Source organism: Pipistrellus hanaki, assembly GCF_964339955.1.
Source record: "Pipistrellus hanaki genome assembly, chromosome: X".
Taxonomy (NCBI): Eukaryota; Metazoa; Chordata; class Mammalia; order Chiroptera; family Vespertilionidae; genus Pipistrellus; species Pipistrellus hanaki.
In genome coordinates, this window is record NC_140524.1 from 7,341,167 (window position 1) to 7,473,079 (window position 131,913).

The 131,913-nt window shown below is 48.3% G+C and overlaps 1 protein-coding gene across 7 annotated transcripts; it reads right to left on the bottom strand.

The window, feature by feature from the left end:
* Window positions 1-1,465: 1,465 nt before the first annotated feature.
* Window positions 1,466-88,233, bottom strand: IQSEC2 (IQ motif and Sec7 domain ArfGEF 2). 7 transcript variants are annotated; one of them, XM_084871012.1, is made up of 16 exons: window positions 87,242-88,194; window positions 60,019-60,048; window positions 45,448-45,543; window positions 23,315-23,576; window positions 21,593-21,994; window positions 18,355-19,250; window positions 16,878-17,039; window positions 16,285-16,407; window positions 14,517-14,683; window positions 11,327-11,466; window positions 9,741-9,866; window positions 7,290-7,389; window positions 6,555-6,716; window positions 4,820-4,993; window positions 4,265-4,314; window positions 1,466-3,670 (listed from the first exon to the last, which is right to left on the bottom strand). In XM_084871012.1, the coding sequence occupies exons 1-16, from the start codon at window positions 87,949-87,951 to the stop codon at window positions 2,705-2,707; spliced, it is 4,566 nt and encodes a 1,521-aa protein (XP_084727138.1). In that variant the 5' UTR covers window positions 87,952-88,194; the 3' UTR covers window positions 1,466-2,704. The 7 variants fall into 7 exon arrangements, with proteins under 7 accessions (XP_084727138.1, XP_084727139.1, XP_084727140.1 ...); XM_084871013.1 differs by lacking the exon at window positions 45,448-45,543 and having other exon boundaries at window positions 87,242-88,193; XM_084871014.1 differs by lacking the exons at window positions 60,019-60,048; window positions 87,242-88,194 and adding an exon at window positions 47,356-47,485.
* Between the last annotated feature and the right edge of the window lie 43,680 nt (window positions 88,234-131,913).

Below are 131,913 nucleotides of genomic sequence, written 5' to 3' on the forward strand. Positions count from 1 at the left end.
TGTTCTGGTTGGACTTAATTCCTGACCCTTCGGGTCTAAGCTCTTCAAACGCTTAGGTCTGGTCCTCCGGGAAGCATCAAATGCTTAAATGGTCCCAGCTGCAGGTTTTGCTTAAATGTGCATATGAGGAAGAACACATTGATTCAAGATGCTAAAGAGCAGCCCAGCAGGTATTGTTCAGTGGTTGAGAGTTAACCCATGAACCAGGAGGACATAGTTGAATTCCCAGTTAGGGCACATTCCCAGACTTGATCCCCAGTGGGGGGTTGCAGGAGGCAGCTGTTTGATGATTCTCTCATTGGTGTTTATATCCCTCTCTCCCTCTCCCTGAAACCAATAAAAACATATACATTGAGTGGCCAGATTATGATGATCTCTGAACACATAATAATCTGGCCACTCAGTGTATATCCTATAGAATAAAAGGCTAATATGCAAATTGTCCCCTCGACCAGGAGTTCCACCAGCAGGCAGGCCAGCCAACCACCTATGTCCCCTCCCCCTGGCCAGGCTGGCTGGACCACATCCATGCACAAATTCATGCACCGGACCTCTAATGTATGTATGTATGTATGTATGTGTACACACACACACACACACACACACACTTAATGGCCAGATTATTATGCGTTCAGAAATCATAATAATCTGGCCAGAGTGTGTGTGTGTGTGTGTGTGTGTGTCCATTCAAACCAGGCCTTCTTAAAGGCCATTCCAGACTCTAAAAAGGCACCAAAAAATATTTCCTGACTGCTGCTTCCGGGAGCCTGCTAACCCCATTCCTCCTGAGCTCTGCTGAGGCCAGGACATAACCAGTGGTGCTGGAAACTCCATTTCATAGGGAGGCTGTCTGGGGGACTGTTTTATAGCCTTGGGAAATATCCTTTGCTTGCCCGAGCCTGTCTCCTCTTCTGTAAACTAAAGGGAGTCCTGCTATTTATCTCACATCCTAAGTATATACACAGAGCTCTTCTAATGCGTCTAGCGCCTGGCTTCCTGGCCCAAGTCCCTACCCCCCTCCAGAACAGAAATGTAGGCAGCTGTGGGGAGGGGGGAGGATCCGGGGCAAAGCCAGACCAGCCACAGGAAGGGCGAGTACAGATGCCACAAGAGAAGGAAGTACCCAGCCTGGGAACGGAAGAGAGGGGAACTCGCTTGCTGAGCTCCATGCTTGACATCTGTTACTTCTGTGTTACATCACCCCAAGTTTTCAACTGAGACAACCATTCAGAGAGGGTATCTTTCCCAAGAGCACATACCCAGCAAGGAAACCCCCCAGCATTTGAACCAGATCAACTCCACGGCCCAGAGTCTTGCTACCTCTCACACAGACTGTTAATTACATAGGAAAACCTCCCTCATCCCCATCTCCCACCCAATGGAAGCACCTCACCCAGGCTACGGCCTCTCTCTCCTGGGTTGCACCGTGGGGGAGGGGGCGCAAGGAGGAGGCAGAGGCGGGAGGTGAGCACAAGGTCTTTTATGAGGCATCAAATATACATTCTTATATACAAGGAGGAAAAAAGACAATGCCTAAACCCCAGCTCCTGTCCATACAGCCCCTCCCGCTGCTGCCCTCCCCTGCCCCCAGGCTCCACGGTCCCTGGCCCTTCAGCCAGCCAGGCCTGTCTGTCTACTGTAGCCCATGGTGGAGAGGGGGGGGGGGTAAGGGAGGGGCTGTGAAAGGAGCTGGGTCTGCAGGGCAAGAAGAGGAGCTGGAGTTTGTAAAAAATATATTTATAATAAATAAACAGGGCTGGAAAGGAGCTGGAGAGGCAGCGGAGGACTTTGATGGACAGGACTCGGGCATCCTGGCTCCCAGCCCCCACTCTGATGGCTTCCATCTCTGCCTCAGGAGGGACATCTTGGGCTCACGGTGGCCCCCTGGGAGCCTCTCCCCAGGGCTGATGCTAGGCGCTCCGTCCCAGCGAGGTGTGTGTGGGTCATATCTGTAAAGTGCACTGTCTTCGGTTGTAGGTGGGAGAGGTGTGAGGGAATGGGGGGGCATGCAATGTGGGTGAGGGAGGGCAGCGCCCTTCTCATCCCAGACCTGAGCCCCCCGCCCAACCTGTCTGGACTTTGATCAGGAGAAGAACGTTGCAAGGTCCTGAAGCTGAGTCTGGGCTGGGGCACAGACTGGCTCTGGACAGGAAGCACTGCCCCGTCGGGTGGGGGGCAGCATTGGGGGCCCACCCCCCTAGTGTGCGGACAGTCCATGTCCTCCGGTAGGGCGGGCGGAGTCACATGGAAATGTGGAGCCAGGCCCTGAGGTCAGAGAGGGGGCCAAGCACTGAGGTTTGGCCCCAACTCTACAGAGCTCCCTCTGAACCCGACACCTGGCCCTCCCTCCCAGCCAGGAAGCTCACACTGGTGGGGAGGGGTGAGGTCACCCAGCTAGACCTGGGGGAGGAGGGAGGACGAGGAGAGGAAAAGGAGGATGAGGATCTCCAAAGGTTCCTCAACACTCCCCAGAGCTCAAGCCACGTCCAGGCTTCAAGTGGCCAAGATCCTCGAATCTGGAAGGACACTCCATGGCGACCGTTGGGGGTTAGAGGAGGGGTCCCAAGGCGGGGAGGAAGTGGGGAGGAGGACATTTCTGTGTGTTGGTGTATTTTAGAAAAACTGGGGGAGCAGAGAGGGTGCAAGGCCCCTCTCCTGTGGATTCCCCGGCCCTCCCTGGGCCCCAGCTCCCTCTCTCCATGCATCAGACCACGGTGCTGATCCGACTTGGTTTGGCCTTAGGGTTTGCAGAGGGTTGGCTGGCCGTGCCAGGGGGCCCAGAGGCGTGCAGGGGGCCATGGGGTGAGGTGGGCGGCAGGGGTGAGTGCGGGGTGTGGGGGGAAGGAGGGGGCAGGGGTGGGTAGGAGGGGTGCGGTGGGATGGGCGAGTGTGGTGACAATGGCGACTGTGGGTGGTGCGGGTGGGAGTAGGAGCCCCCTGGCTGCCGGGATCCGGGGCCCCCGGAGGCCCCTGCTGCTGGCATCATCTGTGGGTGGTGGCTGAAGATGAAGTGCTTGGGGCCCTGCTTGTGGGCTGGCGGGTGCTGGGGGGCAGGACTGTACAGGGGCAACGGAGACGTGGGCTGGTGCAGGGGGTGGCGGCCATGGGGAGCGAACTGGGGGTGTCCTCCAGCGCCCCGCCTGGGAGCTCTGCCTGGCCGGCCCAACGTGTAGTGCTGGGGGCCTGGGACTGGGCCGTGGGCGTGGAAATGGCGATGCGGCCCCACCGGCGGGGCTGAGGCGGGAGGTGGCGGGATGGAGCCCAGTTGAGGCAGGGGTGGGGGCTGCTGAGGAGGAGGGGGCAGAGGGGGCTGCTGGGGCGGAAGGTAGGGCGGCGGGGCGGGGCCTGGTCCTTGGCAATACTGGGCATGCAGGGCCTGGAGCTTGGACTGCCCATCGGGCAGCACCCCCAGGCTCCCGTGGCTGTGGCCATGGTGGTGGTGGTGGTGGTGGTGGTGGGTGGAAGAAGCAGATGAAGAGGAGGCAGAGGCCTGGCCTGTTGGCGGCGGTGGCATCTGGAAGGGCCCCTTGCCCCGCTTGCTTCCAAAGAGGGAGCCCAGGAAGGATGAGGAGTTGGAGACGGGTCTCTGGCTCTTGTACTCCTCTGGCGGCGGGGGTGGGGGCGGAGGTGGCATCCTCTGGTGAGGGCGCGGACTGCTAATAACGGACCCCTGGAAGGGGGAGGGGGGCGAGTCAGGCCAGCCTAGATGCCCTCAATCCCCAACCCTAATGTTCCCCTGGGCCCTGAGGGCTGGAGCTGGGGAGACAGGAAGCCCCGCAGCATCATGGGAAGCGATCACATGATAGTCCTGTCCTTGTTGCCTGCAGCGCCCCTGTCGGTGCATCACATCCACTCTCTGCTCTGAGCCTCCGCTGGGAGAGGGAGTGGGCAGTGAGCGGCCCCCCATCTCACCCCCCTTTTGCAGGCGGAGACAAGGTTAGGCCCAGAGAGACAGACACTGGCTCAGGCTCCAAGAGCAGGACTTGAGGTAAGAGCTCCTCGAGGCCCAACTCCAAGGGCCTCGCTAGAGGCGGCCCAGAGGTGGAGAGGGGGGCCCGGGAGAGCGGGAGACAGACTGAGAGACAGGCAGAGTGAGGACAGACAAAGCTGAGGACAGATGGAGAGAGTGGCTGGCTGGGAGAGGCAGCCGCAGGGTTCCCAGCAGGGAAGGGGGAGCAACAGGGCCCCTCCTCCTCCGGGGTGCAGGGATGCACGCGGGGCAGGGCTCATGCAGAGGACGAGTCGGGCGGGAGCTGGCACTTACTTCGATGGTGCTGTCCAGCGATCCCACGCTGTTACGCCGCCCCCGCTTCCCTGCACCCACAAGCAAGGAGCCCAGCGTCAGAGTGGCAACCCCCCCCTCCCCACCCTGCTGGGCTCCTGAGCTGGGCACCGGGCCTGGGCCCCTCCCGGGGACAGACACCCCTAGTCCCTTTCCCCTGTTGAAGAGGGGTGGGGTGGGGAAGAGGAGAGGAGGAGAAGGAGGAGCAGGAGGAGGAAGACATGGAGGAGGAGGAGAGATGGTGCCAGAGAAAGAGAAGAGGAGAGAGAGGAGGAGAGGTGGAGCGGCAGAGAGGGGCTAAGACTGTGGCCCCGCTTCACACGCCCTGGCCCGAACCCTGGGCTCCACCTGCTCTGACCTGGTCCCCAGGCCCCCAGGCCCCCGGGCCCCCTGCAGCGCAGCACCCAGGGCTCTGGATGGAGGCAGGGGGCGTGCATGTGTGGCGGGTGCAGGCAAGGCTGGCGGTCAGTGAAAGGAGGCCAAGAGAACTCCGGGTCCCGCGGCTCCCCAGCCAGGGCAGAGCCCCCGGACACTTGCCTGCGTCTGAGAGGTCTCGCAGGGAACTGCTGAGTGCGCCCCGCTTGAGCCCGTCGCCTGCGCCATAGGTGTCTTCCAGGCTGCTGCGGGCCAGCGTGCCGTTCACGGAGTCCTTGGCCCCGCCGGGCTGGGAGGCGTTAGGCCGCATCATACCCTTCTGCTTCTCCAGTTCCGCTGGGTGGCAGGGGGGACACAGCAATCCAACGTCAGCAACAGGAGGGAGAGGCCACCTGACCTCCCCCCGGGCCTCTCTGTGCTCCTGCTTTGCCCCTTGGACCTCCATCACGGCCCCACAACCCTCAGCTCCACCTCCCAAGCCCCTTGCAGTGCTCAGTCTCCAGTCCTGTCTTGTGCGGTCTCCTCTAGCTTGGTCTTCCCTTCCTCCTCCTCCTCTTGCCCTTCCTGCTTTTCCTTGCCCCCTGCCCACTCTCAGTTTGGTCTCCTAAACCAGCCTTGCCCTTCCAAACAGAGCTTCCCAATGGCTGGTTCTCCAGAGGGGCACAAAGGCCCTTCTAGATGTTGGCAAAGGGCAACCGTTCCAGAGTCCACTCAGTTCTCAGATACATTACAGAGGGTTCTGGAAGGACAGGGGCAGGAAATGGGACAGGAATCGTGTCCTAGTGTGCCCTCACACATGTCCCTCATCTCTCTCAATCCTCACAAGAGTTCCAGGGTAAATGTTATCATCCACAGTTTCAGAGGAAGAAACAGAGAATCTGAGTAGCCTCAGAGCTTGCCCAGGGTCATACAGCTGGAAACGGAGGAGCTAACATTCTGGAAGCAGGTCTGCCTGAGTCCAGAGCGTGTGCTCTTCGGCCTGCTTATACCCCTGCCCCCTGCAGAGGTCATGTAGCCTTCTATCCCCTCACCTCATCTTGGTACAAGCATCCCTCTCCCTGAATGTCCCGGGGTCTCAAGGATCTGGGCACATACCTATGTTGTGTGTTCTATCCCCAGTCAGGGTGCATATGGGAGGCAATTAATCAATGTTTCTCTCTCTACATCAATGTCTGTCTGTCTCTCTCTCTCTCTCTCTCTCTCTCTCTCTCTCTCTCTCCTTAACACCATGTTACTTAACTAACTGCTTAGTCTGGAGGAGAAAAAGCTTGGGCGGCATTGAGAAGAATGAGATGCAATCACTATTTTCCATTATATACAATCAAAATGATTTGGTGTGGTCGCTGGGGCTTGGGGGATGGGACACTGGGACTCAGCTGAGGAACTAGCATGTGAGGACAGGAGAGGAAAGGCTGGGAAGGAGACTAACATTGGCTGGTCACCAGGATGTTCAACACTAGTGTCCTACTAGCGCGGAGGACACGACGTCAAATTTTATCTCATTGAATCTCCCCTACTCTGCTCATTATCCCAATTCACGTAGGAAGAAATTGGGACTCAGAGTCAAAGGATTTGCTCCAGCTTACCCAGATAATAAGTAGCATACCTGGGATGTGAAACTAGTGTCCTGCCTCTAATAACCTGATTCTTCCCCCGATGCCTTTCATTAGAAAGAAGAGTTGATAATTAGAGCTTGGAATAATAATCAGAGCTTGACAAATAATGAGCCCCTTGTCACTGAAGGTATCCAAGCAGAGGCTGAAGGGTTCCTGGAATGAGGGTAGGAAGGTTAGGCAAGCTAACCCTCAATCCTGAGACTTTTCAGAGGACAGGATGCTTGGTGTCGACAGGGCACCATATCAGGATGGGAGATAGGTGACATGGCGGGGCTACTCACACTCCACGCGGTATTTCTCCATCTCCTGCACCTCAGCGATGGACTCGCGCAAGTCAGATGTAAAGCGCAGCCTATCCTGGAGGCTGGGGGCGTTGAAAATGATGAGGACTTTTCGCTCCCCACCAGGTACTGCAGACAGCAACTTGATTCCAAACTGGTAATCTGCGGGGCAAGGGGAAATGGGGCCCCTCTGTCAAGACTGAAGCAAGATGGCTCAATTGCAATATCAAATATGCAAAATGATATTTCTAATGTCCAACTCTGATTGAGCCTCTTCTCTGCTCAAGCATCTTCACTGGCTCCCCTTGGTCCCCAAAGTCCCCAAGAGCCTCCTGGGAGTCACGGCCATGTTCCTCCCTCTACTCTGGGATGTAAGGGCAAACTGAACTCTAGCTGCCCTCTAGAATCCTTCCTTTGTTCCTCTACCTCTACCGACATTGTTTCTTCTGCCCAGAAGGCCACCCAATGAAGTTCCTCTGGCTCAGTCCTTCAGAGTGCAGCATTATCGCCATCTCCTCAGCCCCCCAGAACACATACACACTGTGGACCATGAGCTCCCCAGGGCACAGACCCAAGTCATACTCCACCTTGGCCAGCCCTACATCCCAGAACCAAGTAGGTGACCTCAGCCCAGTTATAAAGGACTCCCCAAACTGGAGGTCGGAATGAACGAAGGATGAGCATGGGGGACATGGCATAGACTCTTGGGATGATGGGATCCAAGGAGGGACTCACATGAATTCTGGAAGAGCTGCATGTGCATTTCCACGAGGGGAAAAGACTGACGGAAGCTGTACGTCACCAAGATCTTCTTCTTCTGGAAAATTTTGGTGACCTTTGGTAGGGATGGGAAAAAGACAAGAGGCAGGGTTTGGGGTGGGGGATTTCCAAATGGCACCTATTTCTCATAACCTCCCTCCCCTCCCACTGCCACTGATAGACATCTCCACACAAACACACATGCCCACAAATTGGGGAGAACTGAAGCTTGAGGAGCACAGCAGGAGAGACAGGAGAAAATACAACTTCCTGATGTAATGACGATGTACAAACAGGTGTTTACAGTTTCACAGGAAGTAACTGAATGCTACTCCCCCCAGGAAGCCTGTCCTAACATTCCACACACATCCGCCCCCACCTCCCAGAGTGCTTGATGGTTCAGTGCCTTTCACCATCATCAGGCTTGAGGACAGCACTCTGAGTGTGTGATCGCCCCCTGCTGGACCAGAAGCACCAAGAGGGAGGAGACTGGTTTTCATGTATTTCACCCACCCACAGGCCCCAGCACCCAATGTACACAGTTAACATCTCCCTCTCAACAACCCAAGGTCTTTATCAAGTACTTGGGCACTCTGGCCTCAACTGACACAGGCTGCGAATGCCTCACCCAGTCTCAAGCAGAGCAATCTGCACTTTGTGTTTAAAAGCAAATTATTTGGCTCTGGCCTGGTGGCTCAGTCATTTGAAGCAAAGGTTGCAGTTTCAATTCCTGGTCAGAGCACATAACTAGGTGGGGGTTCTATGCCCAGTTGGGGTGCGTGTGGGAGGCAACCAATCTCTCTCTCTCCCTCTCTCTCCCTCTCTCTCTCTCTCTCTCTCTCTCTCTCTCTCCCTCTCTCCCTCTCTCCCTCTCTCCCTCTCTCCCTCTCCCTCTCCCTCTCCCTCTCCCTCTCCCTCTCCCTCTCCCTCTCTCCCTCCCTCCCTCTCCCTCTCCCTCTCCCTCTCCCTCTCCCTCTCCCTCTCCCTCTCTCCCTCTATCTCTAAAATCAAGAAAGACATACCCTCAGGTAAGGATTAATATTTTTTAAGGTAATTATTTGATTTCAGGAGAGTTACAGTGTACAGTTAGGCAAAATATTCTTTTAGTCCTTCAGATTGTGAACTCCCTAAGAACAAGGACTGAGTCTCAGTAACCTCTGTGCACCCAGTCCCTAGCATGGGGCTGGACATACACAAGGATCAGTGTGTTATAGATACTGAAACATGGACTCAACCACTGTATGGGCCAGGAGCTCCTCTGGGCTAGGCTATTCCACACCCGACCTCTTATTTTCTCCTTAGGACAGCCATATGAGATGGGGAGCAGCCCCATTTCACAGAATAGGAAACTAAAGCTCAGAGAGGGCACTGGAGGGGCTTCATCTAAAGCAGCGACTCTCTTGCCGAAACCGGTTTGGCTCAGTGGTAGAGCGTCGGTTTTGTGGACTGAAAGGTCCCAGGTTCGATTCTGGTCAAGGGCATGTACATTGGTTGCGGGCACATCCCCAGTAAGGGGTGTGCAAGAGGCAGCTCTATCCCTCTCTCCTCCTCTCTGTAAAAAATTAATAAAATATATTAAAAATAAAAAAATAAAAAAATAAAGCAGCGACTCTCAACTGGGTGCGACTTTGCCCCCGCCCAGGGGACATTTAACAATGTCTGAAGACATTTTTGGTTGAAGAAATGCCACAGACACCTAGTTGATAGAGACCAAGTGCTGCTAAATATCCTACAGTGCACAGAACAGCCCCACCACAATGAATTACCGGCCCCAAATGTCAATAGAACCAAAGTTGAGAGACCCTGCTCTGAGGGAGAGAGACTCCAGGGGGACAAGTCACTGTCCTCAAATCCCTGAGCAGAGGGTCACCTTTTCCCTGTGATCCCAACGGTGAGTGATGATCGCTGGAGGAAACCCACCCAAGCAGGGGGCCATGCAGGAAGCCAGTTCTTGCCGTGCGCGAGAGGCTGGACGGGAGACCCTGAAATTCCCTTCCCACCTGCAGAGTCCTCAGAGTCCCAGCTCTGAAACATGCATATGGACACTGGCGATAAGCTTGGTTTTAAAAAGCATAAGCACCCTGGCCACCCAAAGGTTCCAGACAGAACCCAGGATCACAGGTTCACCTCCCTCCACCTAACCCCCCAGGCTACGGAGGCCGCCCAGGACATTTCCTGCCACTTCCCAGGCTGGAAGCCCCTCATCTCCAGTGTCCGTCACATTTTCTGCCCCCAAGTGGCTATATTACTTCTAAAAGGATCCAGGAGGTAAAGGAAGGGCAGGGGTGGCCTATACCTGTCGAAGAACGCACAGATCACATGGCAGAACACCTCACCCACCGTATCGCCACCACAGTGTTAACGTGGTTCACAGCACCCGGGCCCAGCTCACCACCTCCTCTCCATCGCCTATCGCAGCCCTCTTACCACAAGGAGGTCATTGAAGAGGAAGACCTCCCGCTGATGCAACCCTAGCCTCTGGGGGCGGTTTGGGTCGGGCACCTCATAGAGCTGGCAGCAGCAAACCAGTCGGCGATGAGGAAGAGACAGTACCTAGATAATCATGGAAAAATAGATGTCAGGCCCTAGCTGGTTTGGCTCAGTGGATACAACATTGTCCTGTGGACTGAAGGGTCCCGGGTTCGATTCTGGTAAGGTTGCAGGCTCCATCCTCAGTGGAGAGGCATGCAGGAGGCAGCTGATCAATGATTTTCTCTCATCATTGATGTTTCTATCTCTCCCTCTCCCTTCCTCTCTGAAATCAATAAAATATATTTAAAAAAAAGAAAAGAAAAGAAAAAAAGAAATAGGGCCCTAGCTGGTTTGGCTCAGTGGACAGAGCGCCAGCCTGCGGACTAAAGGGTCCCGGGTTCGATTCTGGTCAAGGGCATGTGCCTGGGTTGTGAGCTCGGGCCTCAGTAGGGGGCTTGCAGGAGGCAGAGGATCAATGATTCATCATTGATGTTTTTTTTTTTCTCTTGCCCTTCTTCTCTGAAATTAATAAAAATATATTTATAAAAAAGAAATAGGTGTCAACCCACTCAGTGTGGCTCAGTGGTTGAGCATCCACCTATGAACCACCCGGTCACAGCTGGATTCCTGGTGAGGGCATATGCCTGGGTTGTGGGCTCCATCCCTAATAGGGGGCATGCATGCAGGAGGCAGCCGATCCATGATTCTCTCTCACCGATGTTTCTATCTCTCTATTCCTCCTCCTTCCGCTCTCTCAAATCAATAAAAGCATTTAAAAAAAAGAAAGAAAGAAAGAAAGAAAGAAAGAAAGAAAGAAAGAAAGAAAGTAAGTTGGTGTCAGCAAGACCAGCACGGCAGCTTCAGGCACCTTAACATTGACCGCAAGAGGATGTTTGTCTCTGATACTTATCATTGCCACTCAGACACAATGAGCCTAAGAAACGAAGGCCTGGGCTTGTCTGCTGCCTTGCCTTTGTCCGGGTAGCTCCCTGTCTGGAATGCCTTTCCTGCCCAGCTTATATGGCCACATTCCACTCTTCCAATGTCATCTTTTCCAAGAGGCCATTCCTGCTCTCCATGGACTGAAAATGACCTCTCCCTCCTTTGTCTGATACCCCCGCCCTGGGCTCTGTAAGAGCTCCCAAGGGTAGAGACCACATCTGATTCATATCTGCATCCCTGGTGCCCAGTGAAATGCTGGGCTCAGTGGAAAGCATCCGTCAATGTTTGTTGACTAAGAGACTAGAGTATGTTCTTGGTTATCAACGATTGGCTTGGCTCCTCACTTGGGATGGACAGGCAAAAAGGCAGGAAGGATGCTAAGATTTATACAGCACCTCACTGTGTACCTTGCAGTGTGCTAGATGCATTGCCATAAAGGTGTCACTCAGTGTGTACCGGGACCCCCGAGGAACGCATTCCACCCACTCTACTCAGCAAGTGAGGTGGGCATAGAGCTCAAGACAGGGACACTGACTTACCACTTGGTGGCAGAGGCCGACCCAAACCCTGTCCCCTCTGAAGTTTCACAAATCACTTACTGGTTTCTTGCCCACAATCATGCGCTCCACAGCCTGCACTTGGGACACGTGGTCATCATTGGTCCGAAGTTCACGCCCCTGGATTCGCTGGTAGATACCCACCAGGAGGTCTCGAGGGATGTCTTCACCATTGTCAACCCCTGGTTGGGGGCGAATAACAAAGATACATGGCATAAATGTGGGGCGTGGGTGGCAGGGGTTCTCCACAGCACCCCACACACAGGCCTGGGCCATAACAACAGCCAGGTCTAGAAGGAGTGGGAGCCCTTGACTCCCCTGGTCCCGCCCCCCCCACTCCTACCCCCCCCCCCATCAGCTTAGGCCACAAGTGACACCCTTCAATCAGATAACCAGTTGCTCCCCGCCCCTGCCAGCGTGGGGATTTTATCTAAACTTAGATCATACTGTGATTAAGACAATTAGGAGCTTTTTTGCCTTTCTAACTAGCAAAAATAACGTTAAGTAATATCCAGTGTTAGTAAGAGTGCAAAGAAACGGGCATGTGTATTAACATAACTATTTTGGAAGGTAATTTGGCAAGAGCATAAATATTCAGTGATTCCTCTTGTAGGAATCTGCCCTAAGGAATTACTCAGAAATCTGGACAAGGCATATGCACAAGCGCTACTGAGGGGGAAATTTTTAAATAAACTACGTTCTAACAATAGAGGAACAGCTAAATAGAGCTGAGTATATCTGTTTAATCAAATAATATGTAGCTATTAAAAACGGGATGTTTACAACAAGCATGAGAAAATTACTGTAGCAAGTTAAGTGAAAAGAACAGGAAACACTGTGTATATAATCTTTACCTTATCAAAAGTTATATAAATGTAGGAAAAAAGATGAGACTACCCTAAAATAACAACCATGGTTGCCTTCAGGGGGCAAAATTTTGGGTGATTCATGTTCTAATTTTCTCTGTTTCCCAAAGTTCTGTAGTGAGCAGGTAATCATTTATTTACTTCATAGGTGGAGGGGGAGAACTATAATACATATAAGCATACACATACACACATACATACATATAAACACACATATATGGAGAAAGAGAAGGGGGGGAGGCAAATGAATAAAATGAATGAATGAATGAATGAATGAATGACTAATGGAGGCTTCTGGGAGACAGCTCCAGATGGCCTCTGGTCTGTCTTGCTCCTCCAGTTCACCATCCTTCTCCACTCCTGATTGTCTACTGAGCAAACCCACTCACTCTTCTCTCTAAACCTGTTGGGAGAAAATGCTTTCTCATTTGGAAACACCATGCCTCTTCCTTGGACAGGTGCTAAAAGGACACCCTTCCTCACCCTGCCTTTTGACTTCCGCTGTCAGAGTGATTAAGCTCAGAGACTGTGCAAACACCAGAAGGTCAGCAAATTTGTCTTGTCCGCTTGTTTTTCCGCAATTCTGTTGCCCTCTTTCGTTTGTGTTTCAATAATCCTAACATATGAGCCATTTCTAGGAGGCTGCCCTTTGGTGAGAGGCAGGGCCTGACATCAATACAATAAACCAAGACAAAAGGTCAAGATAAAACCTTTCATCTGGCACGCAAGGCCCTTGTATATTGGTTCCAACTGACCTTTCCAACTGGATCATCGATCCCATCTCGATGATTCTCCAGGCAACTTTCGATTTTCCTACTCCTGTGCATTTGTTATTCTTATTGCCAGGTAAGTCTAGGCCTACTTTATCTGTGTCTTCAAGGTCCACCTTAAAATGAATACTCCAGCAAGCGCTCTGGAGGCAAGCTCTCCCTCCTCTGAGCTCTGAGCTCTGAGCTCTGTCCTTTTGCCCTGCCTGACATCATGGTCTGACATCACCATTCGCTTTCTTCCTGTGTCCTGTCTCTGGTACTGTAAGTCAGTCTCTCCCACAAACAGGGAGCTCTCTTGGAGCAGGGACTATGGCAGAAGCCCTTCCACTGTCCTTAGCACCCATCATAGAGCGCCTGGCACCCATGAGGCACTTGGTTAGTGTCAACTTACTGGCTGACTGGTTGAGTTAAAAAATAAATGTATAGCCTGGCCAGTGGCTCAGCAGTTGAGCGTCGACCTATGAACCAGGAAGTCAGGGTTCGATTCCCAGTCAGGGCACATGCCCGGGTTGCAGGCTCGATCCCCAGTAGGGTGCATGCAGGAGGCAGCCGATCAATGATTCTCTCTCATTATTGATGTTTCTATGTCTCTCTCCCTCTCCCTTTCTTTCTTTTTTTTCTTCAATATATTTTATTGATTTTTTTACAGAGAGGAAAGGAGAGGAATAGAGAGCTAGAAACATCAATGAGAGAGAATCATCGACCAGCTGCCTCCTGCACACACCCTACGGGGGATGTGCCCGCAACCAAGGTACATGCCCTTGACCGGAATCGAACCTGGGACCTTTCAGTCCACAGTCCGATGCTCTATCCACTGAGCCAAACCGGTTTCGGCTCTCTCTCCCTTTCTTTGAAATAAAACAAATCTGCCGAGACCGGTTTGGCTCAATGGATAGAGCGTCGGCTTGGGGACTGAAGGGTCTCGGGTTCGATTCCGGTCAAGGGCATGTACCTTGGTTGCGGGCACATCCCCAGTAGGGGGTGTGCAAGAGGCAGCTGGTCAATGACTCTCTCTCATCGATGTTTCTAACTCTCTATCTCTCTCCCTTCCTCTCTGTACAAAATCAATAAAATATATTTAAAAAAAAATAAAAAAAAATAAAACAAATCTATAATAATAAAAGCATAATATGCTAATTAGACAGGACAGCTGGAAGACCTTCCGGATGACCTTCCAATGAAGCCAGAGTTGTGAGGACCAAGGCAACGCCGCGGCTGCCAGAGCAGAGTGCCCTGCACGAATTCGTGCATCGGCCTCTAGTTTAAAAAATTAAAGCATTAAAGAAAGGGTACTAAAATAAATTAGTATTTATGGGCATAAATAAAGAAGAGAGAAAAAGATTGAATGATGAGTGAATGGACACATGAATGAATGGGTGAACCAGTATAAGGCCTGTAAGAGTCAGGGCTTTTATCTCTTTTGTTTAGAACCTGCTCAGTCAATAGTCAGTGTGGGAATGAGTAGATGGCCAACCGACCGAATGAATGAATAAATGAATGCCCAGGAACATCCCGCCTCACCCCACCCTCCCATCCTGCCCAGTTTCCCTTCCCCAGGGAAGGACAGGAAAAGCTGACAGGGAGGTCTGGGGTCACCTCTTAGGTTCTTGATGAAGTCATCTAGTTTCATCTTGCGTTCAGCCTTGACGCTGGGACTGTACATGTCAGTGTTGAGGAGGATGATGGCAAAAGCGAGGATGAAGATGGTGTCTGGGTTCCGAAACTGGCGCACGAGGGCTGGGTTACACACACAGTACCGCTGGCTGCAGGGCAGGAGGGACCAGGGTCAGGCACCAGTAATCTCCACCTACCCACCATCCTCCCAGCCTGGCACCACCAACCCTCTCCTTTGACAAGTGCCCTGTTTCCCCGAAAATAAGACAGTGTCTTATATTAATTTTTTTCTCCCAAAGTTGCGCTAGGTCTTATTTTTGGATGATGTCTTATTTTCGGGGAAACACGGTACTCCTAAACCCTTTGGGTGTATTCTTTTTCTTCAGTTTCCCTAAGACTAGCATGTCAAACTCACAATCGCTACCTTTTACTGAACTCTACAGATCACCTCTCAGCTTCATACATAAATACTCTACAGAGGGTCTATGTCTTATGTAGTCCTATCACAGTCCTGCAAGGTAGCTATTAGCAGCCCCATTTTACAGATGAAGTGACTGAGACCCCCAGTGGTAAGGTACCTTGCCCAAAGTAATAGAGCTGGTAAATGGGGAAGCCAGGATGAAAATCTAAATCTTTCTGACTGCAAAAAAAACCTTCTCCATTATAGGAAACAAGTTCTCAGCAACATTTGTTCTCCTCTAAATACCCAGGATTTATTCACAGGGCCAGGATTTATACCCAGGTCTGCCTGATCCCCACAGCATTCATAGTAGACAATAAAAGTTAAGGGTCACGCCGAAACCAGTTTGGCTCAGTGGATAGAGCGTCGGCCTGCGGACTGAAGGGTCCCAGGTTCTATTCCGGTCAAGGGCATGTACCTTGGTTGTGGGCACATCCCCATTAGGGGATGTGCAGGAGGCAGCTAATAGATGATTCTCTCTCATCGATGTTTCTAACTCTCTATCCCTCTCTCTTCCTCTCTGTAAAAAATCAATAAAAATATATATTTTTTTTAAAAAGTTAAGGGTCATGCCCTGGCTGGTGTGACTTGGTTGGTTGAAGTGTTGTCCTGTTGTCTCAGGTTCGATTCCCGGTCAGGGCATGTACCCAGGTTGTGGGTTACATTTCAGTAGGGGACAATACAGAAGGCAACCAATTGATGTTTCTCACCTTTCTCATCTCTCTCTCTCTCTCTCTCTCTCTCTCTCTCTCTCTTCCTCTCTCTAAAATCAATAAAAACATATCCTCGGTAAGGATTAAAAAAAGAGTTAACGGACATGGAGTCAAGACACACTGAAGTTCAAATGTTGGTTCCACTGCGTATTCACTGTATGACTCTGGGCAAGTTATTTAACCTCTCTAAACTACTAGTTTCTCATCTGCAAAACAGAAATAATAATAGAAACACCTACCTTATAGGGTCGTTGTGAGCATTCGGCGAAATAATAATGTAAAGTGCCCAGCTCAGCACCTGATACCTGGTAAGAGCTCAACAAACACTAGCTATTGTTGCTGACTTAGTGGTGAGGATCAGAGATAATGTGCATAAAGCATCCAGCTTGACAGATGCCAAGCTCGATACTTTATGCACATTATCTCTGATCCTCACCACTTACCTGCCTCACAAGATAAAATTTGTAATTGCCATTTTCTGATGAGGAAAGTATGAAGCTGAGAGAGTGATCTGTAGACACACTATGCTGCCCCCCGAAATAGAGAAAGGTAGCTTATTAGTGGGAAACAGGCGCACCTGAAGGCTTCAATGAGTCGCTCCACTTTCTGAGCCTCGCCCTGAACCCGGATATGGGATTGGAACTTCCGGAGCGCATCATCCAAATCCATGGAGGAGAAGTCCATCTCATCCACCACACAGCTGAGGAACAAGGAGGGGGTTGGCACTCTCAGTTCCTCTGCACAAAACCTCTGACCCACCCGGACCTGCTCAAATGGACCAACTCCTCCATTGAGAGAAGTCCACAAATATGGACCCATGGCCCAAGAAGTACAGATGAGGGCGGAATGTTTGAAACTGAATCCACACCAGAAAATGAGGTCCAGACATCACGTGTGGCTACTAAGAGTCCTTTCCATGACGCACTCATTTCAGAGATGGGAAAACTGAGGCCCAGAGGCCATAGGAAAAGCGTGCCTTACCTGGGGCTACCCAGAAGCCTTTAGGAATAGGACCAAGAGAGATCAGAGGGTTGGTGCAGAGGGTTATGGGAGCAGGAAGGCCTATTCATCTCGTTTTGCAAGTTTGAGCAAAGGAAAGGCTGCCCCCTCCCCCCAGCCCTCCTTTTCCAGAAATCCCTGGCCCAGCCTGCCCCATGCCAGGGTCCTCACTCCAATACGTCTCTGTTGAACTGCTTCTGCCGGTTCCCTAGGAATTCCCCTATCATCTGCCGGCTGAGGCCTTTCCGTTCCAGGATGAAGTGAGCCACTCCCACCGGTGTGTCTGACAGGAAGCCCCGCTCAATCAGGTACTGGATGCCCTTCTCTGGCTTCCTGCAGAAAGAAGGGAGGTAGATGAGATGACCGTCCACCTAGAACTTGGCTCTCGGTCCCATTGCTTGAACTAATTTTGGGCCCAATCACGACCTTGGAGAACCAAGGAAGTCAAATACAGAATTTGGTCCAATCCCTTCAGAAAACTGAGGTCACTTTCCCATTCCACAGTTTCAAAATTCCAAGGCATCCTCAACCCAACTTCCTCCTCCACTGGAGCCACACTACAATGGAAAGAAAATTAAGGTTCAGTGAGAGCCTGCTCTACCCCAGGAGCTTTGCTATTCCCAGCAGGCACTGAGGAGTCCTGGAAGAGGCCTGAGCTCCAGGCTAAGCCCTCCTTCCCAAGGCCCGGGCTCAGGCCCACCTGTATAGGCATCACCCAGCCTTTGAGCATTTCCATAGACAAGGTGTTTCCTACTTCTCACTCGGCCAACTCTGGGTCTGAGCTACCCCATATTCAGAATCTCAGAGCCTTAAGACATCACGAGGCTAAAATTTGGAAGAGACTTTGGCGTGACAGGAGTCTCACACCTATCACTAACCACGCATGACTGGGGACAATTCCCTTTGCTTCTTCAAGCTTTAGCTCCTTTTCTAAAAATATGGGGACACTCCCACCCAGATTGCCGAGTTATTCTGAGAACTAAATATAGGTGGCAGTGTCTGATAGGCTACCCATGTAAGGCATTTATTTTCTATTTTCAAATCAAATGTCGTACTCACACCCCACTCCTAAGCACCAGGCCCAGGCCCAGGTATCTAGAATGAGCTTGGTCCTGGTTACTGGCTAGCCCAGCCTTCCACTCTGCTCCCCAGTACCACAAATATACACACCCGGCTAGCCGATGGATGGAAACACCAAAGCCAAAAGAAGGAAGCCACCTGGCCCAGAGCTACACAGTGAGTCTGGCTAAAATCAGGGTAAGAGTCCAAGGCTCCTGTTTCTCAGAGCAGGTCACTTTACATACCACATTGGCTCCCCACCAAATAGGGGAGGCTGGGGACCCCAAGTTCAGAATCCATTCTGTAGATAGCCAACTGGGGCCCAGAGAGGGGAGCATCTGACCCAAGATCACACAGCCAGTTAGAGGCAGTGCTAGGACTAGAAATGCCTCTGATGGGTGTGTTGGGGGACTCTCTCCTCTGCCACCCTGTTGTCAATCCCCTTCAGTAAACAGCTGGGGAGAAACACCACCCACAAAATGTGAAGCTGGCAGAAGCACATTACTGCTTGGAGGTCAGCCCCGGGGATTCAAAGTGCGTCATGGCAGGGTGGGAAGGGGCGAGGGGGGCAGGAATGAGAAGCACATACTTATTGAAGAGGTTGAGGCCAATTCTGTAATGCCGCCTCTGCACCACGTCGTTGTTGAAGGCTGGTGAGTCCCAGCTGTGCCTCGTCTCTCGCTGGTAAGTCTGCTTGCACAGGCTGGTGGCTGGAGGCTCCCTCAGGCTGTCCCTCGAAGAGGAGCCAGAGCTGCAGTTGATGGTCTCATTGGAATTGCTGGAGCTCTCAAGGCTCTCGTTATCGCCACCATCAGAGTTCTCGCCTGCTGCCTCGCACTTCCCCAACCTCCGAGCCCCAGCCACAACACTGGGCCCAGTGCTACTGTTGGGGGCTGGTGGCAGGGGCCCTGGTGGGGCTGGGGCTGGGCCCTCTGGGGCTGGGTAGTGGCGGTGTGGGATTGGGGCCCTGCTTGGTGGGCCTTTGTGCTTTAGGGTCCCATGGGGGCTGCAGCCATCGGCCTCATATACCAGCTGGCGGTGGACAGAGCCGCGATCTGAGCGGTCACTCAGGTCCACAGAGCTGTCACTAGGAGGCTCAATGGTGAGCAGGGGAAGGTGAGCGGCCCGCAGCCGGAAATCCCGACACTCCAAGCACCCAGGCCCCCTTCGAGGGCCTTCCTCACGGCTCCCATCTTCCCGGGTCCCTGGTGGCCCTGGTGGAGGAACTGGTGGGTGAGGGGCTGGTGCCCAGAACTCAGGCCGGCTCTGGGGTGGGGGCTCTGCGCTGGGAAGTCGTTCAGGGGATGGTGGGGGAATTGGGTCATCCAGATAGAGGGGAAGGTCACTGAAGGATGTGGCTGAGCTGTCCTCTTGCTGTTCCTTTGACTCTCGCTTCTCCAGCTGGGCTGACCCTGTCTCCTCAGACATGGGCCCTGATGGGTGGCAGTTCAGGGCCTCATCAATGGATTCAGCTAGAGACTTGACCTGTGTTTGGGGAAAAGGGGAGGAGACACAGAAAGGGAAAGGAAGGGAAGATGAAGGGAAGGTTGGCAGGATGAAAGAAGGGCGGGAATGAGGGAGGAAAGGAAGGGAATAGGGGGAACTTCCTGGTGGGTCAGCCAAGAAAAGGGGGTCCCCTCCCCCCCATAGGTTCTCTGCAGTATATGAAACAATCCCAGGGAGCCATTGTGAGCTCACAGGAGCTGGGGCTCATGCCCACAAGCTCCCTCTCAGATATTCCAATACCTCCTCAATGTCCATGTAGACCCAAGTCAAATGCCACCTACTCCCATTCAATCCACATTTCTGCCTCTGCCATCCCCTGGGTGGACCAAAGCCCCAGCTTCCTCTGGCCTTTCAGAGCCCTCTGTCTCCTTCTACACTAGGAAACCCACAAAACTTAGCCTTGAGAAGCCAGACCATGGCTGGTAACTCTACCTCCCTGTGGTATTCAGCCTCTCACCTGGCCCCCAATGATTCCTGCCTCCTGGTATTGGTATTCACACCCTTGTGTACCTCACTGTCCCTGGGGTTGGTCTGGGGGACTGATAGCATATGGCAGAAGTGATGAGAGTCACTTCCGAGATTAGGTTATGAAAGACTACAGCTTCTGTCCTGAGCATGTTCGCTTGCTGTGCTTTCTCTCCCTCAGACCCTTTGCTCTGCAGAAGCCACGGGCAGTCCTATGGAGAGGCCCACGTAGTGAGCACCTGAACCCTCCTGCCAACAGCCAAGGGAGTGAGCTTAGAAGCAGACCTCTCAGCCCCAGTCAAGTCTTCTGAGATCTTGACCCTAACCTAAGCTTCATTACAGCCTATGAGAGACCCTGAGTAATTTATTATGCAGCAAAAGGTAACTAATACACTTCCCCATCAGACTTGGATAACACTGGGTCTAGGACTGGTTCTTTGATCTCCCTATCAAACTATGAACCTCTTCCCTCTATTCCCCCTTAAAGGATGGGTCCAGGCCCAGTTTCTGTCTTTCTAACTCAGCTCAACATATTTCTTGACACAGAAGAGATGTTCAATTAATGTTTGTTGTATGAGTGAATAGATGAGTGATTTAGATTTTTCTTTAATACTTCTTTCTTTCCCCTCTACCCACCCCACCTAACACCTCCCCCCCTTCGCTAGCTCCAGAGAGGCATACCCAGGCTGATGGCATGGCCACATCACAGAGGTTAGAGCAAAGTGGTTTCTTCTCTTCTAAAGCTCCATTCATTCATTAAACAATTTACCTTCTTGGATTTTAGGAAGGAAACTAACACGGACTTCATAGCTACCACAAACTAGGTGTTTCTGTATACATCACTAGATGAACGGAATCTCTGAAACAACTCTAAAAGGAAAGATTTACCTCTGTTTCATTTGTCATGTTTCAGTGAGGTTAGACAGTTTGCCCGAAGCCCCACAGCTGGGAAATGGCAGAGCTGGAATGTGCACCTGAACAGCTGTGCTGACGTACCCAAGCCTAGAATGACATCCCACTGCCCTCAGTGCCTGCTAGATTCCTACCCTTTCAGGCTTTTGCTGATGCAATGCCTGTGCAAGCAACACCCTGCCAACTAGCTCTAACTTGCTCAGTCTTATTTGTCTGTTTTCTCAAAGAACCTTTCTCAAAGTTTCTTCTCCCTCTTCTGGGTTCCCATGGTACTAGACGGGATCCTTTCTCATGGCTCCGAGCACACTCTACGTATTTCTGAAGGCAGTCGTGTGCCCTGTGTCGGCCATTAGATCCTCAAGAGCTAATGGCTGGGATATCTTTGCGAACAGGACCCTGGTGGTTCGGCTGTCTCCCTCATGGCACCTGGCCCATGGTAATGTGACGTAAGCGAAAGGGCGTGGGCTTTGGAACCAGACAGAGCTGACTTCCAATCCAGATTGGAAAAGTCACTCCACCTCTCAGGGTTCCAGAGCCTCAGTGGCCTCCTCTGTAAAGTTGGATCAAGTTCTTATGTGTTCTATAAACCCAGATTTTTAACTTGATCCACTATCTAATTAAGGCCTAACCAACAGGTGACGAGCGCAGGTCATTATGAAGCGCACACAGTAGGCACTCATCCCCTGTTTGTTAGGCCTGAATTAGACAGCGGATCGAGTTCTTATGTGTTCTATAAGCCCAGATTTTTAACTTGCTTGTTTTGACAATATAATTTCTTGTCTTGCCAATTCGTTCCCGTTGTCCTCACAGTCCCTACTCCTGGTAGCTAGCGGTTCTTAAATGCTTGTTGGGCCACGTGTTTCAGTTTGTAGTACAGGTCAAAGGTCGGAGGATGAGCCAGAGCAGAGGGATGGGGAGGAAGGGCCCTTTTCAGGGATGCTGACCTGTTTGGAGAAGGAGTCCTCCAGCTCTGTGATGTCATTGGAAAACTCTCCCGATGTAGTGACGGAGCTTCCCCCACCATCGATGCCCCCTCCACAGGAGCCCGCATACGGGAGGCCCCGTTCGAGCAGGTGGCTCCGGGCACCAGCCATGGCACCCTCGTCCAGCGAGGCAGGCTTGCCCTCGAAGTACGCAGGGTTCTGGGCCTTCTCATACTCCTCAAAGGAGAACTGCATCCGCATGTTGGAAAGGATGATCCGTCTGGACATGCGGCTCTCCGAGGCTGAGCTGCGGAGCCGCTCAAAGTTCTTGTTCATGCGGTACTGGCGGAAGGCCGTCTGGATGGTCCTGGCAGCCCGACGGCTCAAGAAGGAGCCCCCGTACTTCCTCTCCAGCATTTCCACCTGCAGGGGAGGGTCGAGGGGAAGAGGGTCAGACTCATAAAAGTCTCATGTCCCTGGACCTCAACCACACCACCACTGAGACACAGCTAACTACCGCATGCTCAAGTATTCTTCCACTCTAATCTCAGATACTGCTTGTCACATGGGACTGGGTTGTGGTTTTCTTTTATTATATATAAGAAGTAGATAGTATTCCCAAAAAGTTAGGAAAAAAAAACAGAGAAGCCAAAAAAGGAAGGAAGGATGGAGGGGAAGGAAGGAAGGAAAGGAGAGGGAGGGAGGGAGAGAAGGATGGAGGGAAAGGGAAGCAAGAAAGAAAGAGGAAGGGGAGGGAAGGGAAGGGGAGGAGAGGGGAGGGGAGGGGAGGGAGTAGGGATTAAGCAAAAAACAAAAACAAAAAACTCATAGACTCAGACAACAGCATGGTGATCACCCGAGGGAAAGGGTGGGGGAGATAGAAGAGGGTAAAGGAGGGATTAAGGGAGACAAGGAGACTTGACTTGGGGTGGTGAACACATAATATAGTACACAGGTGATGTATTGCAGAATTGTACACTTGAAACCTATATAATTTTATTAACCAGAGTCACTCCAATAAATTCAATAAAAATGAAAGAAAGAAAGAAAGAAAGAAAGAAAGAAAGAAAGAAAGAAAGATTGAGAGCAGGAAGGAGATGAAGGAGGAAGAGAGAGAAAAAGGAGGAGAGAGAGGGTAGACATGGAGGGAGAGAGGGGGGAAAGGAAAGGAGGGAGAGAGGGAGGGAGGGAGGGAGGGAGGAAGGAAAGAAGGAAGGAAGGAAGGAAGGAAGGAAGGAAGGAAGGAAGGAAGGAAGGTTGGCTCACTTAGTCCCAACACCTAGGCATAATAACAATTAAAATTTTGGTATGTGTCCTTCCAGTTTGGTTCCCCCCCCCCCTATATGTAGTATTTTTGTCCCCTTCCCTTTAGTCAAGCAATATCTTGTGTAGTATATGTGATATATTGTGGCATATTCTCCTGAAATTGTCAATTTAAGTGTGTGCTTCTCCCATCAGACAGAGATCTTTGAGACCGGGATCCAGGTCCCATTCAGTTTTACATCCCCAGTGCCCAGCCGGGAGCTGAAGCAGTGTCTGCTGAGGGAGAGGATGCCTGGTGAAGAGATGGTCAGTGAGCCCCCAATGGGGTGAAGAGTCCTGGAGCCAGTCTTCTCCCCCTCCAGTCTCACTCCCCCTCTATATGTACGGCCCTCAAGGGCCACCTCCCAACCCCTCCCCCGCTTGGTTCCCTCACAGCCTCATTCCTCCTCCCATTCCCAAGCAGAGCTGTGTCCTCTGTACCTTTTTGTCCTGCAGGTCCGTGGAGAGTTCGTAGCTGTCCGACAGGGCCTTGTTGCGCTTGATCTCCTCCTCCTCCTGCTTCCTCAAGGCCACACTGGCTGGCTGGAGGCGAGCCCGCTGAGCCCAGGGAAGGCCCACCCCAGCAGGGGGACCCCCCATATGGCTGCTGCTGGAGGGCAGCTGGCTCAGACGGTAGGGGGGTTGGCTCCCAGGACTATCGACCGCTGTGCTCAGGTCACTGCCTGGGGCATCACCCTCCACACTGTGGGATTAGATAAGATAAGCCAGGATGTGGGAACAAAGGATGCCTGCTGGGCCAGACTGAGTGTGCGGACCAAATCCCTTCCGCAGCCCCATCCCCCTCGGCTTCTTCCCAGATGCAGGGACCCCAACACTTAAAGGCCAGAAAGCAGCCCTATCTGCCCCCAAGCTAGACAGTCCTTCCTGCCCCTCTCTGCCCTCAGGGTCCCTTCCCTTCAGGCCCCTTCGCCATCACAGCCCCACCCGCTCACAGCTCTATCTCCAAGGGCCCTCTCCCCTCACAGGCCCTATCCCTGCTCTCAGCTCCATCCTCAGACTCCTTTCTCTTGAGGTGTGGTCTTCTCAGTTTTGTCCGCCCCTCACTGCCTGGTCCCCTCATGGCCACGTCCCCCCACAGACTTTTTAACCAGACTTGTTTCTTCCTGGCCTTGTCCCCACAAGCGCCCCCCCCCCCCTTTTTCTAATAATCCTATCCTAACAGCTCCACCTCCAAATCCACCTTGATGGGCCATTTCCCTTAGAGCTCCCCTCCCCCAGACCTCTTCCCCTCACAGTCTGCCCCCCACACTGTGTGTGTGCCTGCACGCACGCTCCAAGGTCTCCCTCCCAGTCTGATCCCCAGCACCACCCCAGATCAGCCCTGTCCCAGCCCCAGGCCCACTCCTGGCATCCGGGTATCCACGCTCTCCACGCTCTCCCCTCCCCGCCCCGCCCCGCCCCCTGAAGCCTCACCCCTGCCCTTAGAGGCCTGGACGGGGCCCGGCCAGTTCCCAGGCTCCCTGGCTGCCAGGGCACAGGGCTCAGTGACAGTGGGCGTCGCTTCCCATGCAGCATCCTCACAGGTAAAGAGCTGCCCTGCGGGGCAGCTTCCTTTTTCTCCTCATGGCCTTCTCTGCTCAGCTGGGGGAGGGACACAAGGGTCTCAAGGCAGAAGAGTGGCAGGAGCTAGGCACTGGGCCTTGCCTGCCCTGGTTACCCAGAGCTGTTGTTCCACCAGACCTGCTTCCATGGTGCCATGACAACCAGGCTGCCAGGGAACCCAGGTGGCGAAAGAGCCCAGAGGACACGGCGAGGAGCCACAGAGGTTGGCCAACAGGGGAGAGAATTAAGAGCAAGATCTGGTGAGAACTGGAGAGGACTGTGGTTGGGGGGAATGGGTGTGGCTGGGCCCAGGTGATGGTCTGATTTGGGCAAGCACAGGGTCCAGAGGGCATTTGGCTGGTGGAAGGGTTAAGGGACCACTCCCCAGCCCCTACTTGGCAAAGGCAGAGGAGAGCTGAGGTGGGGTGTGGTGGGCTCCCTACCAGCCAGGAGCTAGAGCTGCAGCAGGCAGGCCTGAGAGCCCCGCAGAGGAGCATGGGTGCTGGGCTCCGTGGGGAGGTCCCAGGCTGCAGGGGCTTAGCTCCGCCCACTGCTCATCTTCCTCCCTCCCAGGCATCAGCCTGCAGCCTACTAGGAGCCAGGTGGAAACGTACTGGGGCGCTGCCTTTTATCCCAAATTCTCTCTCCTCCTGGACCTCAGGGGCCTGGTAAGTTTCCCTCCAGGAGTCAGACTCCGCCCAACCCCTGGCCCCCACCCCAGGCATCTAAGATGCTCCTTCCCTCCCCCTCGGGACTGCAGAATCTTGCCCACCACGTCTCAAACCTCTGTCTCCCAGTACACAACCCCAGCTCAATTCTGAAATTCTGATAAACTGTCTCCTATGTTCATGAGCCATCCATAGCTCCCACTGCCCACAGAGACAGCCCAAGTTCCTTATTGTGGCGTTTGAGTTTTCTCCCAAGGTAACAGCTAATGCTTAGAGAGCTCGGAGCATGCTCAGCCACTGTTCTTACCGCTTCACATTTGATAACTTGTTTCCTCTTCCAAACAACCCTATGAAATGGGTATTGTTACTTGTCTTCATGTTACACATCAAGGAACCTAGGCCCAGAGAGCTTCAGAAACATATGTATGATCACGCGCGGCTATTTATGACAGAGCCAGGATCCCAGTCCAGGCAGTCTGACTCCAGCGCTCACTCTTCAACATTAAGCCATGCAGGGTTGGTTGCCAGTCTCCTACCCCAGCCACCCCTCCCTCCAGCCTGGCCCGGATCCTGTTTCTCCACAATACCCTTCTGCTTTCCACCGCCAAAGCTGCACATACAGTACCTTTCACCTGGAATGCAGTCCCTATCATCTCCGCCATCTGCCATCTGAGAAATCGCCCCACAACCCAGTTCCATCAAGATTCGGGTCATATGCCACCACCAAGAAGCCCTCCCAGAGCCAGGAGCCATGCCTGATCCTGTTCTGAGCGCCCCCTTTTTAAAGGCGCAGGTTAGCTTTGGCAAAGCGTGGCAGCTACTTGTGGTCATGACTCCCGGAATCCCAGCCCAAGAAGAGAATTTGATAATCTCCTAAGGGACACAGAGTACAAGGCCTGGAGAGAGTAGGTGCTCAATAAAAACGTCCAGAATAAGGGTGTCAATGAATGAGCTCTGGTAGGCTTATTAGCTGAGAGGACAGGTAAGGCCTTTCACCTAAATTTTTTGCTTGTTAACCCTCCCCCGAGGATATTTTTCCATTGATTTTTAGAGAGAGTGGGAGGGACGGGGAGAGATAGAAACACCGATGTAAGAGAGACAAAATCCATTGGTTGCCTCCCGCATGTGCCCGACCAAGGCTCAAGGGTGGGGGATTGAGCCCGCAACCAGTATGTGCCCTTGACCGGAATCCAACCCAGGACCCTTCAGTCCGTGAGCCAACACTCTATCCACCGAGTCAAACCAGCTAGGGCCTCTCACCTATACTTTGACCACGGCGTCTAATCCTTTCTCCATCCTGTGGCCAGAGAGATAGCTATCCCAGGTACAAATCTGACTATTGCTCTCCCACTAAAACACTTCCATGGCTCCTCATGACTCAACCAGCAAACAATGACCGAGCACTCTCTCTGTGCCAGGCACAGTGCTGGAGGCTGCGAATGTAACAGCGAACAAGACGCAGAAGATCTGTTCTCTTGGAGAGGTGACGCTGTATCGGGAGAAGCAGACTATAAATATATACTATCATTTCAGGTAGAGATGAATCTAGGAAGGAAGCTGCTGTTTTAGATGTGGTGGCCGGGGAAGGTCTTTTTGAAGAAACAGCCTATCAGCAGAGCCTGATGGAAGTGAGAGAGTGAGCTGTGAGGTTATCTGAAGCCAGAGCAGTGCAGACAGAGGGCAGAACCAGTGCAAAGGCCCTGAGGTAGAACTGTGCCTGGCATGATTGATGGAGGAACAGTGCAGCTGGAGCAGAGTGACAGTGAGGAAAGTGATAGGAGGTAAGATCAGAGAGGTAACAAGGGGCCAAATCATGAGGGCATTGAGCCCACAATAGAGACTGGCTTTTTGTTGCCGTTACTCCTCCCCCGGGGATATTTTTTTCATTCATTTTTTATTTTTAAAAATATTTTTACTGATTTCAGAGAGGAAGGGAGAGGAAGCAAGATAGAAATATCAATGATGAGAATCATCAACTGGCTGCCTCCTCCATGCTCCACACTGGGGATTGAGCCCACAACCTGGGCATGTGCCCTGACCAGGAAACAAACCATGACCTCCTGGTTCATAGTTCAACGCTCAACAATGCCAGCCAGAGTGCATTGATTTTTTATTTTTTGAGAGCGTGGAAGGGAGGGAGAGAGACAGACAGACAGAGAGGAAGAAACATCAATGTGAGAGACGTATCCATCTCCTGCACACATCCCCATGGGATCAAACCTGCAACCCAGGTACATGCCCTTGACTTGGAATTGAACCCACAACCCTTCAGTGTGCGGGCTGATGCTCTAACCGCTGAGGCAATAAAGGCTGGTTTTTGCTCTGATTGAGATGAGTGGAAGAGGAACATGATCTAACAGGTGTTTCAGGAATTATCACCCATGGGACCATCTCCAACTTCTTCACCATTGCCACGGAATGGCTCTCTTGACCCGATCTCTGTCTCTTATGCCCACTGCCCCCAATACCCCAATCTGGCAACCTTCTGCCCACCCTCCAACATTTAGCTCAGGCCTGCCCTTCCATGCCTGCCCGCTCCCTCCACACAGGATGGCTTACAGGCCCCTTCTCTGAGCTGCCATAGGGCCTTCTGGTCACCATGATCTTTAAAACAAGGGCCTTAGTTAGTTCATTGAAGCCTCGAAACTTACTGAGGCAGCACCATTTTCCAGATGAGGGCACTGAGGCTCAGAGAGGTGATGTAAACGGGCTCAAGGTCACACAGCTATTAAGTGAGAAAGTTAGGGTGCGAATCTAGGGCCCAGACTGTCTTTCTTTCTTAATTTTTTTAAATTTCAGAGAGAGGAAGGGAAAGAGGAATAGAAACAACAGTTGTCTCATCTACCAGCTGCCCCTTGCACACCCTGCAATCTGGGCATGCGCCCTGACTGGGAACCAAATGTGACCTCCTGGTGCATAGATTGACGCTAAACCTCTAAGCCACAACGGTTGAGCCCAGGCTGTCTTTTCATGGCATCTTGCTGTCTCTCCCCACTTCTAGCTCAGTGCTGCCCTCGACTCTCCACTCTTGGGCAATTACCCACTTGGGAGCTCCACACCCTCCTTTGGTTGCAGAGGGAATGGTGGCAGGGAGGTCGGGCTGTCAGCTTGGGCTCCCCCTACAGGGCGTGGCAAAAAGGACAATGCTTGGGGGCATTGCTCTCAGAGATAGCTGATCAGATGGAAAATCTCTCTCTCTCTCTCTCTCTCTCTCTCTCTCTCTCTCTCTCTCTCACACACACACACACACACACACACACACACACACACACACACACCTGCGCCCCATGTGCATTCTCTGCTGGGCTATTCTGTGGGGGAACTGAGAGCACCTTCTGCATCGGGGGAAATAAGCCACGTTACACAAATAACCACAGCACAAAGCTGAGCGTTCTCAGGGCTGGCGAACAGAGGAAGTGCTGGGCGAGCTCAGGAGAAAGATTCCTTCTGCTTGGGGGTGGCTGCGCAGAATAAAAATAAACTCGCTCTTACAGCGCACCTTCCCTATGTCAAGCATTTTCTGCACATTATTTAATCTGCAAGGCAAACGTGAGGGAAGAATTGGGATCCCTATGCTGAATGTGAGCAAAAAGGCCCCGAATGCGGAAGTGACTGCCAAAGGTCTCAGCAAGTGGCAGAACAGGGACTCCATGCCCAGAGCCCTGTTAGTTCCTCTGCAGCCTGAAGGCCTCCGTGGGAGGAAGCTATTGAATGGGGTCTTGGCTAAGGAGAGGTGAGAGAGATGAGGCATGAAGGACCTTGTGAGTCAAGGCACTAAGATGGGGAGAAACGGGGCAGGACGTTCTGTATGGATTCATGGTAGCCTGCCCATGGCAGAGATACCCACCCTCCGGGGTTGCTGCTTTGAATGGGAGGTCTCTCTCCCTCCTTCCCTTTATTGGCACTGCCCGGAGCCAGGCAGCCAGCAGGGGATGGGATCAGGATGCAGTTGCCATGGAAATGAATGGGGGCTGTTGCTATAGATACCATAAGATGAGGGCAAGAGGAAGCCAGGGATGCTGAAGACTATCCCCATGACAACTTGGGCTGGAAGGGGGGGACCGGAAGTGAGAGATGAGAAAACAGGAGGAGGAGGTCAGTGCACCTAGAGGAGGCCTAGCGCTGGGCTCTGGAGGAAGACTTCTGGGTCCAGTCCCAGCAACACAAGAGATCCCAGACCTGAGGCCAGCCTGGCTTGGCCCAAGGGCTGGCAGGAAAGAAGGTAGCCTGGATAGAGAGTGGCAAACACAGGCTGGCAAGCACACAGACCTGGGTTTGAATCCCAGCTTCGCTTCTCTGTAGCCCTAAAAATAATCGTTACCATGTACTGAGTAGCTACTTTTTGCTAGGCCTAGCAACCCTGCAAGATCTGGGTTGTTCTCCTGATGGGGATAACACGGATGAGGAAACTGAGGTACGGAGAAATGAAGGAGCTTACCCACAGTCTCAAAGCTCAGCAGTGGTGGAGCCAGGAATCATATCAAGGCTCCTGCTCTTACCACCACGCACTGAGTAGCCCCCCCCCTAAGATGGAGTCCTGCATTTTCCAGCTTCCACTGCCTTCCCACAGGGGCATGTGGGGGCCCAGAGGCTGGGAAATATTTGTGGAGTGCATGAGTGAGGAAGCAACCCAGGAGGAACCAGGAAAGCCTGAGGTGAGAAGGCAGGAGAGCCAGCTTCGAGAGCAATGGCTCATGGGTTGGGCTGGCTGAGGGTAGAAGGTTCACATTGGGATGGACTTTATGAACCTGACAATCCCACAGATGCAAAACGAGGTCCCAACATGCAAAGTGGCTTGCCCAGGGTGGCACAGGATGAGAACCTAAGTCCCCTATCTGCATGAGGGGAAATAAACCATGTTACACAAATAACCACAAAAAACCAAGTCACTCCCCCCCCCCCTTTTTTTTTTTTTTTTTGCTTTTTAGCTGAATCTGTCCAGTCTCCCCCTCCCCAACCTTTAAGCTCCTAGAGTAGGCAACAGCAAGCTACTTACACCTCCTAGGCATCGAGTGATGGGCACCGCCATGTCTGTGCTCATGCTCTTCCTTGGTTTCTTCCACTGGGGGTGCCCTCCCTCTCCTCTTTAACTGCAGACCCCATTGGACTGGGGAAGCTCATCTGCATCTTGCAGCACCCTGTGCAGGCGAGCCCTCCTGAGAAGTTGGTTCTGACTCAGTATCTGACAGGGTCAGCCACTCCCCGCCCTATATCCAGTGTACTCATGTCACCGTGTCCTCATCTCCAGCTAACTTGTGATTATCTATTGAAGTGTCCACCACCATCCTGCTCCTCTTTCCCAAGGACACTGGCTTGTGTGAATCATCTCTGTGGATCCTCCAGGCCCAGGCCTAGCACACAGCAAGCAGCCATCTTGGTATCCTAAGAGCACAGGTGATAATCATGTGTGTCCGTGTGACCATCCTGCCTGATGACTATCCCTCTCGAAGCCACAGCCCACTATGCACAAAAGCCACCCACATCCAGTCTTATGGTTCTCTCCATCAGGCACAGAAAGTTGCCACCTCACACAAATGACCTTACACACTCAGAATTCCTTACACCCAGCCTCACATAATCACATCCCCTCAGATATATACCAGTGCGCAGTCTCTCACTCCTGTTAGACCTTCAAAGACATGCACACATATGCACAGGCACATACATTTCCATCACAACTGATAGAATCCTACCCCCTTTCCACAGCACAGGACCTCAGCCAATTCAGTTGCCTACAAAGGAGTCTACACCGTACCTCCCACGCTGGCCATCTGACCCTGACTTGCCTCTTCTCTTCATTTAGTTGGCCCCTTGGCCCCCTTACTTCCTTCTGTCTCCAATCAAATGTTCTTCCACCTCTCAGACGTGGGTCACCTAGACCCACATGCCCTGGAGAGTCAGTCAAACAGAGCAATCGATACACCATTCCCCAAAACAACGCTAAAGCTCTCCACCAAGCTTTTGTCCATTCTGTTTCTCTCTTCTGTAATGCCTTCTCACTCTCTATACCTATTCAAACTCTTCCCAGCCTTCCACTCTTGTCCCTCCTTCTCCAGCAAGCTCTCTTGGACACCACCCCTCAGCCCACCTTGATATTTCTCTTCTCTTTGGGCCAAGAACGTATTTAGCTCATTACTGAAGCCATATATGCTCAATCATTTCAACCCTTCATAGCCTGCCTATTTTCCCAAAAGATTTCTCATCTCCTCTGGGAGATAGAGAACTTATGGAGAACACAGCCACTGTCTTTTGATCCCTCTCAGTACTTAGCTTGAAGCCTTGCACACAATAGGTAGAAGAATAAATAAGGGAGAGAGGAAGAGAGGGAGGGAAGAAATAAATGAGAGTATGAATGAATAAATGAGTAGATGAGTTGAGTGACTGAGTGAAGCAACGAGTGAGAGAATGAGGTGAGCCTCTGGAAAAACTATGGGATCAATATGATCAAGATGCTGAAGGGAAGGAGGAAAGAAAGGAGAGGAGGGATTCTCATCTGGGCTTTAATCAAAACAGGAGCCACCAATCACTGCACACTTACTTGCCCAGCCATGCACCAGACCCCATGCTGGGCTCCTTGTGTTTTCTTGCTGATCTGCATGACAACCCAGAGAGGTATATTCTCACAGTACTCAGGAGGGAAATGAAGCACAAGAAGAAAATCCTTGCTCCAGTTTACACAGAGAATAAGCAGCAGAACCAGAGGTAAAATCAGATACATCTACCGCCAAAGTCACAGAAAGGGAAAGTCTTGGGGTATGTGCCCATTTGGGATTCTCCTGGATTTGCTCCTAACATACACACATGATAGAAGATGTAGGTCCTATAGCCCATAAAGGACACCTTTCATGCTCCTGCCGACAGCCTCCAGGGATTCTTAGAACCAGCTTCTGGCAGATGCATAAACATTTAGGATCATTGCATCTGGAGAAAATGGCTTCCTCTCAGATCCAGAGATCCCTAAAACTGTAGAATCAAAATCTTGAGAGTACAGAATCAAGGACTCTTAACATCTCAGAATATTTAAATCCCACCATCAGACATTTTTTGAAATGTCAGAATCATGAAATCTTAAAACCACAGGAGAGTGGAGAATCCAAAATTACTGTAGAAATAGAAACTACGAGATTGCAAGAAATGTATCACTGAATGATCATGTCTTCGATGCACACTTTCTTATCATTGTGGCATCTCAGATTGACAGAATGTCAGAGCTGGAGAAGGCCTTGGAGATCCGCTGGTCAAACCTCCCTCCTCCTTTTACACATGAGGAAATTAGGTAGCAGCGAGGCCAAGTGACTCGTCCAAGTTGGCCAGCTCACACGTCCTCAGGCTGAAAGCGCTGGAGAAGGCAATAGGCTTGCAAGTGGTGAGAACACCACACCATTCATTCCTGATTAGGGTGTTGACAATACCTCAAATTAAACCCTATTCTCTCTCCCAGCCACTGTTCCCAGCCCTGGATAAGAAAGCAGGCAAGGCCCTGGTGAGGATAGGGAGAGGGAAGCAGGGGTGGGGTGGAACATACATCAGACAGAGAGAAGAGATCAGCTTTTATTGATGGAAATTCCTTTGTACACAGCAACACCCATTCTGAAAGGCCTTTTCCTCCTGATCATATTTACAGAGCACTATGGGAGTGGCAGGGGGCATGGGACAAAGCCCTCAAGCAGTGGAAGAGATGGCAGCAATGGCCACAGCAAGGGAGAGCGACGGGGAACTCGGCAGGTTGGGGCCTGCCCCCGTCTGGTCCTCTGAGCCCTAGGCACCCTGCATCTCTGCTTGTGCTCACAGAGGACAGAGGTAGGTCCTTGGGATGTCATTTGGAGACCTCTCCAGGAGTGGCAGGCTCCAGGGTGCCTGGGAAGTGGGGTGCAGGTGTGGGAGGGTCCAGGTTCCAAGCTCCAAGCTCTGCTGCTCCCACATTTTAGTCAGATCTAAGGCTCCAGCCTTTATAATTTGGGGGGGGGGGGCTGGAGTCCAGGGGAGACAGCAGTGGGGGTAGAAATTCCAAGAAGGAGGTGGGTGAGGGAAGGGGCACTATGCTTGCCCATCTGGTTCTTGAAGCAGGAATGGGGTCCCATGGGGGATGCGGGGAAGGGGGAAGGGTTAAGGCTTTTGCTTCTGCATAGAAAATGGCCCTTGTCCTCTCAGTTACCGAGAGGAGGGACTGCTGCACTCGGAGGCTGGACAGCAGAACTGATGAGCGTCTTCCTCTTCCTCTTCCTCAGTCTCCTCCTCCTCCTCTTCCCTGGGACCAGGAAGGGCAGGGTAGAGGCCACAGGCGGCGGGTGACAGAGAGAGGCAGAGGCATTAGTTTGCAGAGCAGGGGAGATACATGAAGGGCTGGAACCAGGGAGATGGGGCAGTGATGGAGGTCAGAATGGGGAGGCCAGCCAGACTGTGCGTGGCCACACCCTCCTAGGGCTCAGTCTCGGGTTTTAGGAAGAGTATACAAACTCCACTGCAGACCAGACTGGCACCCAACTTTCATTTGAATATACATAGTAGCAATTTGCCCTCTGGAGCAATTTGCAGTACTTCACCTCATTCCCCCCGCCCCTTCCCTCACCTTGCAACAACTGCAATATTTCAGAGATAGGGAGTTGAAGCTCAGAGAGGGTAGATTACCTGCCCCAGGCCACATACCTGGAGGAGAGTTAGTGTCAGGATGTAAACCTGAAGTTCCAAGCCTCAGACTCATCCCTCTAGGGCCTTTGGTGAGTTTGGCACTAGCTCCAGAAATCCACCCTGCCCCTGAAGGACAAAGATTTGCATTTCCGGAAGGCTTGGGAAATGGAGTGTGTGAAGCTCACAGCTTTGAATGCAAACAGACCTGGGTTCCCATGCCAGCTCCAGGCTATGTCCCCAAGGCATATTATCACCCCTCTTGGAGCCTCAGTTTTCTCATCTGGAAAAAATGGGGCTCACAGGCCAACCCCACTGGGCTGTGGAAAGGACTGGAACATACGTCAAGTGCCTGGCAAAGAAGAGCAATGGGGATGTGGTGGTGGCGGTGGTGGTGGTTATTCACTGCTCATGAGCTGAATGTAATTCCCAGGGTGGCCATTTGCACCCACACACAAGTGCCACAGAGGCAGGGAGGAGTCACTGCAGGAATAGACGCCCGTCCTGAGAGCACTGCGGAGTTGTCCCAGGGGGCAGTCTGCATGTGGCAGTCACTGGAGCTGCGCTACAGTTTCCAGGGGAGGGAGGACAGACAGTAGGGCTAGGGGCTGGGGCTGTGGGACCAGGTGCCTTGGGGGTGAAAAGCCTGATCTGCGGAGAGCCCACAAAACAGTATCCCTCCACTCCTGGACTCCGTGGCTCAGGAGAGGCAGTAGGTATGGAATCCAGGAAATTGGAGGATTGGGAAGAGGTGGAAGGAAAGAGGATAGGCAAGGGAAGGCACTGCTGTCCATCTCACAGACAGACAAGCATACACACACACACACACACACACACACACACACACACGCAGGCACGCTCACACTCACACGCAGCACGCTCACACGCACACATGCGCACGCAGGCACGCTTGCACACACACCCTCCTCGTAGTCAGAATTCCCTCTGACACATTGTTCCACAGAGCCCCTGAGTCAACAGAATCACATGAACTAGGGCTCAAGTCCCGAGCAAGTAGCTGCCCTTTTCTGAGTCTCCCATTCCTCATCTATAAAAGGAGAAGCAGGCTCCACATCTCTCAAAGCTGTCATGAGGAACAAATAATCTTCTAGGCCTTCTGCTCACTTCCCTCCTATCCAGGCCAGGCCCCTGCTACTCTTCACCCTGACACGGCAGCCATTTCCTGATTTCTCCTTCCTACCCTCTTGGACCACATTAGCCTTCCTGAAGCCCACCTTTGAATCTCTTCTGCTCAGACACCCACTTTGGCTCCCAACTCCTTGGACTTTAGAGTCAGACTGACCTGAGTTTTCATTACCAGGTCACCACCTTCTAGCTGGATGAACTTGGGTCTATTTCTTCACTTCTCTAGGACTTATTTTCCTTGTCTGCAAAATGAGGAAATAGCTATTCCTCAGGGCTTGGTGGGATTAAATAAATTCAAGTATGTAAAGCACCTACCACAGGGTGGGTCTGGTGCTTCATACATGGTAACTTATTATTACTTGTCATTATCAATGACATCAATGTTATCCTGCTCACTCATGCCAAGCCTTCATCAAACTAGCTTGTTCATGATTTCATCAGCATGTCCAGTCTCTTCACGCCTCTATGCCTTTGCTAATTCTATTTCTTCCTTCTGCCCAGATCTTTACCTATTGAAATCCCATCTGAACTTCATGGCCCAGCTCAAATGCTGCTTCCTGCAGGAAGCCCTCCTGACTTTCAAGCAAAAGTATTCTTTGCTTCCTCCTAGCTCCAGCATCCATGCCCTTGGCCAGGAATCCCCATTTATTGCTTTGAACTTTCCTGAAGCATTTCTTTCACCAATTCTCTCAATGCCCTTGTATTTCCCTCGCCCCACTATCACCACCACCTCTGCTTTCCTTCCCTATGCTATTTAAGGCCAGTCCCTCCACCTGGGCTCTGGAACCCACCCCTGCTACCTCCTCCACAGCAATCATCCCCTCTCCCTTCTGTATTTCAACCTCTCCCTCTCGGTGCCTCCTTCCTACCAACATTTATAGAAGCTCAAGTCTCTCCCATCTGGGAATAAAAAACCCTCTATCTGCCCCCACATCTCCCTCTAGCACTTACTGCCCCTCTCTCCTCTTCACAGCTAAACTTCTTGAGAAATTCGTCTACACTGGCCATCTCCACTTCAGTACCTCCCACAAGCTCTTCAACCCACTGCAATCTGCCTCATGCGCCCACCACGCCATGGAAACTGCTCTCAGGAAGGTCGCCCAGGACCTCCTAGTGGTGAAAGCCAACAGACTCTCTTCCACCCTCATCTTCCTTCCGCAACTGTACCATTTGCCACTCTTTAACAAGCCCCTCCAGTGTACAGAGGGCTCTTTCCTTCCTCTGCTTCAGTGAGCCTACTCCCTGCTGGTTTTCCTCCTACTTCTCTGCCCACCCCAGCTCTTCTTCCTCTCCCCGTTCCTTATGTGTTAGTACCTCTTACCCAGCTCTGCTCTGGTGCTGTTCTCTTTCATTCCACACTCTGTCACTGATCTCATTCCATTGCATAACTTCAGGTATCGCTGAGGATCCCTGCAGCTCTCTCTCTGGCATGGTCTCTCTCCTGGGTCCCAGACCCATCTTGCCTAAGGTTTGCTGGAAGCTCCACCAGGTTGGCCCTTAGGGCCTTCAGAACTCACCTCTAACTCACCATCTTCCCACCACAAACATACCTTCCTGCATTTCCCATTTTACCAAAGACACCACCATTCATCCAGTTGCCCAAGCCCAGAACACACCTGGGAGTCACCCTAGATTCTTCCTGCTCCCTTAGCAATTCCAGTGACCAAATCCTGTTTATTCTACCTGCTCATTAGATCCCAAAAGCTATAAATACATCACCTGCCCTCTACCGCCTCATTTTCTACTCTTCTTGCTCCTTGCTCCCTCTGCAATCATATTGGTCTCTCTAATGTATCTCCAACATAATGAGCGCACTTGCCTCAGGGCTTTTGCACTGATATTCTTCCCCAAAATAGGTGTGGCACCAGACACAGCCTATATATATTAGTTGTTTACTTATGAATTATCTGTCTCACCCACTGTAAGATCTATCAAGACAGGCATCTGCTTTGTTCAGTGCTATCTCCTAATCCTCAGCACAGTGCCTGGGACTCAATAAATATTTGTCCAGTGGATGAATGCATTGCCAGGTCTGAACGCTAGCGCTTCCTGTGACCTCCACCCTCGGTCATCTCCACCTCCCACCCCCACCCATTATCTTTTTAGTCTTTAACTCCGGTCCTCTCTTCTTCCCAATCACCTCTCAAATCCACCTCCTCTGCTCCCTTCCCGTTGTCACTACCTTAGCTTATCTCTCTCTTGGGTTACTACAACAGCCTCCACCCTAGTTTCCCTTCATTCTAAAGTGCTTATTTGATCGTGTCATTTTCCCTGCTCATGGCTCTCCAGCTGCCTACCACCAAAAAGAAGCCTGGATTCCCCAGACAGCTGTTTGAAGCATGTCTAATCTTGACACACGCCAATGTTTAGTTTCTCCATTTCTTACCTCCAGGTCTTTGTTTACATGCTCAGAGCACCCTCTCCCACTTGTACCTCTCACAATCTTTATGAACCGGCTCAGACACTACTTTCTTCAGAAAATTCACAAACCAGATGTAATTCCTCTCCAAAATCCATAGAGAAGTGTCTCCAATGTCCCTCAGGATCTCCAAGCATCAGGAGTAGGATGGAAGGTAGTAGTTACATCTGGGACCAAAGACGTTTGGGGCTGGGCTAGCACTAATAGGGGTTCCCTTTTCCTCCTGCACTATTACCCTGGACTCTGCCCCCCTGGACCTCTGCTAACACCATCCTTGACTCCTCTCTTTCCTCAACCTCTATTGGTGCTATTTCATTAATAACTCTCAAAGGATTTAGATTCCCTAATTTGCAGTTAAAATGCTTCTATGTGAATGGTGCCCATGGAGAAGTGCAACAGCAGCCCTGCTCAAATCCATTTTTCTATGCTAACACTCCAGTTTGGGTCTTCCAGCTGGCCTCCATGCACAGAATCCATTTTTCATACTGCGAATGTGATGTTTCTAAATGACAAATGTTACTAAATTCCTCTCCTATTTATAAGCCATGCACATGACAGTTCGTCACCAGAAACACTGATTCTTAACCTCTTGGGAGAAACACAAACCCTTTATGCATTTAATGAAAGTCATTAACCATCTCCCTGACAAAAAAAAAAAAATACACAGAGGTATACACACACATTTTTCATTCAGTTTCAGGAGGCTCATGGGCCATTTGAAGCCCCTCTGGGGTCCACACGCTCCAGGTTAAGAAGCTCTGGCTCTACCCAATAACATCCAGGTTCTTTTGTATATACTGTTCCTGCTGCCTGGACTGTTCTTCCACACTTCACCCTTTTGTCCCTAGCTAACTCTTACACATCCTCTGAGGCTTAGCTCTTAGGCTGAGTGCACCTGTATCAGACCTAGCCGGGGCCAGATCCCTTCCTCTGGGTTTCCACAGCCCTCTGTGCTCTCCTTTCTTATAGCTTTTCTCAGTCTCCCCAACTGACTGGGAACTTGTGGATGGCAAGAACCATTACCCAGCACAGCCTGTAGCCACAGCAGAACGCCATAAGTGTCCCCTGAAATGAATACTAACAACTGCTACACTGTTTTGAGTACCCATTGTGTGCTAGGCACTCAGCGAGGGGAGTTCTAGTTATGATCTCATCTACTCTTCAATAAATAAACCCCATGATGCTGGCAGTATTGTGTCCTTTTTAACAGATAAGGAGGTAGGCTAAGAGATGTGAAGTGAGCGGTTCAGCTAGTGAGTGACAGAGTTGGGATTGAAATGGAGATGTGTTGGCGCCAATGCAAGTATTGCTCCACCATGCCTCCCTGCCCTGGACTGTGAGATTGAGAGATGGCATCAGCAAAGAAAAAACCAAAACAGAAAACACCAGCCCAGCTGGCGTGGCTCAATAGTTGAGCATCAACCTATGAACCAGGAGGTCACAGTTCTATTCCCAGTTGGGCATATGCCAGGGTTGCGGGCTGGATTCCCAGTAAGGGGTGTGCCCGAGGCAGCCAATCAATGATTCTCTTTCATCACTGATGTTTCTATCTCTCTCTCCTTCTCCTTTCCTCTCTAAAATCAATAAAAATATATTAAAACAACAACAACAAAACAAAACAGGACCAAGACCTCAGGCCAGAATGCCCTGCCTGGGCTCCATTTCCCAGAGCCTCCTATTTTGACTTTCCCTCCTGTGTCACCTTCATGTAAGGCCAGGGACTGGTTCTTCCTTCTTTCCGTACAATCCCCTCCATCCATGGACTACTTTCAGCCTCATCCCAGAGCCCCAGTATGGCCAGGCCATCCTTTTCTCCAGAACCATCCACAGACACGTACAGACTTTAGATCCCATCTAATCCAATGCTACACACTTGACCATGAGGAAAACAAAACACAGATAGTCACTGCCCTTCAAGAATTGATAGTCACCCAGGAGTTTTACTTTTATCATCTCCAATCAGCCCTGAAAGATAACTAAGACATTATCCTCATTACACAGACAGGAAACAGAGGCTCAGATGTTAAATGTCTTGCCCCAAGTCATAGAGTTGATAAGTGGCCAAACTTGGACTTGAAAAAAGGTACTGACTCAACCATTGTTCCCCCATTAGGTCATCCCAAAAGTGGGCAACTATTTCTGGCAAGGATGGGGGAAGAAGGAAAACTATTACTATTTCAACACTCAATATACATGTCCGCTCCTGTAGGATATAGAAAGATTAGGTGCTCTCCTCTGAGCCTACTCTGTCCCATCCCAAACCATACTCCACTGTCATTGTCTATGTGTCTCTCTCCCTTCTAAAACTTGAACTCCCTCATGGTAGAACTAGATACAGTTCACTCCCATATCCAACCAAGGTTCAGCACAAGGCCTAACCAAGGGGAGGCAGGACAAACGTTTGCTAAATGAATGAGGTGGTCTTTCAGCTAGTTATTAAAAAGAGAAGCAAGATCTGAACAGTGGATACAGGAAAAAGATATAGAGGAGAAGGGAAATGAGTTAGTAAAAACAAGGAAATGGCACCAAAGAAATAGGCCAATGCTTTTGAAATTGTGACAGGGTGCGTATAACATGCCCTCGTTGTTATGGGGATTTTGTTTTCCTTACAAGAATGGGAGCATACTATAAACCCTGTTCTGCAACTTGCTTTTTTTTTTTTTTTTTAATATAATAATAAGTCTTCGAGATCTTTCCATGCCAGTGTATTAAGATAAATCTTTTTCTTTTGATTTGCTACAGAGTAATCCATAGTATGGATGGATCATGAAGGAAAAGCTGTTCCTTAGTGATGGACGTTCAGGTAGTTTTAATTTTTCGCTATTACAAACAATGGTGCAATGAATATCTTTGCATATGTCTGGAAGTAGTTTTGAATGACAAATTCCTAAACATTGAATTGCTGGGCCAAAGAAATGAACATTTTGTTTAAAATGTAGATAAGAAGTTATTTCTGTTGCTTTAACACTTTTACAGACGAAATACAAATAGAGTATTCCTGCTAATGTAATCCTGTTTTTATCATGAGAAGCATTACGTCATGCAAGCTTTTCATTAAGAGCTGGTTGAGCCCAGTCGGTGTAGCTCAGTGGTTGAGCGTTTTCCCATGAACCAAGAGGTCACAGTTCAATTTCTGGTTAGGACACATGCCTGGGTTGCAGCTCAATCCCCAGTGGCAGTCGGGGGAGGGGTGTGCTGTCTCATCATTGATGTTTCTATCTTTCCTTCTCCGTTCCTCTCTCGAAATCAATAGAAAAACATTAAAAAAACAAGAGCTGGTTGAGAATGCTATCCTTTAAGGATATATGATAAAGGATGACTTAGATTTGCAGTTGGAATTGAGGTATTTCAGGAAAGCCTCTCTCTGCTAGTCAAATTGGGGTCCATACAGTAGTAAAACATTAGAGAAATGTAGCTTTAAAACATGGTTCCTAGCTTGGAAGTACTAGTATATGACATTTAAGATTCTGGCAGCAACTAATAAAATTGTCCCATTAAAACAATGGTACCAATTTGCACTCCAATCAAGGTGAGAGGTTCTGTTTCCTCACATCCCTTTCAATATTTTAAGTTTTAGTCCTTCCAAATTGATGCTTCATTGTTGTTTTAGTTACATTTTTTTTGGCTTTAGTAAGCTTGAGCATTCTTTCTCATTCATTAGCTATTGTCTATTTCTTCCCTGAATTTTCAAATCATGTTATTTCTCCATTTTAAATGGGTTCTACACGTTTTTTCCTTTTTAAATAGGATGTAATCTCTTTATTTATTTTAAAAAAATATATTTTATTGATTTTTTACAGAGAGGAAGGGAGAGGGATAGAGAGCTAGAAACATTTATGAGAGAGAAACACTGACCAGCTGCCTTCTGCACACCCCATACTGGGGATGTGTCTCAACCAAGGTTCATGCCCTTGACCAGAATCGAACCCGGGACCCTTGAGTCCACAGGCCGATGCTCTATCCACTGAGCCAAACCGGTGAGGGCTTCCTTTTTTCTTATTGATTTCCAGGAGACAATATAGATACCAACACAGATAGGAACCTTTGCCTGATATCTATGTAACAAATACTTTCTCCTAGCCTGTTGTTCATGCTTCTACTTTGTACATAGCATCCTTCTCCACACCAAAGTTCTTAACCTTAATGTAGTTGAAATTACTGCTCTTTACTTTATGGCTTATGGGTTTTTAAGTCATGCTCAGAAAGGCTTTTCTACCCTAATACTAAATATTCTGATAGATCTGAGAGGGAAATGGGGGCGGGGGCCAAGGGAAGAGATTAACTTAAGAATTTATATGCATATTATGCATATATGCATAGCTCAGGGACACAAACAATAGTACAGTGAATGCCTGGGGTGAGGGGGTGGGGTGGGGGCCAGGTGGAGTTAACAATAAAAATAAAGTTTTTAAAAAGAACACATGGAGGCAAAAAATAAAATTCCTACATTGACAAAAATATGAAAAAAAAAATCTGGATTTTCCTTTGGTAGTTTTACAGCTTTATTTTTTTGTATTTGTTTATGTATGAGGTAAGGGTTTAATTTAATTTTTTCCAAGTGGTGGCCAATAATCCCATCCCATTTACTGACTCATCTCACTGATTTGAAATGTGTTCTTTATCCTAAATTAAATTCCCATACGAACATTTAGATTTGTTTCTAAACTCTCTATTGTGTTCCATTTATGTATTCTTCTGTTTTTGTGATGATTTCTAATTATTGCAGTTTTATGGTAAATTTTTTGTATCAACTAGGGCAAGTCCCCCCCTTATTGTTCTTTTAAAAAACTTTTCTTAGTAATTCATGGGCATTTACTCTTCCAAACGAACTTCAAAATCCAATTGCCCAATTCTCAAAGAAAATACCACTGAAATTTGAATGAGAAATGCATAGAACCTTTTGACCAAATTCGGGGGGATGTCATTTTTACCTTGTTGAATCTTCCCATCCAGAAATAGGACAGTACTCTTGATTTATTCAAGTTCCTTACAGCCTTTGATGAAATTTTATAGTTGTTTTGTGTGTGTGTGTGTTTGTGTGTATGTGTGTGTGTGTGTGTGTGTGTGTGAACTTTTATAGTTTTCTATAGAAAACTTTCACATTTCTTGTAAATTCTAGGGATTTTATAATTTTTTTGTTATTGTGAATGAAATCTTTTTCTATTATGTCTTCTAATTAGTTATTGCTAGCATTCAGAGAAGTTATTTAGGTGTATGTTTTCCTGTATCTACCCATCTCACCGAATTTCCCTATTAGTTGTATAATTTTTTGCTTTATTCTGTTTATCTAAGTTGACACCCATATGATCTTCAAATCACGCTAACTCTGACTGTTTCTAATATTTATACCACTTATTTCTTTTTTTAAATCCCATTGGTTTAACTTCCAGAAAAACAATGGCTAATGACAGTGATAGCAGTCATCCTTATTTTGTTCCTGAATTTAATGGAAATTTACCTAGTACTTCCCTGTTATATTTGATGATTGTCTTTGGTTTCTGACAAAAATTCTTTACCAAGTTCAGGAAGTTTTAATTGATTCCTAGCTTACTGTAGTAGTTATCTATTACTGTGTAACAAATTACCCCAATGCAGCAAGATAACTAAGACACTAGGAGTTTTTAAATCAAGAATGAATATGTAGGTCAATGGGGGGAAAAAGGAGACATGTGTAGCACTTTAATCAATAAAGAATGAATGAATGAATGAATGAATGAATGAATGAATATGTAATTTTACCAGATGATTTTTTTCCCTAGCATTTATGGAAATAGTTATATGATCTTTCTCTTGAATCTATTAATGCAATTAATTACAATAACATCTTTCCCAATGTTGAACAATCCCTGCACTACTGGGACAAGCCTTCCTTTGTCATGAGACATTCATCTTTTAATACACTGATGGATTCAGTTTGATAATTAAAATATTTGTTACTCTATTTTTAAAAAAAATAGATTTTATTGATTTTTTACAGAGAGGAAGAGAGAGGGATAGAGAGTTAGAAACATTGATGAGAGAGAATCATCAATCAGCTGCCTCTTACACATCCCCTACTGGGGATGTGCCTGCAACCAAGGTACATGCCCTTGACGGGAATCGAACCTGGGACCCTTTAGTCCGCAGGCCGACACTCTATCCACTGAGCCAAACCGGTTTTGGCTATTTGTTACTCTATTAATATGTGAGATTAGACTATAGTTTTCCTCTTTTTGCCTAAACCTGTACAATTATACTAGCTTTTTAAAAAAAATATAGATTTTATTGATTTTTTACAGAGAGGAGGGATGAGGGATAGAGAGTTAGAAACATTGATGAGAGAGAAACATGGATTAGCTGCCTCCTGCATACTCCCTACTGGGGATGTGCCTGCAACCAAGGTACATGCCCTTGACGGGAATCAACCTGGGACCCTTCAGTCTATAGGCCAACACTATCCACTGAGCCAAATTGGTTCAGGCTATACTAACCTTCTGTTTATTTTATTTTTTTTTTATTATTTTTATATCCCATATAATAAAAGCCTAATATGCTGTGTCTGGTCGATCAGTAGGCTGTTCAACCAATCAAAGCATAATATGCTAAGCTGCTCAACTGCTCACTATGACGTGCACTGACCACTAGGGGTCAGACAGTCAACTGGTTGACCAGTCACTATGATGTGCACTGACCACCAGGGGGCAGATGCTCTGACTTGTAGGCTAGCTTGCTGCTGGGGTCCGGTGGGACTGAGCAAGATGGGCCAGACATGCCCTGGAGCCTTCCTGCAGTCCGTCCCTGGCTGGCCAACCTCCCATGTCCCTCCCCGGCCCCGAATGTGCACCTGCACCGGTGGGGTCCCTCAGCTTGGCCTGCACCCCTCACAATCTGGGACCCCTCGGGGGATATTGAAGAGCCAGTTTCTGCCTGATCCCACAGGCCAGGCTGAGGGATCCCACTGGTGCATGAATTCATGCACTGGGCCTCTAGTGTGTGTGTGTGTGTGTCTGTGTGTGTATACACACACTAGCCTTCTGGAATGAACTGGGAAGCTGTCAATCTTTTCCTATTATCATTGAATCATTCAAGATTCTATAGAACTTCCATACCAATTGGGCCTGGTATTATTTCTGAGGAGAAAACTTTTTGGCCGCTTTTTAAACTTATTCTATTCTGCTCAGGTTTTCTGCCACTTCTTAAAGTCATTTGGTAATTTATATTTTCCTACAATACCACCCATTTCATCTAGATTTTCACATTTACTGGCATAAAATTATGCAAAGCATTTTCTTATGACATGCATTGCCTCCTCAGAATCTGTGGTTAAATTGCTTTTATCATAGATTATTTTATGTTTTCTTGCCAGAGGACAATTTGTCCAGTTTACTGGCCTTTTCAAAACCTACCTCTTAGTCAATCAAATCTTTTGTTTTCTATTTCACTAATTTCTGGCTTTTATCTACAGTAATTATTTTATTCTGCTTTCACTTGGCTGTTCTTTTTCTACATTCTTGAGTGGAATAATTAGTTCACTCAATTTAAACTGTCTTGTTCTCTGGTAAAAGCATTTAAGACCACACATTTTCCTCTGGGAAGCCCATAGGCATATTCCATAGGCCTTGATATACAGTATTCTCATTGGCATTTATCCTAAATAGTCCATAAATTCACCTCTTCTTTCCTCTTTAACATAATTATTTTTAAACTTTCAAATGGGCCTAGCCTTTTGCCATGGCTATTAATATCTCATTTTATTGCATTATAATTAGAAAATGTAAAATGTGTTTTCCAATTAACTTGGAAAGAATGTTCTCCCAAGGTGTGGGCAGATTGTTCCCTCTGCCTAAATACCCTTCCCTGTCTTATCCAAATGGCAAACTCTTACTCATCCTTTGAAAACAGCTCAAGTGTTCTATATTCTAGGGCCGAACACTCCTGCTTTTGGTGACAGGTATCTGGGGAAGAAATTTGAAGGCAGGACAAACGATAAACAGGTGCTCAATGTCCTCTTTGGTCTCCTAGCCTGGTATCCCAATCATTCTCCTCACGCGCTCTGCCACCCATGCCACAGTCACTCCAGGGGCTAGAGGGAGACAAGGGGAGGGGGTGGCAATGTGTTTGCCTATTGGTCTGCACCGGTGAAGGATTGGGGGAGGGGTGGGTCTAGCTCTTACCTGCTCTCTGCCAGCCTGCCTGAGGGGGTAAGCTTCATGGAGTCAAGAACCTGAGTAGGGCAGCAATACTGGTGTAGAGTATGAGACGCTGTGGACCTGAGAGACAGCGAGAGACAGAGAAAGAGAGACAGAGAGAGACAGGGAGGGTGGGGGAGAGGCAGGGTGGGAATGGGGACAGTGAGGTGAGCGAGCGGGCGGGGGAGGGGGAAAGGGAAGATGAGAGGCATGGGGGATGGAGGATAGGGGATGGAAGAGGAGGGGTGCGAGGCAGGGAGGCAAGAAGGAGGAAAGGAGGGAGGAAACGGAGAAAGGGAAGGAAGGAAGGAAGGAAGGAAGGAAGGAAGGAAGGAAGGAAGGAAGGAAGGAAGGAAGGAAGGAAGAAAAAAAGAAAAAAACCACAAAGTCAAGAAAGAGAGGACGGCACTCGAACCACAAACAGAACACAACGACAACAGGGGGCAGCAGAGACAAAGGAGCCGGGCTGGGCCTCCCGTGTTCCAGGTGACTCCGTGGGGGCCTTGGCCACGGAGACGCTGGCACACCACAGCAGGAAGGGGAAGGGAGCCCTCCTCACACCAGACGCCACACGAGTAGGGAAGAGAGGGAGGAGGAGGGGGGATGAAAGAGAAAGGCAAAATATGTAGGGGTCTCCCCCTTATATGGGGTACTCCTCACAGTAAGGGGAGGGGTGGAGAGAGGAGCAGCGCTGGGTCCAGAGGGGGGAGGGCCCAGGCCGGGTGGGTGGAGGAAACACTGTGGGAGAGGGAGAGAGACAGCCAGAAACTGAGAGACAAGGAAAAGGGTCAGACAGAACTGGAGAAAGACAGAGAAAGAGGAAGACAGAGAAAGGGCGAGACAAAGGACACAGAGAGAAGACAGGAAGAGGCAGAGAGTGCCAGAGGAGAGGAGAGGAGAGGGCCGAGGAGAGCTGACAAGGTCTCAGTGGTCTTGGTGACAGGATGGGCCTAGGGGGTGAGCGGGCGAGTGGGGCCCAGCTAGCCAGAGGACAGGCTAGTTCCAAGGAGCAGAAGTCTTAGCTTCCCAGGCCAGTGCTGCACCCCCAGTCCCAGGCAGGGCCCACGCTCCGCCCCCCAGCACTGTGTCCCCACCCCTACAGCAGGGTCCGAAGGCCCTCAGCCTCCTGCTTCCCATGATTAAAGTCCAGAGAATGAAAAGGGAGGAGTGGCAGCGGGGTGGTGAGGCTGAGGGGCTGGCTCCGCCCCTACCCAGCGCGGGGCAGATGCTGGTAGTGGAGCTGGCCCTTCCTGGTCAGCCCCTGCCTCCCATAAGCCCCTGGAGGCTGCCTGTGGTCAGGGCCCGGCATTCAAGAGCCCAAATAAAGGCCTGAGAATGTGGCTGCAGGCTAGGCCAGCTGCCCACTATATCACTTGCTGCACATTGGAGGATACCCAAGTCTTAGAACCTTGGAATCTGAGACGCTTCTTATCAGACTCTGAATCATCGGCAGCGCCAGAATGACAGTCTCAACTGCTACCCATGTGCCAGTCACCCGCCCAAGTCCTCGGCCCCTTATCTCCTTAATCCCGAGACTCAGAGACTCTTCGGCTGCTGGAATGTTGATATCAACGAATCTCAGCAGCTATCTGGAGCCCTGCAGTGCTGGGCCAGGCTAGCACCCCGGACCAGCTACCAATCACACCCCTCCTGGCCACAGACTGCCCTGCGTGGGCCTCCAGGGTCCTTACGGTGCTGGGCCCCCTGATGTCTGCGGGCTTGCCCACTGGAGCTGGCTCCGTCCCCCAGGCCAAAGGCCTCCAAGAGTCCAAGAGGGGAGCCAGGAACCAGGAAGCCAGAGGCTGCTGAATCAGCAGCCCAGCGACCAGGTCCAGGCCCGAGCAGGAAGGGAGGGGGTCAGGCTGCAGGGGTTGCGGGGACCCGGGTTCCTACCTGCTACTCCTCCCGGGGGGCTCCATGGATCCGGACCTGTCCGGAGGGCAGGCCCCCTGGCCCTGGGCGGTGCCTCCACCGTGACACCAAACCCTCCTCCCCAGCCCTTCCCTAGAAGGAGGAACCGGAGAGGCGGGGCCAGGCCAGCTGGGCTGTAGGCCAGGCTGCAACTGGAAACTTTGCTCTTTCCCTTGCTCCCCGGGGAGGTTTAGGAAGTCCTGGTAAGAGGAAGCTGGTGTGTGAGCCCACAGTGGCTCGGAGGGGCCGAACCCCAGGCTGGGCTCCCTCTGTGCACCTCCACCCAAGCACCCTGTCAAGTATGTGTCAACAGGACTGGTCTGAAGAGAAAATGGAGATGGCAGCAGGGCACAGGTCACACAGCCAGGAGGTGGCACGTCCCCAAGATCAGGACCTGGTCTGGCCATTTCCAAACCTGGACTCTGTCCCCTCAGCCTGTGGACACAACAACCTTTCCATAGAGGCCTTTGCACACACCGTCGTCCTGAGCACGGCTAAAGAGACCATTTGGTTGCTCTGGGATGCTCCGGATCCCGTAAAATTCAAAGCACTCGTTTTGGGAAATCAGACCGGCCCTGGCCAATATTCCTGAGCCCTGCAATGCGTCCTCATCCATTCAGTGTTGTTTTCTGCACTGGCTGAGAGAAAAGCTCCCTGCAGAGAAGGACAAACATCAGAAGAAATGCCCTTCCCAATCAAGAGGCTGTTTTTCTAAGGAAGTGGCCCCACCTGGTCTTACTGAAAGGGAAACTGAGGCCTGGGGAGGGGAAAAAAGAGCCTCACTGACATTCCCACAGCTGGGCAGACTTGAACTGAGGCCCCGACTCCCCAATTACCTGCCACAGAATGGGTGGGGCTGGCCAAAGGGGAGAATGTGGAGGATTTAAAGGATGTGGGCTCCTGAGCAGCACCCCAGATCCAGCTCAGAGCATCCCTGTCCTTTCACGGCCCCGGAGCCGAGGCCCCTGGCTGTTCTGAGCAGAAGGCAGCCCTGGGAGGGGCCAGGGGGCCAGTGATCTAGAAGGAATCAGAGCTCACAGGCAACAGGCCAGCCTTCCTGCTTCCCCGCTGGGGCAGCTGGTTCCTCTCAAGAAAGCCAAAGCTGCTGAGAGAGACAGGCCCTCCAATCCACCACAAAATTGGCATCTATAGGCCCTTCTGGCCTCCTCTGCCCACCCTAAAGGTCCTTGGTTCTCTGGACTCTGGACTCAGTGCCTGTTTTTTCTTTCTCTCCTTTAGCAACGCTAGTTCCTGACGTAGCTGCACCTGGTGCCCATTTGCAGTTACTGTGCTAAGAGCTGCACCTCAGGCCCAACCCTCCTCTTGGCCTGGCAGGAGCTGAGAGATGAAAATTCCAGTCCTGGCCCTAAAGCTGATGCTGTGTGACCTTGGGCAAGTCCCTTCCCCTCTCTGGTGAGGCCAAGAGCCTTCATTTTGGTGCCTGGGAGAGCTGAGTACAAATCCCAAGTCAACCTTTTTCAGGTAACCCCTCTGAGAATCAAAACAGTTCGTTTGATTGTTCGACCAGTTGCTATAACGCGCGCTGACCACCAGGGGGCAGATGCTCCAACCAGTAGGTTAGCTTGCTGCTGGGGTCCGGCTGATTAGGACTGGGCGAGAAGGGCCAGACATACCCTGGATGAATCCATGCACCAGGCTGCTTTTGGCCCAATCACACAGGCCAGGCTGAGAGACCCCATCAGTACACGAATCCGTGCACCAGGCCTGTAGTTCATCTATAAAAGACAAGCAGCTACTCCAGCCTCCCGAGTTCTTGTGAGGATTCAGTGAGATGAATGAGCACATGAGGAAGTATCTCAGCTTGAGCCGGAGTCTGTCCCTTCTCCCAGAGAAGCCAGAGAGACTCATGGGAAGGCTGTTTGTTTTGGGGGTGGGACAAGGGCTAGGAAAATCTCTCTCTTAATCCAGGCCACTCTTGGAATTCAGACTATGTGAACATGTTAGGTAGACTCATGTGATGACCCGCCAGAGACTGAAGGGAGGAAGGAATTATGGGTGAGGACGTTGACCTGGCCACAGGGCACTGGCTGGGCCTTCATTCCCTTGTTCACAGAGCCTGCGGACCAGGCACTGGGCTTGGGGTTAGACAAGCAGTGACTAAGGGTAGTCCATGTCCTGATCTCATGGAGCTTATATTCGAGTGAGAGGAAACAGATGTTCAACAACTAATAGAGTTAAGATGGGCAAAAGCGGAGATAGCAGGAGAGAAGGCTCCAGGCAGAGGAAATAACTTGGGCAAAGGACCTGAGGGGGTATTTCTAGGAACTTCCGAGAGGCCAAAGGGGCTGAATGGAAAAAGCTGAGAGAAGAGAGGCGAGCCTAGAGATGTGGGCGGGGGCCCAATCATACAAGAGGCCACAATAATGTTTTAGTGTGTATGCTAAGAACAGTTTGGCAGCCTGTGGCTCACGGATAGGGACACGGGGTGTCTCAGAAGCCACTGAAGCTGTATGACAAATATTAATGTGTAACAGCATGTTTCCAGGGAGCGTATAGCTTTCATCAGATCCCGGATGGGTTTGTGATCTCAAAAGAAGAGGGAAGCTCTTTCTAGAAGTCCATTCACAAGTGCCTAAGCCGAGCAACTGCAAAGCATTCTAGAATCTTCTGTGAGCTGGCCCCTACCTCTCCCATCTCCAGCTAGTCTCAGCCTTCCCCCATCTTCACCCTGTGCACCACCCAGAAATGAGTGCTTGCAATTGTCAGTCACTCTGCTGTCAGCCTATCTTTGCCTGCGCCTTCCCTCCACTCAAAAGGTTCTTCCCCACCACCCCGCCCCACTGCCACCACCCTACCTCTTTAGCTGCCCCTTGTTCTCAGAGGTTGTGATCCTCTGGGAAACTCCTCTGACCCCTCCCCTGTGTCCTTCCCACCCTGTACTTCTCTCGACACTGTCTGTTGTGTCCCCATCGTTCAACACAGGGCACCCAATCACACAAGTCAGTAAGGTGTTGGTAGCAGACACAATCCAGAGATGGAGGCTGCAAGATGGGCTTGTGGACACTAGAGGGCGCTGTGGCCTCTAGAATCCAGGCCTGATGCAGGCCAGGCGGGCTCCAGGGCCTGGTATGCAAACTTCCTGTCTCCAAGAACCCTAAAGCATGGAAACTGCTCTTGGGTCCTGGAGCTCCTCAGCTCTGGGTCTCACTGACCAGGGTCCCTGCTTCAGCCCCCTTTCCACACCACTTGTCAGGACAGGGCCATCCTATGCACACACAGCCTTTGTAATTCACAAATGCAATGCCGAGTGCCCCTTCCACAGCCCTAGCATACGTTTTGTTTTGTTTTTTTGTTCTGTCTGCAACACTGGCCACTTCACCTACCGCGTCCGTCCCCCCCCCCCCCCCACACACACACAGCTCAGCTGGCTAACTTCTACTCATCTTCCAATTCCCAGCTTAGATGTCAGCTGGGAGAAACCGCCCTGTCCCTCAGGCTGGGTTGGGTATATTTCCGAGGTGCTCCCACAGCATCCTGCACTTCCCTGTAATTGTCTGTAATAGTCTGTTTCCTTCCCTGTTTCCCTACAAGACAGCGCGTTTCCTCAGAGGACGTCTCTGGACTCTGTTATTACTCATCATTGTGACCAACTGCGTTCAATTTAGCACATTAGTGCCTGGCAGATCATCCCTAAGTGAATGATTGAATGAATGGACGGATGGATGAATGGATGGATGACCTCTGACAAGTGACTTTACCTCTCCAGTTTTCTTTTGTTTGCAATTAGTAAAGCGAATGTGATCACCACAACTTAGTAGGGCGGCCAGGACGATGAAAGATAGTATGTATTGAGTGCTAACAGTGCCTGATACATAGTAGACATTTTGGAAATAAAAAAAAAAAAGTTAATATTTGAAATAGTGAAAAAAGGGAGGGAAGGAGACTGCTTAGAGCTGGGGATGATCTCACCCACTCGGGTTTACCATTTATATGGGAAAGATGGTTTTAACAATAATAAGAAAAGTATCATTTTTTTATGTTCTCTGTTTTCATAATTGGTTTCGTTCTTTATTATTACTATTGGTATTCATTTCAGAGAGGAAGGGAGAGAGAAAGAGAGAGAAAAACATCAATGATGAGGATCATTGATTGACTGCTTCCTGCACGCCCCAAACTGGGGTTCGAGCCCACAACCTGGGCATGTGTTCTGACCAGGAATCAAACTGTGACCTCCTGGTTCTTAGGATGATGCTCAACCACTGAACCACACCAGCTGGGTGAACAGTATAATTTTTACTGTTTTATTAGAAATAACGACAGCATCTGCTATGTGACAGACCGGAAACAGGAGGCTCCCAAGGAGAAGAATTCGAGGCCAGGGCTGAGGTCAGAGCTGCAGGCATTGCCCTGGCGCCTGGAGACCAGTCATTACAGGCACCACTGGTTCCAAACTCTTTACTCATAGGTGAAAACTTGTCTAGGGGGTCATTAATTCCCTCTGTAATTAATGCAAAAACTGCAGGGTTTGTATGCATGGAAAACTAAGCTCAAGCATCAAGCTGATAATATTGATAATGTGCGCTTGTAATTACATACTGCAGGTGACTATAAATTCAGTCACTGCACTAATAAAACGTAAAAATTCCTCAAGCAACCAAGAACTTGGTAGCAGCTGTACCATGGGTAACATTATGCCCATCATTTTGAGGCTATGAAAGTCACCACCTACTGGGAGCAATGGTAATAAGGAGAGTTTTTTGTGTGTGTGAAACAGGGTGTTTGGATGCAAAAGCATGAGATTTGAAAGCATAGTGAGCAAAGATCTATTTGCGTTACAGCAGGAACCAAAACCCTGATGAATGGGCAATCTTATATTGCGGGTGGGTCTCTGAGCTGATTGCTACTCCGGCTCCAAACTCACTGGGGACACATGAAAGCTGTGGTCACTGTAGAAGACCAAGTATCAAGCATTTGATCTCTCTCCACTTACCCACTTCAGAGAGGACTGACTCTCACCTACAGCCCCTTGCCACCTCGTGTGGCCATAGGCTAGACAGAATGCTGTGGTCATGTGGGGGTGGACCCTGAAGCCGGAAGGTTGTGTGTGAAAGCAGAGGAAGCCAGATCAGAGAGAGGAGCCAGTGACAAAAAGATGACAGGGACCAGGCAAGCCATGAGAGGTGAGAGCCAAGACATAGGCCCCAGAAATAGAGTGAGAGAGAGAGAGAGAGAGAGAGAGAGAGAGAGAGAGAGAGAGAGAGAGAGAAGAAGAAGAAGAAGAAGAAGAAGAAGAAGAAGAAGAAGAAGAAGAAGAAGAAGAAAAAGAAGAAGAAGAAGAAAAAGGAGGAGGAGGAGGAGGAGGAGGAGGAGGAGGAGAGGAGGAGGAAGAAGAGGAAGAGGAAGAGGAAGAAGGAGAAGGAGGAGAAGAAGAAGAAAAAGGAGGAGGAGGAGGAGGAGGAGGAGAAGAAGGAGGAGGAGGAGGAGGAGGAGGAGGAGGAGAGGAGGAGGAAGAAGAGGAAGAGGAAGAGGAAGAGGAAGAAGGAGAAGGAGGAGAAGAAGAAGAAGAAGAGGAAGAGGAAGAGGAAGAAGGAGAAGGAGGAGAAGAAGAAAAGAAAGAAAGAAAGAAAGAAAGAAAGAAAGAAAGAAAGAAAGAAAGAAAGAAAGAAAGAGAAGGAAGGAAAGAAAGAAGGAAGAAGGGAGAGAGACCGAGACAGAGAAAGAGGGCACACAATCTTGGTCCTTTGGTCCTTGACTTCTTGGTCCCACTTCTGGCTGGTGTGGCCAGGCTATACTTCATGCACTGTTTTTAGATTCCATGCGATGTAGCCTTGCAAGAGGTCCCCCTACCCTTCATTCTTGACTGAGTCTGAGTGGATTTCTGCTCCCCGAAACAAAATGTACCCAGGCTAAAAGAAGGGAAAATTGGGCATGTAAGTGCAGAGCTTGCACAGACAAAAAGCGAATGAAGAACACTGATGGCCCGGCCAGTGTGGCTCAGTGGTAGAGCACTGACCTATGAACCAGGAGGTCACAGTTCGATTCCCGGTTAGGGCACATGCCCAGGTTCCGGGCTCTATCCCCAGTGCGGGGCTTGTAGGAGGCAGCCGATCAATGACTCACTCCCTCGCATTATTGATGTTTCTATCTCTCTTCCTCTCTAAAATAAATAAAAATATATGTTAAAAAAGAACACTTATGTAGGGAGGGGTGAATGCAATGATAAAGCAGTTGTGTTTGTTCCCCTAATGCTCCCTCATTTCCTGACACTTTCTACCACAGACAACCGCTGAAGCCACATACGCACACACATTGACATCCAGTGGCACACAGAAACAAAGGCAGCGACAATCAGATATGCTTCTATGTGGACACCCCGACATGCATGGCCATGCTAGCATGCAGCACTGCCACTTCAGTCTTCAGAGCACACACTCAGGGCCGGCCGGCCAGCAGGGAGCACCCACATGCATGAACGCAGGGGCAGGGAGCTCCCACATGCATGAAAGCAGAGGCAGGGAGCACCCCCATGCATGAACCCACAGGTGCAGGGAGCTCCCACATGCATGAATGCAGAGGCAGGGAGCTCCCACATGCATGAACACAGGGGCAGAGAGCTCCCACATGCATTAATGCAGAGGCAGGGAGCTCCCACATGCATGATCACAGGAGCCGGGAGCACCCACATGCATGATCACAGGAGCAGGGAGCACCCACATGCGTGATCACAGGGGCAGGGAGCACCCATATGCATGAATGCAGTAGTGCTGCCCAAAAGGCTGGGGCCAGGAGTGGAGGTTTGCCTGGGTGCTGCGCAGCCTCCTTCCCTCCCCAACTACCAAGTGACTCATCCGCAGGGCTGCTAATTAAAGCCAGGACAGAGGGGACAGAAGTGAGGGGAGGGGAAGAGAGAGGTTTATTTTGGTGCCAACCAGGCACACAGCCAGCTTAGGGGTCACCCACTTCCTGGAGCTGGGCCAGGCGGGGGCACAGGAATGCAGACAGGAAGGGGGGGCCCTCTTACCCCTTCTTGTCTCTTGTGAGCTTCCTGGAAAGGTACCTTCTTTGGGAAAATCACCCAACTTTCCCCACCTCTCTCCTCCTCTGTCCCACTGTCAGATTCCAACTCTGCCCCCTCCAGACTCTCATCCTTACAGCGTGTTCTCCTGGGCACATACTACTGTTGGGGCTCATCTGTGTTTGCACCCCAATCTGGAACACCCCCCCTTCTCTCTCGCCCCAAGGATCCCACAACACAGGCCTGATACATAAGGGATGCTCTGCAGGGCTTCTGGAATATTCCTGGGTTAACCCCGCTATAGCACAGTGTGGTCGCTGCAGCTCTGGATTCCTATTCTAGTCCTACCACCATGGGGAGAATCAGTTTAGTCGGTTTCCTCATTTGTAAAATGACAAGAACATACGCCCGTAGGACTGTTGTGAGGATTCAATGAGAGAATAGGTGAAGTACCCAGCATGGCGCCCAGCACAGCCTTAGCCATCACCTAGAAAGTGCTGTTGCCGACACCCACCTCAGGCCCAGGGGGAGGCCGACCAGGGGGGTGGGGGTGGAGGAAGCACTTACAGAGCCACATGCCAGGCCTGGCTCCATCACACAGCGCCCAGAGAAGCGCAGACAAGTCACAAGCTCTCAGGGCACTGTCATGTAGAATGGGATCTGCGATATGACACCATCGATCTACTGTAAAGGCTTGCGCCTGTCAAGTGTCCCACGTGGAGCCCCGCTCCTTGAAGCGGCTTGATGAGCTGCAGCCCTGATTGCTAGGGATAGCAGTGGGAGCTCAGACCTTCGGAGGCAAAGCAGCCCAGGAGGGAGGAGGCGGGCGGGGAGGGCTTCCCAAAATGGGCAGGACAGGAGCTGGGCCCCAGAGCACATCGGGCGGGCGGGCGGGGCTGTCAGTGACAAGATTCCAGGCAAAGGAAGCGATGGGAAGGGACAGCTGGACGGGCGGGCATCCAGGCAGCAGCCAACAGCAGGCAGCTGGGGAGGAGGCAGCGCCGCTCTGGGCACTGGCGGTGTCTTGCACTTGTGAATGCGTGAGGTCTCAGCCACCCCAGATTCCCAGGAGGTCAATCCAAGGAAGAATCTGAGAGATGATCTAATCCCAAGTCCCGCTGGACAGATGGGGCCACTGAGGCCCGGAGTGGGAGGCCTCCTCTGGGAGCGGAGCCAGCCATGGCTGCTCCTCCCACCTCTCCTCCCTGAGGTTGCAGCGGCTCCTGTTGCCATGGGGACATCCCAGCTCCAAGGGTATCAGCAGCTCCCCTCCCCCTCCCTCCTTCCTTAGCAACAGGCCACCTCCTCCAGCTCTCCATCTTGCGTGCCTAGCAACCCCAGCCTGGTCCCTGCCCCCCCCCCCCACTCCCAATTCCAGTCTGACCCTAACTGTAGAGGTAGTGCCTCCAGGCCTGGGACCCCTCCTGCCTGCCCCTCTGTTGTCAAGTTCTACACTTCACCTTTTTCCTTATTCAGCACTGACAGTGGATTAAGTTAGGCCCGTGGTCGGCAAACTGCGGCTCATGAGCCACATGCAGCTCTTTGGCCCCTTGAGTGTGGCTCTTCCACAAAAGACCACGGCCTGGGTGGGTCTATGTTGAAGAAGTGGCGTTAGAAGAAGTTTAAGTTTAGAAAATGTGGCTCTCCAAAGAAATGTCAGTCGTTGTCCTGTTGATATTTGGCTCTGTGGATGAATGAGTTTGCCGACCACTGGGCTAGGAGAAGGCAGAGGGCACTCCAATGTGTTAACCACTGTTTGGTGCTGAGCATCGCTTTACTGTAAGTTCTCTCATCACCCAAGGAAGTCAGAATCATTATCCTCATTTCACCGACAAGGAGACAAATAAGGATCAGAGAAGCTAAGTGGCTTCACCAAGAACACACAGCAGGGAAGCAGGCTCTGCTGAGAGCTAGCTTTGGGAACTTGAGCCATTGCCAGTCCTTCTCCGGACCTTGGCTTAAGGTGCCAGCAGGTCTGACAACTTCTCACCGACCTGCAGGAAGCCCAGGCACCTTCTATCAGCTGTTCAGCTCTAATTAGACAGACTCCACACTTCCTCTGGCATTCGGTGCTTGGAAGCCCTCAGGCCTGGGCTTTGCCAAGGGGTTGGGGGGTGTTTTCAATCCACCAATGATGCTCATTCCTTGCTGTTCTACTTCCAACACAGCCTCAGCCTAATCCCTCTTGGTGTTCCTGCCACCCTCCTAACCTTTCCCCTCCACACGCACACACTCTTCATTGGAGGAGGGCCCTGGCTTCCAAGGGTTGAACAGAGTTGTCCAAAGTCACATATCTAGCCCTGGCACATCTGCTCAGTGGTTACAGCGTCAGCCTGCAGACCGAAGGGTCACCGGTTTGATTCCTGATCAAGGGCACATACCTCGGTTGCAGGCTCGATCCCAGGACCCCGTGTGTGTGTGTGTGTGTGTGTGTGTGTGTGTGTAGGGGGCACATGTGGGAGGCAACCCATCGATGTGTCTCTCTCACATCGATGTTTCTCTCTCCCCCTTCCTCCCTCTCTCAAAACAAGCAAACAAAACAAAATCAATGGAAAAAATAGCCTTGGGTGCAGATTAAAAAAAAAAAAATGAAGTCACATTCTTATAAAGTGGCCTAACCATAAATGGAGCCCTTTGCTTCCCTGGCTTTGCAGGGAGAGCCCAGCCTCTCCGGCTCCTTCCCCGGCTCCTCCCTGGCGACAGAAGGCGGGGACCCAGCCCTGCCCAGTGTTCTGATCGTGAACATTTGAGCCTTCCCTGCCCAGATCTGTTTTAGCCCAACTGACTTCCACCATCTGTAAGTCCACCCTCACTTCCCTGTGCATGCTGGTTCCAGTGCCAGCAATGCCCTCCGTATGCAGAGTCTGCGTGTCCATCCTCCACAGCCCAGCTTAGATGCCACCTTCTCCCGGAAGCCATCCCTGACCCATAACTGGAGTTCAAGAATTTACATGCAGGCCAAGCCAGTGTTGCTCAGTGGTTGAGCGTCAACCTATGAACCAGGATGTCTCAGTTCAGTTCCCAGTCAGGGCACATGCCCAGGTTGCGGGCTCCATCCCCAGTGTGGGGCGTGCAGGAGGCAGCCAATCAATGATTCTCTCTCATCATTGATGTTTCTATCTCTCTCTCCCTTCCCCTCTCTCTCTCTCTCTCTCTCTCTCTCCTTCTCTCTTCCTCTCTGAAATCAAGAAACATATATTTTTTAAAAATTGACATGCAGGTACTGAGAGCATCCTCAGACAGCCCACCTAGCCCTGGCTCCCACTGTGTTTGCATCATCTTGCCCACAAATGCTGTCTCAGGTCCCTTCGACAACCTAGGTTTGACCCTTGCTTCTCCAATTGCTGGGTTCTCAAGGGCCCTGTAGCTTCCTCGACTGTGGGCCCCAATGCAGACACTGGCTTTGCAACCAGACAGCCCAGCGTGTGAGTCAGAATGATGCCTTCCGGCCCCATTGCTCTTCTTTCCTTGGGCATCAGACCCTCTCGGGAATCTCATCTGTAAATCAGGGATGCTAATCCATGTCTAATAGGACTGCTGTGAGCATGAAATAAGAACATGTTCAGATTTCTGAGTATGCGAGGAGCAAATGATAACTGCTATTATTCCTAATATTAGGAGGAGGCTGAGGAGGATTACTATGATCTGCAAGGCTTCCCACAGCTCCCACGGGGACGACGTGGGCCGGGCTCTGGGCTGTGTGCCAGGCAGACCTGGGTTTGAATCCAGGCTCAGCCAAATATTAGTGGTGTGTCTTTGGGCAAACCAGGCTGAGCCACTGTTGCCTCAACTGTAAAACAATGATGATAAGGCCAGCCCAGGTTCCGCCTACAGTGTCACTGGGAGGATCAAACAAAAGAAAGTCAGTGACAACCTCAGTAAACTGTAAAGACCCAACTTATATCACCATATGGCTTATGATTATGATAATTACTGAACACCCTGAGCTCCAGGTCACGGGAACTCCCCTGCTGGGAAGAACACAGAGGGAGAGACACTCTCAATCTGTCCCTCAATAAGTAGCGAGCACATCAACAGGAAGGAAACCCAAACTGCCTTTCTCTAAACCCACAGTGGGACCGTGGGACCAGGTCCTTTTTTGAGACCAGTGTCTTCCAAAATACTAGAACATCCTAGCTGGTGTGGCTCAGAGGTTGAGCGTTGACCGATGAACCAGGAGATCACGGTTCAATTTCCGGTCACGGCACATGCCCAGGTTGTGGGCTCGATCCCCAGTGTGGGGCCTGCAGGAGGCAGCTGATCAATGGTTCTATCTCATCATGGATGTTTCTATCTCTCTCCTCCTTACCCTTCCTCTCTGAAGCCAATACAAATATTTTTAAAAATAAAACAAATGCTAGGATAGGCTGTGCCCATGCCATATCCTTCGCTGCGTGCACTGCAGGGACTAACTGTGTCTTGTCATGTTCTCTGTGTGGACATCACATTCCCCTTGATTTCCTGATGGCCCAAGTGTTGTCCCATTCCACAGCCCTGGCCTTGGCCTTGGGCCTTGGGCATCAGTGTTCTCCAACACCCCCCCCCCCCCAATCCTCCGCTCTGCCTGGGATGCTAAGGCACAGTATATCTTTCTGTACCTCTGTCTGTACGCTAGGCTCCTCTGCCCTCTCCCGCGTCCACTGCCTGGATGCCAGGGCCTGGGCCGCTGCATATGGTTGGACAAGCTGTGCCCTGCACAAGGGTTTACGGCCAAGAGGGCATGAGTGGGGGCTGAATCCAACCTGTGCTCTGCTCACTGAGCCGGAAACCCTGGTGATGGGCTCAAGTAGCCCCGTGGAAAGAGAACATTCCTCCAACTGACCCCCTCAGTGGATTCTACTCTTCCCAAAGGTTATGTACATGCTGGTCACAGCCTTGACTGGGATCTTCCCATCCCATACCTCTGTCATCCGGGCCCATCTTGTCTCAGAGGCCCACCCCATCACTCACTACCTGAATGCTAAGACTAACGGGTCCTCCTTTGAAACCCCCATCATTCCCACTTAGCCCCTTCCCTTCACACTTGTCTTCATGAAGTTTCTGATGGTTTAAGGCCTGGGAATTGCACAAATAGCCCTTGTCTCTAACCCAGTTTTACTCCCACCTACTGAAGTGGCAGATTTATCACACCCTGAAAACTTACTGAAACTCGCAAACCTTTTTAGCAAGCGCGCGCACACACACACAAAATGTGTGCTTGTCACCATAACGTATATTTCTAATATGTAGAATGTGTCACATCAAAAGTTCATCCAGATCCCACTAACTCAGGGCTAGAGTTGTTCAGGGTGGGGCATGAAAGCCAGACCAAGGAAGCCCCACATTTACTGTGCCCCCTTCTCCGGGGAGGAGAAGATTGAAAAGGTCCCAGGGCCAGAGCTGAACTCTCTGCGGGTTAACTTTCCCATCTGGGCAGCTCCCATTAACCCCTTGGGGGTTCAGCCCAGCCTCGAATCAGCTAGGGTTAGAAAGACTGAGGAACAATTTCGACCCCCTCCCCATATCTGCCAGCCCCCCACCCCACCCCACAGCACCCCTAATACCAACCGGACAAAACCCTTGGAGTTGGCCCCCACTTCTGCCCATGGATCCCGAAGTAACAAACCGAAAGCCCCCACCCCAGTCCCTGTCCCATCTCCCAATCACTATTAGAGAAAGGAGGTACTGACCTGACTGTTCTGGAATTCTCACCATCCGACCTGAAAAGAGAAGCAGAGAAAGAGAAATGACAGTCAGCATATGCTCTCACCTCTTCTCCCTCTGCCCTATGTAGTGTCCTTGAAGGCTAACGTGCGTTATGAAAATGAAGAGTAAGGTATTTCAGGGAGAGCAAAGAGCCGGTGCAAAGGGTTGAGATGGCAAAGGGCCTGGCCAGTTGTTGGGTCAGGGAGGACAGTGTGGCTGGGGTGGAGAGAGTGAGGGGAAGAATGGTTGGAGGTGAGGTCAAAGAGATGCCAGGGACCACCCAGCTGGCATGGCTCAGTGGTTGAGCATCAACCTATGAACCAGATCATGTTTTTTGTTTTTGTTTTTTAAAAAAATATATTTTTATTGATTTCAGAGAGGAAGGGAGAAGGAGAGAGAGAGAAATAGAAACATTAGAAACATCAATGATGAGAGAGAATCACTGATCTGCTGCCTCCTGCATGCTCCCCGCTGGGGACTGAGCTGCAACCCAGGCATCTGCCCTTGACCAGAACTGAACCCGGGACCCTTCAGTCTGCAGGCTGACACTCTATCCACTGAGCCAAACCAGTTAGGGCAGATCATGGTTTGATTCCCAGTCAGGGGACAGGCCCTGGTTGTGGGCTCTATCTCCAGTGTGTGTGTGTGTGTGTGTGTGTGTGTGTGTGTGCGCGCACACGCGCGCAGGAGGCAGCTACTCAATGATTCTCTCTCATCGTTGATGTTTCTATTTCTCTCTCCCTCTCCTTTCCTCTCTGAAATCAATAAAAACACATATTTTAAAAAAGAGATGTCACAAACCAACCATGTGGGCCTGGGGGGTTACAGTGAGGAGTGAGGCCTTCAGAAATGGCTGATTGGCAGCTGCAGCTGTGGGCAGGGGCATAGTTCAAGCTTTGAACAACAGACTGAGCCTCAGATATCAGCTCTGCCACTTACCAGTCCTTCCCCTCTCGGAATCTGAGCCTCAGTCTCCCCACTTGTAACACGAGGCCAAGTCTCACAGGGCTGTTGGGATGATTAAGCCCTTTAGAACCCAGCAGACAAATGCCAGGTATTATTAACAACATAGAAAAGGCTTTGCCAATTGCTTGGTCCAACCTGCTTATTTTCCAGAGGAAGAGAACAAGGCTGAGAGGGTGAGTCAGCCACTGAGCTCCTTTCTACTACATTGGTCTGCCTTCTTCATTGTGAGGCCCCCTCAGAGGCAACGGAAGGGCGACAAAAGAGAATGGAGTGGGGACAGCTTTCAGGGAAATGAGGGGATGAGTGAAATCTGAGCCACACCCTTCCGCTGCTCCTCCTTGCCTATGTGCAGGGGAAGGAGGCTAGGAAGGAATATAGTGTGTTGATGCGTTGGGGGCGGGGAAGGGCAGGAAGAAAGACCAGGGAACTTGGAAAAAGTGGGATGGTGTGGGAAGTGCCTTCTTCATCCCCTATTGTCTTCTTTCTCCTTCTTTACCGCCTCCCCCAACCATGACACACTGCAAAAGGGACAGAGATGAACACATTGCAGGCTGTCCTCAGGTGAGACAACCATGATGCAATCTCAAGTGGGGGGAGCGACAGCTATGCTGAGTATAAAATGAGAGAGCCTGGCCAGCATGGCTCCATGGTTGAGTGTTGACCTATGAACCAAGAGGTCATGGTTTGATTCTGGTCAAGGGCACATGCTCGGGTTGCGGGTTTGATCCTCAGGAAGAGGCTTGCAAGAGGCAGCCAATCAATGATTCTCTCTCATTATGGATGGGTCTATCTATCTATCTATCTATCTATGATCTATCATCTATCTATCTCCCCCTTCCTCTCTGAAATAAATAAAAGATATATATTAAAAAAGAAATAAAATGAGAAAGGGACCCACAGGAAGCAGGTAGACCTCAGAAGAGAATATTTGTTGGGAGAGTGAATGGCACACCACCCAGCGAGGTGAGGCAGACAAGCATCAGGGTGGCGGAGCTCAGACAGTGGGTGAGTTCAGGACTTCATTCCGCTACTGACTAGTACCAGCTACATGATCCTGGGGAAGGCACCCCTCTGTCCAGCCTCAGCTTTTTCACTTGTGAAATGGGGGTGGGATGCTAAGAATCGCGCCCCTTATGGGTAGAGCTGTGAGGGTTGGCCTAGCACAGTGCCGGATACAGGGTGCTTGAACGTAGGTCAAACCTTTATCTTTTTTTTTTTTTAATATATTTTATTGATTTTTTACAGAGAGGAAGAGAGAGGGACAGAGAGCTAGAAACATCGATGAGAAACATCGATCAGCTGCCTCCTGCACAGCCCCCACCGGGGATGTGCCCGCAACCAAGGTACATGCCCTTGACCGGAATCGAACCTGGGACCCTTCAGTCTGCAGGCTAACGCTCTATCCACTGAGCCAAACCGGTTTCGGCAAACCTTTAGCTTTTGCTGCCTCCTGAAGGGATGGAGGGCCAGGACCCCAGAGCACTTTTCACACTAAAACTTTCCATCTGACTCTGCAGCAACAAGATTCTTCTGAGCCCTGGTCCAATTATTTGCATGTATCCAGTGAGCATCACTTCAGTGACTCCCCAGCTACCAACAGAATGGAAGCCAAGCCCCTCAGCCTCTGTCCCTAACATTAAACCTCTGCTTCAGGCAGGCCAGTCTCCTCGCGATCCCACCCCAACCCCAAACCTCAACACACGCTTACGCAGTCCACTGTAACTAGGTCCTGACCCGGAAATACAAACCCTCAAGGAGCTCACCGACTGGGCCCCTGCCCCAATCTATTTTAGAGCGAGGTAGGCACTCATCTCCACTCACGTGGGAGCCATCACTCAGCACCTACTGCATAGCAGGCAGGGTGTCCGTCTCTTTTTCTACATGATCTCCTTTGATCCTGCAAAATGGGGCTTACCCATCCAGTTTTAAGATGATGACACTGAGACTAAGAGAAGTTGAAATGATTCATCCCATGTCACACAAGAAAGAGGAGGTTGGTCTGAACCCCAAAGCTTGTGTGCTTACCACCAGGCTCCACTGTACCGGTAGCTCAGGGCTGGGCAATTGCATGCAGTTAGGTTGGCTTTCTTTATCCTGGTAACCCAATGTCAAGACAGACCCTCTCCGGGGCCCTTTCTTCTGAGAGATGTTAGTCCTCAGCATGGCAGCTAGGGGGAGCAAAAGATCTCCGTTCCAGCAGTGACGCAGAGTGAATTAGTCAGTTCTCACTGTGGACTGATTTTTACTAGTTTGAGGGTATATGGTGCCCTATGACCCTCAATGTGGGGTGCTTCACACCAGGGGAACATCAACGGGAGAGAAACACATCGATTGGTTGCCTCTTGCACGAGCCCGACCAGGGCTTGAGCTGGGGAGGAGTCTGCAACCAAGGTACATGCCCTTGACCAGAATCAAACCAGATCAGTCCGCAGGCCCATGCTCTATCCACTGAGCCAAACTGGCTAGGGCTGGGCTGCCATTCTTTTCGGGGGCAGCACAGACTCATAGAAGGAATGCTGGATTCTATTATGGCTTCCTTCCCTAACTGGCAGCCTACGCAGACTTGGACAAGTCACCTGCTCTCTGGACCTTGGTTTCTCATCTACAAAACAATGGGGCTGTGTTAGTTGAGTTCTGAACCATTTTCAGGACCTAAAACATTCAGTTTCTTCAGAATCCCAAAGTTCTTTCTTTTATCAACCATGGTCAGCTGTGTACATAAAGAAGCAAAGACCTACGTAGCAAGCCTTTCTTTTCAATCCACATCAGGAGAAATGGATTTCTCCTGCTGGTCCCACAGTCTTCTCTAATGAAAGGCCAGTTAGGACCCCAGACTCTCAAAGGCTCAGCTATGCGAATTCTCGTCCTTAGGAGTGATGCTCACTAAACTAACATATTAAAGCCTATGAGTATAGTGACCGTATTATCTGAACCAAAAACTCAGGCATGTAACCTGACCAAGGATTTTGGTGTTGCTGCATCCAGGTACAAGGGACAATCTGGAAGATGGAAGAATAAATGGCAAATATAGAAAGTTCCCTAACCTTTTGGGGATGACAAGGGCAGAATGTAGGTCCTCAATATTCATATTAGGGTTTCTGTCCTCACCTCCTGACTGGATTCCCTGTCTCTGGTTTTTGATCCTCTAAGCAATTTATCAACAGCACCTGGGAAAACGATAAGGCACTCTGGAATTAGATAAATAAGGTTGTCCTCTGGGAACTAAACTATTTATTTTTAAAAACCATAAAATGCATCAGAAACAAGATATTCAAAGTTACCTGAAACAAACAGACTGGTCTGGCCAGTGTGTCTCAGTGGTTGAGTGTCAACCTATGAACCAGGAGGCCACAGTTCCATTCCCAATCAGGGCACATGCCCAGGTTGCAGGCTCGGTCCCCAGTGTGGAGTGTGCAGGAGGCAGCTGACCAATGATTCTCTCTCATCTTTGATCTCTCTCTCTCCTCTCTCTCTTCCTCTCTCTCTCTCTCTCTCTCTCTCTCTCTCTCTCTCTCTCTCTCTCTCTCCTTCCTCTATGAAGTCAATAAAAACATTTTTTTTTTTAAAGAAACACACTGGAGACTGGCCCTCAAGCCAGGATTTGAGTAACATATCTTAAAAAAAACATGAAAGGAAATTGGACACCAATGATAGATTTTTTTTTTAAGGCAACTGTGAACAGGGCACCTCCCAGAAGCGTCCCGAGGAGAAAGAGGCAGGTAGACTGACCCAGGAATCATGTAAATCTCTCCAAAAGCTGAGATCCAGTCCTGGGGACAGCCAGGCACCTCCTCTCCTAAACATCATTTATCTAATTGCAATTCTCTTCAATGGACGTCTCCTTTCTCTAAAGCGCAAACCAGTTGATAGGGTTCTTCTGCTTCTGTCATTCAGTAATTTTCCCATCATCATTACTGCTGGTCAAGCCCAGGCTCTCCAAAGCTCTAAATCTCACTCTGCCCTTCCATCTGCTTTTAAAAAGATGTATTTTTATTGATTTCAGAGAGGAATGGGGGGGGGGGGAGAGAAACATCAATGATGAGAGAGAATCACTGACTGCATCCTACATGCCCCACACTGGATGGAGATCACACCCACAACCTGGACACATGCTCTGACAGGGAACCCAACCGTGACCTCCCGGTTCATAGGTTGATGCTCAACCACTGAGTCACACAGGACGGGCTACTTTTTTTTTTTTTTAAGCACATTTGGTACTTGCTACTTGGAACACTCTTGGCCCTCTCTATGGTCTTCAAAATTGTTTTCAATTTTATTAGTGACATGTGAAATAGCTTGAAAAGTCAAATTGTAAAAGGTTCTTAAAAAGAATGGCCTTTTTGTCGACTATTTTAGTTATTTTTTTCTGAATTTGTGTTCATATTTCTAAAGTAGATGCTGATATTGCTAATCTGTGTTTGATTTCTTTGTCCTTTGAAATTTTTATTTTTACCCAAGTAATACATGTATATAGATTTCCCATCACACTGTATTTCAAGGATTATAACAAAAAAACAAACACAAATTCCCCACTCTACCCGTCCTCCCCTAACTCCCACTCTCAGAGATAGTTTTCAAGTCTTTTAACTGCTTTTTGGCTATTTACCTCCTCATTTCTAAAGAACGCACGCATACTTCAATTTCATGATTTAGTTTTTAGTTTTATGTATTATGTATGGAATTCCTACTATTCAGGGAGAGGATACAGCTCTCTTATACACACTTCCACCCCCAGCCCCCAGTTTTCATGTAGGCGTACACATCCTCTTCTCTCAGTCTACCACTATAGTCATATCACAAAGTTTTGGTTAAATCAATATTAGTGGTTTTCATTATTATGACAGCCTTGATACTAATAGTGGATAAATAATATCAGATACTATAATTACATTTCCTTTGCCATACAATTTTTTCTTTTCCCTAGTGTTGATTACTATTATTATTGTTGCTGTTATTATTATTGCTTGCATAGTTTTCCTCATATATATGATCAATTCTCCCCAAACTATCACCCGTGCAATTCTCCTCTCAATATGTTGTTTTTTAAAAATATATTTTATTGATTTTTCACAGAGAGGAAGAGAGAGGGATAGAGAGTTAGAAACATCGATGAGACAGAATCATACACCAGCTGCCTCTTGCACACTGGGGATGTGCCCGAAATCAAGGTACATGTCCTTGACCAGAATCGAACCTGGGACCTTTCAGTCCGCAGGCCGACACTCTATCCACTGAGCCAAACTGGTTTCGGCTGGAACTCCTATTGTTGGATGTTGACATTCCTCAATTGATCCTCCATTTTTCTTATCTTTTCTTTTCTGTTGTCCATCTCTTCGTCTTGTCATTCTGCTTCCTAGGACATTTCTTCACCTTTTATTTTCTAGTCCTTCTGTTGAAATATTTATTTGGCTTTCACCATCTTTTATTTCCCAGGTTTCTTCTCCTCCTTTCATTACCTCTGCTCGTTCCAAGTTCTTTGGTTATGTTTCTTTGCTTGCTTGCTTTTTTGGTCATTCTTGCAGGTTGACTATCTTCCTCAAATAGCCTGTACTAGCTGATCATCTGGCTACCTAAGGTTTGGGTTTTGTTTTTTTTTTAAATTTGTTTTACTGAGGTTTCATTTACATGAAATGAAGTAAACCTATTTTAAGGGTCCTTGGCTGGTGATCCTTGGTGATAAGTTCCCGGGACACTAACAAGCTGATGGGAATTTCTGTATGTAGATGGTGCTTGCCAGGTGATAGGCTTCACTACAGTGTTACTGAGCTGCAAACCTGTTCTTTTGTTGGAAGACTGCAAAATGTCTTCTTTTGGAGGCCTTTATCTGGGGCCTTAGAGAAACCTCCTTTGTCTTATTGTGTGGTCCTGACTTTGTTGTCCTGGAAGTGGAGGAGGAAGTTGGGGACCCACTGCTTTAGGGTGCAGATCCCTTTGCTTGCAGCCGTTTCACCCCTTCCTCCATTGGGCCTGGTGATCCCAAACCCAGAGCTTCTTACCAGTAACTTAAATTTCTTCAAAGAATCAACCTCTGGCTATAGATTAGGGGGTGCATCCCTGACTAAATAGGGTTGGGAAGGGCCAAGAGAGACTGTTAACAGATTTTCAATATTCTTCCTGTTTTCAGTTCCACTCTTCACCCTGCCTTGTGGCTCATAACATCTCTGAATCCCGAGCATTTATTGGGCTTTCTGGATGTAACAGTTTGCTTCTGATTAGCATTTCCAAACTTATGTGTTTCTACCTTTTTTATTCCTTTACTCGTATTTCAGTAGCATTTGGGGAAGCAACAGAGATAAATGTTTTCAATTTGTTGTGTTTAACAGGAAGTTCTCCTTCTTATTCCAGCCAATTGCTACTCTTCCTCCAGGGAGCTTGTCTTAATGTCCCTCGGCTGGACGAGGAGACCTTCCTCTGTCCTCCCATGGGATCCTCTGCTTGACTCTATCACAGCTCTGATCAAACTCTTCTCAACGTGTCCATTTCCATGCCTGACTCTCCCTGCAGACTCTCCCTGCTGGCCTGGGGCTGTGTCTTAGTCATGTCCACATCCCCAGTTCCCAGCATCTGGTCCACAGTGGTACAGAGCAAATATGAGGTGATGAGATTAGTGAATAAATGAAGGACTGTAAGAATGAATCAGAACAGCCAGAGGGACTATCTAGAAAGGGAAATAAGCTGAATGCAATTGTTCCTCCATAAGGCCAGTTCCCTAAAAGTTGTAAGTCCCCGAAAATCTGTATTTGCAAAGATGCTCACTGTAGCCTGATTTAAATTAGTTTAAAAAAATGAGTTAAAAAAAATGAGCTACAGTCTATATTCAGAGGGTGGTTAAGTACATATGGTATATCCTTGCCATTAAAAATGATGTAATTAAAAACAATTGCTTATGAAGAAATTGAGGTGACAAAGAGAAATGCTCAAACAAAAAAGCAGGAATCTTTTTTTTTTTCTCGAATGCTGAATCATTTCAACTGTATGAAAAGAATGCGGAGAACAAGGAAAATGTTCAGAGTGGCTGCCTTTGTGTGTTGTAATGATGGGTAATGGCTTTCTCCTCTACTTTTCCAAGATTGTAACATTTTTCTAATGGAAGAATACATTAAATTATAATTTTGAAAAGCTCTTAAAAAAAAAAAAAGGAAGGTAACTATCCTGAGAGTGCTATGAACAAAAATGACTGTGAAGGGGACCTGAGGGTATGTGTACACATTTAGCAGTGCTTGCTGGGAAGGCTCAGTTCTTCGCTGGCCCATGGAACACCACCCCCTCCTCACTGCAAAGCGGGGCCTAGCGCAGGAAGCTAAAAGGGGCTCACGGAGACCAGCCTAGGGCAAGTCACACTGTCATAGGCTATCCTGGGAAACAGAGGCACCTACACTGGACCCCATACTTTAGAGGCCCTCCTCCATGAGGTAAAGGGTCTGTGGGGTCAAAGGGAATATGTCCATTAGGATCTTTGGCCCTCTCTCTTCCAGACTGCACTCCAGGTACCCGGGACCCCAGAATTACCTGTCTGTAGTTCTTTAGCTTACTTGTAGGAATTGTATGGTCTTACTATCCAGGCCCATATGCTAGACCTAATGGGTGGCAAGTGGAAGGAGAAATAGATGGGGCTTGGATGTGGCCTAGGGTGTCCATACACATTTCTTTCTTTTTAAAAAAAATATATTTTATTGATTTTTCACAGAGAAGAAGAGAGAGGGATACAGAGCTAGAAACTGAAGAGAGACAAACATCGATCAGCTGCCTCCGGCACATCCCCAGTCTGGGGATGTGCCTGCAACCAAGGTACATGCCCTTGACCGGAATCGAACCTGGGACCCTTCAGTACTCAGGCCGGCGCTCTATCCACTGAGCCAAACCAGTTCCAGCTCCATACACAGTTCAAAGTTCCACATGAACCACAGGTGGGAAGAGAAGGGTGAATAACCAAGGACCTCAACTGTACCTTGCCTGGTACTCAGAAATACAGAGGCAGGGAAGTCCATGGATCCCTCCGAAGCCTCAGGGATTGCAGAAGGGCCTAGTCTTGAGTGGCGGACAGATTTGTGTTCAAATCAATGTATTTGCTGTGCAACTGTGGATGAGTCCATTCCCCTCTCTGAACCTCAGTGTCCCCAACTATAATATAATAATCCCAACTTCACAGAGCTGTTGTGAGGCTTGCTGGGGGCACAATGGTTTAGTGGTTGTGAGTTCAGGCGTTGGGTCAGACAGGCTGGGTTTCAATCCCAGCTCTGCCCCTCCTAACTATGTGCTTTACATCTCTAAGGCACAGTTTAGAAGTAATAAAACCACTAATCCGATAAAGTTGTTGAAAGGATTATGGTTGTAATGAATATGTAATAACATTGGAAAATGCTTAAATGAGAAAAGGCTGCTTAATAATGGTCTGGTGAATACTGACTGTGGTGGAGTTGACTGGGCTTCTGCACTCCCCACCCCCTACCCAGCCTTATTTGTCTCCATAGCACTTACCGCTATTTGACATATTTTGCATCTTCTTGTTTGTTTCTTGTCTGCCCCTGCCCCCTGCATTCACACACTAGAATGTCTGCTCCCCAGGGCAGAGGTTTTGTTGGTTTTGTTCACTGTATCCAGTGCCTGGAACAGTGTGAAGATGTTCTTCAGCTCTCTGCCATGTAGACAGGGGCACAAAGGCATTCTTGGCTAGGAGAACAGCTGGGACGTAGGCACGGAAGCATAAAGAAGTCCACTATGATTAGGAAACCTAGACAGATCAGTACAACTGGAGTGCAAGGTCATGAAGGGAACAGAGTGGCTAGAAAGGTGTGTGTGGGCCAAAACCGGTTTGGCTCAGTGGATAGAGCGTTAGCCTGCGGACTGAAAGGTCCCAGGTTCGATTCCGGTCAAGGGCATGTACCTTGGTTGTGGGCACATCCCCAGTAGGGGGTGTGCAGGAGGCAGCTGATTGATGATTCTCTCTCATTGATGTTTCTATCCCTCTCCCTTCTTCTCTGTGAAAAAAATCAATAAAATATATAAAGAAAGGAAGGAAGGAAGGAAGGAAGGAAGGAAGGAAGGAAGGAAGGAAGGAAGGAAGGAAGGAAGGAAGGTGCGTATGGCTGTGGACTGACCCGAAGGTGCACACAAGAGCTCTTTCCTGGACCATAAGTGGTGTGGAGACCTACTCATGGTGGCCAGGAAGTGGAAAAGCACTGGAGGAGAAGCAAAGCTGCTCCCAAGTTCAAGTGCCACCTAAATCACAGCCATGTGGAAGGTGAAAGTAAAAACCTTTCTAAAGGGCCCCTCTGAATCAGGAATTAGACCTAGAAATGACAAGTAGGCAGGAAGTGAAGTCAGGTGGATGACATAATGGTGACAGGCAAGAAAATCTTATAAAGATTTATTAAAAGGGAAGAGTAACTAGATGAACCACAGGACAAATCAATAAGCTTATTGGATAATGTAACTGCTTTCAGCAATGGATCCACACATCAAGGCCGAGATGGTGGTGGGGATGCAAAATGAAGGCTGCGGTTGTTTCTGCTATTGGTTAGTTTTTTGCTTCCTTTTTCTTTCTTTCTATTCCTCCCCCCACCCCCAATTTAAAATCTGTAATTCTTTTAAAATATATATATATTTTATTGATTTTTTACAGAGAGGAAGGGAGAGAGATAGAGAGCTAGAAACGTCGATGAGAGAGAAACATCGACCAGTTGCCTCCTGCACACCCCCTACCGGGGATGTGCCCGCAACCAAGGTACATGCCCTTGACCGGAATCGAACCCGGGATCTTTCAGTCCGCAGACCGACGCTCTACCATTGAGCCAAACCAGTTTCGGCTAAAACCTGTAATTCTTGATTTTCCATATATCAAAAGAAGAAACCAACATCTATGGAAAATCTAATATGTATTAAGCACTTTGTGTCTATAATCTCCTCTTACTTTTGTCAACCAAAATACATAGGCATATTCATCTCAATTTTATGGATAAGGATACCATTTTTCTCAGATGTCAATCAGAATATAATGGACTCATGATTATGACTCAAAAGCTTTTTGCTTCTGATTACTCTTCCTATAGTGCTTGTTACCACAACTCAGAGGCCAAGTTCAGGGATGGAAAGGCTGGTGGTGATGATGATAATGATTGCTTCATATTTCAAAGGGCAGATCTTTCTGGCAGTTTAAAAATTTCTCTTTCAGGAAATAAAGAGGCAAGTACCACCTCAAATTTTTCCTTTTAAAGACAAGAAAGACAGGCAGAGACTACAGCGAAGAGAGCCTTCAACACCAGGCAAGAGTGTGAACTAGTAATTGCTGGGGAGCCTTTGGGGGGCCCAGCCCAGGGGGTGATAAGGCCAAATGCTGTCTCCTTTAACCCCAACTCCTTTCAATCGCCGAAGCAGGCCTTATTTGGTCCTTAGCATATCCTGCCTTCTAATAACCCAAAAGAATTAAGTGACTATTTATTAAGCACCCACAATGGGCCTAGGCTTGTTTTATCTTCAAAACAGCTGTGCAAGATAGTAATTTTTTTTTAAAAAAAATGTATTTTTATTGATTTCAGAGAGGAAGGGAGAGGTAGAAACATCAATGATGAGAGAGAATCATGGATCGGCTGCCTCCTGCACACCCCCCACTGGGGATCAAGCCCGCATCCCGGGCATGTGCCCTGATGGAGAATTGAACCATGACCTCCTGATTCATACATAGGTCGACGCTCAACCACTGAACCACACTGGCCGGGCTGTGCAAGGTAGTTATTCTTCTTCACGCTGTATAACTGTGAAAACTGAGGCTCAGAGTAGCAATGGGATCTACCTAGAGTCACAGAGCTAATATGCTGTGCAGCTGAGATTCAAGTCTGGGTTTCTGTCTGATTCCAAAGCCAATGCTTTTAACTGCTACAGCTGCAGCTTCCTTCTGCCATGCCAGAGCTGAACAGCACTTCAGCTCCCATAAAAGCCCGTGAGCTTGGCCTCTTTCCCTCCCCTTCCCCCCTCCATATAGTGCAACCCAAGCCCCCCGCCCACCCCCGTTCCATGAGCATTCAGGGAGTGCGTCTGGAAGAGATAATCACTCAGGACGGAAGAGGAGATCAGGAGAAGGACAAGGTGGAGTTAGGCACAGGTACTGCAGCGCAGCGCAGCACGGTGATAGAGAGAGAACGGGATGATGGAACTGGCTTTCCAGCCGTCCCTTCTTGCCTCCCTCTGCTGGAGGAAGAGGGATGGAGACTCAGCCATGATGGGAGAGAGTGGGCGGAAGGGGGAGCAGCTAGAGCAGCCTGCTGCTGCAGAAGCCTCAGCGCAGCCTCAAACCCCCCTCTGCACTGGGGGCCCATCTCTGGCCCACCTGCTCCCCATTGCCTGAGGAAGGCGGCTGGGCTGCTCTCCAGGCACCCACCCGCATCCTGCCAAAGCACAGCTCACAGCAGACCCATCACAGCAAGGGCACCCGAGAGGTGGAGTGGCTGTGCCAGGGGAGGCAGCTGGGAGTCAGTGGTAAGGCAGGGGTCAGAATGCGGATCTCCAGTCCCTCAGTTGAGGAATATATATTTACTTATTGATATCAGAGAGGAAGGGAGAGGGAGAGAGAGCTAGAAACATCAACGATGAGAGACAATCATCCATCGGCTGCCTCCTGCTTGCCCCACACTGGGGACGGAGTCTGCAACCCAAGCATGTGCCCTGACTAGGAATTGAACCGTGAGCTCCTGGTTCATGGGTTCATGCTCAACCACTGAGCCACACTGGCTGGGCAGTTGAAGACTCGCTTGACTGCATGGTCTAGACAGCTGAAAAGGATAAAGGGGTGCTTCAAAGGCTGCCATGGGAATGCTCACAACAGGGCTAGAGCCAGGGGCAACACATGCCAACATGAGGCCATCCAGAGTTGGGTATTTGGAGGAGAGGGGGGGGGTTACTAATCATTTCCATTCTCAATCTGGTTTGAGGAAACCAACTATTTTTAAAAGTAGTGCCCTAGCCAGTTTTGCTCAGTAGTTAGAGCATTGATCTAAGCACTGAAGAGTTGTGGGTTTGATTTCTGGTCAAGGGCATGCATCTGGGTTTCAAGTTCTGTCATGCAGGAGGCAACCAATCGATGTCTCTTGCACAGCAATGTTTCTCTCTGTGTGTCTCTCCCCGTCCCTTCCATGCTCACTAAAATCAATGGAGAAGCCCTAAGCGGTTTGGCTCAGTGGACAGAGTGTTGGCCTGCGGGCTGAAGGGCCCCAGGTTCGATTCCGGTCAAGGGCATGTACCTTGGTTGCAGCCACATCCCCAGTAGGGGGTATGCAGGAGGCAGCTGATCGATGTTTCTCTCTCATCGTTGTTTCTAACTCTCTATCCTTTTCCCTTCCTCTCTGTAAAAAATCAATGAAATATATTTAAAAATAAAATCAATGGAAAAATATCCTCGGGTGAGGATTAACCACCCCCAAAAAAAGGAGTTTTAGCTTGATTTGGACCTCAAGAGCACACGTTTTTATATCTTTCCTCTTCCCCAGGATCTCCAGCATGAAAGTGAAGGAATAAAGGAATAAAATAAGGTACAAACTCATACCAGTGAAGCAGATGTAAGAGAGAGGGTGATGACAATAGGTGAGAAATTTCCACCCATTTCTGGACGCAAAACACAACAGGAAGTGTTCACAGTGGCAGGAGAGCCAGGGACACCCCTCAGGGAGCAGCCAGGGAGGGAGCCAGTCAGGTCACCAGAGGCCCAGAGACGGAGACGGGAGGTCTGAGGGAAGGGCTGAAAATGGGGGTGATCTGAAAGCAAATACATGAAATTTCCCCACCCCATTCCCTACGACCCCCACCTGCCCAAAGCAGAGACCGTCTGGCACTCACCCTCAGACAAAATATCAGGGCTTCTGGTTAAAGAAATTAATCATCTGGGATGGATTAAAGCACCGAGGCACATGTTGATTCCCACCTCCCCCAAATAAAATGCTTTTGATTCTGTCCTGTGGGGGACATCGATTCTAACAGCCAGCTCCCTGGTGGTTCACCTAAAATAAAGCCGGTGCCCATCCAGCGCGGCTCAGTAGTTGAGCACGGTTTGATTCCTGGTCCAGGGCACATGCCCGGGTTGTGGGCTCGATCCCTAGTAGGGGGAGTGCAGGAGGCAGCCGATCTATGATTCTCTCTCATCATTGATGTTTCTATCTCCCTCTCCCTTCCTCTCTGAAGTCAATAAACAATATATTTCTAAAATGAAGCCAGTGGGTGAACTCACCAGCCTTGGATAGACAGACATCTCGTTCAGACTTTTTTTTTTTTAATATATATATTTTATTGATTTTTTACAGAGAGGAAGGGAGAGAGATAGAGAGTTAGAAACGTCAATGAGAGAGAAACATCAACCAGCTGCCTCTTGCACACCCCCAACCGGGGATGTGCCCGCAACCAAGGTACATGCCCTTGACCGGAATCGAACCTGGGAACTTTCAGTCCGCAGACCGACGCTCTATCCACTGAGCCAAACCGGCTTCGGCTCGTTCAGACTTTCTATGAACTCATTCATAAACTATCAAATGGAAAAGATGAGAGACAAGATGAGTGGCCTGGAGGATCCATCCAGAAGTTCCACATCCAACGAGCAGGCATTCCAGAAAGAGAAAGCGAAAACGAGGGGGAGGAAACTATTCAAGAAATTATGTAAGAAAAAACAGTGCATCAAATGGCAAGGGCTCGCTGAGAACCAGGTGGGGTGAATGACAAACAGACCTTGAGCTGAGTGCTGGTTATATAAGGCATGTTTGGCTTGTAAAAACGGACCCAACTATTCATTTGTGATGTGAGTGCTTTCCTAGATGCATATTTCACTCTGAAGGTACCAAAAGCCCTCTCCTAAAAATCTCCAAGTCAAATGTCACCAGAACATGTGTTATGATTATCTTATGGATTCAAGAGCTCCACACAACAGTAAGCAACCAAGCAAATAGATAACAAGGAAGGAAAGGAAGGGAGGCAGGTAGGAGAGAGGCAGAAAGAGAGTTCTGGTCCAAATTGGGGGAGGGGGATAGAAAAAGCGGCATGATTGTGAGCAATTCATAGAGCATAAAAAAGGAAAATTCATTTGCTCTTGAAGCTAGAAACATTTTCCCGGGAGGACAGAGGTGTGACAGGGATCTGTGGGAAGTGATGGGTAATTACAGTACACTATTTGGTCCTGCAATGAGTACTATTGACATAGCCATCATCACATAAACACAGTGTGTCGGTGGTCAGCTTTTAAAGCCAATTTGTCTAGATAAAGCACTGGAAACCTAATTATTGTTGTTACAGCAAATGTAACCAGCCTCACCAGATGCAAAACTACTGAACAGAGGCCTGGCTGGTTTTGCTAAGTGGTTAGAGCGTCAGCTAGGTCAAACCTGAAGGGTGGCAGGTTCGATTCCGGTCAAGGGCATGTACCTCGGTTGCAGGCTTGATCCCCGGCCCTGGTCGGGGCCTACGCATGAGTCAACCAATCGATGTGTTTCTCTCACAATGATATTTCTTTCTCTGTCTCTGTCTCTCCCCCTCCCTTCCACTCATCTAAAAATCAATGGGGGAAAAAATAATACCCTCGGGTGAGGATTAACAAAACACAATGACTGAGCACAGAAAGGTGGGAGGAAAAGGGCAGAGAAGAGATGGAAGGAAGGATGGGGCTGTGATTTAATTTTGTTTATTTATTTACTTTTTAAATGATTTTTTTTTTTTTAATTTCAGAGAGGAAGGAAGAGGAAGAGATAGAAACATCAATGATGAGAAGGAATCATTGATCAGCTGCCTCGTGCACGGCCCCCACTAGGGCTTGAGCCCACAACCCGGGCATGTGCCTTTGACTGGAATTGAACCTGCGACCCTTCACACCACAGGCTGATGCTCTATCCACTGAGCCAAACTGGCTAGGGCTATTTATTTTTTAAAAATACATATTTTAAAAATATATTTTTATTGATTTCAGAGACAAAGGGAGAGGGAAAAGAGATAGAAACATCAATGATGTAAGAAAATCATTAATTGTCTGCCTCCTGCATGCCCCACACTGGGGATGGAGCCCAAAACCGGGGCACATGCTCTGACTGGGAATTGAACGGTGACTTCCTGGTTCCTGGGTGGATGCTCAACCACTGAGCCACACGGGCCGGGCTAATTTAAAAAACGAGTCCCTCCTCTTTCTTTGGACCTCGGTCTTTCACATGGTACATATTTAAGTGGGAGGTGACATGAGAACCTGTTCTCCAATCCATGCTACTTTTTAAAATAGTATATATTGTATTTTATTGATATTTTACAGAGAGGAAGGGATAGGGATAGAGAGTTAGAAACATCGATGAGAGAGAAACATCAATCAGCTGCCTCGGGCATGCCCCCCACCAGGGATGTGCCTGCAACCAAGGTACACGCCCTTGACCAGAATCGAACCAGGGACCCTTCAGTCCGCAGGCCGACGCTCTATCCACTGAGCCACACCGGTTAGGGCTCCATGCTTCTTTTCAGAGCAGTAGCAAGGCAGGCGAGTGAAGGACTGATTCCTCCCTAACTAACCCTTCAACTCCTCACAGGACCACAGTCATCCACGCAGATGCAGCCTCTCAGCTGCCCCAGCGTGCCCCACCCTCTGGTCCTCTTCCAGCGCTACCACGGCCAGTCCATTCATTCACTGTTTACACCCATTCGTTATTTATACCCGCCTGAGTCACAAAGGATTTGAGGTGGCTTACTCCAATAACACAGATAAGAAAAGGATGAAAATTGAACTAGAAAATAAGAACCTAGAAAAGGAGATCAACAAAGACACTCGAATTGTTCTTCAAATTAACCAGCAGCTGATGCAGAAAGCAAGATACAGTGGGCCGTGACAGCCTCATATTAGGAAGGAGGAAATAGACCGGTTTTCAGGAGAAGCAAATCTTTGCTGAGCACTGAATTCAATTCGGTGTCCATGGGAGATTTCATGAAGGAGAAGGAAATGCATGTTTTGTTTTGTTTTGTTTTGTTTCAACTCTGTCTAATTTTAATGACATGCTATTTAAATATTTGGATGAGTTATGTCCTATAAAAAATGAAGAATCCGCCCTGGCCGGATAGCTCAGTTGGTTGAGGCACCCTCCCATACACCAAAAGTTGTGGGTTCAAGCCCTGGTCAGGGCACATACCTAGGTTTCGGGTTCAATCCTTGGTTGGGGTGTGTACGGGAGGACATGGATCAATTATTCTCTCTCACATTGATGTTTCTCTCTCTCTCTGTCCCCCTTCCTCTCTCTTTAAAATCAATAAATATATAGCCTCAGGTGAGGATTAAAAAAACAAAACTGAAGAATCCCTGGCAATATCATGATTATGAAATGACGTATAAGAGCATACGTGTCGAAACTGGTTTGGCTTAGTGGATAGAGCATCAGCCTGCAGACTGAAGGGTCCCAGGTTCGATTCTGGACAAGGGCATGTACCTTGGTTGCGGGCACATCCCCAGTAGGGAGTGTGCAGGAGGCAGCTGATCGATGATTCTCTCTCATTGATGTTTCTAACTCTCCCTCTCTTCCTCTCTGTAAAAAATCAATAAAATATATATTTTTTAAAAAGAGCATACGCTTTGGCACGATCAAGGATTATTTCACTGGTTTTCTTCCCCCAGAAACGATTCTTTATTGAGCATCTGTACCAGGCAGCGCCCTTCCATGATTTTGGGTAATCCTGAGAATTGGGCATTGTCCCATTTTACAAATGAGGAAAGCAAGGCTCAGAGAAGGCAAAACGGCCTCGCTGAGGTCATCCAGCGGATCTGGGCAGAGCCTAGATTCTAACTTAGGTCTGTCTGTCTCCAAAGCTCATTCTGCACATATCATCCCACGGGCCTCAAGCAGGACGACAGGCCTGGCTGTCGGGCCAGAACCTGCTTCTGAGCGGCCTCCATGGCATTTAGGTGAGGCCCTCTCCGGCAGAGAGCAGCAGAAAGAAGGCCGGGCCTGAGTTGAAGAGATCAGACCATGGTTTCCTCACGAATCTAGCAGATCTGCTGAGGGCTGAACCAGACCAGAGAGCTCTGTCTGCCGTGGAGGCAAGAGAGCCTTTATTTCAGTGATGCCTCCTCTTCATCGCTTCCTCCCCCACAGTCACCCAGCCTCCTTGAGCCCCGGATGTCTCCGCTGCACAACACAAAGATAATGATCCCCGCAACCCCCCGTACGATTGCAAGGCATAAAGGAGTCCGCTTAAGGAACGAGGCTTTGATCACCGGCATTCATGTGAGAGTGGCTTTTCTAATCAGAGCTCCTCGGCCCACACGTCGAGAGGCCCTTTACAAGCCTGTTCTCTCTCCGGGCCTCGGTCTTCTCTAGAAACTGAACAGTTTAGACTGGATGGTTTCTAAGGGCCCTTCCAGCTCCAAGTTTCTTGACTCTTATGCTGGTATGATTTATTTTTATTTTTAAAAATGTATTGATTTCACAGAGGAAGGGAGAGGAATAGAGAGATAGAAACATCAATGATGAGCCCTAGCTGGTTTGGCTCGGTGGACAGACCATCAGCCTGTGGACTGAAGGGTCCCAGGTTCGATTCCGGTCAAGGGCATGTACCTTGGTTGCGGGCACATCCCCAGTGAGGGGTGTGCAGGAGGCAGCTGGTCGATGTTTCTCTCTCATCGATGTTTCTAACTCTATTCCTCTCTGTAAACAATCAATAGAAAATATTTTTAAAAGAGAAGAAAAAGAAACATCAATGATGAGAGAGAATGATTGACCAGCTGCCTCCTGCACACCCCCTACTGGGGACCAAGCCCACAACCTGGGCATGTGCCCTCGCCGGGAATCGAACTGTGATCTGGTTCATAGTTCAGTGCTCAACCGCTGAGCCACACCAACCGGGCTTATGCTGGTGTTATTAAAACCCTTCTGGTCATGCATGGCTGCTGCTCCTCTGAGCTCCCGCTGTATTCCCCTCTGTCACAGCACTTGTCATACTGCTGTCACTACCTTTCCCCCCCAATAGATGACCTCTACTCTCACTGCCCAAGCTCTGACCTTGTCATCTCTCACCTAGACTGTCACACGAGCCTCCTCACTGGATGCCTCCACACTATCTTCCAAACAGCCCTCTAGTGGGATGTCTCCAAAACACGCTCTCAACAGGTCACCCCATACTCTACAATGCACACCTCTTCCCTCAGCTTAAAACCCTACATTGGTTCTCAGTTTTCAATATAAAACTCCTGACACTGCTATTCAAGTGTCTCCATGATCTGGGCTGGCCGACTCTTCTGACTCTTCTCCAGATGCTCCCTGCCTCCCTGTTTGTGCTCCAGTTTGTACTAAGTTGATAAAACTACTTTTCCACCATGACTAGTTTGCTAAGTGGTTAGAGCACCAGCCCGTGGACCAAAGGGTTGTGGGTTTGATTCCCAGTCAAGGACACGTACCTCAAGTGCAGGTTTCATCCCAGGTCCCGGTTGGGGTGCGTGTGGGAGGCAACCAGTTGATGTGTTTGTGTCTCTCTCACATCGATGTTTCTCTCTCTCTCTCCCCACCTCCTCTATCCCTTCCAACTCTCTCTCAAAAAGATCAATGGAGAAAATATCATCGGGTAAGGATTTTTTTTAAAAGGACCCATCCCCTCTTATACCCTGCTGCTTCTCTACTTTCACTCATGCTGTCACCTAGGTAACTCCTACTCATCCTCTGAGCCTCGGTGCAGACATCACCTCCTCTGGGAAGCCCTCCCTGACAGTCAGGATAGATGTTCCTCCTTTGGGTACCCATGCCCTCTAGCTCCCCTATGGCACAGCACACAAAGCACCCCATTTCCATCATCTGTTTCCATGGCCACCCTCTCCATCCGACTGTGAGCACCTGAAGCCAGGAACTCCATAATGTTCACCACACAACTCCCACCTGCAGTAGCGTAAGGGTGTGCCACATAGTAGGCATACCAACCTCACCGGACTGCCCTCTCAGAAATGTGGTTCCTTCCCACGTGACTTCTTCCGCCTGCCCTTTCATGGCACTATTTTGCAAAGTTATTATTAGTGATACAAGTGCCCTAACCGGTTTGACTCAGTGGATAGAGCGTCGGCCTGTGGACTGAAAGGTCCCAGATTCGATTTCAGTCAAGGGCATGTACCTTGGTGGCGGGCACATCCCCAGTGGGAGGTGTGTAGGAGGCAGATGATCAACATTTCTCTCTCAATGATGTTTCTAATTCTCTATCCCTCTCTCTTCCTCTCTGAAAAAAAAAATCAATAAAATGTATTTTAAAATAATAATAATAATAATAATAATGCCTAGACCTCCCTTTTGCAAACACATAGCATGTGTTTGCATAGAGTAAACACACACTATGTGCCGAACACTTCATAAACGTCATCCTATTTAATTCTCACAGCAAACGCTGTAAGATGGGTTATTTATGAATTGGCTCGCTTATCAGATGTGTATAGTTGTTTGAGATGCCTTTCAGTTTTATAAGGACATTTGGGGGGAGGGGGAAATTAGATTCTTTTTATTACTGATACAAGGACAACAATTCTAATGTGGTCATACAGAGGAAAATACTGGTTGCATTCAAGTGAACTCAGTTTGCTGCATTCTGGAATCCTGTGGGAAATCACAAAGGCCCCGAATGCAATATTATCTTTGAGGGGAAAAGGCAGAGAAATCATATAGCTACAAATAAGTGCATCTGAAATGGCACACAGCTGGTGGTGTGATAGATTTCCTCCTAAAATGTCAGAGGAATCACCGTGTCAGCCGCGTACCTCCGGCTTGTCATCTTTGTTTTGAAAAGGCTGTAATGCGACGTCGATCTTGGCTAGGTTGTTTTGATTGCTATGCTCCACCTCTAGGGGGCAGGGCAGCCTCACATATTATTTCTCATCCGTGTTCCTCAGCTTTTCTATCCTGATCAGGAGCTTGATGGGTGTGCTAGACAGCCAGGACATTTTTGGATACATTTTTTTTTTTGTAGGGGGCGACATTCATCTCACATGTCAAAACCACAGTTTTATCCCTCTTTCCTACTTGAGCAAACAGAGGCCCTGAAAGGGATTTGAAGCGCCTAGAGCACCGCACTCGATCCGAATTCTAAGTTGCCAGACAGTTGCAGTCCCTAAGTGCGTGAGAGTGGGCTTTTCACATGGCTGCTTGCACAGAGACCTAACCTCCCTTTTGCCAATTCCCACCAACCCACATGCCATCCTTCTAAGGCCACTGTGAAGTAAGAGTGACCAGCAAAGGATCCTATCTCAAAAGGGGTATCTCTAAAGAGGAAGTAAGTCATTTCCTCATCATGTCTTCCCTGGGACCAGTGTTTATTCTTCTTCCTGGAAATATAGCAGGACTGAGCCAGAAGGGCAGAGTCTTACTCTGACTCCGAGACACTGCCTGGCCCAGGGTCGGAGCCCAGTAAAAATGTCATGGAGGACGGCACAGGGGTCCCATGAAGCTCCTCTGGTCCTTTCAGAGCAGAATACCTTGGATTGGCGGTCAAGACTGCATGACATGACCATAGCATGTGATGAAGATGTGCTCAAATGTCTCCAAAGTCCTGTCTGATTCTGTTACCCTGACATTCTACGAACTGGGAGACTGGTGATTATGAGGGGGACAGAGATCAGATCAGCTTCAGGGAGCACGGGGAAAAAGCCACCCAGAAGCCAGAGAATTCTGAAGCTGAGTCATCTTTTTCTATAGAAGTCCTGGAGTGAAGAAAAGCAGAGGCACCTGTGGCCATTAGCGCACCAAGACTTCACCTGCCATTCATCTGTCTACTCAGCATTTATCGAGCAGCTACTACCGTGTTTCCCCGAAAATAAGACATCCTCCAAAAATAAGACCTAGTGCATGGAAAAATAAGACATCCCTTGAAAATAAGATCTAGCACATCTTTGGGAACAAAAATTAATATAAGACACTGTCTTATTTTCGGGGAAACAGGGTATGTGCTGTGCTAGGTGTTCCCAAGCCTCTAGCTCCTTCACTCATGCCCAGAGCACCTCACTTAGATACAACATGCACTCAATACAAGTGAGTTAAATCACAATCTGCAGGGACCGCAATCTAGCAGAGAGGACACAATATGTAAACAGATAACCATCAAGGTGTAAATGGGACAAAGTGCTCATTCCAGGGGTCACGGATAGACCAAACGCCAGGAGGGACCAGCGCACAAACATGGGAGAGATGACAGCAGAACCGAGCCTGGGAGCTGGATGGAACAGCCCAGGAGAAGGGGACGACATGGGCAAAGACCCAGGGGCCAGCGGTTGGCTGAGGGGCGGCTCACAGAGGGGCACACGGGCCAGCCTGGCTGGAGCGCGGTCTGTGTGGAGGGCACTGCAAAGAGAGGAGAGAGAGCTGCAGGCACATCCAAAGAGGACCGTGTGCGGCCAGTAGGAGAGTTTGAACATTCCCCTGCGGGCAGAAGAGAAAGTGAAACCGCCGGAGCCCTGTGGAAAGGCTGGGCTGGCTACACTTCAGCAGAGGCTTGGCGAAGCAAGAGCAGGAGGGGTATCTGTCAGGAGACTGTGGCAGAAAGCACGAGGCTATCCAGGAGAGGGGGCCTGAAGGGGCAGTGGTCCCAGGAGCTCTGCGGGAGGAAGCCCCAAGCCTCAGCCAGTGTGATGGCTTCACACCCCGCCTGCCTGCGGGAGGCAAAGGTGAACCACAGGCTCAGGAGTCAGACGGTTCTGGGCTTCACGCAGTTGTGTAACCTCCATGCAGGCATGTAACCACACCTCTCTGATCCTTGAGACCTTGTCTCAAAAATGAGGGTCCTGCTCATACCCACCCGGCAGGGACTCGCTCTGTGCAAATGAGAGAAGAGGCAGTGCTGCCTGATGGGTAAGAACACTGCCACCAGACCACCGAGGCTCCTTCTAGTTCCTTCTCAGTTCTTTCCCTTCCTCACTGAGTGACCCCGGGTAAGTTCTCCAACTTTTGGGGGCCTCGCTTTCCTCACCTGTAAAATGGATTGAATAACCATATCCACCTCAAAGGATTCGGTCGAAGACCGAATGGATTCACACATGCAAAAAGGGCTGAGAACAAATAGTTCCTGGCACCCACAGTGCATGCAGGAAGGAGATGATAGCTATCATTACATAAAGCCACATAGGGTGCTGCTGGCATGCAGGAGGCTGAGGCTCACTCAGCACACGCATGGCGCCTTCTCTGTGCTACGGGCCTTTACTAAGCTCCCAGCAAGCCACGGCAGGCAGCGGTGGGACAGGTCAAAGGGCAGTGGAGGGTAAGCTTACATCCGGTCTTCTTCCCACCCCTCTCAGGAGATGCCCACTCTCTTCAAAGCTCCCCCCGCCCTGCACTCCTCACCATCCTCGCTATGCATATTGGTTCTGAGCACCACTGTGATGGGGGGTCTGCCCGGAGCCCTGTCTGTCTGTCTGGCTGGCTGGGGGCTCCGAAGCACAGAGATCCCCGTGTTGGCTCAGCCCGGTGGCCCCTCCTGCTGTGTGCACGCAGCTAAGAAATGTTTGTGGATGACAACAACCCCATTCTTGTCCCAGATCTAGACAGAGAAGGAAGATTCCTCTAATTCTCATTCAGCTTGACAATATCATTTCCTCCCACACGCGTATAATGCTCTCAACACAGTAGGGGGAAGCTAAATGGTTTTCCCTCCTGAGAGAAAGGAAAGACCCCCCCTGGGAGAAGCACCGGAGACCCCGCAGGAGAGAGGCTTCCCCGGGGCCTCTCCCCGGCCTCGCTCCTGCCCTCCCAGTGCCCCTGGCCCCTGTGGGCGGCACGGGGGGCTCACTGACACCCCAGGGCCTGTGGGAGACAGCTGCACGGTAGACCAGATGTCGCTCTGGCTGTCGAGAGCACCAGGCCAGCCGTCTGGCTGCTGTCCCCAGCGTGGGCCAGCTTGTGGGTGGGCAGGGGGTGGGGGCAGAGAATGGAGAGTTCCCCCACCCCAGCCTCAGCCCAGCCCCGCCTACAGCAGAGCCGGAGCCGGGCCGTGCACACAGCATGGGGAGCACAGCTGGCTCCAGCCTGGGGCGGCTCAACAGTGGCCCCCTGCCCAGCGCGTCTGTAAATCATCCAGGTGCCTGACCTGCAAGAGGGAGCCAGGCCAAGATCAACAAAGAAAGCAGGGGGCTCCTCTAGTCATGGGGGGGGGGGGCACGCGAGGGGACAATTTCAAGGAAAACGATCTGAGCACTGGTAGCGCCCCAGCAGCTCCTAAAAGACAGACAGACAATCAAAGCCCTCCCGTAGGAGGGCCGGCGACCAGAAGGAGGTCGGGTCTCACGTCGCTCCCTGCTGGACTAGAAAGGCCACACCCAGAGCACAGCAGAAGGCATCCTGGCATCCGGGAACTTGTCCAGGAGAGACAGTGCGGGAGGATGTGGGAATCCGGGGGGATGACATCGGTGGGGGTGGACCACCGCAGGAGCGGGGAAGTTCACGGGCCCGGGAGTCTGGCTGTGGGGTAGTGTGACTTCTGCTGTGTCACTTCACTTCTCTGAGCCCCCAGCCGCTTCAGCTATGGAATGCGCGCTGTCACACAGACGCACAGGGTGGCCGCTCAGTAAGTCCCTCGGCAGAAGGGGGGGCCTCCACAAGCCGGAGCTGGGCCCGGGCCCCTCTCTCCCCTCTTCCTCCACCAGGGGGAGCCCGGGGACCAGGAGCGCCCAGCCTGTACCAGCATCTACCTATTCTCCCCCAATGCTGCAGCCTCTGCTGCTAAACTCCCACCCTGCCTGCCCCAGCTCCCAGTGGCAGCCTCCTCACACACTCCGCAAGCCCAGCGCAGGCCTGGCAGGGGAGTCACTGGCAGCAGCTGTGGCGGCGGCATTGGCTATGGCATCAACAGGCCCTCCAGGCACCTGGCCGGGAGGCAGAGTGGGAAGGAGGGAGGCGCAGCCGTCTTTCCTCTCCTGTCAACTCCCTCCCTCATCCCACTCAAACCCTCCAGATACCTAAGGGTCTCCTGGCCCCTCCCAGCTCCTGGCCCAGCCACATCCCGTGGCCATGAGATCCCTGTGGTTTGGAGGGGAAAAATAACAGGCGCCGAAGACAGGTGGACCTGGGTTCTAGTCCCAGCTTCATACGGAACCAGCAGCATCACCCTGAGCAAGGTCTCTTCAGCTGGGAGCCTCAGTTTCCCCACCTCTAAAATGGAGCCAGTAATGCTCACCGCCTGATGTGAGGAGCAGAAGAGGAGCTGATGGAGGGGCCAGTATTTCATATGTGCTTAGGGGACATGCAAAGAGCTAGCCAACCCCCTTTCTGGATCCGGTAGGAAACGGGAAGCCAGGAAAACCAACGGGAACTGGGAGGGATCAAGAGGTTGGCTGGCGTGGCCAGCAGAAGCACTGAGCTCCAGAGCAAACGGGCTGCCAGCCGGCCAGGAGCTTCAGACCTGCGTCTGCAGGATGGACACTCTGAGCGTCAGAGAACCCTGGCACCGGGGGAGACTCGGGTCGTTTCGTTGGGCTGCACACCTAATTCAGGAATTGAGCTTTCTCCAGCTCCCCTCGCCCCCCAACACCCCCCCCCCTCGCCCCTCTAGAGGCAGCCTACTGCATCACCAGACAGCCAGGTTGGGACGTTCTTGCTGATTTATCCCAATGCTCCTGTCTCTGCTCCCTGGAGCCACACAGAACGCGGCTGCCCCCTCTGCCACGGGCCTGGTCACTCTAGAAAAGTCCGCAGCCAGGCCTGAGGGGCAAGCACAGTGCCTGCCCAGTGTACCCCTGCAGTCACCCTCCCGTGCCCTGTCCTGAGCCCAAGACCGTGCTTGGTGGATCTAGACCCTTCCCACACGCATGCGCCCAGTCCTCCAGGAATGGCCTCCTAGCAGCCCTGCCCAGGCGGGAGAGCCCCTCTGGCCTCGCCCCCACTTCTCTGGGACAGTTCACACCATCACTGAGCCGAGGGTGCACTGCAGCAAAGCCCAGCCGGGAGCTAGAGCTGCAGCTGCTGCTCCTGGGGCCCAGCCATCTCAACCCAGCACCCCAGTCTGCTGCCTCACCACGGGGGAGTTGCAGAGAGCTGTCTCCCAGCAGATTTCCTGAGGCAGAAGGCTTCCCCACCCCCAGCCCAGCCTCCGAGAGACACTCCGCTGGTTGTGGCACATGGTAGGACCAGCTGAGCGGGGAGAGGAGGGGGAAAGCTGTCCATTCGCTGGAGGACTTCTGACTTGCTCTGTAGTGGGGCTGCATTAGTCATGGAACCCTCCGCTGGAAGCTGGAGTGGCCCTTAACGAGCATTCAAGGCAGACCTCGCCTTTGAAAAAGACAGAAAGGAAGCGAGGGGCAGAGGGAGGAAGGCACTCAGTCAAGGTCACAAAGCCAGTCAGCAGCAGGGCTGGAGCGGGGACCAGGTCTCCTAGCTCCCAGCTCCGGGCTCCTTCCCATCGAGCAGAGGAGAAGGCAGGGAGCCTGGAGGGCAGCCCTGAGAGCCCTCGTGCCCTTGACTCTCAGCCTGACCGGCTTCCCGTGGCGTCTGCATGGAAGAAGGAGGCCCGGTCCGTGTCCCACCAACCCACCAGACCACACCAAGGCGTCCCGGATAGGCACACACGCAGCCCCCGGCACAGGAGCTGGCACCGATCCAGCAGGAGGGGAGCTCTGTGGACTGTCTTCCCTGGGTGCTCTCACCGGGTGGTGGAGAGGGGGTGGTCTCGGAGGCACTAGCCCAAGGCCGGGCCTCCATCTTTGCTGCCCCGGCCAGGCTGTGCGGCAGGTCCCCCCGCACGGCCGCCTCGGCCTCCAGCAGCCATTCTGCTCCCACCTGCCTCCCGGGAAAGGATGGGGCCGGGCCGCCGGAGGAGTGGGAGCAGGCCTGCACGCAGGACCTGCACGGGAGACCCCCACAGGCAACACAACAACATGGGCAGGAAATAGAAGAAGGAAAAAAAGAGAAAAGAAAAAAGGAGGGGGTTTTCTCTTCCTCGGGGCTCTGAGTTGGCACCTTCCCAGACAATAAACAGGTCTGAGAGAAATAAATAAATAAGTGGCGAGCCATCCTCTCGCAGGGACCGGGCGGGGAGTGGGGAAGTGGAGGGGTGCTGGCTGCCCGGGCTCCCGCGGGCCCCGGTTCTGAGCATCAGGAGCCGCCGGCGCTCCTGGGGCCACCCCGGTGGCTAGACCAGGGGCGTCTGCGGCGGGAAGGGGGGGGGGGGACGACCCGGCTTCTCCTAACAGGTTGGGGCCGGGGAGGAGGGCATCGGGCCGGGTTCTCCTGGTACCGGCTGGCCAAGTTGGGAGAGGGAACAGGAGGGGGAGAGCCGAGGGCACCAACGCGCGTTCCTTACTTTCTCTGGAGGGTCGTGGCCGGGCTGGTGCTGGTGCTGGTGCTGTGGCCGCCGCCGGTGCCGGGACTGGAGCTCCGGGATGCGCCACGGCTCAGCTGGCCCCGCTCCCGAGGGGGCCGGGGCCCCACGCCCACCGCCGCCGCCGAGTAGCCGCCTTCCTTGTCGCGGCCCGGGTGCGCCGGCCCCGCATCCCGCCCGCCCCGCTCGCGCCCCAGGGCCGGGTTGTCGTGGTGCAGGTGGCACTGGGCCACGTCGCGCTCCCGGGCCGAGTAGCCACCGGTGTCCTGGAGCGGGTACGAGGCGTCCCGCTCCTTGTCCCGGTACACCGCCTCCCGGTTCTGGTAGGCGCCTTCGCGGTTCGCGTAGCCCACGTCCCGGGCCGCCTGGTGGAACTGGCTCTCGCGCAGCTCGCGGTGGTGGAACTGGGTCTCCCGCAGGTTCTGGTACTGGCTCTCGCGGCCCGGGCTGTCCCGCGCGCCGTGGGGGTCCCGGTGCAGCTCCCCGCGGTGCAGCTGGCTCTCCTCCCGCAGGTCGCGGTTCTCCTGGGTGAGCTGGTCCAGCTGGCCCTCCAGCTCCTCGATGCGCCGTCTCTGCGTCTCCAGCAGCTGCTGCTGGCTCTCGATGATGTTGTTCAGCTCCAGCAGGTACTCCACCGCCCGGTTGGGGCTCTCCGAGCCCGGGCCGCCCGGGGGCCCCGACCCCGCCTCCATCCTAGCGGCCCAGGGGCAGGGGAAGGGGCAGGAGAGCCCGGTCCCTGCTCGCTCGCGGCGCCACCCTCCCCCGGGCCCAGCCGGGGGAGGGGGCCGGCGGGACGCGAGGGCGCGCACCGGGCTCGAGGGCCCGGGGGCCCGGGGGGGCCCGGGAGACAGCGCTGGGTGGTCCGACGGCACGGGGAGCGGGAGCTGAGGCTGCCGCCACCGCCACCGCCACGGCTCGGGAGGACGCGGCCCACGGCGCTCCGCCCGCTGCGGAGTCACTGCGCAGCGCGGCCGCGCGGGACCGCCCCGGCCGCCGGCCCGCCCCCCGCCCCTGCCCCCACTCTCCCGCCCGGCCCGCCCCCGCGCGCCCCACCTGCCACCGCCCGCCGCGTCCGAAGCCGGACCCGCCCCGGGCGCCCCGGCCAGCCCCATCGCGGGCCGCCGGAAATCGCTCCCTTCCACCGTCCACGGGCCGGTGTCCTCACCCAAAGCAGTCCGAGGAAGCCCTCCCTCCCAGTCCCTTCCGATGCAGCCCGGCCCGCCAGGCCCCAGAGCCTCATCCCAAGGAGCGCCATCCCAGGCGTCCCACGGAGTCCCCATCCCCTCGGGATCTTCCAATCCCAAGTGTCAGATGCCCTCCAGCTGAGCTAGTCCTCCAACCCGAGGCAGCGCCAGGATCTCCATCTTAACCAGCCATCGCAGTTAGGATCCAAGCTCCGTGTATGCCTTCAGCCCTCGTCTTCTGCTCTTTGGGAATGCTCTCTTCTGAGCAGCCCATCGTATCTAGGCAGGGAAACCGTGCCCATCTCTCAAGACTCAAATGCCACCTTCCTGAGAGATTCCCCAAGCCACGGTGCTCACTCTCTCCCCTCCTGACCTCCCACTGCACTTGGTCCACGCTTGGCTCCTGGCATCTGTGTGCCAAGTGGAACTCTGCTTTGGAGTGCATTCGTCTGTGTTCTTGTTTTCAGACCTCTGCCAGCCTGAACGCCTCAAAGCCAGAAACACGTCTTCATTCATCTTGGTGAGCACGTTGGGGCAGAGGAGAAAGCATGAGTTTCACAGGCAGGCAAAACTGGATTGAAATTCCATCGTCTCCTCTCTGAACTTTCCTTTCCCTATCCATAACACCTGCCTCCCGGGGGGTCTTGGGAGAAGGCACGCAAAAACATTTGGCACCGAAAAGACAGCCCACGGGATGGGAGAAAGTCTGTGTGAGTGATAGAGCTGAGAAGGGCTCTGTGTCCAGATTATGTAAAGAACTCTTACATGCCAACAACAAAACAACCCATTTTCTTTAAATGGACAAAGGATTTGAATACACGTTTCTCCGAAGACGTTGTACACATGACCGGGAAGCAGATGGAAAGATGCCTCTCGCCATGAGCCATCAGGGAACTGCAGCTCAACATCACAAGGAGCTGTCCCTGCTGCCCACCAGGTGTCTATCTGGGTTCCTGTCATAACTGAAAGGGAAACTTTCACCATGTCCCGAGCCCTGGCTGTTCTGCAGAGGAAGGAAGAAGTTGTCCTTACACTCCTTGCAGCAGGAACCCACTGAGGTGGCCCCCATGTTGGCTTCCAAATGGAAGAGCTCAGCTACACAATGAAAAGGGATGGAATTCTGAAATGAACATCCGGGAATCTTCTGCAGGCGGCTCATGAGTGCCCTTGTTGCCCCCTGAAAACCCCGCTGTCAGTGTCAAATGGTCCAGGAATACGGACCAGTAAGCTAAGCTGCTGCCACTAGGGAGGCTCCTGTTGCTGGCTGCCTCATTCCTGGGACCTTCACTAATCAGATCCAGGCATCCTTCTGGGAGTTGAGACTTCCGGTGGTTAGTGATCCCAGGGCTGGCCACCAGCCTATCTCAGAGGCATCTCATGTTAACCTGCCTACCGTCCCTCTGTGTAACAGACAGCATCACCATCCCATCCAACAACAAGGGGGCTGGCTCAGTGGGTCTGATATTGCAGATGCTGGTACAGGAAGTTCTACACATGTGCGGAACCATCTACCATGAGCATCCGTGGGAGGTCATGGCTGCTCTCCCACTACACTGGGAGACCCTGAAGAGAGTGGGAAAGAAGAGCAGGCGGCTGCTGAAAAGGCTGTGACCAAGGAGGCATTTCTGGGTGAATGGGCTGCTCAGCACCCGAGTTCTCTGCCTCAGCCTGAGGTCACTGAATGGGTAGGAGCCACCACTGGGTGGTCTGAAGCTATTCTTCCGCAGGCTCTTAAAGGGAAAATGGAAATAAGGTTGTTGAAACATAAACATCAGATTCTTAAAACAAACACATACACATACACACACACGGAGATGCCACTTCACACCCACTGTGGTAGCTAAAATAAAAAGAACACACCAGGAGAAGGATTGGCCAGCATGTGAAGAACCGGAAGCCTCATTCTCTGCTGGTGGGAATGTAAAATGGTGCGGTCAATTTGGAAAACAATTTGTAAGTGATTCAAAATGTTAAACACAGAGATACCATACGATCAAGGAATTCTATTCGTAGGCATATATCCAAGAGAAATTAAAACATGTCCACACAAAAACTTGCATATGAATGTTCATAGCGGCATTATTCATAATAGTCAACATGTGGAAACAATCAAATGTTCGTATATTGATGAATGGGTCAATAAAGGGCGGCATATCCACACAGTGGAACATTAGTCAGCTATAAAAAGGAATGAAGTACTGATGCATGCTAAAACATGGATGAACCTTGAAAACCTATTGCTAAAAGAGGCCCCAAAGGACACAGATTATATGATTCCCTTTATATAAAATTCTAGAATAGGCAGATCCATGGAGACAAAAAGTAAAGTAGTGATATCCAGGGTCTGGAGCAGGGGTCTTCAAACTATGGCCCGTGGGCCACATGCGGCCCGCAGAGGAGTCTGATCCGGCCCGCCAGGTTTTTTGGGCAGTGAGCGCAGCCGAGGTGTTACAGTAGGAATTAGTAGTTCATATAGTCCGGCCCTCCAGCTCTCTGAGGGACCGTGATCTGGCCCCCACTTTAAAAAGTTTGAGGACCCCTGGTCTGGAGCATGGGTTGGGGAAAGAGAACTGACTGCTAACGGGTATGGTGTGTTATTGTTGTTGTTGGATTTTTTTTTTTTTTGAAGGAGAATGAAAATATTCTAAAATTAGATTGTGGTGATGATTGTACAGCCCCGTTAATTAAAAACCACTGAGCTGGAATATCACATGATCTCATTTATATGGAGAATCTAATGAACAAAATAAACTGATGAACAAAATAGATCCAGAGCCATGGATGCATAGAACAGACTGACAGATCTCAGGGGAGGAGAATGGGGAGACAGGAAGAGATTAACCAAAGAACTTATATGCATATATGAATAACCCATGGACACAACAGTGGGTTAGGGTAGAAGCTGGGTGGAGGGGGGTAGAGGGGAGAAAAATGGGAGACATCTGTAATACTGTCAACAATTAAAAAACCCTGAGTTGTATATTTTTAAAGGGAAAATTTTATGGCATGTGAATTATATCTTGATAAAGCTGGCTTTTTAAAAAGTCTTGCACAGCCCTAACTGGTTTGGCTCAGTGGATAGAGCATCAGCCTGCGGACTGAAAGATTCCAGGTTTGATTCCTGTCAAAGGCGTGTACCTTGGTTGCGGGCACATCCCCAGTAGGAGGTGTGCAGGAGGCAGCTGATCAGTGTTTCTAACTCTCTATCCCTCTCCCTTCCTCTCTGTAAAAAATCAATAAAATATATATTTTTTAAAATAAAAAGTCTTGCCCAGACAGAGTCTAGCACATAACAGCAACCACAATAATAATAACTAACACATCTATAGTACTTACCATGTGACAGCCTAAGTCTTTACATGTTCAAACTCACAAAATCCTTAGGACAAACCAATGAGATAGCTACTGTTATTACCTCCACCTTACAGATGAGAAAGTAAACCCGGAGGTTGAATTGCTTGCCCAAGGTCACACCAGGGCATAGCCAGGATGCTCAGATGTTTCCTTATTACTTCTTTTTTTTTTTTTTTAAATATATTTTATTGATTTATACAGAGAAGAAGGGAGAGAGAGAGTTAGAAACATCGATGAGAGAGAGTCATCGATCAGCTGCCTCTTGCACACCCCCTACTGGGGATATGCCCGCAACCAAGGTACATGCCCTTGACCGGAATCGAACCTGGGACCCTTCAGTCCCCAAGCCGACGCTCTATCCATTGAGCCAAACCGGTCCCGGCTCCTTATTACTTCTTTATACCTTTCTCCATACTTTGTATAAAATTGGTGCTCCATAAGTGTCAAATTACTATATCCATCAAACGTCTATTCATCCAGTGAACATTACTGAGCATTTGTTATGTTCTAGGCCAGTGGTCGGCAAACCGCGGCTCGCGAGCCACATGCAGCTCTTTGGCCCCTTGAGAGTGGCTCTTCCACAAAATACCATGGCCTGGGCGAGTCCATTTTCAAGAAGTGGCATTAAAAGAAGTTTAAGTTAAAGAAATCTGGCTCTCAAAAGAAATTTCAATCATTGTCCTGTTGATATTGGTTCTGTGGACTAATGAGTTTGCCGACCACTGTTCTAGGCAATACTTGCATTGTACCTTACCCCTGCTTCTCTCGTTCAGATTCACTGTGGGGTACAGGGCAGATGGGTACAAAGTTTCATTCACAAAATATTGACTGAGTATCTACTATGTGTCAAGCACTGTTCTAGACTCTAAGAATATAGCAATGAAAAAAATAGACAACAATCCCTAACTTCATGGATTTCACAGGGAGGAGAGAAACAGTAGACTATAGAGAGCATTTTGGATGTTGTGTACTGGTTGGGTAATATCCCCCAAAACTTGATGTCCACCTGTGAATGTAATCTTACTTGGAAATAAGGTCTTTGCAGGTATAATCAAGTTAAGGTGAGATCATATTCTATTGGCGTGGGTCCTGATTCAGTGACTGGTATAATTTTAAGAAAAGAGAAATTTGCCGGCACCGGTTTGGCTCAGTGGATAGAGCGTCGGCCTGCGGACTGAAAGGTCCCGGGTTCGATTCCGGTCAAGGGCATGTACCTTGGTTGCGGGCACATCCCCAGTAGGGGGTGTGCAAGAGGCAGCTGGTCGATGACTCTCTCTCATCGATGTTTCTAACTCTCTATCCCTCTCTCTTCCTCTCTGTGAAAAATCAATAAAATATATTTTTAAAAAAAGAAAAAAAAAAAAGAAAAGGGAAATTTGGTCACACACACACACACACACACACACACACACACACACACAGAATACCATGTGAAGATGGAAGCAGAGATTGGAGTCTATAAGCCAAAGAAAGGAACACCAAATATTGCCAGCAACCACCTGAAGCTGAAAGAGGCAATGAAGGATTATTCCCTGGGGGGGGGGGGGGGGGGGAAGAGAGAGAGAGAGAGAGAGAGAGAGAGAGAGAGAGAGAGAGCTGAGAGAGACTGCATATCTGCTGTTGTTTTAAGCCACTACGTTTGTTGTACTTTGTTACGGCAGCCCTAGGAAGCTAACACAGATGGAGAAAAGCAGAACAGGGAGGGATGACGGAGAGCTCTGGGTGAATGAGACATAGCCTGTGCCCTCAGGGAGCTCCCAATCTATTCAGACAGTTGCAACTGTAAGTCGCAAATAGGACCAACAAGACAGAATGTGCAAGGCGGGCGCTGGAGTGGAGGCTCTGAGTGCTGGAATGCCTTTGTGGATGGGAAGGTATTTGAGCTGAGCTTTCTACAGGTGGAAATGGCAGAGCTGTGAAATGCCTGTTGAGGGGAGCCATGTCCAGTAGGACGAAAGGATCAGCCAAGAAAACAGACTGTGTGTATTTAGGGAACCACATAAAGTTCGGTTGAAGAGAGCACAAGAGCGCTCTCTCTCTCTCTCTCTCTCTCTCTCTCTCTCTGTGTGTGTGTGTGTGTGTGTGTGTGTGTGTGTGTGTGTGTGTGTGTGTGTAAGGGATAGGAGGAGATGGGAAGACATGGCTTGATTCAGTTTGGAGGAGACTCATTGCCAAACTGAAGCATCTGGACTCACTCTCTCTCTCTCTCTCTCTCTCTCTCTCTCTCTCTCTTTCTCTCTCTCTCTTAAATATATTTTTATTGATTTTTTTACAGAAGGGAGAGGGATAGAAAGCTAGAAACATCGATGAGAGAGAAACATCGACCAGCTGCCTCCTACTGGGGATGTGCCCGCAACCAATGTACTGACGTTCTATCCACTGAGCCAAACCGGTTTCGGCTGGACCTTCTCTTACAATGAAAAGTCATGGGAGGTTTTTGAGCAAGAGAATAACATGGTAGGAAGGGAGGGGGTCACGTGGCTATTGTACATACTGAATAGCATGCGCTACCAGGTGAGTCTTGTACCGCTTCCTTGTTCAGCAGAGACTGGCACTACCTTCTTTTTCTGCCGACTGCCTCCCACAGGCATTTCCCAGGAGCTTCTGCCCCTGGTGTGATTGCTCCAATCCCCCTTACCCTAGAGCCCTTAAAACTGCATCTCAGCCCCGCCAGCATCCAGTCAACACGAACTTGTCATGATAATGAGAGCCATGAAATATCTTCCTCAGAGGCCAAGGTGGCATCTGTTCAAATTGGTTTTTCCTTTGAATTCTCACAGATCTTCTCATAAGCAGATCTTCTGTACCTGTTAGCTGCCAGACACGAGATGGGAAAATCAAATTTAAAAAAGGAAACCATTGCCCTGGTGGGTGTAGCTCAGTTGGCGGAGCGTCATGCCCTGCACCAAAAGACTGCCGGTTCGATTCCCAGTCAGGGCACATGCCCGGGTTGCAGGTTTGTTCCTCTCTCCTTCAAATCAAGAAAATCGCATTAACTAAAAGAAATAATTGGTCTTTCCTCAAAGAGTTTACAGTCCAGACTATCAGAGCTGAAGTGTCCTTAGAGACAAACTTGTTTTCCTTTTTTATTTTCTTTTTAAAAGCATATAATTTTATTGATTTCAGAGAAGAAGGAAGAGGGAGAGTGATGAGAATCAGTGATGAGACAGAACCATTGATCAGCTGCCTCCTGCAGGTCCCCCACTGGGGATTGAGCCCACAACCAGGGCATGTGCCCTGTCTGGGATGATTCCTGTGACCTCCTGGTTCATAGGTCAATGCTCAACCACTGAGCCACACCGGTCGGGCAGACTCATTTTTCAAATGAGGAGACTGAAGACTGGAGAGAAATGATTTGCACAGAATTGCTGTGTGAACTCTGGGCTATATTTTTTTTTACTTGGGCTATTCTCTGGGGTCTGGTGGATGAGTCTTAGGATGTAGACTTTGAAGAGTAGAATGGAAGGAAATTGACCATCTGGGAGAAGCATAGAAGGAAGGGAAAGGGAAGCCTCCTCTCTGTGGGGATCCCTAAGGGGATAGCAGTGCTTAAAACTGAGACAGCATTTGTCTAATTAATTAATTATCCTTCCAGCCCTCTTGCCTCTCCTGGGGACGGGCCAAGACGCAGCCGAAGTGCCTGTCAGTCTTGCACAATCTCACAGAGAGCCAGCCGAATGAGCGAGTCTGCAGTTTCGTTTTAGCAAAAAAATTTTCTCTCTGAAGATGATTTGTAAGCTTGATCCTGTCAGAACAGAAAACCACATAACCCAATGTGTTTCCAATTTTGTCCTCGCTGCCATAAAACGTGGAGCCAAATGCAGAGTCCAATTATACTCCAGTTCATTTTAGGTACCTGGCAACATCTCTCCGTGCTTCCTTTGCATGGGCTCTGCTCTGTTTTCTTCCACATTCTCCTCCCTAATTGTCCTTCTTTCATGCTGCAACCGATGAGCGGCTTAATATCCTCCTGAAAGCAGGCAGGATATACATCTTACATAAACTCAACGATATTTACAAATGTGAAGGGGATATGACCAATAAAGAACACCGGGAGGAACAGATGATATTTGGCCTAGGGGAGGGCAGGCTTAGGAAGACATGATTACCGGCTTCAAATATCCAATAGGCTGTCAGGGGGGTGGGAGCGATGTAGTGGAATTATTCTGCTTAGTTTCGAAGGGCGCAGCCAGAAGCAATGGGTGGAAATCACAGATAGAAGAAACCTCTTGCAGGCAAAGCTTAGTGATGATGGTGAGTTCCGGAGGTCTTCACACAGTGGCTGGACAGTCTCCTTTGGAAGATCTGCCGCACAGGGAATGTGACACTGAATGGAAGGGTTAGAGAAGATGATTTTTAAGGACTCTCCCTGAGATATGCAAAACAGTTCTAGATGTAGAAAAGAAGGTTGGGGGTGGAGTGGGAAGAGAGGACAGGAAAGAAACAAAGGTTCATGGAATGCCGGAACATTCTAACCCAAAGCAGTGAACCCTGGCTGCTCCTGAGACTCTCAGAAAGGACAAGTGGTCCATAAGCAGAATCCAAGCCTGCATTTCCCCAGCCCTGGTCCTTGTGACTCCTACAGAGCAGCAGAAATAAAGAATCAGCTCCATTGTTCCCATTGCCTTCTCACTGGCTGCCGTTCAAGGAAGCACAGGTCCAGACTGCTAGAGGTGGGAGGGGCCTTAGAGATCCTATAATCCCAACCCCTCGTTTTAGAACTGGAGAGGAAGAGGCCCAGGGAGCGGAAGGAGCCTGTCTACTTGTCTATCTGTCAGCCACTTCACCGGACTGTGTGCTGCTGGCGAACAGCTTTACTTACCTTCCCCTCCCTCAGAAGGCCTGGCTCCGGACGCTTGCCCATGGTGGGTGCCCAGTAAGCAGTTGGAAAATTGGACTGAATTGCCCGGAAAGGCTGGAACTAGAAGCCTGGCTTTTTGACCCATAGCCCGTGAAGCTTTCCATGATATAAATTAATCCAATTTAATTTATTTGGCATTTCCGTGTGCCAAGCCTGGAGCTACAGCAAGAGAGGAACAAGAGGCAGGCTGTGCCCTCAAGGAGGAAACAGCTCCTCCTGGGAACCGGGCTCTTCCCATCCCGGCCCTGTGCACCTGCTGTTCTTTTGGCGCGGAAAGCTCTTTTCGCTGCCTACTCACGGCCTATTCATCCTTCAGCTCTCAGTTCAAATGTCACTTCATCAGTGGCACCTTCTTTCACTCCCAGATGAGGCAGATCCCTCTGATACAGGCTCTCAGGGAGTCCTTCTTCCCTGAATTTAGCAAGTGTGTAATTATATATTGATTTGTGCGGCTCTTTGTTTGCTTTCCTCCTGCCTCCTTCACTAGACTGTTAGCTCTACAAGGGCAGATACTCTGTCTCTCATTCCCCAGTGTGGCGAGAGTCTGGTAAAAACCTGGGACATGGTAGGTAAGCAGTAAATTATTCATGTTTGTTGAATACCGAAATCAACATCCTTTTTTAAAGTTTTTTTAATTGATTTCAGAGAGGGAGGGAAATGGAGGGAGAGGGAGAGAGACAGAGAGAGAGAGAGAGAGAGAGAGAGAGAGAGAGAGAGAGAGAGAGAGAGAGAGAGAGAGATATTGATCGGCTGCCTCCTGTACACCAGCGCCTCGCCCCCAGGTTCGAACCCACAACTCGGGCATGTGCCCTGACCAAAAATCTGAACCGTGACCTCTCAGTTCATAGGTGGACACTCAAACACTGAGCCACACCAGCCAGGCTAGATCAACATTCTAACGGGTTATCTAGATAGATAAATTATAACTACAATTCAATGTGATCAGGGGTATCAGGTGACAGAGAAATCAGTTCTCTGGGAAGGAGAAGCCACTCCTTTATCAATGGAGCTGGTCCCGCAGAATGTGTACACAGCCAGACAATCACAGGCCGAACAGCCCAGCCTTGTGAAAGTGCCTGTTGCATTCAGATTAACCAAAGCCACATGTTAGCATCTTTCTATGTCCCCAGCTCCCTGAGGAGCAGGTCAGTTCTACCACTGTGGGACAGACTGGGCACATGAGTGCCAATTGGGGTTCTGGCACAACTGGCAAAATCAGACCACATGGGGCTGGCAAAGCCCAAAGGAAGCCCCTGATATTGGAGATCCACGGATTGCTTTGCTCTTTAGTGTTTTCTACAAGAGAAAGACTGAGGGATTGTTTGGTGCTGGAATGAAGGGACAGTACTGTATCTTTTGGGTGGGGTTAGACCTACTCCCAGGCATAAGAGATTATTGCCCTCTAGTGGTAATAATAATAATGATTATGATGATAATGATAATGATAGGTAGTGGTCCTTGTTAGGGTGACCAACTATCCCATTCTGGCCAGGATTGTTTCAGCTCTGAAGTTTTGCCTCCCAGGGGCCTCTACAGGCAAACTGGGACAGTTGGTCGTCCTACCCTTTGATGGTATTCAAACTCACTCTACATAAACACGATCTTATTAGATGGCTCATAACCCCCAAGGCCAGGAATCAGATCTCAGGCTCCACAGACCTGTAGAGATTTAGAGATCCAGCCATGTTCCAGATGAGGAAAGAAAACCCAAGAGAAGTGAAGGAACTTCCTTGTTCAACATTACATTGTAGCCTGGCTGGTGTGGTTCAATGGTTGAGAGTCTACCTATGAACCAGGAGGTCACGGTTTGACTCCTGGCCTGGGCACATGCCCAGGTTGTGACCTCAATCCCCAGTGTGGGGTGTGCAGGAGGCAGCCGATCAATGATTCTCTCTCATCATTGATTCTATCTCTATCCTCCTCTCCCTTCCACTCTGAAATCAATACAAATATATATAATTTTAAAACATCACATTGCAAATCAATGGCCGAACTGGAATCTAGGTGTCTGATCTACAGTTGGTGCTCTTGGCCTCTGCCTGGTGTGCCCTCCCCTACTCCATCATTTTGTCAAGCTCCCACATCCTCCAAGAATCTTGCCCAAACTACCCACCCCTTAACCCTTTTCAGAAAGCTTCCCCCACTGAAAGTCTGAAACATTCATTTGGTACTGGGTGATTAAAAAAAAAATCCTTTAAATGTATAACTAGGAAAAAAGGAAAGCTCTTCAGCCCCCGACCTCAAACCTCCCCACCCCCAGAGATCCTGGGGAGGAGAACAGTCTCTTGAAGAGTCTCCAGTGTGCCCATACTTTGTCCAGGGCCCCGAGGAAAGGGCATTTGGCATCGCAGAGCAAGGAAAGAAGCGAAGGAGAGGCGTTTTGCAATCACCAGGTGGGATTGATTGGAGAGCCCAGAGCTGAGCAGAGGCGAGAAGGCATCCCTGCAGCCGCGAGAGGAGAGCGAGTGAGAGCCTTCCTGGTCCCAGTGATACCACCAGGGGAAGGATCTTAGTTTTCTTGCCTTCAGAATTGCAGTGTCCCTCACTGCTCCCCTGGTCCCTGACGAGGACCCCCCAAATCAGCTCTCGCTGCTCCCCTCCACTGAGACAAATTTGCAAACTCCCACATCTCTGTGGAAACGGCAGAGAGCAGGAGAGAAGAAAAAAGGAGAAAAATCCACCCACATGCCAACAAACTGGAAAAAAAATAACCCAGGCCTTGTCTCACTCAGCTGTTGGCTTGCTGCTCCCTCCCACTGTGGCGGCTGCTCCTGCCTCCTGGACAGGGACCTAGCTCTGTGCAGCCTCCCTTCCCATCCTGAGTTGGCTTAGTCAATACCCCTCCCCGCAGCCCAACTACAGGAGGAAGGGTCCTGGAGCCCAGAGGTAGGTAAGGACTGACAGAGCCACTAAATGTTTGTGGCCAACCACAAACTCACTCTCCATCACTGTCCCCAAAACCGTGCAGGGGATGGACTCCCCTCCCATCCCAGGAAAATGAGCCAAGGAGCTCTCCTGCCAGGCAACTCCTCCCTCAGATGCTGTCCCCTGCCTGCCCAGCCCATTCTCTCTGCTGTCTCTCTCTACCATTTCATTGTTAGGCTCTATTTTCAGTCTAACTCCCTCTACTTAAAACAAAACAAAACAAAACAAAACACTTTATTGATTTCTTAGAGAGAGGAAGGAAGAGAGAGAAAGAGAGAGAGAGAGAGAGAGAGAGAGAGAGAGAGAGAGAGAGAGAGAGAGAGAAGAAAAAAGAGAGAGAGAGAAGAGAGAGAGAGAGAGAGAGAGAGAAACATAGATGTGAGAGCACATCAACCAGCTGCCTCCTGCATGACCCCTATTGGGAATTGAGCCTTCAACTGGGCAAGTGCCCTGACCCGGATGCAAAGGACGATGCCCAACCAACTGAGCCACACCAGCCAGGGCACTCCCTCTACTTTTTGTGCCCTATTTTTTCTTCACCTTTTGCCCTGGGATGGGGAACCATATATTAAAAAAAAATAAAATAGGGTGTGTAGATAGAAAAGGAGGGCTCTGGAAACCATCACTGTTAGAAACTGTTCAGGAAAGCTGAGATGTTTAGGCTGTGAGACAAAGGATACGGACTCAGAGGATCTTGGGAGGATGGAACTACAAAGAGCTCTTAGAGTAACCGGGCCCAGCCCTTCATTTCACAGATGAGATGAGTGACGTCCAGAGAGGGATGAACACTGGGGCTGTCACACAGAAGAGGGGACAGCTTTGGTCTGGGGGCCTCCAGGAAACAGAAGGAAGACCAGTGAGTGAAAGATATGAGAAAGTAGATTTAAGACAGTTTTGTCTCTTCCTTACAAATCCTTATTCCTGTGATGTGTGTGTGTGTGTGCGTGTGTGTGTGTGTGTGTGTGTGTGTGTGTGTTTGGTGTGTGTGTTGTTTTTTTTCTTCTCTCACTGTGCAGGATCTCCAGTTCAGTGCTGAAAAAAAGGGGCGTTAAAGGGCAAACCTGTCTTGTTACTCGTCTTAAAGGGAAAAGATTCAGTGTTTCACCATTATATATGCTTGCTGTGGGATTTTGGAGGATGGTTTTTATCCTTTTAAGAAAGTACCCTCTTATTTCCAGTGTGCTAAGAGCTTTTTTCTTTTTTTTAATCACAAACAGGGGTTGCATTTTAAATGCTTCCTCAGCATCTTTTGTAATGATCATAAGTTTTTTTCTCTTCTAGTCTGTTTCTATGGTCAAGAATGCAGCATTTAGCTCAAGAAAAAGATGACATTTAAAAAAAAAATCCAAAGAGGCATTGGCCACCTTGTGGATTAAAGTAGGCAGCTCCAGTCACTGGCAATGTTCACGCACAAGTGCAGCCATTCAGTAAATATGCCAGGCTCTGTTCTAGGTGCTGAAGATTCAGCGGCAAAGAAGGTCCCTGCTCTCCTGAAGCTCCCATTTTAGAGAAAGGACGACAGACACAAACAACCAACAAATACATGAACAAGATTACTTCAAAAAATCAAAAGTGCTTTGAGTCCGGCCAGTGTGGTTCCGTGGTTGAACGTTAGCCTATGAACCAGGAGGTCACGGTTTGATTCCCAGTCAGGGCACATGCCCGGGTTGTGGGCTCCATCCCCAGTAGGGCGCATGCAGGAGGCAGTCAATCAATGATTCTCTCTCATCATTGATGTTTCTCTCTCTCTCTTCCTTCTCTGAAATCAATAAAAACATATATATATATATATATATATATATATATATATATATATATATATATTAAAGTGCTTTGAAAATAAATGAAAGAGGACATGCAAAGGTATTATGATTGGGTGGGGTGGGGATTAAGATTAAATAGAGTAGTTAAGGAAGGTCTCTCCAGGGAATGACAGTTGAGGCCAATTGAATGACAAGAAAAAGCAGTCATTTTAGGAAGATCTAGAGTTATGTCATCTCAGACAGCAGGTCCTAGGGTGGGAATGAGCTTGGTTTATTCAAAGGGCTTCAGGAAGAAGTCTGACTGAAGAGAGCAAGCGGTATTGTTATTAGATGAGGTAGGAAAGAAGTTCTGAAGCAAGACTGTGTAGGGCCATGTCAGCCCTGGGGAAATGTTTAGATTTTAATATATATATATATATATATATATATATATATATATATATATATATATATATATTACTTTTATTGATTTTAGAGAGGGAGGGAGGGAGAGAGAGAGAGAGAGAGAGAGAGAGAGAGAGAGAGAAACATCAATGATGAGAGAGAATCACCAATCAGCTGCCTCCTGCATGTCCCCTACTGGGGATCAAGCCCACAACCCAAGCATGTGCCCTTGACCAGAATGGATCCCAGGACCCTTCAGTCCACAGGCCAACGTTCTATCCACTGAGCCAAGCCAGCTTGAGCAGATGTTTAGATTTTATTCAAGATACAATGAAAAGCCATTGGGAGGTCTTAAGTTGAGAGTGACATTATCTATGATTGTTCTGTTCGATGTGTGAACAATGGATATAATGGGGGCAAAACTGGAAACAGGTTCACCAGTTAGGAGGTCCAGGCGAGAGACCATGATAGCTTGGGCTAAGATAGTGATGATGGAGAAAGATAAGTGGACATATTTATGATATATTTTTATCTGAACATTATCAATTCGATCTCATTGGCATTTGTAGACTACTAGGAGCCCAGCGTGCAATTCAAAATCACATGGCACCGCCCACCCTCCAGTCATGGTCCTGCCCTGCCTCGCACCCTGGGCCCTGCAGCAGCTGCGTCAGCTGCTGGTCTGGCCCTGCCTCCCTCTCCAGCCCTTGAAGCAGCCACAGCCTCTGCTGATCAGCCCCCCCCCCCTTCAGAGCAGGTGCACAGAGGCCCCTGCTGCCCCTGACACTGCGCACGCAACCTGCTCCTGCCCAGTCAACCCATTATGGCATCCCAGTTAATTAGCATATTTCTCTATTATATATATAGATACCATCCAACAACAGCAGAAAGCACATTCCTCTCAAGCTTACAGTGTACACTCACCAAAATAGACCATATTCTGGACCACAAAACACATCTTAGCAAACTTAAAAGAACAGATATCATACAAAGTGTGCTCTCAGAACACAATGTAATTAAACTGAAAATCAGTAAAAGATAATTTTCTGGGAAATCCCAAATGTTTAGAAACTGAACAACACATTTCTAAATAACATATGGGTCAAATAAGAAGTTTCAAGAGAAAATTTTAAAGATTTTGAGTGAAATAGAAATGAAAATATGATTAATCAAAATTGGTGGGTTTGTATAAAATCCTAATCTATAAAAAAAGGCCTCCTGTGACTAGTAAGAATATATATATAGCAAGATTGCAGAATACAAGGTCAATACAGAAAAATCAATTGCTTTCCTATATAGCAGCAATGAATAATTAAAATTTGAATTTTCAGAAAGCAGTACTACTTACAATAGCTGCAATGAAATACTTAGGTATAAATATAATAAAATATGTACAGGATCTAAATGTGAAAAACTATAAACCACAAATGAAATATCAAAGAAGTTCTAAATAAATGGAGAGATAATCCATGTTCATGGATAGGAAGACTGACTATAAGGTGTGGCAAAAATAGGTCTACAGTTGTGAGTATGCAAAAGTTTATTCTTATGTTATTGTTCTTTAATTATTGTATTGGCTTCTATATGAACAACTATAAACCTACTTTTGCCACACTCTATAGCGTAAAAATGTCAGATCTTCCCAACCAGATGTATAGATTCAATGTAATTTCAGTCAAAACCACACCAAGATGTTTTGTAGATATAGATAAGTGGACAGATATAGACAAAGCAATTCTAAAGTTTATGTGCCAATATGTTTAAATACAGTGTAGTTATTTTCCAGCTTCCTATCTTTACACAAAAATAAAGTATTGACACTCACTAAAAAAAGTTTATGTGGAGTGTCAAAAGACCTTGCACAACCAAAATGATACTAAAGAAAAAGAATAAAGTTGGAGGATTTCCACTACCTGATTTCAAGACAGCCTCGGTACTATAAAGCTACAGTACACAAGAGAGTGGTATTGAAGAACGAATAGCTTCTGAGATCAATGGAACAGAATGGAATATATTTTGCGGTAGAGCCAACAGAACTTATTGATGGATGTACAGGATGAGGAAAAGAAAGGAATCAAAAAGACCATCTGTATGAAATAGAGGAAGATTAGGTTAGATGCCTTCTTACATTTCTTCCCAACTGTAAGTTTTAATACAGAATTTGTAAAGTCTATGATTCGTTGACATGACCCATGTCTTTCTTCTGACCCACAACAGCTATACTTGGGGCTGGGCTCTCCCTACTTAATGACCCCAAACCCCTAAGCTCAGGCCCCCCACGTCCCCTTCCTTTTCTGCAGAGGGGGGTTAGAGACTCTCTGCATGTGAGAGCCAATGAGCTGTGTGAATGTTGCCTCCAGTCTTGGTTTTAAGAGACTTCAAGCTATGTGTGTCAAAGATCTGATTACCGCTAAAACTGGTTTGGCTCAGTAGATAGAGCGTTGGCCTGCAGACGAAAAGTCCTGGGTTCGATTCCGGTCAAGGGCATGTACCTTGGTTGAGGGCACATCCCCAGTAGCGGGTGTACAAGAGGCAGCTAATTGATGATTCTCTCTCATCGATGTTTCTAACTCTCTCTATCTCTCTCTTCCTCTCTGTAAAAAATCAATAAAATATATATTTTTAAAAATCTGATTACCCTATAATTAGTGTGTTAATAAAGCATGAGGGAGAAGCTGGGGCAGAGAAAGAAGAAGGGAAGGAGAATGAAGAAAAGAGAAAAGGAGAAGATGAAGAAGGAGATATGGAGGAGGGGAGAAAAAGAAGAACTGATCTATTGGCAGAAGGGGGGAGAGGAGCAGGCCACAATGGCACACATGAGTCCCCGGGGCAGAGTACATCCACCCTCAGCTAATGTCCTCAGCAAGATCCCTCCTTATTTTAAGCCCTAAGAGAGCAGAGAAATGGTTACATGGAGAGATAGTCCTCTGTAGTCACTACATCTGGTCAGAGTGGGAGGATAGATAAAGAGAAATTAATGTAGTTAAAACAACAGGGCTTAACTTTTTGTTGAGTCACAGACCTATCTGAGAATGTGATAAAGCTATGGCCTACATACTTTCCCCAGAAATATGCTATTATACACAATTATACAAAATTTTGCCTACAACGTAGCATGTTCATGGATTCTCTGAAACCCTCCAGGGTCCAAGAACCCCTGTGCAGAATCTCTGAATAAGAGAATATTTAGGAAGTAAAAATCAACATGATTAGTGAATACTTTGTATGTAGTTGAGTGAGCAAAGAGGAAACCAGTATATTCTTTGCCTTTTTGTGGTAAATTAATTGACCTTATATGCATGCTGGCCTCTCTATTCTTTTCCATTGATCAATGTGTCTGTATTTATGCCAAAACTATTCTGGTTTTCCTAGTTTTATGGAGATATAATTCACATGCAGCACTGTATACTGTAACTTCAAGGTGTGCAGCACAATGGCTTCACATACATGTATTGCAAAAGGATTACTACAATAAATTTAGTGAATATCCATCAGCTCATATAGTTATAAAAATTTGTGTTTTTTTCCTTGTGATAAGAACTTTTATGCTCTAATACCATACTGTTTTGATTATGACAGGTTTGTAATATAGTTTGAAATCAAGAAGTGTGACTCTTCCAGCTTTGTTCTTTCTCAAGATTGCTTTGACAATTTAGGGTCTTTTATGGTCCTAACAAATTTTAAGATTGTTTGCTCTATTTCTGTAAAAAATGCCATTGAAATTTTTATAGCAATTGTATTGAATCTGTTAATTCCTATTCTTTCAATCCATGAACACAGAATATCTTTCCATTTATTTGTGTCTTTTTAAATTTCTTTCATCAATGTCTTATCATTTTCCTTGTACAGATCTTTAATTTCCTTGATTAAATTTATTCCTCAGTATTTTATTCTTTTTGATGTAATTGTAAATATAATTTTCTTAATTTCTATTTCTAATAGTTCATTGTTAGTGTATAGAAATGCAAGTGATTTTTGTATATTGATTTTGTATCCTGCAACTGTACACAATTTCTTGATGAGTTCTAACAGTTTTTTGGTGGATTCCTTGGGAATCTCTATATATAATATCATGTCATCTGCAAATAGAGTCAGACTTACTTCTTCCTTTACAATATGGATACTTTTGATTTCTTTTTCTTGCCTAATTGCTTCAGCTAGGACTTTTAGTACTATTTTAAATAAAAGTGGCAAGAGTGGGCATTCTTGTCTTGATCCTGATTTTAGAGGAAAAGCCTTCATCTTTTTACCGTTGAGTATGATGTTAGCTGTGAACTTGTCATATATTGCCTTTATTATGTTGAGGTACATTCCATTTACACCCAATTTGTTTTCATTTATGAATAAAATAGATGTTGTATTTTGTCAAATGCTTTTTCTACATCTATTAGGATGATCACATTTTTTATTAATATATTTTATTGATTTTTTACAGAGAGGAAGAGAGAATTAGAAACATTGATCAGCTGCCTCCAAGGTACATGACCATGACCGGAATTGAACCTGGGACCCTTCAGTCCGCAGGTCGACGCTCTATCCACTGAGCCAAACTGGTTTCGGCAAGGATGATCACATTTTTATCCTTCATTTTGTTAATGTGGTATGTCACATTGATTGGTTTGTCGATGTTGAACCATCTTTACATTTCTGGAATAAATCTCACTTGATCATGTTGTATGATCCTTTTAATACTGGTATATTGTTGAATTCAGGATATTGGCCTATAATTTTTTCTTTGTTATAGTGTTCTTACCTGATTTTGACATCAGGGTAATGCTGGCCTAAGATTGGAAGTTCTATTTTTTTAGAAGAGTTTGAGAAGGGATTGTATTTATTTATTTATTTATTTATTTTATTTTATTTTTATTTTTTTTTTAATTGATTTTTCACAGAGAGGAAGGGAGAGGGACAGAGAGTCAGAAACATTGATGAGAGAGAAACATTGACCAGCCACCTCCTGCACACCCCCCATCGGGGATGTGCCGGCAACCAATGTACATGCCCTTGACAGGAATCGAACCTGGGACCCCTCAGTCCACAGACCGACGCTCTATCCACTGAGCCAAACCTGTTTCGGCGGTATTTATTCTTTAAATATTTGGTAGAATTCTCCAGTGAAGCCCTCTGACCCCAAACTTGTCTTTGTTGAGGGGTTTTTGGTTACTAATTCAATCTTATTGGTAATTGGTCTACTCTGTTTTTCTATTTTTTTCATGATTCAGTCTTGGTAGGTTGTATGTTTCTAGGAACTTATCTATTTCTTCTAGGTTGTTCAATTTCTTGGCATAGAATTGTTCATAGTAGTCTCTCATGATCCCTTGTATTTCTGTGGTATCAATTGTGATGACTCCTCTTTGGATTCTGATTTTATTTAGATCCTCTCTTTTTCTTGGCAAGTGTAGCTTTTATTTATCTCTTCTAGTATCTTTTTTAGTCTCTACTTCCATTCTGATGTTTGCTATTTTCTTTTTCAATTTCTTTATTGATTAAGGTATCACATATTTGTCCTCAACCCCCCATTCCAATTCCCCCTCCCACTCATGCCCCCACTCCCCTATTGTCCTTGACCACTGGTTAGGCTCATACGTATGCACATAAGTCCTTTGGTTGATCTCTCCCTTTTATCCCCACCCTCCCTTTGAGTTCCAACAGTCTGACCCATGGCTCCTTATCTCTGGGTCTGTTTCTTTTTCTTTTTTTAAAAAAATATATTTTATTGTTTTTTTACAGACAAGAAGGGAAAGAGATAAAGAGCTAGGAACGTTGATGAGAGATATAGACCAGCTGCCTCTTGCACACCGCCTACCGGGAATGTGCCCGCAACCGATGTACATGCCCTTGACTGGAATCGAACCTGGGACCCCTCAGTCCGAAGACCAACGCCCTACCACTGAGCCAAACCGGTTTCGGCTCTGGGTCTGTTCTTGTTGCTATTTTCTTCTTTCTACTAACTTTGGGCTTAGTTTGGTCTTCTTTTTCTAGGTTCTTGGGGTGCAAAGTTTGGTTGTTTTATTTTAGATATTTCTTTTTTTCTTAATGTAGGTGTTTATTGCTATGAATTTCTTTCTTAGAAGTGCTTTTGCTACATCTTATAATTTTAGTGTGTTGTACTTCCATTTTCATTTGTCTCAAGATTTTTAAAATTTGTTTTGATTTTTTTTCTTTGACCCATTGGTCTCTCAATAGCATGTTGTCTTATCTCCACACATTTGTAATTTTTTCAGTTTTCTTCTTTCAGTTGCTTTCTACTTTCATAACATTGTGGTTGGAAAAGATGCTTCGTATGATTTCAATCTTTTTACATTTATTAAGACTTGTTTTGTGGCCTAACATATGATCTGTCCTAAGAATGTTCTGTGTTGTTATTCTTTTTTAAAAAGCCAGATTCATTGAAGTATAATTCCATAGCATAAAATTCACCTGCTTTAAGTATACAATTCAATTAATTTTAACATATTTATAGAACTGTAAAACTATATTATTTTATATGATTATTTATAGTGTTATTCACTAAAATGAAGCTAAATTTTCATACAGTTAAATTCATCCTTATATTGTTACTTGGGGGGAAAGCAAGGGGCAGAAAAGTATATGTAGTATATTACTCCTGGTATAAGAAAGAAGGGAATAGAAATGAATATTTATACTTGCTCATACTGGTGCAAAGAAACATGGGATGAACAAAGTGTTAATAATACTGGTTACCTATAGGGCTCAAGGGGGCACAGGTAGACAGGAACAGGGTGTAAATATCTCAGTGTACATCTATTTATACAGTTTTTATTTTTATAATTACATGCATTAGATTTTCTATTGCTGTTATAAAATATAACCACTAACTTGGTGGCTTAGAATAACACGAATTTATTATCTTATACTTCTGGAAGTCAGAAGTCTGAAATGAGGCTTAAGGGGCTAAAATAAAAGACTGTGTCCTTCTGGAGACTTTAGGGGAAAATTTAATTCCTTGCCTTTTTTTTTTAGCTTTGAGAAGCCACCTGCATTACATAGCTCATGCTCTCTTCTCTATCTATAAGGCCAGTAACAAAGCATCTTTAAATCTCTCTCTCTCTCTCTCTCATCTCTGTGTGTGGTCACATCTCCTCTCTGATTCTGATCACCTTCCTCCCTTGCAATTGCATTGATCCTACCCATAATAACCAGGATAATCTCTCCACATCAAGTTTTTAGTTCATTTCTTCTTAGAAGCTCTGACTGTACCACTTATTGATGGGCATTTGAGTTGTTTCCAGCTTTTCTGTGATTATGAATAAATTATGAGTATTTTTTGAGCACTAATATTTTCATACATCTAGAATTTATTTGGGTGTAAGAAATAAGATAGAGATCCAACTTCATTTTTTTTGCCAAGTCTCAAGCCAATTATCTCAACAGCATCAATTGCATAATACATCTTCTACCAAAGAATTAAAATATCATCTTTCAAGGCCCTAGCCTGGTATCTCAGTTGGTTAAAGCATCATCCTGATATACCAAGATTGTGCGTTTGATCGCTGGACAGGACACATACAAGAATCAACCAATAAATGCATCAGTAAAGCAGAACAACAAATTGATATTACTCTTCTCTTTCTACCTCCCTCTCTCTCTTTAAAAAATAAATAAAATTTTAAAGAAAAAATGTCTCTCAATATGTTAAATTCTCCATAGACTTCCCCCCCCCCCAACTCTCTATAGTGTTCCATTGATCTAGTTGCCGATTTTGAACCAGTAGTACTGTATTTTAATTCCTATAACCATACAATGTGTTATGTACTGGTTGGTACTCATCACTCTTCTGTTTCAATAAATTATGTACTGGTTGGTACTCATCACTCTTCTGTTTCAGAACTGTCATAGTTATTTCTGGATGTTTATTTATTATATACTTTCTATGCTGATAGTTATGTTCTAAAGGGATACAATTTAGAAATTTAATGTGAATTAAAATTTATTTTTGTTGCATTAACAAATTAATTTGAAACTGTCCATCCAGGAACCAAATATGTCTCTTTATTTATTCAAATATTTTATATTCTATAAGGGAGCTTGGTAACTATAGAATGAGATTTTCAGAGTGTACAGTGGAAAGGTTACGGAGGAAGAGAGGCAGGCTAAGGTCGGCTCAAGGTAGGAAAAACAGAGTTGTATGAAATATAAGAGAGAATAGAGGATTAGAAGAGCTTATATAAAAGGTGGGTATTGTACTAGTTATCTATTGCTGAGTAAAAGCTAAAACCACACTTAGTGTCCTAAAATATTTATTCATCTCATGTTTTTCCATGGGCTTAGCTGGGTGCAGATCCTCTGCTGGATCCTCTGTTTCAGGCTCTCTGACAAAGTCTGCAATCAAGGTGTTGGCTAGGGCTGGGTCTCATCTGAGGGTTTAATAGAGGAAGGGTCCACTTCCAAGATCAACTGGTTGCTGACAGATTTTCAGTTCCTCAAGGACTGTTGGACTGAGAGACTCTGTTCCTTGCTTGATGCTGGCCTTCATTTACTTGACACATGGACTTCCCTAATTAGGCAACTTACTTCATCAAAGCCAGCAAGAGAGAAAATCTAACAATATGGAAGTCACAGTTTTATGTAGCCAAGTCCCTAATTGACACCTTATCACCTTTTCCCCATTCTATTGTTTAAAAGTAAGTCCCTAGGTCAACCACAGTCAAAGGGAGGGGATTACACAAGGGTGAGAATACCGAGTCAGGGATCATTGGGGGTGGGGGGAGGAGGGTCATCTTAGACACAGTTATTTTTTTTTTTGACTCATCAGCATTCAATAGTTTTATTAAGGTTATCTGTGTAATATATTTTGAAATCTATAATAAAAAGTGTAATATGCTAATTAGACTGGACAGCCAAACGACCAGGTGGTTAGGGGTGATCAAGGTAGGCAGGCGAATGGTTAGCAGCAATCACGCAGGCAGGCAAACAGTTAGGGACCATCAAGCAGGCAGGCAGAGAGGGTAGGGGCGATCAGGCAGGCAGGCAGGTGAGCAGCTAGGAGCCATGGTCTGGATTGCGAGAGGAATCTTAGACACAGTTATTAAGAAATGTAGGTTATGGCCTTAAATGGTTTGGCTCAATGGATAGAGCATCAGTCTGAGGACTGAAGGGTCCCAGGTTTGATTCCTGCCAAGGGGACATGCTCGGGTTGTGGGCTCAATCCCCAGTAGGGGGCATGCAGGAAGCAGCCAATCAATGATTCTCTCTCATCACTGATGTTTCTATCTCTCTCTCCCTCTCCCTTCCTCTCTGAAATCAACTATATATATATATATATAATTTTTTTTAAAGAAATGTAGGTTATAGTAGGTTTGGTAGCATTTGCTAACTCAAAGTTTGCCAGAGGAATAAAGCTCCCTGGGACGTGGGGGTAAGGAGGGACACAGGACTTTTGGGTTTTCCTATAACCTAAATCAATGGCATTTTCAAGAGAATTGTGGTCTCTGTTGGAAGAGTAGACTCCAGGCTCGTTAGGCCAGGTAAATAATAACCATTTCCATATATGTAGCACTTCAGGGGTTTACAAATCCACTTTTGGAGCCATTCATTGGATTCTAATAACAATCCTATGAGGCAGCCAGGCAAGGAAATTAAGGTTCAAAGAGGCTAAGTGGCCACCTCAGGTCTCACAATTAAAGGCTGGCAGAGCCCAAACCAGAGCCCCAGTCTTTAGATTCCAGCCTATTACAACCGTGTTTTTCCCTTCAATAGCCTCTCCTACCATTTTCCTCCCTCTCTGGGTTCTTACCATGGCTCCGTTATTAGTAGCTAGTCTGGCAACCTCACCATACCTTCCAGAATTACTGTAGGGTCAAAGATAATGCTCATAAGGCTCCCAGCCCACTGTATGGCACACAGTAAGTTCTCGCTAAACAGAAGCTATTCGCTGTTATTACTCTTTCTTCTCTACTTATCTTCAATCCTGCTCTTTCCCATGAATCTCTGTGGTACCACATCCCAAGGTGCAACTTGCTTTCAAAAGACACAAATACCCAACAACTTTTACAGGCAGACCTTGCCCATTTCCCAGCAGTCCAAGAAAGAGCATTTGGTTGTCAGTGGTGTATTCTTTCTACTTACTATAATAAAAAAAGTTTGTTGCCGAAACTGGTTTGGCTCAGTGGATAGAGCGTCAGCCTGCGGACTGAAAGATCCAGGTTTGATTCCTGTCAAGGGCATGTACCTTGGTTGCGGGCACATCCCCAGTAGGGGGTGTGAAAAAAGGCAGCTGATCGATGATTCTCTCTCATCCATGTTTCTAACTCTCTATCCCTCTCTCTTCCTCTCTGTAAAAAATCAATTAAAAAAAAAATATATATATATATAAAAGCTTTGTTGCCCAGCCAGAGTGGCTCAGTGGTTCAGTGTCAACCTACGAACCAGGAGGTCACAGCTTGATTTCTGTCAGGGCACATGCCCAGGTTGTGAGCTCAGTCCCCAGTAGGGGTGGGGGTAGGAGGCAGCTGATTGATGATTCTCTCTCATCACTGATGTTTCTATCTCTCTCTCCCTTTCCCTTCCTCTCTGAAATCAAGAAAAATATATCTTAGAAAAAGGCTTACTATAAAAGAGTATGCATGGCACTCAGGCAGCAGCCTCATACATCTCGTGTTTACCACATTTAAAAATATATATATTTTATTGATTTTTTACAGAGAGGAAGGGAGAGGGATAGAGAGCTAGAAACATCGATGGGAGAGATACATCGATCAGCTGCCTCCTGCACATCCCCTGGGGATATGCCCGCAACCAAGGTACATGCCCTTGACCGGAATCAAACCCGGGATCTTTCAGTTTGCAGGCCGATGCTCTATCCACTGAGCCAAACCGGTTTTGGCCACATTTCTTGATCACCTCGTTTTCTCTTATGCTTGATTTAATTTTGTGTCACTTTATACAGTAACACACTGTATAGGTTTGTAGCCTAGCAGCAATAGCCTACCCCATAAAGCCTAAGTATGCAGTAAGCCATACCATCTAGTTTGTGTAAGTGTGTTTTATGATGTTCCCACAACAATGAAATTACCTAACAACACATTTCTCAGAATGTATCCCTTCACTCTATCATATAGAAAAATATATTTATGTATGCCAAATATTAATATTATATATTATATTTATTTTTAATAGAGAGGGCCCTGCCTGGGCCTGACATTCTAGCTCTGGGTTCTCCATGGCCAAACTCCACTCTTTCTTTCAAAACATGGCCCCCATGGGTCCCTCCTGTAGCCAAGCCACTCGCACCCCAGCCACTCTTTTTCCACCCCCTGCAAGAAGACAATATCCAATTTGCACTGAGCCTTTGCTCTCCCCTTTCAATGTGGAGCCTGGCACATTTATTTAAGTCCTGCCTTTGGTGTTTATGAGGTGCCTAAACTTATGTAAATCACTTCCTTTCTAGGAGCCCCCGTTTTTCAGAGATGAAACGGGATATTAATAATTTCCACATAAAGGGACTGCTTTGAGCGTTGAAAGGTTATGAATAGAGTCCTGAGCTAATAATGAAAGAAGTTCATTAAATGTTGAAGCTCCATCCTCTGCCCCCCACACCACCAATCCGCGGGTCCCCACAGCACAAGGTCATAGGACGAATTCAGAATGTGATTCCTTCCCTCTCTCTCTTCTGCCTTGACAATTGTGACTCTAAGACCCTGGTTCCAAGCATGACGCCACCATGAACCCCCACAAGCCTGTTATCCGAAGGGAAGGTTGGGAGAGGCTGGGACAGTGTGGAAAGTGCCTTGAAGTTGATCAGAGTTGGAGTCCCACCAGGACCTTCCTTAGCTGGGTGGCTTTGGCAAGTGACCTCAGCCGCCCTGTACCTCAGGCCACTTACCTACAGGGGGAGGGAAAATCATAGCACCACCTCAGTGGGCACACCCATTTTCTATCCCTCACTGCGCCCCTTCCCATCCACCTACATGCTCTCAACTCAGCTGGCTGGGCCTAGCCCTCTGTCAGCTGACTCAAGCCACGCCCCTCCCAGAGAAACCACCAGGGGAGCAGGTAAGAACCTGCCAGACAACAACTGACTTCCAGAATGCACAAGGACAGAGCTGGACCCAAATTTCCTTCTTTTTTTTTTTTTTTTTTTTTTTTTTAAATATATTTTATTGATTTTTTTTTTAATAGAGAGAAAGGAAGAGGGATAGAGAATTAGAAACATTGATGAGAGAGAAACATCAATCAGCTGCCTCTTGCACACTCCCTACTGGGGATGTGCCCGCAACCAAGGTACATGCCCTTGACTGGAATCGAACCTGGGACCCTTGAGTCTGCAGGCTGACGCTCTATCCACTGAGCCAAACCGGCCAGGGCCAAATTTCCTTCTTGATTCAACCGTTCATGCACCTGAATCCATGCAACGAATGTTCACTGACCCTTCCTCTGGGACTGGCCAGGCGCTGAGCTTTGCTGGAGACAGAGGCCCTGCCCCTAGGGGGCTTCTGATCTGACAGGAGAGGGAACTCTGGACATGAAATTCACACTGGGGGGGGGGGGGCAAGTAGGTTTCCACCTGATAAATGGGGAGACAAAGAATGCTAATTGTGAGGAATGAATCACATAAACGTATGCCCAGGAAGTGCTGAGCCCTGTGGGTGACTGGAAGGCAGAGACCTGTGGCAGGTGTGTTTGGTCCAGGGCGGAGGGAGGCGGGCTATCTTTTGTGCAACAGCCCTGTCACGGGCAGGAGGACCCACATCCTTGCAAAGAACGAGGTGTGTGGGGAGGGACGATGTGACCTCAGCACATGCCTGTTGGTTTGGGGAGGGTCAGAGGCCAAGGAAGGCAAACCAGTTTTACCTGGGGAGGCCTCCCTGGAAGTGGGCGGGAGCGCTTCTCTGAGCTGTGAACCCTGGCGCCACTTCCTCAGGAAGTGCCCAGGCCTGGGAGGCCCCAGGCCTCTGGGCTGTGATCTCAAATCAGCACCCAAGCTGTTGTGTGAACCCCAGTCAGTTGAAACCCAATCTGGGTCCTAGGTTTGCCAGATGAGCAGCAATCGCAATAAAAGCGTGTGCATTGGTACAGAGCTGAAAGAAATGTTTCCACAAGTCCTCTCAGGTGTACTATGCTTCAGCTCTATGACCCTGAGTACTTTTTAAAAAATATATTTTTATTGGTTTCATTGAGGAAGAAAGAGGGAGAAAGAGATAGAAACATCAATGATGCAGAATCATTGATTGGCTGCCTCCTGCACGCCCCCTACTGGGGATTGAACCTGCAACCTGGACATGTGCCCTTAAAGGGAATCAAACCCAGGACCCTTCAGTCTGCAGGCTGACGCTCTATCCACTGAGCCAAACCAGCTAGGGTGACCCTGAGTACTTTTTAAAACATCTAGTCCTGTCTCTGTCCCTGACGTCCTGTGTGGTCTTGAGCCAGCTACTGGACCTCTCTGGACCTATTGTCACATCTGGAATATCAGGATACAGGGCAAGAGTCCCCAGTGATTCTCCCTGAAGGACACTCACCCTCATCTAAAGCTGAATGCTTCAGACAAATAAAAGTAATGTGCTGGTCACAGATGACCCTCACTCCAAATCTTCTGTCTTCTCCCACTGCCCTCCCCTCCTTACTGCCAGGAGCTTGCAACACTCTCACTTGCCAAACTTGTTGCTATGACAACAGTTACAAATAACTCAGATGCAGGCGAAGATTTTAACCCAAGAGCTGCTGGGCCAATCCCACTCCACACCCGACTGAAAGAACAATCTGACAGATTCTTTGAGATCAAGTCACTTCCTTGTTCACAAGCCTGCCAGGGTTCCTCGGCGTCACAAAAGTAAGTCCTGGCATCCTCGACCCTCCTGACACCTGCTTCAGATCTTTCCAATCACATTTCCCAGTTGCTGCCTTAACCAGTGATCACTCCAATTCAGAGCACCTACTGTCTGCCAAGCCCTGTGTTATATGCTTACATACGGCAGCTAAGGAAATCTTCCCAGAACTCTATCAGATAGGCATTGTCATTCCCACTTTGTAGAGGGGAAAATTGAGGCCCATGGATGTGACTGAGTAAGGAGGTCAGAAAATCACAATTCAAACTCAAATCCTTCAGAATCCCAAACCCAGGATTTTCCATTGCCAATAGCTCACAAGAGTTGGTCCAAGTAATCTGGGGCTGTTAAAGATTCTAACTTCCATTCAAGAAGGTGGAATGCCTCTCTCTCCTCTACCTCCTGACACCACATAATATAAGAGTAAAGGAATCAAGCGTATGAACCCACATCTCCAAAGAGACTGCAGGAGGTCTCATCTGGGGAAGAGACTTCCACAACTCCCTGGCAGAGAGGGGCTAGAGGGGTGGTAACTGAGACAGCAGGGCCGGGAGAGGTGGAGGACAGTCCACCCCTGGGAGCGATCTGGGTGAAGGGCCTCGGTCTGCTTTGCGAAATCCGGGTGATGCACTGGTGCAAAAGGCATCCTGGCGGTGGGAGTGAGATGCAGGGGCCCCGAAGGAGGGAGGACTGGACGTCGGCGTGGAACAGGTGACTGTCCCGCCTCGCTCTGCCCTTCCCTGTGCTCGCGGGGAGAAACCACAAGAGCCACACATCTGCACTCAGCAAATTACAGGGCGTTCCCCAAAGGGACCAGTCTCAGAGCGAAGCCTTTCCTTTCTGGACTCAGGAGTCCTCCAGCAGAAAGCACGGGGCCCCACCCAGTTACTCGAAAGAAAAGTCTAGCAGTGGACTTGACCAATCCTGCTCCTAACACAGGCTTCCAACCAGCCACCTTTCTATTGGTTTCTTCTTAAATCAATGAGCTGAGAGCTTTGAATATTTGTGAAAAAAAATATGCAAATAGCTTTATGAACGAATTGATGGAGCAAATGGAAAAAATTAAGGCTGGGCACGTTTCAAGGGGGAAAACCAAGCAATTACTAAATTCAAGAACATAAAAAAAGGAAAAGAAATCCAGGTAATCTTAGTACATTTCTTGATTCTGTAACAGCTACTGATTTACTAGGAATTGGGATATAAACACAGTAGCAGAGTGAAGAGAGGGAAGGTGATAAATCCTCTTCTACCATAACAAGATGTCAAGGGATAGTGTCTCCAATTGTTAAGAAATGGTAGCATAAGCCTATTATATAGAGACATGGTGGCCCTTGAGGTTAAAACTCTTTCAACTACAAGTAATAGCAACAACAAGAAAAAGTAATGAACTGACAGTGGCTTTCTGCCATTTTTCTTTCTTTCTCAGGAAGTTAATTTATTACTAACAAAAGTGTGGCGTGCATTCAGCTGCTCAATGATGCCATTAAGAACCCAGGCTCTTCCTAACCTTTTTTTCCTTAATGTGTTGAGCTTCATCCTCACGCTCATCCCCTCAGGGTCACAAGATTGCTGCCACAGCTCCAGGCAGCACGACTATATTCCCGGAAGAAAGAAGAAAGAGAGGACAGTGTAGCCAGGTGTGTCTCAGGAAAGTCAAAGCCTCGTCAGAGACGCCCAGAAAGCATCTCACGGCCATCACGGGGACACATACCCATCCCTAGCTGCAAGGGAGGCTGGGAACGGGGACACATACCCATCCCTAGCTGCAAAGGAGGCTGGGAACGGGGACACATACCCATCTCTAGCTGCAAGGGAGGCTGAGAACGGGGACTGAGAACGGGGACACACAACCATCTCTAGCTGCAAGGGAGGCTGAAACGTATCTCTGGCTCTTCAGCTTCTGAGTGGAAGTTGGCCAGGGAGAAGTGGGTGGTAACTGCTCGAAGAGACAGCCAAGGCTGGTAAAATAGTTTAAAGTACTGCCTGTAGGGAGCAGGACTTGCAGCTGGCGTGGGACAGGATATTGCTGGATTTTTAGTATGAGCTCTTTAGCACTGTCTTATTTTTTAACTGCGTGCAAGTATTACTTTGATGAAAAATTAAAATCTAGAATAAAGTGTTATGATTTCTATGAAAATAAAACATTAAATAGAAGCTAGTGGCAGTTTTCTGCCCCCAAAGGCAAGGATGTCAATTCGCTTGGAAGGATGCTAACCAGAATAGGTTGTTTACTCAGACAAAGGCATCTCAGGTTCCCACCAGCTGATCTTAGAGTAGATTGTGCTACACCATTAACCTGAATATGGAGAAACCAGTCCAGCACATTGTAGCAGTTACATGGGTTGGCTGTGGTTTGAAAGTCCTGGTACAATTTCCTGTCTACCATTTATGAGCTCTGTGACCCTGGGCAAGTGGCACCTGGGAGCCTCGCTCTGTTTCTTTATGAAATGAAGGTAATTCAAGTGCCTGGTACAGAGTAAGCATTCAGCCAGTGCTCCCCACTCTGATTAAAATGTTAAATGTTCTGAGCAGTGACATAATTTGGGTGCACTTTAACAGTATTATGCTTCCACTGAGTTCATTTTTTATCCTAAACGTGGCTCTGGACAGGACTGTCTGTGAAAATTAGTATTTGTTCTTGAGAGATGTGTGTGCATATTTTCAAAAAAAAAAACAAAAACCTGTTCTCAGGGATACTCTGTTTGGGCCATATCAAGCGATATGCAGGCTTGGGTTGCTGTTGACGCGTGCTGGAGGAAAGGGTAAAATAAACTAGACTGGCCCTGGCCGGTTTTCTCAGTGCTTAGAGCATCAGGCCTGGGGAAGCAAAGGGTCTCGGATTTGACTACAGGCCAAAGGCACATATCTGGGTTGTGGGTTTGATCCCCAACCCCAGTTGGGGCACGTGCCAGAGGCAAACACAATCAATGTCACATTGATGTTTCTCTCTCTCCTTCTCTCCCCACCACTTTTTCCCTAAAATCAATGGGAAAAAAATATCCTCAGGTGAGGATTAACAAAAACAAAAGAAATAACAAAACAAGAACAACAAAAAACTAGACTGATTTGTTGTTTCCAATATATATATATATATATTGGAAACAACAAATATTTAACATTTAAAAAATCCACTCTGTGAAATGTGCTGCCGACTATTGTGATTGTCTTGGGTGGGCCATGGAGACCAGGTCAGCCTGATGAGAGGCAGGTACGAGAATGTCCGAGGAAGAAAATAGTCATGCAAAGTGTTATGCTGGAGCAAAAAAGACAGTTGGCCTGGAACAATAACACCACTTCTCCAATGTCAAGGTGAGAGCTGAGATCTGAACTCCAGGTAGAGAGCACATGGCCAAAACCATGCAATTGGTAAATAACCAGCCTTCACACAAACAGTATCATATAGGGGGCTAAGGAGAGGGACGGCCAATAGACAGCCTCCTACAGAGGGACCTGGGTGACATTCTCTTGGAGAGGTAATATCTGATATCCATTAAAATTTTTCCTTCTGGCTTAGTAATTGTCATCCGTTATCCTCAAGACTCCAGTAAAGTTCTATTAAGCACACATACACGGAAGATATTGCATCCTTTAAAAAAAAAAAAAAAAAAGATGCTATGAAAAAGGCACCTTAGGAGAATAAGAAAGATTGCTTGGCAATTGAAAATGACTGTGAAAATAAAAGAAGTTCAATAGAAGATAAAGTCAAGAAAACGTCCCAGAATGCAGAAAACAACAACAAAGACTAGGCTATGTAAGAGAAAATAAAAAGACAAAGGCAGCCCAGCTGGTGTGGCTCAGTGGTTGAGTGTTGACTCATGAACCAGGAGGTCATGGTTGGATTCCCAGTCAGGGCACATGCCAGGTTGTGGGTTCGATCCCCAGTGTGGGGCATGCAGGAGGCAGCCGATCAATGATTCTTTCTCATTACTGATGTTTCTGCCCCTCTCTCTCTCTTCCTACCTCTAAAAAAAATTTTTTTAAGGACAAAGTCATGCAGGAGATCCAAATCCAACTAATAAGAGAACAGATAAAATAAAGGAGAAAAAACATCATAGAAATAAAAGTTATTTCTCAGATGAGAGGGACATAATTCAGTTTGAAAGGGCCCAACTAGCAGGTGCTCATCAAAACATATGAGGAAGAACATACTTCTGGGCTCTTCGCTGTGATATTTCAAAATTCTAAGTATTAAGGGCAAAAGCATAAGCTTTCAGAGGTGGGGAAATTAGGTTGCCAACAAAGGAATCAGAATTATATTAGCACTGACATCTAATCAGTGATTCTACACACTAAAAGCAATACCTTCAAAATTCAGAGGAAAAATATTTTTTTAAAATCTAATTTGCTTTATTCAACAATTCATGAATCAGTCAGCCTTCACTCTAGTAAATAGAGCGAATCTCTCAAGAGAAAAAAGATTTTAACATAGAATTCTAAAAACAAACTATGATTCAAATATTAAAGTCAAACAATGTTACCTTTTCAGACATGCAAAGACCCGCAACATTTACCTTTCATAAGAATTAACGTGAACCCGGCAAGAGTGGCTCAGTGGTTGAGCATAGACCTATGAACCAGGAGGTCAAAGTTCAATTCCCGGTCAGAGCACAAGCCCAGGTTGCGGGCTGGATCCCCAGTGTGGGCGTGTGTGAGGCAGCCAGCCGATCAAGCATTCTCTCTCATCATTGATGTTTCTCTCTCTTTTCTTCTCCCTTCCTCTCTGAAATCAATAAAAATATATCCTATCCAATAAAAGAGTAATATGCAAATTAACCATCACTCTGCTACAGCCACAAGCCACACCCACAAGCTACACTTACAAGCCAATCAGAGCAAGTATGCAAATTAACCCCAACCAAGATGGCTGCAGCCATAGAGAGCAGGAGGGAGGCTTGGGTTTCCCTGGCAATGAAGGAAGCCAAGCTTTCCACACACCCTGGCTGGCCCAGACCTCCACTTAAGGCTACAAAGTTTCAATTATAGAAGATACATAAATCCCAACAGAAATGGCTGCCACCATGGAGTGAGCAGAAGGTTTGGCCGCTCCAGGCTACAAAGTTTCAATTGTAGAAGGTAAATAAATTCCAGATACCAGGGCCTCTGCTTGGGTCGCCAGGGGGCATGGCCAGCCTGTAAACCACCACAGGCCCCTCACCCAGGCCGCTCCACACCCTAAGGGAACCCCCACCCTGATCCAGGACACCCTTCAGGGCAAATCAGCTGGCCCCCACCCATGCACCAGGCCCCTAATAAAAGAGTAATATGCAGATTGACCATCACTCCAACACACAAGATGGCTGACCCCATGTGGTCAAAGATCCTGCCCCCATGTGAACACAAGATGGTCACCACAAGATGGCCAGCAGGGAAGAGCAGTTGGGAGGCACCAGGCCTGTAAGGGAGGGCAGTTGAGAGGGACCAGGCCTGTAAGGGAGGGCAGTTGGGGGCAATCAATCCTGCAGGGGAGGGCAGTTAGGGGTGACCAGGCTGGCAGAGGAGGGAAGTTGGGTGCAAACAGGCTGGCGGGGGAGCAGTTAGACATAAATCAGGTTGGCATGGGAGTGGTTAGGGTGATCAGGCTGGCAGGCAGAAGTGGTTAGGGGCAATCAGGAAGGTGGGCAGGCAGGTGAGCAGTTGGGAGCCAGCAATCCTGGATTGTGAGAGGGATGTCCGACTGCCTGTTTAGGCCCGATCCCACCAGACACCCCTCAACTCCGTGCACAAATTTTGTGTACTGGGTCTCTAGTTTTACAGGCCGACGCTCTATCCACTGAGCCAAACCGGTCCCGGCTTGGGTCTCTAGTAACTTGAGGATGTCTTCCAAGAAAATGTGATGTGTCAGTCAGGATTTTGGATGCCAATAACAGAAATTGACTCTGGTTAATTTAAGCAGAAAAGGAATTTATTGCAAGGTTATCACATAGCTCACAGAAGTCTAGAGAAATGGGTATCAGAAGCCACACTAAGGCCACACTGTTAACAGCTGGGTTAGAATCTGCTACTGGCACTGCTACCCCCACCACTGGGATCCCTAGACATCATCCTACCATCACATGCCACTGCAGTAGAATGCTAACCATCCTACTGTCTATTCTCATTTATTTGTGGGCCACTTTGGGATTGTGTTACTCCCGCTCTCTAAATTCATGGCATATTATTTTCCTCAGTCCATGGAGGCTCCTCTTCTGTTTTATTTCATTCTATTATTTATTTCCCCTGTCAGTCCCTGTCACCACTCCCATTCTCTTGATCACCTTAGTGAGCTGCTCAAATGTGTTTTATATATATATTAGTGGCTGGGTGCATAAAATTCGTGCACGGGGGGTGGGGGTGAGGAGGAGTCCCTCACCCCAGCCTGCACCCTCTCCAATCAGGGACCCCTTGGGATGTCCAACTGCTGGTTTAGGCTCGATCCCTATGGGACATCCCTCTCACAGTTCGGGACCACTGGCTCCTAATCACTCATCTGCCTGCCTGCCTGATCACCCTCCCAACTGCCCTTCTGCTTGCATGGCTGCCCCCCCAATTGCCCTCTGCTGGCTTGGCTACCCCCCAATTGCCCCCTGTCAGCCTGATTGCCCCCTAACTGCCCTCCTGCTGGCCTGGTCACCCCCTAACTGTCCAGATGTCTGGAAGATGTCTGGTCACCTGGTCTAATTAGCATATTACCCTTTTATTAGTATAGATATATACACGCTTCTTCCAAGCCATCTTCCATGGGTTTATTTCGATATACGCATATCCATGAAAACATACAGTGTTATTTTACATTTATATAAACAGTATTATGCTGTAAATATTATTTTGTTTTTTACCTTTTCCACTTAATACTAGGTTTTGGAGACCTATCTATGTGGCTATAGTAAATTTAGCTAATTTAGCTCATGTCTTTTTACTGTTTTCTTTTCTTTCTTCCTTTCTTTCTTTCTTTCTTTCTTTCTTTCTTTCTTTCTTTCTTTCGCTAATTTAGCTCCTGTCTTTTTACTGTTTTCTTTCTTTCTTTCTTTTTTGTTTTTTTGTTAATCCTCACCCAAGGATACCCCTTTCCATTGATTTTTAAAGAAAGTGGGAAGAAGGGATGGAGGGAGGAAGGAAGGGAAGAAGAGAGAGAGAGAGAGAGAGAGAGAGAGAGAGAGAGAGAGAGAGAGAGAGAGAGAGAGAGAGGCTACTTCCTACATGCACCCCTACTGGGGCTGGGGAATGAACCTGCAACCCAAGTACATGCCCTTGACCAGCAATCAAAACCATGACCCTTCAGTGTGAGGGTCAATGCTCTAACCATTAAGCATGCTTGCCAGGGCTGTTTTATATTTTATTTTCTATGAATACTAGAGGCCTGGTATACAAAATTTGTGCACAGGTGTGTTCCCTAGGCCTGGCTGGTGATTGAAGCATGAGCGTCTGGCGTGGAAGGGCAGGTCCCAATTGACCTCTGGGCCCTGGGCAGCACCTGGGCCCCTATGTGCCCACCTCCGCCTGAGTCATTGGGCCCCGTCAGGCTCCCTCAGCACCTGGGAGCTGGCAGCAGCCCTGACCCCAACCACCACCACTGGTTGCTGTCTGTGGGGTGATCAGCGGGGCGATCAGATCCTGCTCGCACCCGCATTGGCCTGGCACTACCCGCTCACCTGCTCCACCACCTGTTATGGTCCTGCTCTTATTGAGGCCCATTGGGGCCGGCAGTGTCTCCACTACCGCCTGCTGCCAGTGCCATGTCGCCAATGCCCACCATGTTCCGCACTGCCCCCAGTTGGTCAGTACACGTCATAGCGAGCGGTCAAACTCCTGGTCTAACTCCTGGTTGAGGGGACAATTTGCTTATTAGGCTTTTATTATATAGGATATCACAGTTTGCTTATCCAGTTAGACCATGGTGATAGACACCTGGGTTGCTTCAAATTAATTCTCCACTACCACAAACAAAGCTAGAGCAAGCAATCTCAACTCTATTTCCTTGAGGACCTGTGTGAGAATTTTTTTTGGAATATATATATATATATATATATATATATATATATATATATATACACCGAGGAGCATGACAGCTGAATTGTAGAGTATACACACACTTATGGCCTCAATGTCATTAGTGGATTCTGAGACTTTAAGTAAAATGACATATAAAAAAAATCAGATTTTTTTTTTATTAATCTTCAATTGAGGTATTTTTTTCATTGGTTTTCAGAGAGAATGGAAAGGAGGGGGGAGGTGGAAGAGAAACATCCATATGAGAGAGACACATCGATTGGTTGCCTCTTACATGTGCTCAACCAGGGGCGGGGAGCAAAACTGAAACCCGGGTACATGCTATTGACCTGGAATCAAACCTGTGACCCTTTGATATGCAAACTGCTGAGCAACATCAGCCAGGGAAAGAAAACCAATCTTACCATAGGCTAATTGATACAAACAGGAGTTAAGGTCCTACGACATCTCCTCAATGTTATAACAAAACAATGCTAAACAAAACAATGCTCTCCTTACTTCCAGGTGGTACTACCAGATTACACTCTGGAGTATCTGCATCAGTTTACACTCCCACCCACAGTGTTCCTTTCCCTCACATCCTCATCAGTAGTTGATAATATCTGCCTTTCTACACCTTGCCATTCTTATAGTGATTCTCACTATTATTTTAATTTTCATTCTTCTAATTATTAGCAGAGTTGAAAATCTCTTAATTACTCTTCATATCCTTTGTTCATTTTCCTATCAGGTTTACTGTCTCCTTCTGTTAATATTTTGTCAGTTTTGCACATTGCAACTATATTCTCCTAATTGATCACCTCTTTTTTTAAAATATATTTTTATTTATTTCAGAGAGGAAGGGAGAGGAATAGAGAGATAGAAACATCAATGATGAGAATCATTGATTGGCTGCCTCCTGCACGCCCCTTACTGAGGGGGATCGAGCCCACAACCCAGGCATATATCCTTGGCTGGAATCAAACCTGGGACCCTTTAGCCCACAGGCCAGGGCTCTGTCCACTGAGCCAAACTGGCTAGGGCAATCACCCATCTTTTAATGTCATATATTCCCGTCTCCTTCAAAACCATGAACAGAGCATTCAGCCTTTGCTGTGGGGTGGGCAGGGAAAGGAATATCTAACCACCTTCAGTTTCCATAGTTGAAAGTAAGGTCCTGTCTCCCAACTAGATTTACACTAGCAGGGAATCCCCCGAAACAGGGTGGAGATTTAGATGCTAAGCAACCACTACAGTTCACTCCTTTGACTTGCACATATAATCCTCCTTTCCATACTTAAAAAATGCTTCCATCTAATATAGAACCAAATATGCACTCATTCCCTCTCTAAAGGGAGGCAGCAGAGAGTAAGTTAGAATGCTGCCAGGTGCAAGCAATATAAAATCCACCTCAAATGGGCTTAAATAATCCATGTAATTTATGGGCTCACTTACCTGAGAAGTCCACAGGCAGGGCAGATTCAGGCATGGTGTGACCAGGACTATGGTTCCATTTCTCTGTGATTCTCTTGGCTCCACCTTCTCCATTTGTCACTCCGTCCTCAGGCATGCCTTCTGCATGTTCACAAGATGGCTAACAGCAGCGATGCAAGTACATCTTTCTTCATAACCAAAAGATATGTCACATCTTCCCTCAAAAACTGAACAGAAGTCCTAACAGTGTGATTGGATCATTTTTTTCTCCTTTTTGTTGAATTTATTGGGGTGACACTGGTTAACAAAATTATACAGATTTTAGGTGCACTGTTCCACAACACCTCATCTGTACGCTGTGCTTTGTGTTCACCATCCCAAGTCAAGTCTCGGTCTATCACTATTTATTCCCCCATATCCTCCTCAAACTTCCCCCACTTGACACTTATATCATAAAAACACAGTAGCAGAAGCCATGAAAAATCAAGACAGCATTAGGACATGGAAGCCATGAAGCAGCAGGAGCCACAAGGAACTGAAACCAAGAGACAAAACCCTGAATTCAGCCTGATTCCTGTGGCTCAGTGGTTGAGTATTGACCTATGAACCAGGAGGTCACAGTTCCATTCCTGAACATGCCCAGGTTGTGGGCTCAATCCTCAGTTTGGGGCATGCAGAAGGCAATAATTCTCTCTCATCATTGGTGTTTCTATCTCCCTCTCTGAAATCATTAAAAAATAATTTTAGAGGAGAAACCAAGATGGCGGCATAGGTAAACACATGAACACTGCCTCGCACAACAATTTCAAAACTACAACTAAAAGACAAAACAGACATCATCCAGAACCACAGGAAGGCTGGCTGAGTGGAAATTCTATAACTAAAAGAGAAAAGTACACTGAGACTTAGACGAGGTGCAGAGTAAAGTGCAGAGGTTCAGAGGTACAGGCAGAGAGGGCTGGCAACTGAGTATGCAGCTGGCTTTCTCAATCCACAGGGAGACACAAGCTCCCAACTGCCCTGAACTCCAGTTCCAGGCGAGACTCTGGGGACCCAGACTCATACAGGGAGAAATTGGACTGTCTGGCAGCAGGCAAAACTTGAGGGTGGCTTTCTCTCAGAGGTGCTTGCAGCAATTACTGTGGGACACTGAGACCCAGGGGCCTCTTAGGGCAGGGCTAACAGGAAGTCATTACTGTTTGCTCTGCCCTGAGACTCTGCCCCATCCAAGCTTAGCTCAGAGGCTTTTGCATATGAATGGCCTGGTCCTTTGAATTCTAAACTTACCTAAAAAACTGCAGCTGAGTCAGTGAAACCCAGAACATCCAAAACAAGGCCCAAGGCTCCACAGCAGCTGGCACTGTTTCATAGCTGGGCCTCATCTGGGCACCTCCAAAACCCAAACAAAGAAGAGGAATCTGCATATCTCTATAGCTCCTGCTGGGTGGCTTCAGGCAGAGGCTAAATTAGCACCTCCTTGGAGATCCAAGAGCCAGTGTACCCAGTTGTCAGAGTGGGACCATACAGATTAGAACTCCTCAGATCCATTGGGACACACTCAGGGGGTAGACTCAGTGAGCACCAAAACCCCACTTAAGCAAGTCTTGTCTCATAAGGGTGCCTCCAACACAGAAGATCTCCCATAGTAGACACAACTGATCTTCACAACCAATTGGCCTGGAGGTCAATTCTTCCAAGTGATACCAACAATGGGTGGGGTGGGTACCGGGTGGAGGGGAGCTATTGGGGGGGGGGGGGAGAGAAGAGGAACAATTGTAATAATCTGAACAATATTTATTTTTTTTTAAAGATTTTAAAAATTAATTATTAAAAAAAAACACCCCTCCCCCACCAATCTGTGAGAGCTATATAGCATCAGCATCTTGAACACACAAGATCCATGAGGTGGCAGAAGTGATGAGACTGCAGGAGCCACCAGGAAGCTGGAGCCATGTGGCAAGAGGCAACAGGAACCAAAGAGGTGGCAGGAGTTACAAAGCAAGCAGAAGTTACAACACAGAGCCCTAGGCAGTTTTGCTCAGTGGATAGATTGTTGGCCCTGTAGACTGAAGGGTCCTGGGCTCGATTCTGGTCACAGGCAACCAATCGATGTCTTTCTCTCACATTGCTGCTTCTTTTTGTCTCTCCCCCTCCTTTCCACTCTCTCTCTAAAAATCAATGGGAAAATATTCTCCGGTGAGGATTAAAAAAAAGGAGAAGCTACAACATAGAGAAAGCCCTGGACTATTTGGTATTGAGGCCCCAGAAGTCAGGAAACTGCATATAACAGGAAGCCCAGAAGCCATGGGGCTCGAAGGCCCTGGGGAGGAAAGAGGGAAGCAGAATGACGGCAGTCAGTGGCAGAAGGAGTATAAATACATTCAGAAAGAAGTTGAGTCACCATTTTGCGAGGGCTAGAGAAGGGAGCAACAGATGCCTGCAGCTGAGGGAGTGACAAGATAAGCCAGGCTCTAGAGCTGCTTTGGCTCATGAGCCATTTTCAAGTTTCAGTTCTTCTGTGAGGCCGCCTGTGGAGCTGTATTTGACTTCCTTGTTGCCCTGTGAATGCTTCAATAAATTGTCATCTCTAACATGAGTGTGTCTGTTCCTTGTAATGGAAAAAAGGTAAACACTGTGCCATGCACTTCAGATGGGTGGAGGGCAGGACAGAAGCTCTTCCAGGGGGGTTTGCACCAAGACACAGAGTGGGGATTCATCTATTCTCTCTATTATACCCTCTCTGGCACTGGTGATTTTCATCCATTTCAGAGGTGAGGAACCTTTTTTTCTGCCAAGGGCCATTTGGCTATTTATAACATCACTAGCAACCTGGTGCATGGATTCGTGCACATTGGAAGGAAATTAATTAGAAGAAATACTTTAATATTGCTATTTACCTTTTCTCTATAACAAAAGTGTCAACCAAATTCATGATTGACAATGACAGATTGAAACACACCCATGCGATTGGTGCTAGCATGAGCTTTATATGTATTGTGCATGCACGAGTCAACATTTATTTTTAAATTGTCAGTGCGTGTCATATGTACTGGCCGGTTGGTTGGTCAGACATATGGTTGGCCACTTAGCCTTATATATATAGATAGATTTGAGGGCCACACAAAATTATCCACTTAAAATTAGCCTGCTATATTTGGTCAAACATTTAATTAACTCACCCTTAATGTCTTGGCAGGGCCAGACCAGACTATAACTAGTACACAGCCAATTAATATACTTTTATAATTTTTCCTTAGCAGTTTTTCATTTTTCGTTTCTAATTCTTTTTTCTTCTCTTTCACTATTTTATCATATATTCTATTTTTTTCTTTTCAAGATCTCTATTACATTATTTCATTAAGCCCACTTTTTTCCTCCCAAGAGACGTTCTACCTTGAGCTCTCCATCCCTTCTCAAATCTTGACTTAGTCCTTCTCTAGACCTGATGCATGACTGTCATTTTGATACTTTCCTTCACTGCTTTTCTTGGTTATATCCACTATTTACTGATTCCCAAGTTTTTTTTGTTTTGTTAACTTTTTCCTTTTTTTTTTTTTTTGATAGTGCACATCCTCAAGTAACTTTCTCAGAAAGGTTGTGTAAGAAGTAGACTTCATGAGTCTTTGCATGTCTGAAAATATTTCATACTTACATTTGTTTATAAAGTCTGAGGTTCAATGTCATTTTGCCATAGAACTTTGAAGGCATTGCTTTACTTTCTTCTAGCATCCAATTTTTATGATAAGAAGTTGCTTTCAGTCTGAGTCTTATAGCTTTATAACTAACTTTCCCTGTCTCTTTTTCTTGTTTTTTTTTTTAATTTAATAAACCTTTATTGCTCAGATTATTAGAATTGTTTCTCTTTTTCCCCCATAGCTCCCCTCCACATGGTTCCCACCCCACTCTCTGCCCTTACCTCCCCCCCCTCCGCTGTCCTCATCCATAGGTGTATGATTTTTGTCCAGTCTCTTTCCGTAGCCCCCCCCCCAACACAGACACCCCTTTCCCCCTGAGAATTATCAATCCCCTCCCATTCTATGCCCCTGATTCTATTATATTCACCAGTTTATTCTGTTCCTCAGATTTTTAATTCACTTGACTTTTAGATTCACTTGTTGATAGATATGTATTTGTTGTTCATAATTTTTATCTTTACTTTTTTCTTCTTTTTCCTCTTTTTAAAGAATACCTTTCAGTATTTCATATAATACTGGTTTGGTGGTGATGAAGTCCTTTAGTTTTGAGCTACACCAGCCAGGCACATTGAGGCATTTTTATGATAGCTCCTTAAAAACCCTTGTCAGATAATTTTAATCATCTCTGTTATCTTGATGTTGGAGTCTGTTCCGTGTCTTTACGCATTCAAGTTGATGTTTTCTTGATTCTTAGTATGATGAATAATTTTCTATTGAAACCTGGGAAGTTTGGGTATTTGTTTTCAGACTGGATATTATTCAGATTTTGTTTTAGATTGCCTCCTCAGACACTGTGCCAGAAGCAAAAGAGGGGCCACTGCCTTGTTACTGCCAGGTGGTGGTGGAAGTCCAGGATACCCACTCAGTCTTTATAAACACCCTAGGGGAGGATCATTACTTTTAGGTGGGGGATGGGAGTTCCAGCTCTCCAGGCAACCTTCTCTGACACCATCACAGCAAGAAGGGGTTGGGCTGAAACCGGTTTGGCTCAGTGGATAGAGCGTCAGCCTGCGGACTGAAGGGTCCTGGGTTCGATTCTGGTCAAAAGCATGTACCTTGGCTGCGGGCACATCCCCGGTAGGGGGTGTGCAGGAGGCAGCTGGTCGATGCTTCTCTCTCATCGATGTTTCTAGCTCTCTGTCCCTCTTCCTTCCTCTTTTAAATATCAATAAAAAATATTTTTTTTAAATTAAAAAAAGGGGGGGGGGTTGGGATGACTCTATAGCTAGAAAGGGTGGAAAGCTAAGCTCCCCACTTTGCCTTTACTGGTGGAGCCACACTTTTTTCTGTGGTGTTTGGCTAGAGTAGTGATTATTATCTAATTGCTACCATCTTTAGCACCAAGTCTTGGGTATGTGAGGTGAAAAGCAAACCCGGGGAGTTCACCACCATGTCACTCTTCTGCCATCAAGATCCCCAGCAGATATGCCTTTCCCCCGCCTCTCAGTCTTCTTAGGTTTATACACAATGTTCTAGCATTTTAGCTGACTTGTGGAGAGGAACAGGGAAAAGTTTTCCTATTCCCCTCTTTAAATAGTTATTTTAAAATTGTATTCAAATTCTAACCTTTTATGTGTTTAGGTTTGGGGATTTGTGATTGTGCTGGTCATTGGTTAGGTCCTTTCATTTTGAAGTTCTTTAACTCTGGGAATGTTTCTTATCTTATTTCTTTGATACATACATCTGTGTTCTTTGTTCTCTTGGAACTCTTTGAAGTTGGATGTTAGACCTTTTGAATTGATGGTTTATAGTTTTTATCTGTTCTCTACTTCCCTCATCCCTACCTAACTAGCTCTCCATCTCTTTCTTTTGTTTTTGTTTACTTTCTGTGAGATTTAATTTTATCTTCCAACTCTTCTATTGCATTTCTTTTTGTATTGACAACCACATTTAAAATTTCTCAAATGTCCATTCATGTTCAATTTTCCTTTCTTGTAATACCCTATTCTTGCTCAATGGATAGACTATTATCTTGAATCTCTCTGGGAGAAATAGAGGTATTTTTGTATTTCCTTCTTTTCTTTGAAATACCTATTTCCTTTGAGACTTGTTTTTCCCTGTTTGCTTATTTTGATATCTTTCAATTTACAGACCTTTCTCAAATGCCTGGTGATCCATGGTTGTTTGCTTGTATTTAAGAATGTAGCACTAAAATCTGATTGGCCCTAGCTGGTTTGGCTCAGTGGATAGAGTGTCAGCCTTCGGACTGAAGGGTCCCGGGTTCAATTCCGGTCAAGGGCATGTACCGTGGTTGAGGGCACATCCCTAGTAGGGAGTGTGCAGGAGGCAGCTAATTGATGTTTCTATCTCTCTATCCCTCTTCCTTCCTCTCTGTAAAAAAATCAATAAAATATATTTTTTAAAATCTCATTGGAAATTCTGTGTATGGGGGACAGAGCTAGGCAATTGGTGGCTTGCTTTCTTTCTTTCTTTCTTTTTTTTTTTTTTAATCCTCAACTGAGGATATTTTTCCATTGAATTTTAGAGTGGAAGAGAGAGGGAAAGACAAAGAGAAATATTGATGTGAGAGAAACACACTGATTGGTTTCCTCCAACATGAGCCCGACCAGGACCCAAGCCAGGGAGGAGCCTGCAACCAAGGTATGTGCCCTTGACCAGAATCGAGCCCAGGACCCTTTTGTCCCCAGGCTGATGGTCTATCCACTGAGCCAAACCAGCTAGGGGTGTGATGGCTTTCTTTGAGGATGACGGGAGAATTGACTGCTGTGTTGCAGAGTCCCCCAAGGCCAGAATGCAAAGATTTTTCTCCTGAGGTTGTTCAGTTTCCTTAGATAAGAACACTCTGGGTTTTGCCTAATGGGTAGATACTTGGCTGTTGTGAATTGTACACAAGGTGGGGGATTATCAGTTTGATATCCAGCCTTCCAATTAATCTCCATTTTTAAACTCACATCTCACTCCCTCTATATATGGTAACTAGCATTGTTAAGACCCCAAGACACTCCAGACTCCTGCAGAGAAACATCAATTCCTTCCTTGGTGGCATCACCTCCATGTATATTCCAGGTTAGGGCTTCCTCTGTCATGTTTCATCAATCAACATTCCTTCATTTACTTCCCATCTTCCTGAAATCTGTTGAAATCTCTTTTGCTGATGGACCTGCTCCATTCTCTTCATCATTGTGTTTTTACACTCTTTTTTATTCCTTTGCTGTCATTTTAGCAAGGCCTCAGGAGGGAGTGGAGATAAACATGTGGTAAGTCTGCCATCTTGACCTGGAAATCTACTAGTCTACTTATAACTACGTTTAATTTTTCCGATAATTATTTTTATCTCTCTA

Coding starts and splice junctions, on each gene's coding strand:
- IQSEC2 (XM_084871012.1), bottom strand. CDS start 87,951: ATGGAGGCGGGGTCGGGGCCCCCGGGCGGCCCGGGCTCGGAGAGCCCC. Junction 21,995..23,314: donor CGGACCTGCAGGACAAAAAG/GTACAGAGGACA, acceptor CCTCCCCTGCAG/GTGGAAATGCTGGAGAGGAA. Junction 4,315..4,819: donor GCGAGACCTCTCAGACGCAG/GCAAGTGTCCGG, acceptor TTGTGGGTGCAG/GGAAGCGGGGGCGGCGTAAC.